At 38.5% G+C, this 113,235-nt stretch overlaps 1 protein-coding gene across 1 annotated transcript; it reads right to left on the reverse strand.

Annotated features, from left to right (window-relative positions):
• Positions 1-6,088: 6,088 nt before the first annotated feature.
• LOC145786819 (intraflagellar transport protein 140 homolog) lies at positions 6,089-84,809 on the reverse strand. The gene is made up of 33 exons (XM_082598559.1): positions 84,663-84,809; positions 80,030-80,254; positions 76,060-76,199; positions 74,389-74,537; positions 72,950-73,074; positions 72,701-72,840; positions 71,740-71,846; positions 71,265-71,407; positions 70,962-71,136; positions 61,090-61,181; positions 52,942-53,014; positions 52,364-52,476; positions 45,676-45,803; positions 45,144-45,261; positions 44,702-44,835; positions 35,429-35,621; positions 35,191-35,322; positions 29,155-29,214; positions 28,721-28,863; positions 28,343-28,520; positions 27,816-27,899; positions 26,836-26,942; positions 26,547-26,642; positions 26,115-26,247; positions 25,101-25,244; positions 24,707-24,835; positions 22,822-23,004; positions 22,506-22,609; positions 22,290-22,386; positions 19,987-20,199; positions 15,714-15,880; positions 9,390-9,531; positions 6,089-9,191 (listed from the first exon to the last, which is right to left on the reverse strand). The coding sequence occupies exons 1-33, from the start codon at positions 84,807-84,809 to the stop codon at positions 8,970-8,972; spliced, it is 4,536 nt and encodes a 1,511-aa protein (XP_082454685.1). The 3' UTR covers positions 6,089-8,969.
• Positions 84,810-113,235: the final 28,426 nt, after the last annotated feature.

Genomic DNA, 113,235 nt, shown 5'->3' on the forward strand with positions numbered 1-113,235 from the left:
TATGATGTAATTAGAAAAATGTTATCTTACCTGTTACAGACATGATTGTCTGCAGATACAGCAACTACAAAAAAGATATCATTGAGTGCAAGCATCACACGTTCAAACCAACTCTTCAACAAATTAGTGTCAAGTTTTTCTACAGGAATGAGATAAACAACATCTTTGTACTTTCCACTTATTGATTGGACCATAAATGTCAATACAGTTTTTGCAGGTTGACCTTCTTCAGTTAAACCAATGAAAGAGCCACTAGTATATTCAACACGCTGAGCAGTATACACTTCGTCCATCATTAAAACGACAATTCGTTCCCGTTAAGATAATTCAGATGTTCGTAATCTTAAATATTCCAAATCCAGTTTTGCAAAGTCAACAGTCATTCCAGTAGAAAGCTGACGAAGACGGCTTCGACAAGGCAATACAAAAAAATTTCGTAGTTTTTTATAAAGGGATGAACTGGTCAGTTGCCATAAAAATGCAGTAGTGATAGTATTGGTGGAATAGCGACGAGCATTTTTTGGTACTTGGAGTAAAGATATTTGTTCTACAATAAATTTTAATAAAGGCACACATGTGTTTTCATTGCAAATGGTCAAATCTATGGATGCACATTGCTCTAGACATGATGCAGCTAACTCCAACAACTGAGTATGACTTATACTATCAAATGACTTGCTGCATAGTGATTTACATAATGCCAGTAAATTTGTAAGCTCAGAAATGGTTGTTAAACATTCAGAAGCGAAGAGATGTTTATAAACTATGCGAGGCAGGACTGCAGAACACACATATGCTTGAACTTCCAAAGCATCAGTAACAACAACAGAGGATAGAAGTTTGGGTGCAAATGTGAAGTCTTCAGAAATGGCAATATAATGAAACTGGATATTTGATTCTTTGAAAATAACGACATAACCACTTGGTAATACTTCATTCTGAATATTTGTCTTAAATGAAGCAAAATTTTTGATCACCTCTTGTTGGAACAGATTTTGATTTTGTTGTTCAATGACAGAATTTTCTTTTTTCAACCTGGCAGATGCAGATGATGCAGTTTTGCGAGGCACAGAACTTGCCTTTGTCAGATACTGGGGTAAAGCCAAAAAAACATGAGGAACTGCAACAGATTTTAATCGCTTTCTTTGCAATGTACTTGAACCCCGTACTTCCATTCGATCAATTCTTGTATCACAAGAATCCGTTACAAAGTCATTCTCATGAAAATGCAGGGAACATACTCTGGATGACTCTGTGACAATCCAATCTTTCCTCGGAATTACTTTTATCCATTTTTGTTTTAGCTCATGGTCTTTAGGAAACCTATATATATAAAGCAATTTTCTCTTTACTGTCATTCGTTTTATAACCAGTTTTACAACCTGGTACACAACATTTATACACCATCTTTCAGTTTACATTAAATACAGATAGAAACTTAACACTGCAATTTAGCTGAAAGCAATATACATGGATCGATAATGGTACAAGCAGTGTAAATATTTTTAAGGTAGGCTGTCATGAAATATTTTTACTGGCTACTGGTAGTTTTGGATGCAACCTAGTTCGTACCCTGAACAGTTCGTACCCTCAGTTCGTACCCTGAAAAGATCGAAAAAAAACATTAAAAAAAGCGGAAGTCACTGATCGCAGTTTCCGCAAACATTTTAAAATTTTCCCCCTGAAAAGATCGAAGAAAAGATAGCACGAAGTCGCTGATCGCAGTTTCCGCTAACCCTAACCAAGGATGCCAGACCTTGGTTTTTCCACCTAGATCTGGGTTTTTTTGACCACATCTGGGTTTTAAGTTTTTTTATTTCAAATTTAGGTAAATCTAGGTTTTTTTGGTTTTTAAGTTTGTACAGAGCTTGCACGGTATTAAGGCACTGGGATCTTCGATAAATGGTCCACACTGCAACACAAAAATGATAAGGTAGCCTACTGGTAATGTTTTTTTGCATCAGCTACTGCAGTCAGTGAGGTAGCCTACAGGATGCTAAAGAAATGATCCAAATTTATGAAAATGTGGATGACTAAAAATTGGAGTAGTACAACTATTTGTGTTACTGAACATTTACTTATTGTGAATTTGAGTTATTCTTTTCAACATTATGTTCAAATGAAAAAGGCTAAGCAGGGTTTATTGCTAAGTACCAAGTTATCGTAGTTGTACACCAAGCAGTAAGCAGGCATGATGATTCTCCTCAGCCGCAGTCTACAACTCACACAGCAAAAAGTTTAGTTCAAAAGTCAAAACTAACCTTATTGGTTTTGTCTAGTCAGTTTTAGAAATTTTGGTTAAACACGCACTGAACCTTGCTAGCTAGACGCTTTACCATAAAGGTAATTTTGAACCAAAATCTTTGCTGTGAGCCCATATAGGCCTACCAAGCTCTTGTTTTTGTATATAGTTATATTACATATATATTAACTACCATACCAACATAAGCATGTATATTGTATAATTAAATCAAATATAGTTATTAATTACTATATTTGATTTAATTGCTCTGCTTTGCTTTTTTGCTTAGCATTGAGCACTTTTTTGTAGTATTGATAGTTTTCATTGTTTTTTTTATTGTATAATTAGGCCTATATATATATAGGCTACGTGTTACTATTTGTAGCTTTCTGAGGCTTCTGTGTAATGATTTAAAAATGGTGCTGAAAGCGCACGCAGGTTTCTTTAACCGCTTTACTACATATTTTCTGGACCTGGGTTTTTTTTGCCTCATCTGGGTTTTTTTTAGCACACAATCTAAGTTTATTGGAAATTTGTCGCTGGCATCCTTGACCCTAACCGTAACCTTATCCTAACGCTAACCCTCGCTCATCGCAGTTTAACCATAGAGTAATCTATGCTCTAACCCTCGCTGATCGCAGTTTCCGCAAATATTTTTCCGCTGTTTCATTTTTCCGCAGTTTCCACTAACCCTAACCCTCGAGTTTGTTTGCGGAAGCTCCGATCAGCGAGTTCGGCTTTGTGCTATGAAACTGCGATCAGCGACTTCGGCTTTTTTTTAATTTTTTCTCTCGATCTTTTCAGGGTACGAACTGTTCAGGGTACGAACTAGGTTGCACCCGGTAATTTTAGTAAAGTGACATTTACTGGTGACTGCCACACAAAATTCTTGAAGTCTAGTTTAACCAGGCCTACTCCAGAAGCTGAACTGGCCTTTCCTGTCTGCTCATTCATAAAAACAAGTGATACCTACTGCCATGAATCAAACTTGTGATCAGGTCAGCACCTTCAGTGAAACTTGCCTAGCCACTTGATTATCAACGTACCGTAGCTGGTGAGAATCAGCAACAATGTTGGTACTGGTAAGCCTAATAACCCCATAGTGTGAGCATGTACTGATGCAACCTGCCATCAACTTAGCAGAGTAGCCTACGACTAGTACATGCAGGGCAGGCATAGGATTGTTGTAGTAGTAGGCTACGGTACCATACAAAAAGTTAATGGCATTTAATGCCGCATAAAAGACCAGGGGGAAAGTCCATTTGCATTGTCACATTACAAAAATAGATGTTTCTATATAGTTATAAATAGCCTAAACTCAAGTTTTTAAATTTTTTGACTAGTTAGCAGGAAAGTTTACGTATATCCTAACTTGCATATATTGCTTCTGCTGAACCCCTAGCCTAGCACACCATTTTAGTAGCCAGCCAATCTAAGCAAAGAAACACTACAAAGCTTTACATTTACTCCCTTTACTTAAATCATAACCAAGAAACAAAACTAATTCTGCAGTGACAATCTAATAAGCACAGAGTTATGAATTCTCTGGTCAGCACACTGCAAACCTGCAAAGGAATTGTGGAAACACTTCAAAGTTCAAAAATACCGTCGGCCCGCTTATGACAAAATTGCTGAGTCATTAAACGTGAGTTAGCAATCCCGTAGTTGTAGATATCCCTGTTCAACTCATTGGCGTCAAGGTGCCTGCTTGATAGCATTGTAGCGATCCATTATTGCGTCAAATAAGTTTTCCTTTCTTTAACTATAGTGAACCAGTTTAACCTATATTATTATTTCCTAAAGATTCTATAATTTTCCATGCAACCTGCTCCCGAGGTAGCCTAAATAGGAAAAAGGCAGCGGACAATAAAATGATTTGTTCGCATTTGGCGAAAGCTCTACCTCAGACCAGATAGAGCTCAAAGTCAGACCAGCTCAGCTTAGAAAACATTAAATTGATTGTGTAGTTTTACGTAACAATTTGGACGCCTGTTAAAATTCGTGATAATGTTTCACTATCCTGCAGTGTTTAAGTTAAATTTGTGTTATAGACCTACAATATTATACGAACACCTTCTGATAACTAAAAATAATAATTCGAGTAATAATTGTGTGGAAGTTGTTTAATGGATTCAGATAGTCAAGTTAGACTATCCATTAGACAGCCAATTAATATTTTAAACCACCGCTAAAACTATCCTTATATAAAATTATAACCATATGGGTGTCCGTTTTGCCCTTGCCGTGGGGCGACACGGACATAGTAGGCCTATGATCTCTTTGTTTCGTAGTTCATTTTGTTAATTCCAGTAGAACTCGGTTAATCCGGATCTTCGCCTAATCCGGATAAAACTGGAAGTACAAATGATTTGTAATCTTTTTCTTGAGAAACAGCTTTGGATTATCCGGATTATTTAATCCGGATCTTCGCCTATTCCGGACAAAAGTTGCGCTTTCTTTATCGCTTTATCCGGATTTGCCTGTGATTACTTTGTTTGACCGTAATTTTTTGTAAGTTTTCCATAGAAACTCGTCTTCGGTAACTATTTTCAAAAGTTTTGAGTGACTACAGATTAGTCCGACACGCATGTCTGAAGATGAAACTTTTGCCTGTATATGTTCTTGCGTTAGACGCAGAGTCTACAAAATACATTCATTTTAAAAGAACTCTATCACTGGGTCGCTAATGTGGTGATCGCGCGTCTCGGAATTGGCAGATGACCACACTAATGCGTTCAATTTCGGTAATTTTTACCGATACCCTCCTACATAGGTAACGTCAGGCTTGATAGAACCGTCATCGGTTAATCCGGATCTTCGCCTAATCCGGATGGAATCGCCGGTCAAATCGAATCCGGATTAATCGAGTTCTACTGTAGTTGTCAAGATCAAGTGAATTTGGTGAAGTTATGAGAATGAATATCCATAAATAAAAACAGTTAGGTTTGGTAACCAGTGAATTTATCATAAGGGAAGCTTTCACTGCTGTAAAGGCAGCTTCTTCAGTAGGCTATGCTTATTCCAATTAACTGTTTTAACAGTGTTCGACAAATGCATCTTTGCTGTTTAGACCTCCAAAACAGACCAACTATCTGTATGAAAACAATTTTCGTGCTAAAAAAATATTGTTTCTTTTAGGCTATGTTACAAGTGATACCGATACGTCCCTTTTGCCCCAAACAAGCTACCCAAGAAAATCTGTAGCCTAATTATAAGCAAAAATAAAATATGCAGAAAGCTCATTTTTTGGAGGATAGTGATCCATTGTTTACCAATGTTCAAAACTAAAGAGAAACTAAAATTTTCAAAAACACCGAACATCATGTGGACATGTTTTTATAACAGAGCTGAGAAAACTATTTCGATCTTGGCCGTCAAGTGTGGCACAAATATTTCTTATGTGGAATATTCATTCAAATAATTTCAGAAGATAGAGGAAAAAATGTTTTAGTTTTTTTTAACGCAAATGTTTGTTCTTCCTCGCCCGCTCTTAAAATGCATTCTCTCAAATTTGTCGTGCACTTGTGCAAGTAGGCTACATTGTGATGCTTTTAGATTTTTTGAGTGCAGTGTCGGCATCGCACAAATTTTTTCTGCCCTGTCATCACTGCCGGTAGTTCACAGGATCAATTAGATTTCCAAACCGTTGGACCTTGGAAAAGTTAGATTCGAACACTTCTGCTGCCTTGTCGCCGCCGGTGGAGTCTTCGGCAAGGCTGGTATGATTATGAGGCGGCTCGTCTTTTCGAACCGCAACCCCCAATTGTATTCGTAGAAGTTCAGTTTGTTTTTACTTCTGACCATCGCAACGGAAAAACAATATATGCCAAACATAGCAGAGGTCTAGAAAAAGGTGGAAGCGACAAAACGTGGACGTTATGACGTGTATGATAACAAAGCAGGACAATCAGTTTAAAATATGGCACGGTCGCAACACTATTTGAAAGCAGTTTAAGTATTTTCCACTTAAATTAATTAATGGGCTGACTCCATGTTTTCTCTTTTTGCTATTCGGGAATGTGTTCTATGAAATCCTGGGTTGTCCTTATGCATTGCAGCGCAGTCCTTATGACGTTTGCTTATTGTGACGGAATTTGAACGAAGCTACGCATTGAAGTTTCATAATTGGTGGGCTGCAAGTCGAACAATCCCATCTATGAAGCGTAAGGAGAAAGACAATCGCATTGTTTGTGATATAACAATAAAGAAGTTACTGGGAGGCTGAGTTGGTATTTTGATCAAACAGTAAGGAAACGTAGGCTAACTGGCCGCAAGCCAAAATATAATTATTTTAAAAGGTTTCATTGTGAATATAGCTTGATAGTTGACACTAGGCTGCGTCATTGGTAACAAAACCTAGGTGAGAGGTTCTAGGTAAGCGATAGACTACGTAACAGTTCAGCAATATTTCTTGTGTCAACAAACATCTCGAATCAAACGTGCAGCCCTTCCATGACCACGAGCCTCCACTGATCATGAGGCCTCTTTGTATCTCGTCGGCTAATCTATCTGCCACACAATGAGGACATCCTGTTAAAGATACGAAGGTCCTCCGCCCCTTCTCGCCCAACCATTATAAGGCAACTTATGTTGGCCGACAACCAACGCGCATGAAATGCTTTCTCGGCGGTCATTTAAATTAAAGGGCTAAACATTTCTCCTCGACTAACAGCAAATATATTTATCTTATAATGTAACAAAAATACCACATAAAGTTATTTCTAAAGGAATCAATAAACCCAGCGGTTCTCAAACTGTTTTCATTGCGACTAGGGATGGTTTAAAACCGTTTTTTTAGTCGTCGTTTTTTTAATCGTTGTTGTGTTTTTTTTTATCTGTTGTTTTATAGTCTACGATTTTCAACCGTTTCATACATTTTTTCGAGCAACAACTGTTTTTATTTATAAGAACTGCAAAAAAGTGTTGAATTATAGCTGCTGAATAACTTACTATAAATTGGTTTGCTGCAGTTTTGACTTAGTTCTGTAATTCAGAAGTGTGGCCGCATGCTCAGCAAGTGCTACCAATTTAACCATCAACTTCAAGTGCTGCCAATGATGAGGACTGTTCAGACCCAGCGGCGTTCTATTTCAGTCATTTCTTTCATTGCATAAATCCACTAATGATAAGTATTGTGACGTTCTTTTGAAGTCTGTCGGTGAGTCTACAGTCTAGTCTACTGATACAGGTTAACTCATCGATAAAAAAGTAAGTTCTAAAAAAGTTCTTTGAACTTATACGTAATAAACTTGAATTTGCCAATTTAGTTTGATACTCTTTACTTTTTTGTTTATTTTATCACACTGCACATCCTTTTGGATCATTAGTGAAGTCATAAGACTCAATGAAAAGTTTAGTGACGAGGTTTTATTTTGGTAACTTATCGATGTCTTCATTATTTTAAACAAATATTCAGGGAAGCAAAGTGGAAATGTTGTTCCAATATTTAAATTTTAGACAAATTGTTGGTGCAAAAAAACATCTTTTTTTTAAAAGAAAGCGAGCACAAAAAAAAACGACTCACATCTCTAGTTGCGACACCTTCGGATTGGTTTACTGGGCTAGCGACGCATTCAGCGTTAGGAATTTTAAGTAATTTTTGTTTATTCGTACCAGCATTTTGTCTAGCGGCGAAGTGTATTAGAATAATTGTACTATGTGATTGTCATATCAATCGGTGCAGTTTCGCAATACAGTAATGAGCTAGCATGCAAATGCCAGGGGAAAATATCTGTAAGCACTTTACAAAATTACCGCCATTGAGTTTACATACGAAACGAAATCATTGTGCGAGGCCCTTAAAAAATTGAAACGAGGGCGTCGCACAGTTTGAGAACCCCTGCAATAGAAGAAAAACAATGTAAGTTATTCAAATCTGCCACAGTAGTAAACATTCATTTCCTTCAACTAAACGAGCAAGACTGAAGACCTGAGTTGAAGAACTACTTAGTTAAGTTCAAAGTACAACGTTTAAAAATTTCTATCACCGTTTTTTAATCTTTTACAGGGTGACCCAAGAAGATGCGTACCCATGTTTTATTCATTTTTTTCACATTTGGAACACATCTTGGGAAAGCCATAAATTGACTAAAATTGACAGAAAAAGCTAAAACTCTGCTCAATGGTCTTTCATAAACTGAATAATGTGTGGTTGTAATTTGAAATAAATCGCTTTTCAATCAAAGTCACAAATGAAATTTTCATGGGTACGAATCTTTTTGGGTCACCCTGTATTTCTATGCAAACACCAGCGTGTGTTACAGCGAAATTAAGTCGCTTTTATTCAATCAAATTTTGCGCGGGGACAGATAATGACCAGCATACAGCATATTTTTGGTGATAAGTCACATTTGGTGGAAACTGAGTTAGTTAAGTAGTTCTACAACTCAGCTCTTCAATTATAAAACATCTACGTTGCGAAAGTGTAGTGTAAAAAACAATGCTTTGTGGAGCTGATGGAAAATTTCAAATGCAGGGGCGAGTGGGACATTCCGAACCAGGCGCTTTGTCATTGCATCCAGCCACCACATTCCTACATTAATAAAATTATTTTTTTGTAGCATATCACAAATATTGTCGAATTTCATCCGGCATTCCCTTGAAAGGTGGACGATAAATCATGTTCATGATGATAAACAACAACCTTCCCAAATCATTGCAAGCAGCACAGGTTTCTGATGACATGCTTGCTTCGATTTCGTTCACCACCAGGTAGCGGAGGACACGTTTAAAATCCAAACCCTCCATCGAATATTTCCTCCTGAACTTCATCGTCGCTCTCTTCCGCCGTTTTGTGGCCATCTCCATTTGCTAAATTCTCCAAACCAGCTCCTCGACCAAGTGGGACTCCCACGGCCCTGTGGACGGCCTCAATAGTGGCCACATTGACAAAATACGACATGACGACAGTGGGAATCCGTTCACGTAGTTCCGCCATCAGACGATAAGCCTGCAACAAACAATCAAATTTCTCGTTGCCGCTACATGTCATGCGGGCGACAATTTTATAGATAGGTGTCGCTGGGATTCTAATTTTGAAGGTGAACATTATTTTCCTATGTAGTTCAAAGGTTGCTGGGATAAATGGATGATTTTCATTAATGGCCAACTTCTGTTGTTCGTGTGAGAGTTGCAAGCAAGCACCAACCTTGTCGAAGTCTTCTTGTCCTGCGTGATATTCCACCAGAAGGCCATAAACGTCACCGTACCTGACCGACGCGTCGAGGTCGTTTTCTGCCAACAAACTGTGGCAAAGCTTGATTCCCTCCTCCGGGTCGCTCTCAAACAACCTGGAAGCAAACGGGAAGTTTGGTGAAAATTAGAGATGTACCGATATATCGGTATCGGCATCGGTGATATCGGCCATTTTTTGAGTATCGGTATCGGCATCGGTATCGGCAAAATTTGGCCGATACTGTGGCCGATACTAAACATGTAATAAAAAGGCGTTTGCTGCGAATTTTCTGCAGAAGCAAAGATATAGATTTTTTAAAGTAGTAACTAACGTCACATTGATGTAGAAAAATAAAAACCTGTTCAAATTTTTGATACCTCACACTCTCATGACTTCATGCGCACACCTTTTGGCATTGTTTGCTTACAGTGATTCTTTCACTCAAACAAAACGTTTTGTTTCAGAAGTTTTGCGTTGTTCGATTCTTAAGTTGTGAAGGAGACTCAATTTCTCCAATATTTATCATTTGTGTTTCTTTTTTACTCTCAACAGAGGATAAAACCAGGCCAGGACTGCCCAGGTGGCGGAAATGTGTATAATTTTGCATCGTTTTTGCGTTGCTGGACGTTTGGGGGACCCGTGTAACTTGGTTCTTTTTGGTGGGCTGGTTCTGTCGGTTTGTGATTTGGTTTCCGCATTTAGTTATGGTGGACTCGCCAAGCTTGGGCAATGTCGTGGCGGAGTGGGTGGGAGCGGTGAGACTGCGAGTCCTCGCTGGGCTGGTCAATAAGTGGTCTTGTTGCACCTGGGATGGCGGCCTCGTTGTGGGGGGAGCGTTCTTCTCGGCTGTCGGCGCGGTGCTGGGCACTCACTGGTGTGGCGGGCTATTGCAATTCGCTGGCCATAGCGGTGTGGCTTCCACACTAGCCATTTAGACCATCCAATCAACTATATGTTTCTCGGCAGCCGTTTTGCAGCAAGAATTGACATCGACAAGAATTAAAATGGCTAGTGTGGAAGCTGCACCGTTGTGGTTGGCGGGTCGCAGCTGCTCGCTGTGCTGGTGGGTGCTCGGCCTTGTGCTGGTGGCCGGGAGGGGCGCTCCTTTCTTCTTCGCGGTGGGGTTGTCGTCTTGGGCGCGGCAGGACCGTTTTGATTGGTTTGGTGAGGATTCGTGGTCCCATTGCTTTCGTGTTGGGCCTGCTAGTTCTGCCGTGGAATTGTTTGGGCTTGGTGGGTATGTTGCAGCGAGGGGTGGAAGTTGGGTCGCGGACTGGTGGAGCCGGCTTGCTGGGGGCAGCCGGGTTGCATAGTTTTTTTGGACGTTTAGCAGCGTGGGGGCGATGCGGGATTGTGCATTTTTGCTGCCTGGGTGGTCTTGGTCTGGCAAAAGCTTTTCAACCAAACGACAAGCGCCCTTAGGTTGCATATTACTTGTCGAATAGTTTTTGTACGACTACACAAATCACTTGGTTTATATTTTACATCTTATTATCAATTATGATAGCCTATTTGGAGAGTTTGCGCAAACACTTTATTTAATTTTTAAGAAACCCCAATTATGATGTAATGTTTCTTCCCTTATACCCTAGTCCTCAATTATGGTGGCCTTTCATTACTAAAACCTACTATGACACAAAAATGCGGTTGAGATTGGATTCTTGAATCTTTAATAAATTATACCAATTGAAAGCTTTTTTTAATAGTTTTATGCAAATAAGGTAAAACTTAGCATTTGATATAATACCTTGCAAATACCAAAATTGCATCTTTTTGTAACACCAAAGTATCGGCCAAAATATCGGTATCAGTATCGGTATCGGCCTAAAAAAGTGATATCGGTATCGGGATCGGTATCGGCCACAATATTGGTATCGGTACATCTCTAGTGAAAATCAACAAGGAAATATCTAGAATATGACTTTGGAAAAGAAGTTGTGTTGACATACCAAAGGCAAAGACATACCAAATACCAAAGGCTCGCAACACAACCGGTCTACTCATAGTGATTACTTATATTTTGTATGTTACAAATAATGACGGAACGTCTTCAGCTTTTCCAAGTCCTCAACAAGAACCTACATTTTTGAAAATGAATTTAATCAGCCGTTAACCTAATCTTAATACTAGTGGCGAGATAAGTCACTATATAAAAATGCACAAATAGCGGGAAGCCAACAGTTCAAAAACTGAACAGACGAGAACAGAAGACAGATGAAATGAAGGCAGATATTCAGTAACGCTTCCTGAATTGTCGCATTCCATAATATACTGTAATCTTGAAACCCTTGATATCACTAGAGTTTAGATGCTTCCGTGCTATTCGGCCACTCCAGACCAGAGGTTAGCAACCGGGTGAGCTTCATTGGGGGCTCAATTTATAAAATCAAGTTTTGTTCGAAATTATCTGTGGTAAGAATGAAATTATATTTGAAAAGTGAGCAAGATCCAAGCTAGAGTAAAAAGGTGGGAATCTCTGTTCTAGACGGAGGTTTGTTTGCAAATGGTCTATTTGTCATGTTCGAGGGTCATGACGTGGCGTGGCGTCCAACCTTCAAAGCCAACCCAGAACATTCAATCGGACGCAAATTCGTAAATTACAGGTGGATAGAAACAGTGGGAGAAAATTTGAGCAAAAAATTATCTATTTTTCACTGAGAAACGTCTTTTCACGCTTTCGTTTTCAGCGGCAAAACCAAATCAGTTCATGACATGACATAAAATACGTAACAAACACAGTATTGTGATATGCTTACGACATAAACAAGTATCCTAGCAACTTAACTCTACACAATTTTAATTAGACCTGCCGCTTCACTTTTAGAAACTTAACGTAACGCGTGGACGTCGCTATAGGGGAAGGTAAGGCAAAACGGACCGTCCAAAAGAGTTGGCAATTAATAGGCTCGCTGACGGGTTATGCTTGTGCTAAAAAGCATAGCTTAAAGGAGCACTTTTCCGACAAAAATGGTAATTTTTTACCGGTTTTTGCAGGGGGAAAAGCGGACCATAAGCGGGGCAAAACGGAACCGGGGGTCTGTGTTCCCCACTTTCCTCTTAAGGCAAACACATACGAAAATGAAATCATGAATAGTTACTGCAAAGCATCATTCAAACTTGTTCTCTTCCCAAAAGTGGTATGCAAAGTCACCAAGTTTTCACGTTTGCTGCATTGAATCCAATCTTCTTTAGTGTGATCTTGGCAGAGATTTTCACAAAGCAAGCAACACCCTTTAGTAGGAGAACTACCAACAACAGATGCTTTAGACTGCTTTGAAAAATGTCTCCTCTAAAATTTCTTGAGTATTGACCCCTTTGTTGGTCTCTCAACAAAATACTTTTACTGGAAAGCTTGTTAGCAGTTCCTATTGTCGAGTCTTCGTTTACCTGGAGGTGAACTTAGCAGAAGTCTGTGTAAATATGTCTGCTATCGAAATCTTCGTTGGGCCCTTTGACGAGGCGGGAACTTTTGTCAAATCAACAAACTGACTTTATACTTCCATTTTCGTCTGGTCCTTGAGGAGTCCGTTTTGCCTCAACACAATGCTTCACATAAAACAATTTCGAAAAAAACTGCTTCACTAAAAGACTCCAACTGTTCATGATTAATAAAGAAGTATTTCCCTACAATTGATTTAGCAAACAAGCAACTTCATCTTCACTTTAACTTTTGAAGCTAACACCGACACGAGGCTTTTCTTACAACATCCTTTAAAAAAATTATCTTTTCTCATTCCTTTATTTAAACAGGAATCCGTCTCGTGTTTTCACAGAAGCATTTTCTTGGTGTTCATCACGATTTAGTAAAGGAATGGTGGCGCCAGTATTTGTCGTTTTCGAGAAACATGGGGGTCCGGTTTGCCCCGCTTTTCTCTAATAGCGACGGCCACGATCACCGCTATAAAAATAGTAAAACTGTTTAACATCAGACATCGCTTCTTCTTTTGTATAAGACAGGATTGTTCAAATTTCAGGGCAGGTGATAGAAAGCCAGGGACATTGAAAAGTGGGACATTCAAAAATGACATAGTCAGCAGTTTGTTCTTCAGCGCCACATTCGTAAGCCGATGAAAGAGCCAAACCCCACTTGTATATGTTGGAATGGAAGCGGCCAACTCCTATTCGGATTGTGTTAGGCTTAACCCAAGTCAGCCGGAACAGGTCCATACCAGAGGGCGTGCCAACGGGTGAGGTATAAAACCATAGAGTTTGGTGTCGTTGACACATTATGATGCATTCCAAGTGTCTTCCATATAATGTGGTGCGCTGATGGTATGATCGCTGAATGCTTGTGACAATGCAGCGGCAGCAAGCCGGATGTATGACGGCTCCTTTTGGGGAAGCTCGGCAGGTTGGATGCCTGCAAGGATTGGTAGGTACTCTGTTGAAGTTAGGCGAAGTCAAAGTTCGCAATGCGCCATTGGTTGGTCGGTCGTTTAGGCGGGTGTGGGCACTGCGCAAGGTATCAGCGCCTACACCCCACGTTGTGCCCTTGTCAAGCGTTTTAGCAAGGCGACGCGAGATGTCAGTTATGCACTCAAATTTATTATTTGATCACCCAACTAACAAAAGTTGGTCACTGTTTCAATTCCATAATAGAAACTTTCTTTGCAATCTGCAACTAAATCTTTTCCTTTATCACATTTCCCAGAAATAAAACAGTTTGCCAGTCTTGCTGTTGCTCTCTTCGTATTGACGTATCCTTGCATGTACCCACCTACCACACGCCTTGCATTGCATCGAATTTCTCATCACTCTCTTTCCACATATTGCGCATGGGGCGAGTTTGTTCTGTACAACTATACCTTCCGCTCCACTCACCATCACTTCCGTTTTTTCTACATTTAAATTCATAATCGTAGTCTCAAATGCTTCTTTCCATTTCGCAAACTTTTATTCTAGTATACTGTAGTTTCGGGAGAGAGTTTGCTTTCTTGTACCACAGGCAAGACACAACAATGCAACAGGGCTGAGCATTATAACAACATATTTTACATATTTACAAATAGTTTTAATAGTCGAACGTTTTCGGCTCAACTTAAGCCCTCATCAGGAATCTGAAAATATTTATATAAAATGCAATAAATTTCAACTTTTTGAACGTAACTAGCTGACTGACTGCAAGCATCAATAAATAAGCAGCAATTAAAACCAATAATGTGGAAAACTGTATGCACTGCAACTTCTCACATCTCCCTTTTCCTTGAACAGTGGCACAACAATGCTTTCTTTCCACTCTTGTGGCATTCCATCACCATCCAGGGCCTTTTGACAAAGTTGCATCATCACTTCAAGTCTCTGTTCTCCACTTGCTTCAATTTAATTAAATAACTTAATTCAATTTTATTTTTCATTGCTGGCGTGAACATGAAAAGAACGATAAAGTAAACACAAGAGTTTGGCAACAACAAAAGAAAAAGATGGCAAAACCAAAACGTTTAATATGCATCGATGAAGCAGTTTTTGAATATAAATATTTTTTAATTTCGATTAGCCACCAAACCAAATTGATATTGCTTCGTTACTCGATTTATGATTAAAGCAGTAGAGACGTTCAAAGCTTTGCTAAAGTTGCTAAACTCCATTTTGACATCGTTACAACAACGCGAGACGTTGGAACAACATGAAGTAATGGTCACAAAAGAAAATTTAAAGGCGAAACAATGGAACATAACTTACAAAAGAAAGCGGGAAAACAGAATTTTGCAAAAAAAAAAAAACTTTTTGATTTAGGTCGAATTCTCTCGATTTTGTGTCTAGCCATAATTTACAAATTCGCTAACCAGTCAGTAGTTGTGGAGGGTAATTCATCCAACGTGAGAAGCCACGTTTGTCGTCTAAGTCAGTGATCGACGAAACGCCAGAAATAAAATCAAACCAAAACCTTCCAACATCTTGTGGTGACTTAGCGTTCGGACACGGGAAAACAACGGCGCATAGTTTAAGAATGCATTTCGTGTTGTTCCGTGTGAAGCTATTACGTCCAAGCAGGTTTCATGCAGCCAATCCATGAGGACGTTAATGAGGACCTCCACGACCTGGATCGTCGCGTTGTCGGCGTGTGGCGGCTGATCAACACAGGGTTAACCATGTTGGAGATGTCAGACTGAAAACGATCTAAACCTAACGCTATGAATACATAATCAATGCATTTCATGAAATGAGATATCGGCTTTTAAGCTTTTTTGAAACAACATGATTTAATTACGTTGCAATAATTAACATTCCACCAAGCAACAACATGGACTCACTCGAACCAGGAGAATGTGCACAGATCTTCTAGCCAGATCAACCCACCTTCTCGTCTGCTGAAATTTCTTCACCAAAGCGATTCTCGTTTTCAGATCCGATATTTTATTCTCCTGCTGTTGTTTGTCTGCCATTTTTGCCTTAGCGAGACATTTGAAGGCTTCAGACATCGCGCCCAGCGCCTTGTCATAGTTCTGGTACTCATCGATTTCAACCTAAAGGAACCAAACATTCAAAGACATGCACAACCAAGAAGTCATGCTCCACAGTAATGTAGGTCTACTACAACAACCCGTCAAGGTAAAATCCGCGTCTCAGATAAACTTCATTGACCAATGAACTTAACACAAGTGTGACAAACTATACGTTCGCTGATTTGGATATTCGTTGAATTTTCTTGACATGCTTACGGCGCAAACAAATATCATCTTTAGGGCGTCCCATTTTTGAGCTTTTCAGGAAAAATTGAAAACGAGTTATTTAGAAAAATTATTTCTTTATCTATTTCTGTCTAAAAAATCAATGAAAAATCAATCAATGAAAAATCTTTCAACGAAAAATCAATCATTTAGTGTTGAACGAAGCTAAGAATCTTTGTAAATGTTTAAATATAAATTTTTGTGTTTGGATGAGATCAGTAAGTCATTAATGCTGCGAACAGAAGGGTAGACCTATAATAATCTATGATAGTCAGAAAGTCAAGCAATAAATGCTATTAATATTACAAAAAGTGCTCAATGCCAAGCAAAAAAGCCAAGCAGAGAAAATTACACCAAATTCAGTTACTATTTTCTATAACCTCTACAGCCTGTTTCACCCTAAAAGGGGGATCACCATAAGGTCCTCATTCAAATAGAAGCCAATTCGATGTAAATAAAGTCCTTCTGATGATTCCCAGTAAAAGGTGAAACAGGCTGTAGAGCAGTGGCTCTTAACCTTTTCTTTGATACACCTCTCTTTAGCAATGATTACATGCTTTGCGCCCCCCAACCCCCAATTTTTGAAGAATTGTAACACTAAAAGTAATTTTGTTTCAGTGCATTTATTGACCACGACATGTCAGTGAGATACCGCACTTGAAATTGCTTCTCAGCAACTAGATTTTCAATGCGAGGTCTAACTCCTGATTGCAAAACATGGATTAAGTAATCAACTCTTAGTGTGTCCTGGACAACAACTAGGGATTGTAGATCATGAGGATGCAAAACTACATCCGCTTGTGGCTTATCCGTAACACTAGAAGGGTTACGTTTTTTTCTGTTTTACAAAATAATCTACATTATGTGGGTTATATAAGAGAATTGAAGTTGGTTTTGAAGTAATTTCAGGTTTTTGGTTGAAAGCAAGCCAGCAGCAAAGCGTTAAAAAATGTCAAATTGGCAATTGACCCTTCTAGTGTTGGCGGAACAACGGAGTTCCGCTTCTAACAACAACTGCAATAGACAATATAGTTTTACAAAGATGTATGGATCCGAGCATTGTTTGTATTTGAATATCCAGGAAACACAAGTGAGTAATTAGGAAGACAATCTCGAGTTCCAGTTCTTCAAAGTGCTACTGTAGTGAGATTAAGCTAAACCCCACTTAGTAGTGGGGCTCAACTTGAAGACAAAAACTCTTTCCTGGTTCTTCAAAAATATATTTTATGGATTTCCAGGTTTTTCTCTTTATCTGGAAGCTATTTCATGATTTTTGCTTTCAAGACATTTATTGTTACTTGATTTGTAGACTCACATTTATTGCCTGCGAGTGCAGCATGCAAGTTACCAATACTGGATTTTTTCATTCAAACTCCATCTCTGGAAGAGTCAGGTTGAACATTAAAGTTTCAATAAGCGTGTTTCTTTGAACAATCAAACTTTCGTTTAAAAAATCCAGATAGTATATTACGAGCAGACTGCATGTCCTCACGCTTACACAGACAATTGAAATGGCGACTGCAAAGAGCTCCGGCTTAATAAACCTCAGCTTTGGTCAAGTTGAGTACTTTGAATAGGACACTTTTAATTGGTTCACTGGAAGTAAAGTCTTGGATGCTAAGGATTCGCGATAAACAATCCAATGAATCCCAGCACAAAAATTATTATATTCTCTCTCATATATAACAAAGTCATTGCAGAGCAAGTGCTACAAAAGCTCTGTCTGGATATAATCCTACCAGTGATCACCAATTCCCAAATAAATGTGAACTCCAATCTACAAAAATCGCCTACAGAGCGTTGAAACCGCTGCACACTGCAAAAAGACTAAATATCGTTGAAGAGCTTGCGTGCCCCTCGGTTAAGAATCACTGCTGTAGAGGTTATTAGAAAGTAGTAACTGAATTTGATAGTCAGAATGTTATATGGTAGCAGCCAAGATGAGCGAAAATGTATCACCCACGCATGAAGAAGTGATCAAGCATTACTATATCAAGAGTAATCTTCTTCAGGAAAGTAATGCCAAGTTTTTTTCAAAAACTCCACATTTTCATGGTTTAAAAAAAGTAGTAGCAAATGTGACCAATTTATGGATTAAGGCCAGTTAGCCCATACTTTCAAATTGCCGAGTTCCAATCAAGCTACAACACTTGATATTGTTATAAAACTGAGGGCAGATAAAAGGCAAACAAAGGCTGATTTTAACAGAGAATTGACTGTTCGAGCTTTGATTTCTCTGCATGTAAGTGCAAGAAAATCTCATCTTTCAATGCAATTCTGGAATGAAAAAGTTGTGCGCAAATGACCTTCTGAACGCCGCATTCCTGCCAAAGAATTCAAATCACTTGAAAAGTAGTATCAACAACAACGACAAACGTAGCTCACAAGAAGAAACAGCACGCGATCGCTTTGAATAAGAAAAAGGTTATGATTGAAGAGCAGTTGAAAGTGTAGGGGAAGACCAAGGAAAGATACAAATAGGACAGAACACAAGAGACTACGTTTGAGAATGGGATAAAGAAGCGACAAATGACAAGGAAGAATATATATATAAGGCAGAGAGTGGTTGGGAAATGATCCTGTGACCAAGACTACATATACACAGGCGTAACAACGTCTCACTTCTCTGCGACAGCAAGCCGACCAATCGACTCCGAAATTTTGAAAGAATTGAAACATCAAAATCATCAAATCAAATGCATCGAAAAAGATTTCGTCTTGGACGTTTAGGAAAAGCTAATTATGTTGATGCTTGGCAGCTTATACTATGACAGAAAAAGCATAGATGGTATTGAAAGATATGCGTTTATTTTATTTTTATTTTCAATAAAGATATTGAAACAGAAATGATGAAGCCGGTGCATGTGAAGGCTCATTGAGGTCGCATTTCTTCCGTTACTGTGGAAGAACTGTTCCAGGCTATAATCGAAGTCCTTCATTTTTATCGTCAGGAAAGAATAGCCCATACGCGATGGATCACTACAGAGAGTGGATAGCTAAAAATGTTTATATTTGGGTGCAACGCTGAACTTCAACAATCCGACAAGTTTTAGTGCATAGTTTCGTTTATGGTTGTATTTATTTACCAACATTTTTAGCCATTCACCTTTAACCATCAGCAGCTGATGGTCTCTCAATTGGGCTGTTCACAAGAGATTTGCTGCTTACGTACAAAGATATTGATGAACCCGCATTCAATGCTGTCTTAACACAATTCATCAAGCATGCATCCCGATGGTTGAATCTTAAAAATGTTGCTTTGAGCATTCACGCTGAAGTGCTGCCTTTCACTTTGGATGCAAACAAAACAGTTCTCCAGAGTACATCAACATCGCGGCTTTCAGGTATCCCGATACAATATGCAAGGCGTCGTTGATGGGTTTGTCGAACAGGTTAGCACGAGTACTACGACTCCATACAGAGGCAGAGTACTCTGCGGTAGAATGGACAAGAGCCAGAGTTCTGGTGCGCAAAGTTGTTGCTGTTTCACCTCAGCTCGTACCCACTAGTCGATAAACAAGCATCGCATGCGTCTGCAAATCGGTGTTGAAATGCCAAATTGATTAGTGCGCAGCGCACATATTAATTTGATGTAATTGACTGTATTGCATGCCTGTTGGAGGATTGCTAATCTGCAATTTACCTCTCATAATCAAGCTCTCTTGCTGTAAACATTCTAAAACTTCGCTAGGCGTCGCCTCAAGATGACGCCATGATGAAAAAAAAACAAAGTAATTTCTTTAATCAGCGGTGAAAATCCAGTCAGAATGACCCAAGCTTATTTTCCTGAAAAGTTTCCCAAAAAATGGGACACCTTAATCACCTTGCAACAATAGGTCCCTTCTGCGGAATAGCCTATTTAAAACGATCAAACCATGCGCTCGGGACCGACAGCTTTGTACCTGCGCGCACGCGTCATAGAAGCCGGCCAATGAGGCGAGGGCGCGCCCTTTCGTGTAAAAGCTGATGATGTTCTTCATGATTTCCGGGTCCTTTCTCCAATCGAGGGACTGGAGATAATTAGCTGCCATGACGTAAACGTTCTTGGTTCGTGAAACGCCAGCAAAGAAAACAATCTTCTCAGTGTCTCCTGACTTGAGCAGAGCCCGCATCGCCTGATCATTGGAATATTAATCATAACTAAAATAAATTTATAAATGAATTGATTTTTCTGATTTAGTGTGATATAATCTTAAACACTGAAACGCACTGCGTCACTGCATGTATTGCGTGCATGACGCTGACCATGTATTCAAATGGTTCATATCGCTCCGTCCCGACGGTCAAGAAGGAAAAATTAATTACCTTCGATGTTTTATAGGGGTTCGCTATATCCTGGATCTTGCAACAAGTAGCGTCTCTTGACATGAACTACTACGAAGCGAAGTCAAAAATTTTCTGCAGTTTTACAATTCTCATTAATTTGCAGAAACACAAAAACGAAAACCACTTCCCATCGCAATCCACTTTCCATCGCATCCTCACCAATGCACTTGTTCCAGTGGCCCACAAGCTTGTGCAATGTGCATTCCATCTCAGAATAAACTTTTGACTGGTCATGCGGCCGCCGGCCTTCCATGCGAAACTTCATCGAAAGAAAACTTGTGTTGCATCTCCTCGAGATCTGTGCCATGTGCAGGATGTTGCAGCCTCTCAAACCCAGTTTGTTGACGATTCTAGTTGTCTTGTGGCAATGCGTAGACAGCAGGCCACGCATTCGGAGCATATGCTGGCTTTGAGCTAGCAATTCACAATATCTTAGGTCGCCGCATGACCAGCCAAAAGTTTATCCTGAGATGGAATGCACAAGCTTGTGGGCCACTTGAACAAGTGCATTGGTGAGGATGGAGATTGCGATGGAAAGTGATTTTCGTTTTTGTGTTTCTGCAAATAAATGAGATTCGCAAAAACGCGGAAAAGGTTTAACTTGCTCGTATGTTTCAACAAGAGCTCATGATCATGGTTTCCAACACATCCAACAACGTCACGCAGAGTTGGAAAGTTACAGGAATACAGGTTCTCTCCGATAGCTCAGTTGGTTAGCGAGTGACTTCGTAAACGAAAAAGCTTCGAGATCAAGCGGCGCTGGTTCGACTCTCGGGGTGCGCGCTTGAGCAACGCAGTCTAAGGACTGCTCTCCATTCAGCGGCACCTAATAGATGGAATAATTCCCCGGCAACAACATCCGGTTACCGAGATGGTCAGAGTGATTTATATCCGATTAGGGTGATTATAATCGGAAATTCCGATTATAATCGGAAATTCATTCTGTCCATCTCGGTAACCGGCCCTGCGTCAACAGCCTCTACAGATATGTGAAACTACCAGGAATAACCTATCAAGGTGTCACAATCAATATGCGTAGCTGGGGTGACAGGCTGTATTAATGTTCTTGAAAAGATGAATTCTGTTCGACTTTGGACAACAAACATCACTACGTGGACAGAATTAAGTTATGAAAGTGCAGTAGGAACAGCTCATGGTCGAGAACAATGGTGCATTGTATCCAACCCTCAATACGAGGAAGGAACATAATGATGATGACGAATTCTGTTGTGGTGTTTCGACGATTACAAACCGATAGTAAAGTTTAGATACGCAATCTGTTACTGTGAAATCTGCTTCTAGAAGTATTTATGTACGTGATAGCATGGAAGCTACTCTGACTTGATGACGAGAAGAATGAGTTTTTGTGATGTAATATTACCCTAGTCTCTAGAATGCTCTGGCCCAAGCAACCTGTTATAAATAGCCGCGTGATTTGATTACAATTATTATTAGAGTTGTGTTGAGAGTTGTGTATCACGGTGATTAGAAGTTGTAATGAAAAGTACGTTGAAAACGATTGTAGAGTTCCAGCCGATATTGAATAGATTTAAAGGTGGAAGTTGTTGCCAATTGTAAAGTAGCTGTTGTAAGTAGTAGTGCATATTTATTTTTAAATCGACGAAGTCGTTTGCTGCTCAGAATTTGATTTCTTTATGTGGTGGAAATGGTGAACCATTCGTCAGTTCAAGCATTTCATCTATCATTTCACAAGTAAAACTATTAGACCATTTATCTGACTGTTTAACGTTTGATTATCCCAATAAACTACGTCATCAATCTTTCCTAAGTCTGTTTACGTGTAAGAAGAACTAGAAAAAATTGTGACACAAGGCTTTGTCAGCCCGAGAATAAAGATTGAAAACCAACCACATCTTACCTTCTCTTTATCCCCAGCTTGGGTGTACTTCTGGCAGGCTAGGTGATACTCTCCTTGCTTCACGCAGCAATCCCCCAATTTAATGAGCAGGCCTTCCCTGCAAAAGCGGATAACTTTCAATGACACGAAGAAGGAATGTCAGGAAGCAACAACCCACAAGATGACTAATCATAATTATGTGGTGACTCATCAAAATGTTGTCAATCACGAACATACCTCTTGTTTTTATCCATAAAATCTTTGGGAATGGTCAGTTTTTCCACAAGTTTTTCGTTCATCCTCACATCATGGAGGTCACACACAGATATTGCTTCTTCATACTACCAAAAGAAAAGGTTGGCAAGGAGTCAAAACAAAGCGACAGATATCTCATAACTACATTGATGTTGGTTAAATGACAAACAAAAGTTCTTTTGGAACTGCAAGTGCCAACTAGAACCGCAACTCGTTTGACTCGTAAATAAAAATTGATGGGTTTGAAATATTGAACTTGCTCTGGGCCCAAACCTGCTGTCCGTGCCCAGCCACTCACCCGCCTGGCAGCGACCAGCATGGCGACCGCTCTGTCGTGTTGTTGATGTTCCGTGAAGAAGTCAGCACATCGTTCCAGTAGGACAGGATCGGTGTGCTCATCCAGCTCCTGAGAGATCAGCTCCAACGCCGCAAACTGTTCGCTCTCGAACGCCAACTCGAGTGCTTCAGAAAAGTGGCCGGCCTACGGAAGATGACAGCAGAGAGGGCATTACAATTATATAGGGCAACATTGCTTTCAACAAATAAGATAGTTTGCGAAAAATAACCACGCACAAGAGCAGGAATTAGTTCAACATACATTGACAAGAAAGTAGCAACCAATTTTTAAGTTTCGTCATACAATACAACCGACTCCTTCCATTAATTTGTACATGTGATCATTTCTATTCTACATAAAATATAACAAAACTCGGATAAAAAATAAACCACAACTTCACTTCTTGGCCGAGCTTACTGCTAGCAGCATAACACGAAGTAAGTGCAGGGTCAAGTTTGGATAAGCACTTTTAGTTTTCTTTCCAATATTTTAGTAGAAAAAAAAGCAGTTGCGTGCAGCTTGGAATATTGTATGGTAGCAAGACATGGATGCTAAAAGAGAGTAAACTGGCAATTATGAGAACGAAAAGGGCAATTGTGAGAGCAACGTGTGGGGTGAAAACGTGGAGGGAAATACTGAAACACTGATGGATATTCTAAAGACTAGAGACTATTGATCAACTTACAAGGCCAAGTGGGGTAAGATAGTATGGGCATGTACTAAGGAGGAAGGGAGGAAGTTTTCTTCGAAAAGCATGGACTTTGAAGGAGGGTGGGAAGAGAAAATAAAAACGTCCAAAAAGAACAGGCGACCCTACTGGTGGAGACAAAACCGAAATTTGATGATGATGATGAAAAAGAGAAGTTAAAAAGTTATTGTGGCTAAAGGTGGAAAGCAACTTGAATGCTCACATTGATTCATGCAAATTAAGTAAACAGCAGCATCCGGCATTGTATTATTTTACACCCTCAAACAGTTCAAGTCACTGCTGTTCGGCTAATTACTCCAACACGGAAACATGGGAACACTTCAAAAAGTGTCTATTTGTGTACAAAGTTTTCTTTGGTCTGGCGCTTAGTTATCTTTATGCTAAGGATATTGTAAGCCCGCCAGACTTTTGCGTTCTCAACATCAATTTATGTGACCCTTTATCTAAGACGCAATATGGCAAACGAAGCTTCTCAGTTGTTGCTGCCAGTTGCTGGAGTTATATTTACTTATTTGGATAAAAATAATTTGAAAATTTATACGAATTCAAAACTTAGTTGAAAAAATTCTGTTTAACTGAACAGCATGAATGAATTCTTTTATCACTGTCATCGTCATGTAGGCTACAGCGTCCAGGAGCATGTTTTACACTGTGGATGCGCGCTGCGTAATCTCTTTTAATGCTCTTTTATAATTTCATTATTATATTTTTCTCGATAAATTAATAACTTGTGTTTCAATCGCATGGAACTCAAAATATTTTTCAATTAGGCCAAAATTTAAAAGAAATTAACAAGCAATTTTTCTATCAGGCTCCGTGCAAGTAGTGTATGAGTTTTTCAATAGGTTGCTTTCAATCCCTGGTGTTGCTGGCCGTTTGTACGAACGAAGAATTGAGGACAGCTTAAACATTAAAACAGATGATTCACTATTTGTAAAAATCTGTTCAAAACAGCTTAATTTCGTTTCCGCAAATACGTCACATGCATGGGATCGTCACTGCGCATTGTCATGCCAACCAAAAAGGCCACCTCATGAGAAATGTTCAAATTAGCCAGCAAAATTTGCTTTGTTTACAGAGTTTTCAACTACAAGCAAAAATGATATCAGAAAGTATAACAATGAAGCAAGAGCGTACCTTGTGATAGAGCATGACAGCCTTGTCAACAGCATCCGGTCGATCTTCGTAGTATCTCGCTGCCTCCACCATATCTGCGGGAGAACTGAGCAAGGCCAGGTTCATCAGCTGATCTTCAAATCCATGTTCCTGCAACGACACAGCAACCGGTCACATGGCCTCCCAGACCATCACTGCATCGGCCGATAGTGGCAGAAATGAGTGCAGGAGAACCGTAAGATGAAGCTGGTAAACTGTTTGTCGCATTGAGTAACAAGGCTTATGACAATGATACGAGACATTCAACCGCTTCAAGTGGACAGTTTGCTGGGTTGGTTCACAAAAACAGAAAAGTTTTATGAGTCAATAAAGCAAATTATTAAGGAATATAGAGAAATTAAGTTGTCAGACTCGCCTTGCAAATACGGATGGCGTTCCCGAAAGCTCGGGCTCTGGTGAAGAAGTGGATAGCTTGCTTGACGTCATCGCCATTCTCGAACTGCCTGGCGAGGTGGTAGCAAGCGGCCCTGTCCCCGGTCTCGTTGGCCACCTCGGCCGCCTGGAAAGTCAATTGAAGTTTATTTTCTTTCATATCAAGATTTATTCATGGCCGATCACTTCGACTTTGTTTGTACCGATAGACTAGTTGAACGGCGGAGCTCTGTTGAGGAGCATAGACAGCGATGTCTATCCAATACATTCGTATTTTTCTCTGCTTTCATCCCATCCAAAACTATGGCCTTTTCCTTCCTCTGAGTCTTCCTTTCCACACTCCTTCATTTCAGCTAGGGCCGAGGTTCCACCTTTTCACCCTACTCCCCCAGGTTCATGATGTTCTCGGACTACACTGAAAAGCTGGTATGCAGCAGTGAGTCTTTGCTTTCATCATCCAAGACAGGCAGACTTTCCACTCTACTTGGTAGATTGAAAATGGTGCAATCGTTGATGTGGTCGGCGGTCTGGTTTTGAATGTTTATCCTCGTACTGATAAAACCTTTCACAGTTTCGCATACTAGTAGAGGTACAGTATTTAATCACTGCTTCTCAGCAACACATTTACAAGAGCAAGATGTCACACATACTTCATCAAGTGTCTTATCGTCTCGTGGTGGCTGGTCCCGAGGCAATAATCTTCGCACTGAATGTTCTATGGGCAGGACACGTGCTAATGTAGTGCGAGTTTACGAAGTTACTAGTGAAAGCCGATGGTTTTTAAATGAGATATTTATTTCTCATGTTCCAAAAGGGTTCGTAACCACAGCACTATGCTTACAATTGCACAATCTCAAAAACATTAAGTTCGTCGTAGACCACATAGAACGAATCAGATTTCATTATAAACGAGTACAATAATGAAAGCTGCCCAATTAAATGTTAAGTTTTTCAGCTGTGTCCTTGACGACTATGTATGTAGCCAATAGGAAATTACCTTTTCTGGGTTTCCACAGTAACAATAGACTCTAACCAGTGACAATGGATCGGCAGCTTGTTTGTAAAACTGTAGAGCAGTTTCCATTTCTCCGGTCGACTCCATGTATTGGGCCCACCACTTTCTCAGCTTCCTGCAAGTGCCTTCGTTAAACAAGCCTAGCGGGACGGCGAAGATAAATGTTACTCTCAATTAATGAAGCTGGTACCTATGTGCTATTACCAGGGGGTTGGGGTTATCGACATGAAAATGTCTTCATTTCTCCGTTTAAACTTCAAAATTATTCCGCATCTATTTATGCTCATATTGATCGACTAATATTACTAAAACAATATAAGCTTGAAAATGGTCACTTCTAACCTCTACGTCTGTCCCGTGTCAAAAAGCTGTAAACAACACGTCACAACATTTATACGGTGGTGTCGCGCTAACCTGTCCTTGCTCTTCATGACGTACGCCTCCAGCATTTGCGTGTCGTCAAATAACATCCGCGGAACTTCGAAATAATGGTTGCCAGATTTTTCGTAGCTGCACAAACAACTTCCAATGATTTCGTCCTTAATGATTCTACTCGTTTTAAAGGCAAAAGCCACAACATTTAGACATGTAAAACGCAACTGAATGAATGTTTCATTATCCATACCAAGCGCTAGTGCTAACAACACATCAGACCACATGTGAACATACAACGAACCAGCCACAACTATTAAACGAAACTTACTTCGGGATCGCACCATCAATGTCGCCCGACGCTTCGAGATGCTTGGCGTACTTGTAGTAAGTCATCCTCAGGTGCACTCTGTCCGCTTGCCCGGCCGCCTCCAGTGCCTGACGACAACAAGATCGAACACTTCGTTGGTTTCATAACGCTCTCCACATGCTATTGGTGCATAACCATACAAGCATGTGCCACAAATACCAAAAGTAACTGACTTGCCCCTCCATGTACCAGACGGTCGAATGTTCAAACACATTCTTCTGGTGACAATCCCTCAAATGTGAGGTTTCATCCGCTGAACGAACACTTGTTGTGTGATTATTGTTCATAAATAAAGTTGTGATGGCAATCTCGCTATTGGATTCACAAGTACATGAAAACTGTTGTCAAAATAGTACATACATGTATACTTTGATCATTTAAATATATGATTATCTACACGTGGTCAATATTGCATGCAAGCAATGAAGTTAAGCCTGTTTATAAAACTATGTCCAAAATATAAATTTTCAAATTGAAGATGAACGATTAGCATTGAACCGAACGTGTTTGAATTCTGTTTACACAATGCTTAGATGCATTCAAACGATTCCAAAGATTTTCCACTGAAAGTTGCAAATCTTGTAATGCCACCAGAAACATACGACGCCCATCAAAATGAAAGGGGCCTCTATCAATGAAAATATGCATCTTGCTGTAGACATATGTTGCTGGCCGCTTGTTCCTGCCGTGTGTGGTTAATCGAATTCAAATTATCCACCTCAATAATCATTGTTTGTCATGGCGGAGAATACTATTAGACAAAGTTGAAAATTAATCTCCAGCAAGAAACACTTTGATCAACATTATTGCCTTGTGACATCATATTAAACACGACGACGTTGCATTAGGCCAGGAATAAGCAGGTAAAACAGCTCTGGTCTGAAAGGTGTACACCATGAATATTGAATAAGGTTAAAGAAAGCTGATAGTGCTAGTGCTACCTTGTCCCATTGTCCGGTGGCTTGGTAGAAAAGATTGAGAAGGTCGTAGCGCTCGCAGCTCTTGTAGAGTCTTTCGGCTTCATCCTGGCGGATAAATTGCATCGTTAGTCCACTGAAACATTCCGACAAACGGATAGGGACAGATTGGTGCAATACGACAAAGCGCTAAAGTTTAAAGATAAAGGTGAGTCCCATACTTAATTCTAAGCATCGAGAATGAGAAGATATAAGGTTCTCATCACACTAAGTCTTCGGCATTAAGGAGAGTAGGGTGGCTAGTTTCTCTTTCCCGGCCGCCCTTCTTTCTGGAATTATGCCCACCCAATTTATTACACCTTGGGTAGAGGTGGGCGGTGTTAATCAAGAACTAGCTTAAGCCGAGAGTCGAACCAGGTTTGTATTATTGTAAACCCATCGCCTCATCTGCTGCGCCATCCCATCGCTTAAATGTGAGGGTCATAAAAATTGACGACGTATCAATCTCAATTGAGATATTCACTTAATCTGAGAATTCAGTATAAACCTACATTCATTCCGAGCTCCACTGCTAATCTGGCAACCCTGGCGTCACGCTCCGGTTCATTTTCGGATTCTCTGAGTGCCCGCGCTCCTCTTGCGTGGCCCATATTAGCTAAACAGACCTTGGCAACATCTAAGCGACGCGTTTTGACGCACATACGAGCCATACTCTCCCAGACAGCGACACTGAAAAGATATCATTAGATTCAAACTAGATGCTTCATTGTTGATTTCTTCAGAGCTTGATGTGCCAAAACATTACTGTATGATGTCACTTCTATTCAAAATTCATTCAGCCAACCAAAACAAGTAGTCTCATATGTCAAGCCAAAATGTTGATAAATGTTATCAGAGCCCTTGACTGGTGGCGGCTCCCTGGTACTGACCCCTTGATGAGCTTGATGGCTTTAAACGCCTCATCCATGTCGCCAATGGTCAAGTAGTAGCTGAAGTTGAGCATCGCAGCTTGAGCAGCATCGTCGCAATCGTCCAAACCCTCGAAATCCCGCATGGTTTTCCTCGCCACCTTCTGCGAGAAGCGCGTGGTTTAATATTGGTGTGCCACCCAAGCTTGTTATCTTTTGCGAGAAACCGCAACCAAGAAAATAATACAAATGATCATGCAACATGACCAGATGTCGTTACGAGGTCACTTTGTGTTGAGAGCACAAGACGCTTAAAAGCTAGACCCCGCTTTGTTGCGCAAGACTCCACTCAGTGGCAACGACGCCCCACCCAAATCAGGACGTCATTAGCTGGCTGTGTGGAGGTAAGCGATGCTTGTCATCTGCCTACTTCACATCGTTTTATGATGACTTACCACGTTCACAGATGGCTCGTCCTCTGCGGTGGCGCTGGTGGGTGTCGGAGTGGACGAGAGCTGGAAAAGAATTATGTTGTTAAATTGATTCATCATCCCTAGTTTTAGCAACACTAACATATGCGTAAGCCACGGTCAGTGGAGAACTACTTTGGTTCGTCGATTGGGAAAACGTACATTTTCGGACTGAGAAAGCTTAATCCTGGAAAGTTTGCATACTTGGAACAATTTTGATTTCTTAAACTTTCCTCCACCCGACCGTGAATATTAGTACTAATAGTTTAAAGTTACCGCTAGGTGGCGATCTTACTCAAGAACAAATCGATCCACTATCTCAAAGCTGCCTTTCTAAACTATGCACAGTGGGAGTGGAACTATCGTCGCTTGATCTCGAAGCTAAATGAAGCATCGAGCGCAACATCAATGTAAAGATGGCAACACAGGCGGCGAGCGGGGCCTGTCCCGTACCAGAATATAATCTGCAGCACATGTAGCAAACTCTCGGTCTGCGATTCAACATGTTGGCCGCAAGATGGCATCAAATTCCTTCCAAGTAGCCGGTGCACCATAAATAACTTTAAGATATGATCAATAATAATGACGTAATATTGTGGCATGATGTTTTAACCAAGCCGGGTTCACACATAGCGATGGATGACGGACGACCGCAACTACCACGGACGTGGAAAACATTTTCTTGAACAAAAACAATCAGTTGTTTGTTTTTCACATCTATGATGCTGAACACAAACAATCTTAACTCCAGGTTGAAAACCCTCTTGCTCAATAAAGTGACTTTGCTTGAATAACATTACTCTTACATTTAGTTACATTACTGATACAGCTATAGTTTTGCGTTATGATTATTGCCTTAGTGCCAGTGCATTGCACCGAGTCACGTGCGTTTGATTACGTCGTGCCGCCCTGTGGCTGTGGTGGAATGGCCCGTTTCGGCTAGTCCGATTGGGCTAGTTCCCTATTTGGCTACAGTCTTTATCGGTTAGTTTGTACTCAGAATTTTTTTAAAAATCCAACGAGAATCCTTCTGTAATCTAACAAAATCCTTCTGTAAATCCAACGACGCCTTCTGTTTATTTAGAAAATTTTGTATTTACAAGAAAAACAAATTGAAATGAAATTTAGCGAAAAATGTTTGAACTATTAAATTGAACTGTTTGTTCACATAAAATCGACAACGCCGCCTTCTGTTTATGTAGAGAATGTTGTATTTTATTTCACAATATCGTTTCTTTTATAGTTGAAATTATCGAAGCTTTGGATGAGTGGGGTTTAGACCTAACCATTGAGATCTCAAAACTAAAAAGCGAATTAAATTTATTTTTGAACTGTTAATGTTTGCTCAGATAAAATTGACATGTATCCTGCGTCACCGTCTGTATGCAAACTTAGAATATATTAGAATCCTCAACTATTACAAAATTCCAAATCCAACGACGCCTTTTGTTTATTTGAGGATTTTGTATTTTATTCCACAATTTGTCGTTTCTTTTGCATTCTTGCATTTTATCCAGTGTTTACCTTTGAGTGCCTTCCCAGACGGCAAAATCCGTCATTTTTACAACGATTCAACGTCTGCAGACGTTAAATCAATGTAAAAATGGCGGATCTTACTGTCTGGGTGAGCCATGTGATAAATTAAAGCCTTTGGTTGCGTCATAATGAATTGCGTAATTAATTCTCTCGACCAAGGAGCAAGACTACGCGCGTCGGTATTTGAAAGAGAATAGCGGAGAAAAAAGTGGGAAGCGAGGTAAAGTTGTTTACCACAGAAATGTGTGTCACCGCGCAATAATAACGAAATTCTTGAAAACCTTTTCGAATGCGCTGATTAATGATTTTAATTGGGAAAGAAAGCCAGAAAGTAGACATTTTTTATTCAGGTTAAAGTGAAACCACTCTATGTTGGACTAAAGCGCAAAGTAACTATCAAGTTGCCTTGCAAAGCGGAAGATCAAATTTCGCAAAACCGGTCGTAAAGTTGATTTTGCCCAAAAATTAGGTCGTTGAAATCAATGCTTCATTACTCGTAACTTTCACGTGATATAGGCCTAAATTTTTTTGTAGTCAGAGTGTAAAGATGGAGGTTTGATATTATCGAATTGAATCGCCGGTTAATACTCTAAATAGATGGATCGCGCATTATCGTAAAAAACTGTCCGTCCGCGCATTTTCCAGTGTTATACTATATATGATAATATATGACTTTGTTTTAGAGCATCAAATTTATGAGTTTTTACATGTATTTTGAACAATAACACACTCGAACAACTAACAAAACACTTCTATTTATCTCATTAACCTCTATTGTTAATAATGAAAAATGTTGTTTTGATGTAAAAAACATATTTTGAACTAACCCAGACAACAAAATTCGTCATTTTTAAATGACGAATTTTGCCGTCTGGGAAGGCACTCAAAGGTAAACACTGGATAAAATGCAAGAATGCAAAAGAATTGTAGTAGAATAAAATACAAAATTCTCTAAATACACAGAAGAATCAGACATACATCTCTCTGTTATCATTTTTAATGTAAAAATTCCTTTTTGTGGTCCCTTTGTTTGGAACAATTCCAAACTGTGCTGTTGAAATTTCCGATTTTAGTTTTGGTCTCAATCTCATCATCATGACTCGGAGTAAGATCTTTGTTAAATGATTCACACGCAGGGCCGGATTTAGCTGATGGGGGGCCCGGGGCACTTTTAGATTGGGGGGCCCTCCGTGCAAAAAATTTTTCGCGCCTATGTCGCGAAAAGCCACCTCTACGTCTACAGTAGCATTAATCCAGCACTGCACAGCATTTTGCAGAAACTTCAAACGCTAAAAGAGAAAATAACAACACAAAATCACATTTTTTCTACGTAGGGGGGCCCTTTAAAAGTCCAAGAGCCCGGGGCACCTGCACCTTCTGCCCCCCCCCCCCCTAAATCCAGGCCTGTTCACAAGGCTAATTGTTCTGTGGAGTGAGCGTTCTGTTGCTCCGGTTTTTTTTGGTAAAGTTATGAATATGGAACGTACCATATCACTAGGGATGTGTCCGGTGTCATAAATATGATTTAAGATCTCAGTGGTTAGGTCTAAACCCCACTCATCTAAAGCTTCGATAATTTCAACTATAAAAGAAACGATATTGTGGAATAAAATACAACATTCTCTACATAAACAGAAGGCGGCGTTGTCGATTTTATGTGAGCAAACAGTTCAATTTAATAGTTCAAACATTTTTCGCTAAATTTCATTTCAATTTGTTTTTCTTTGTCGGAATGCAAAAGAAATTTGATTGTGGAATAAAATACAAAATTATCTAAATAAACAGAAGGAGTCGTTGGATTTACAGAAGGATTTTGTTGGATTACAGAGGGATTGTTGGATTTTCAAAAAATTGCAGAATAGGAAACTAACCGATAAAGACTGTAGCCAAATAGGGAACTAGCCCAATCGGACTAGCCGAATCGGGCTGTAGCCGAATAAGGAAATAGCCGAATCGGACTAGCCCAATCGGACTAGCCGAATAGTAGCAGACCCGGCTGTGGAGTAGTTTGTAATTATTGCAGCAGGTCTTGGTACCCACTACACCAGCATTTCTTAAACTGGGGTAAATTTACCCCCGGGGGTAAATGAGCTATTTATCAAAATATCCACATCAGTTGACGGGACAGAAAAATTGTGCCAGTTGTAGGTATTGGTATTGTATACAACATTTCACCGCTTGACGGAGATAACTGGAAATGATCTCTTGAAGGATGACATCGTCAGTTATCTTGAAAACTTGCAGGAGGAGTTTGAACGATATTTTCCCGAGATAAATACTGGCAGCATTTTGATGATAGTAGCGAGAAATCTTTTTGTATGTAAAGTGAAAGATGTTCCTGAAGCAATCCAAGAAGAATTTATAAAATTAACAAACGATTCTTTTGCAAACGATGAGTTTCACTCTTGCAACCTAGAAAAGTTTTGGGTTAAAATATAACATTGCTATCCAAGGATAGGTATTCAAGGTCTGAATGTTCTGGTCACGTTTTCTTCAACTTACCTATGCGAATGCGGCTTCTCTGCATTGCTTACTATCAAACCTAAAGCACGACACCAACTTCATGTTGAGTCTGATATTTGTTGTGCACAGTGCCGGTCTTAGGGCATTTCGGGCCGTGTGCGGAATATGCTTTGCGGCCCCAATGACAATGACCCCATTTAGTAGCGTAGCTAGGTAATTTGAAAAAGGGGGGGTTGACGACCGGCGGGCGAAGCCTGACGCTGACGGTGTGTTCTCCGAAGGCGACACCCAGCGGCGGAGGGATCTGGGAGGCTTCCCCCAGAAAATTTTGAACAATTACTGCATTTTCTCAGTAAATTGCGAGCGCCCATAATTTGCGGGCCCTGTGCGATCGCAAGGTTTGCACACCCCAAAGACCGGCACTGGTTGTGCATTATCTCCAAAGTTACCAGACATTAAACAACTCGTTGCCAAAAAGCAAGGACAGCCGTCGCATTGAATATGACTGATGGAATTTGTTACTTTCGTTTTTTAATACATGAAAAATGAGTATATACCATTTTATCTATTGGGGGTAAATCTGATATTCATCTTTATTAAAAGGGAAAAACATACAAAAAAGATTAAGAACCACTGCACTACACAGTGATTTGTCACTTGTGCACAAAGCTCTACTCGTTTACTCGTTACTCGTTTACTCGTCGTTCTACTCTACTCGTTTTATTCTAGATTTCACCGACATAGTATTTCTATAATCCTCTGCTTAGTAAATTTTATTTGAATTTTCAAGTGTTTGCCATTATACTTGCTCAAGCTAAGTCAAATTGAAATTACAATATTCGATAGTTGCGTTTTGCTTAAACTATGAAGAGAAGAAAAGGCAGAAATAAAGAAATGAATATGAAGTGCCGGTCATGAACATTTTTATTTATTTAATTAATTTGTAATTTTTCGTTTGTTTTTGGTCCATTTATGCTGACATCTATTGATATTGTAGGCTAATTCTTATTTCGACTCAGTTGTGCTGACATCTATTGATGTAGGCTAATTTTTATTTCGACTCAGATATGCTGACGATTCCTAATGGAAGAAAACCGGTTCCATAACATAAATTTATCTTATTGAAATACTATTGTGTGTGTTAGCCTGGTCAAATGTTTTAAGGTTCAGACCAAGAAAAAAAGCTATTGATTTATTTTCTTAGTGATTTTGCTTTCTGTATTAGGTAGATCGCCCATTTGAGGAAGTGTCATAGTACCAGATCACCTTTTTCAGTTGGTTTTTCCCATTTTTGATCGTAGATATGGTTTTTCTAGTTTTTCCAAACCTTGTCACCTATTCTGCCGCATTGATTGCTTTAAATTTTTGCACAATTGCAAGTTTAGCATGATGATGTAATAGAAGCATTTATTCTAGATTTCACCGACATAGTATTTCTATAATCCTCTGCTTAGTAAATTTTATTTGAATTTTCAAGTGTTTGCCATTATACTTGCTCAAGCTAAGTCAAATTGAAATTACAATATTCGATAGTTGCGTTTTGCTTAAACTATGAAAAGAAAAGGCAGAAATAAAGAAATGAATATGGAGGATTGGAGGTCATGAACAGTTTTATTTATTTAATTAATTTGTAATTTTTCGTTTGTTTTTGGTCCATTTATGCTGACATCTATTGATCTTGTAGGCTAATTCTTATTTCGACTCAGTTGTGCTGACATCTATTGATGTAGGCTAATTTTTATTTCGACTCAGTTATGCTGACGATTCCTAATGGAAGAAAACCGGTTCCATAACATAAATTTATCTTATTGAAATACTATTGTGTGTGTTAGCCTGGTCAAATGTTTTAAGGTTCAGACCAAGGAAAAAAAGCTATTGATTTATTTTCTTAGCTCTACTCGTGTTAAGACCTCTTTTCAATTCTTTACGTTTGTGGGTTTCTGGAGATGTTCTGTTTCTGGAGATGTTACCAACAAACGTAACAATTACAATCAAGAAAAACCATCCACAACCGAAACTAACCAGTTTGGAAAAGTAGAAATATGGAACCTTCATCCCAATCAGTTGATCGTGGGAGGGCGATCGTTCAAACGAGCCCTGAAGCATCACGCCGTGATCTTGTGTGACAAACAAAGACACGACCATCATCTCCACCTGGTAAAAATAAAACATCGAATAAACGTTAGTTGATGTTGAAGACTGAACATGCTGGCGATAATCATCAGACTGACCTTGATAAAAACAACAACAAGCAACTAACCACTGAAAGTGCTGAAGGATCGGACGCCACCAACGAAGAGGAGGATTTTCTGTTCCCACCAACCTCGTTCGCTTTCCTCCACGCATTGTCACTAATCTGCGCCTCACACGACAACAACCTGCTCTCTGTCGTATCCCAGCGGACTGTGACAGGATAACGGTCCGCCACATCAGTCGCTGCATCATCTCGACTCCTAAAAAGGTCACAGCATTTCATAACAAGATTTGTACTCAAAAGTAAAACAACGTCATGTCATATGTCATTATCAGCGCTTAACAAGGTCATATTGCATGCGATATGCTGATGCTTTTCAATAATATTCTGCCATAAACGCTGAGCAGCATATGAGGAAGACTTGTCGAAGCAGCAACTTTTTGCATCAGGTCTCCCGGACAAGTGCCGTTGATGTTCCTTGCGCAACCTTTCACATTGAACCACCCCTAACAACCGTCTGTACTTGCCGGGGTAATACTACACTCGCTCGAGCGACCTGCAGCCGTGCTGGCCGGATGAGGCTAGGCCTAGTCAAGTCTTGAGGTTGACTGCTTGATCATCATGATCACTTCGCAGCTTCCAGTTGTCGTTTCATTGAAAAATGCAGTTTGTAGTAGCCTAGTTAGGAAGAAGAAGAAGAAGAAGTTTTTGTTAAAAGTATGATTCTGTTGCGTGCTGTGTCATTTTGACTATTATGTTGTTACGGGATTACACGATATAATGTAGTAGTCCAGTTTTAATCCGGTGATGTCCCCGTTACCGAGGGTGGCCGGATTCACCTCCAAGTGCCGCAATCGTCTTCACACCCTGCCTCCACATCGATCTGTCTAGCGCGTCCTCTCTTGTCAAGCCCACCTTGCTGCTTTCTTCCTCAACTTGCTTTTTCCATGTTTTCTTTGGTCTTCCTTGTTTTCTACGACCCTCCACTCGCAACTCCAGCGCTCTTCTCAAAACATCATCTTCATCCCTTCTCAAAACATGCCCATACCACCACACTCCATTCGCTTTTGCCAACTTATCAACACTCTCACTCAACCCAAGCAAGCTCATAAGTTCTTCGGTATTCCTTTTGTCCATCAGCTTTACATCACACATTGCTCTCACCATCGCTCTCTCAGTTCTTCTTAAAATCGCCAATTCGTTTTCCCGTAAGCACCATGTCTCACTTCCGTACAGCATTGCAGATCTCACACAACTAGTACAAAATCTTCCTCTCATTTTCAACGGAAATCTTCTACCACCTAACAACTCTCGACACTCTCTGAATTTCACCCAACCAAACCTTCCTCTTGCAGTCACTGCCGCTTCACAACCACCACTGGCATTTAATCTATTTCCTAGATAGCAAAAGGCATTTACTGATTCAACTTCGTCATTCAGCTTTTCAACAGGACCAATCATTCCTTCCTCAATCTTCTTGCATCTTTCACATTCAAAACCATCTCCAGATCTGCATGTCACTCTCTTCATCTTTGCACATCTTCCATGCACCCATTTCTTGCATTTCGTACATGTAACAGAATTTGCCATCACTCTTCTTCCGCAAACGCCACATGGGTCAATTTTGCTCATTGTGATTTCCCCTTGTTCCGCTTATTACAACCTTTGTCTTTTTGATGTTCACACGCATACCTTTACAGAATCTTATCTTACACATTCGGTAATCACATCAATCACAATGGCAAAGATTAGAGGAGAGAGGACAGAACCCTGGTGTACATCGACCTTCACCGAAAACTCGTCTGAGAGGGCAGATCCAACGCGAACTCTCGTCCTTGCACCGTCGTAAAGGAGTCTGCTACTATTCGGTGAGTCCGATTAGGTGAGTCCGATTCGGTGAGTCTGATTCGGTGAGTTCCTAACTTCTAACCCCTAACCTTAACCCCCAACCCATAACCCTAAAACAGCAATGCTAATTAGGCTACGGTACCTGATAATTTAAAAAAAAATAATGAAAAAATCCCCCGTTAAGGGATCGGACTCACCGAATCGGACTAACCGAATCGGACTCACCGAATCGGACTCACCGAAACGGGCCATTTCGGTCGTAAAGACCCATTACGGCTTGCACGAGAGCTTCTGGCATTACTTTTTTTCTCATTGCCCATTCCATCACTCTTCTTGGAACTCTATCAAACGCCTTTTCCATGTCCACGAAACACATGTACAAGTTCTTACCCTTGTCCCGATATTCCTCTTGCAACCTTCTCAAAATAAAAATAGCATCTGTCGTTCCCTTCCCAGGCATAAATCCGCACTGCATCTCGTCCAGCTTCACCACAGATCTTATTCTATTCTCCAACACCCTTTCCACTACCTTCATTGCATGCTCCAACAGTTTTATTCCCCTATATGACCCACAATCCATTACATCACCCTTTCCCTTGAAGATGGGTAGCACCACACTTATCTTCCATTCATTTGGCATTCCTTTTTCATCTAACACACTTTGACTGATTTCCTGCATTGCTTTCAATCCTGTCTCTCCACATGCGCGTATCATTTCCACAGTGACTTCAGATAGTCCAGGAGCCTTCCCGATTTCATTTTCTTCATTGCTTGCGTCACTTCCTCTCGAGTAACTCTCTTTAATGGACCTGCTACCACGTCGGCTTCCCCATTTTGATCCCAATCGTTTTCCTCGTTCATTATCATCTCCATATTATGTTCTAACCAAATTCTTCCACGATCTTTCTCACTGAAACCAAGTTTTCCATCCCTTCCTTTAATACATCGTCCACCATCTACATCTTTCCCATCCCGCTTCATAACCTTCATAAACTTATATACTTCGTTAGGACTGTTTTTTAATTTGGTCAATTCCTGCTCAGCTTCTTTCTTCATAGCTTTTGCAACTATTCTCTTTGCCCGATTTTTCAATTGCTTGTACTTGAGCTTAGTTTCTTCTGATCTATTTCTGCACCAAGCCTTGTATGCGACTTTTTTCTCCCCAATTACTTCCCTCATATCTTCATTCCACCACCACGTATCTCCTCGATCCATCCTGCCTTTTGTTTTCCCACAAACTTCATCGCAAGCTTGCAGAACTCCATTCTTGAAGGATCCCCATACATCATTCACATCGTTGTGAACAAGACTTTCAACTCTCTTTTTAAACCTTTCTCTTGTGTCGGCATCTTCTAACTTCCAAATTTTTCTTTTGATCACCATTTTTTTATTTACAGTTTTCTTCAGACCTTTCTTGTCCAAATCGGTAACCACCAACCTATGCTGAAGTTCGCATGGTATCGCTTTCACATCTTTGATCAGTTTTCTGTTTTTCCTGCATACCAACCCAAAGTCAATTTCGGTTACAAAGAATAATACGCCTGTCAATCAAGTTCAGGAAGATTGGTGATGGGATTATGGGGTAGAGCAGATTATTTTTCTTCAAATCAAACAACTTGGAATGTGAAAACTATAGTGTAAACTCACCCTAAAGGAATTTTACTGCGTTACCAGAACAGTTTCAAGTGATCACCAAACACATTGCAAGCGATCACATAAAGCTTAATGCGGAAAAATCAGACTTTTGGCAAACAGGTGAGATTCTGGAATCAAACAGGAATCGGGAATACAGTTTTTCCCGCGCTTTTATAAAGTAAACAGCAAAGATTTTGCTCTCCAGGTCTAAATATATAAATTGGACTCAAGAAAAACTAAGACCTGGAGAATAACTAAATTCGGACAAAATAAGAAAGGTATTTAATTGTGATCCTTTCAGTAGCAAAACTTTCGAAATTGAAAAAGAACTCGTAGAAAGAGGTCACTATAAAGAAACCTTGATTTAGGCAAGCTAGAAGCTATCAGTGAATTTGGCAGCCATTCTGTTAGTTGCATTTTCTGAGTTGGATTGCTCAGAGTTAATTGAACTTTGAAGAAAAGTAACAAGAAATCTTTTCGGACGTCTTCATATTTTACCTAACCGTTGTCAACCTTCATTCTCACCCAGAACAAGAGAAAACCCTGTCCAGGTTTGGTGCTGTAACCATTGACTCAGAAAAAGGTTGTTTATGACCTACCAAATCAATTTTCTAAAGGATTAAATCTGGACTTTTTCATTGTCGGCCTACTGTATGTTACAACTCTGCCTTTTCTTTAATTTTCTTTTGTTGGCCAATAGTTTGTAGTTCACCACTAACTTTTTATTGTAAATTTCTACTTAAATAACACTAACTTGGTACGTACGGTAGAAGGCTGATGTTTTAACTTCCTTGTTAAACTTGTTTATTATGACGTATTAATAGTGATTTTGTTTCTAAGTTTTTTCTCACGCTACTTCGACTTGATTTGCTGTACGTTCTATTTAGTCTTAATTAATTGCAAGTTCTTGCATTAAATTGTCTCTTTTGTCACCCATAGCCTAAGTAATTTCTCAGTTCTGTTATATTGATTATAAGATATAAATGCAGGTGTTGGTGGTTTATTCACTTATTTGTTTTGTTGTACAATCATTCCGTTATCTTTTGTATCCTATATCATTGGTTGTTTGTTTGTCTATTGGAAACATTTTCTTTCTTGCAATGTCTGCTGACTACGTAAATTCTTACTCAAAAAACTCCCTCTCTAGTAACAAAACATATTCTCATGACCAGAACACATTTACTACGCCTGCAAATTTTGCCACTGAAAACACGTCAAAGAAAACCATCGTCACCACCTCTGAGTATGCAGACGTTGCTGAAATACGTACAAAACTAAAGCATGGATCAAAAAAAAAATTCTCAATATTTCACTTCAACATGGTTAGCTTAATAAAAAACAAATTTAAATTAGAAGAATTAATGACTCAGTTGGATTTTAAACCTAATATAATGTGCATAACGGAAACAAAATTAAAAATGGAAAATCCATTAGTTCATATTGCTGAATACAAATTCATACAAGCTGATTCTCCAACCACTGCTGGTGGCGTTGGAATGTACCTTCATAACTCAATCATTTACTCTGAAAGACAAGATCTACAATTTATAATCGAAGACTGTGAAAACATGTGGATAGAGCTGTCTCATACCAATTCTAAAAAAATTATTATAGGCGTTGTATACAGACATCCATCTTACAGAAATTATGAAGTTTTCTTGGATAAATTCAGTGATACTTTACACATGATTCAAAAAGAACGTTGTGACTTCTTCGTTTTGGGTGATTTCAACATTGATTTAGCCAAATCTAATAAAGAATCCAAAATTTCTTCTTATTTGCAAGCTGTAACTGCTTTGGGATGCTCAAACTTGATTAATGTGCCTACCAGAATTACCGAAAGTTCGTCAACATTACTTGATCACATTTATACTAATAACAGTGAAAGTGCACAAACTAATGTATTGACTTATGATATATCTGATCACTTACCAACATTTTTATTAATCAAAACTGTACCACGCAAAATGAAAAAACGTCCGTATTTGACAAGAAAAATTGAAGAAAATAAAATTGATGCTTTTTTGAGTGAACTTTCAGATCAACTTGAAAACCTAAAATTAACCACAAGCTATAAAAATATTAACGACAGCACTAATAAATTGATACTTATTTTGCAAACACTAATCAACTCTCATTTCCCATTAAAAAAACTCAGTAGGAAAAAGTCTGGATTGTACAACAAGCCATGGATCACAAAAGGAATTCTGGTTTCAATCAAACACCAAAATAAATTATTCAAACTTTGCTACAAAAAAAATTGTCCTGAAAAAGTATCTTTTTACAAGAAATATAGAAACAAATTAACTCACATTAAACAAATCTCAAAACAAAACTACTTCAAACAACGCTTCAATGAATCGAGACACAACTCATCAAAAACATGGAAATCTATCAATGAACTTCTTCAAAAAAAGAAAGCTAAAACGAATACTCTTCCCAATGAACTTATTGCAGAAAACATTTCATACAAAAAACAAGAACAAATATGCAACCAACTTAACTACCACTTTACACATATTGGCGAAAAATTAACTTCACACTTAAAGCAAAAGTCAAACTTTGATTCATTCATGGGGCCTGCTTTAAAACAAACATGTGCGGTATATGAAACTGATGAAAATGAAGTCGAATGCCTAATAAACAAACTAGATGTTAAAAAATCGGATGGACCAGATGACATCTCTTCTCGAATGTTAAAGTTATCAAAAAGTATTATTGCACCTCATTTAACTAAACTTTTTAATGCATGCTTGAAACAAGGAATATTTCCTGACACTCTAAAAATTGCAAAAGTTATTCCTATTTTCAAGAAAAAGGCAAAAGCAGATCCAACTAATTACCGTCCTATTTCCTTGCTTTCAAATATCAGCAAACTTTTAGAAAAAATTATTTACAAACGCTTGATGAGCTTTCTTGACAAATTCAACGTGATTAATGATCAACAATTTGGATTTAGGGAAGGTCATTCTACAACGTTAGCATTAAGTAATCTTCATGAAAGACTAATTGAACTCAAAGAAAAAAATCATTACGTTTACCTGTTATTTCTTGATTTAGCAAAAGCGTTTGATACCGTTAACCACCAAATACTTCTAAAAAAGCTGGAGTTTTATGGCCTGAGAGGTTTAATGGGAGGCCTTATAAAATCTTACTTACACAACCGCCAACAATATGTTTCTGCTGATGGCTTCAAATCAAAGCATGAAAATATCACATGTGGTGTTCCTCAAGGATCTATACTTGGACCATTGCTTTTTCTGCTTTACATAAATGATTTGCCTCTTATAACAACTTTCGATTCTCAGCTATTTGCTGATGACACTGTTTTTTTTACTTCAGCAACATCTATTTTGCAATTGCAGCAAAACACTGAAATTGAGATGCAGCGTATCACTGATTGGTTCAATGCAAACAAATTATGTATCAACTACTCCAAGACATTTTACATGTTACTTGAACGAAAAGGAGGGTCAACTTCAAAACTAAATGTAGTCTTAAACAACACAAAAATTCAAAAAACAAACAACATCAAATATCTTGGCATATTTCTTGATGACAAACTGAGTTGGAATTATCACATTGAAGATCTATCTGGGAGATTGGCAAAAATATCTGGAATATTTTATAAAATTAGAAACTACACAAACAAACAAAGCATGTTAACACTGTACTATGCTCTTGCACGATCAATAATACAATATGGCATTTTATGTTGGGGTTCAAGCACACAAAAACTGCTCAAGAAAATTTCGACAATGCAAAATCGAATCATTCGCACAATAACCTTTAGCAACAGAAGAGCAAAACTTTCACTACTGTACCAAGATCTCGACATACTTCCCATCACTAACTTGCATCAATTAGAAATTTCTAAATTTGTCTTTAAATTTAAAAATATGCTATTGCCAAGCTATTTTGAACCTTACTTTAAGGAAATTACTGAAGTACATTGCCATGGCACTAGAGCTTCTCAAAAAAATAACTTTCACTTACGTAGTGTCAGCTCAAGAAAAGGCCAAGGCAGTTTGAAATTCTTAGGCCCAAAAATATGGAATGATTTACCTTCTGAAGTAGTAGGGGCTACGAGTGTAAAAACTTTCACAAAAAATGTAAAATTTATTATATGAAAAAACTTTGTCTGTGACTGTTTTTATTGCCACAACATTGACGAGTGTTATCGCAAATTTTTCGGATTGAACATTGTTGATACTACGTAGACCTAGGTCTACTACTCACGAACTAGTGCTAAGTACTATTTATTAACGGCTGTCATCTTATTAACTGTATTCAAGTCGGCCTATAAACTGACTGATTTTGTTAAGGTTTAAAGTTATATACTATGATTAGGCCTACTTTTAGTGTTTCTGTTTCGTCTTTTATGCTAGCAGTTAGAAGTTGTTGTTTATGCTTAGTTCTTTGTTTGTTTTTTTTCTCATAACTTACTACTTTTGTAGGGCATGATATTTTTTGATATTTGAATAAAATCACAGCAATTCACTTGACTGTCGCAGCAGTAAACAACTTTATGTTTTCATTTTTTACGGAACTTAAGCTTATCCTATTTTAACGCATATCTTGGTTTCAACGTAATGCCGATGTTTGACATTTGTCACATTAAAAACACGGGAAGCAGCTGACTCGATGACTAATAAAGTCTTTCGCTGCTTCCTGTCTGTTGTAGATTCTAGTTATGGTGCTATTTTATTTGCATTGTCTATATTTTGTACCGTATACTTTTCTCGCAACAGACAAAATAAAAGGTTTCTCTCTCTCTCTCTCTGGTGGAAACTATGTGGCTGTCTTGTGGTGTGAAGATTCTGGTTGTTGACCAAAGACCTTTTTGCAATTTTTTTTATCCTTTTTAGTGCAACCATTGATAAGGTGGTTGTCTGATGAATATGCTCCGTTTAAGCTAACGTCACAAAACTGTGCAGATAAGTTTATCAAAGTTCTTAGTTTCAAATTATATAGTTTACAATCAACAACAACTTGGAAAAATTTGCTGAACTCGCGACGCACTTATGACGATTGATGACATTGAGAAAGTTATACGATGAGCAATAGCCTACTGTATGTGGGCAGACAGGGTAAAACAATCCGTAGTCTATATTGTAAACTTAACGTTTTTCTTCAATTTTTTCGAAAATTAATAGTTTGTGTGATCTTTAGGTTTACAAAGAATTTCTCCTTGTTTTCATTTGTAATCCATATTTTGTTGTAATCATAGTCATGGCAAAATTGTGAGTGCTAGTTCTAGTAACAGGCAACTAATGATTATTCTCATGGTGGTGTTGAAGGTTGTCAATTTTGGTGGTGTTGTCAATTTTGCAAGAGTGCCCGCTGCGGCACCAAGCGGGGGAAGCATATTCGGTGGTGCTGTAAGTGTGGATGTACTAGCACCCCAGGATGTTCACAGCGACGCTAAGTTTGAGAATCACTGTAATACACAAATAAAGCACAACCAATTTTAAAATATTGCAATTTATCAATCATGCTGTAAATTTGGAAACTTTCAAGGATTCCAAGAAAAGGCTTTGCGGAGTCCTTGCGAACCGCTGTTTTAAGCCCTTCAAGGTTTACAGATAGTTGTCTTTTAGTTAATTGACTTGTTGTTGGTATAGTGTTTATTGTACATGGCACTATTTCCTTCGTTTTTAATGAGTTAAATGGCAAAAAGCATAACAAATTACATGTTCTAGTTAAAATGTTTTCAACAGCACACTTAAAATGTTAAAGTTTTAGAAGCCAAAACGTCTTAATTTATTTTTTGTACTTTTCATTCATGACTTGGCTCTAACAAAAACAACGTATTTCTCAAATAATTCGTCACAAGATAATCACGTTCTAACTCACTGTTCCACGTCGGTTTTGGGTCCAGAGTCGCTGAGATCGTCCAAGTCATTGGTACCGGTGTAGAAGTCGAAGTGCTCTAGTTTGTCAGCCTCGACGTCATAAACGTATAGCTTTGTGTCGGGAACTTCACTTTCCTGTGGAGAAACAAGTAAACACGTCACAATGGTGCAACTCAGCGTGGCCGGAAAAACAAAGGGCATGCAGCTACCATAGAACAGCGGATGATTGCTGATAAGCGACTACATTCGACGAATCACTGCAACGGAAAAACCCTTCCTATGTAAGCTGGACCATGGGGTATGCTTGCCATAAAAAACGGAACAGTTTCTGGGAAAGCCATATTAACTAACGTTGCACATTTCGCAAGAAATATCATGGTTTGTTATTTCAAATACATTTGCTTTACGAAAATGCCATTTTTTTTGTTGAAATCGCCACTTACTTTGTTGCAGAGCACAGCGACTTTGCTTCCGTTGGGATTGACCGTGACTGAAGTGATGGTACCCAGCTCAGGTATAACCTCATGCAAGTTCTTGCTGTTGCAATGAGGCTTGGCATCCCTGCATAATACATCGCCGCTTACTTCAGTCGCATTGCATCTAACTACTCAAAAACCGTTAGTATTTTAATTTACAATTTTCATTTTATGTCTATTGCAGATATGTAATTCCTGATGAAGACACAAGTACGTGTCGAAAACGTTTCAGTTTATTTTTAATTATGTTATATGAGTGTGTATGTAATACATCATGTTAAACCCGCTGAAGTTACTTTGTTTTATTTTCAAAATGAATGAAACAAACTGTCGTGACCGAACAAAAACTGACAAAAACTCCAAGGCGAACTATTAGATATAATCCAACATTTCACATAATTTAAAGCAATTATTATCGGGTTGTCTCGTCTCAGTGGACGAACTGCCTTGTGAAGGACACAAGAGTTGGCGGTTCCCCAGCCAGACCAGGCATTCGTACCTCCTCGATAAGTCATACACGCGGATATAGCCAGCATCGGTCGCCATCGCCATATAGTTGTCGGTGGTGGATATCAGATGTGGCAGACCTTCATTCTCCTGCAGGTGGAGCAGCTGCTTGACAGTACCCTACAATAGTAGATAGTAGTGACAGTATCCTACAATAGTAGATAGTGGTGACAGTACCTGGCAATAGTAGATAGTGGTGACAGTATCCTGCAATAGTAGATAGTAGTGACAGTATCCTACAATAGTAGATAGTAGTGACAGTATCCTACAATAGTAGATAGTGGTGACAGTACCCTGCAATAGTAGATAGTGGTGACAGTACCCTGCAATAGTAGATAGTGGTGACAGCATCCTGCAATAGTAGATAGTGGTGACAGTACCCTGCAATAGTAGATAGTGGTGACAGTATCCTGCAATAGTAGATAGCAGTGACAGTATCCTGCAATAGTAGATAGTGGTGACAGTATCCTACAGTAGTAGATAGTGGTGACAGTACCCTACAATAGTAGATAGTGGTGACGGTACCCTGCAATAGTAGATAGTGGTAACAGTATCCTGCAATAGTAGATAGTGGTGACAGCACCCTGCAAAAGTAGATAGTGGTGACAGCACCCTACAATAGTAGATAGTGGTGACAGTACCCTGCAATAGTAGATAATAGTGACAGTACCCTGCAGTAGTAGATAGTGGTGACAGTATCCTACAATAGTAGATAGTGGTGACAGTACCCTACAATGGTAGATAGCAGTGACAGTATCCTACAATAGTAGATAGTGGTGACAGTACCCTGAAATAGTAGATAGTGGTGACAGTACCCTGCAATAGTAGATAGTGGTGACAGTACCCTACAATAGTAGATAGTAGTGACAGTACCCTACAATAGTAGATAGTGGTGACAGTACCCTGCAATAGTAGATAGTGGTGACAGTATCCTACAATAGTAGATAGTAGTGACAGTACCCTACAATAGTAGATAGTAGTGACAGTACCCTACAATAGTAGATAGTAGTGACAGTACCCTACAATAGTAGATATTGGTGACAGTACCCTGCAATAGTAGATAGTGGTGACAGTATCCTGCAATAGTAGATAGTGGTGACAGCACCCTGCAATAGTAGATAGTGGTGACAGTACCCTACAATAGTAGATAGTGGTGACAGTACCCTGCAAAAGTAGATAATAGTGACAGTACCCTGCAATAGTAGATAGTGATGACAGTATCCTACAATAGTAGATAGTAGTGACAGTACCCTACAATGGTAGATAGCAGTGACAGTATCCTACAATAGTAGATAGTGGTGACAATACCCTGAAATAGTAGATAGTAGTGACAGTACCCTACAATAGTAGATACCTTACAATTTTTATTTGATGTATATTGCAGATATGTAATCCCTGATGAAGACACACGTACGACCCGTACGTGTCGAAAACGAAAAGCTTTGTGGTCTGTCCCTTAATCGACAATTTCAATAAATAAGTCAACAGACCTGGCTTATTTTTTTCAAACTTGAGATTGCAAAGAGCCTATACTACCCGGAATGGCCCGTTTCGGCTACAGTCCGATTCGGCTAGTCCGATTTGGCTAGTCCGATTCGGCTAGTTCCTTATTCGGCAACAGTTTTGAATTGTATTTTATTCCACAATATCGTTTCTTTTGCATTCCGACAACGAAAAATAAATTAAAATGAAATATAGCGCAAAATGTTTGAACTATTAAATTGAAATGTTTGCTCACATAAAATCGACATGTATCCTAAGTCACTGTCTGTATGCAAACTTAGAATATATTAGAATCCTCAATTATTACAAAATTCCAAATCCAACGACGCTTGTTCCAAATCCAACAACGTCTGCAGACGTTGAATCAATGTAAAAATGACGAATTTTGTTGTCTGGGTTCGTTCAAAATAAGAGTTTTACATCAAAACATTTTTCATGATTAACAACAGAGGTTAATGAGATAAAGTCTCAGCGAAAACGTGTCAACGAAAAAAAGACAGTTGCCAAATAGGGTTTGACATAAAAGATGAAGTTAAAACCTAAGTGGCAGTTTAGAATAAACCTGGATTTCGGCGTTACTTGTTACTTTATCATGACAGAGGAATCAAGTAGTACGCAACGCAAACTCTTGTGTTGGATTGTGTGTTGCAAAATAATGTGTCAAGATGATGTCACAATGCAAATTAACATCAAACAGCAAGCGCTAATGCTAGGCTACAGAATGTAATAAAAATGTTGCTTCCAATGCTTCATGAGACTCAGCGTGAAAACTCTTATGACCTCCCTTATTGACAAATTATCAAATTTCAATGTCTACAGCAGCTGTTTGAACTGCATTTACAAAGTTACTCGGGTTCAATCTTTGCATTTTAAAGTAAAAATGAAGTCATATTTTATGATCTAAAATAGGGACTAATCGGATTAGCCGAATCGGACTAGCCGAATAGTAGCAGACCCATACTACCTGCCTTCATATAAAAAGCACGTGCAACAAGATCGAAGCAACGAAAAAAACCTCCTTCCTCTAGGACAGTGGTTTTCAACCAGGGTTCCGCCAGTAAGTCTAAAGGTTCCGAAAGTTTGCATTCAAATCCGAGAGTCTATTTTATTATTATATGTATATTGTTTAATATGCAATTTTTCGAACACAATTGCTGTCTGTGGAAGATGAACTTCGTGTGCGTCCATCAAACACAGGACCCAATATTAAGACTTGTGCAAGAAACACCAGGCTCAAGTTTCTCATTGAAATTTTTATGAGAATAAATGTAATTTTTTACACTTTGTACTTTTATTGTACATAAATAAATCTGAACATGAGTATTTTAATTCAATTTTATTAATCAAACGATCTTTTTGCATAAGGCAATTAAATTATTATTGAACAGGGGTTCTTCGAGCTTTTAAAATGTTTCGTTGGGTCCCGTTCCACTAAAAAGGTTGAAAACCACTGCTTTAGGACGAACACAACTAAAGAGCTTGCAAAAGTGCGGTCAAAGTCATCGTGCAGTTGCACTTTAAGCCGCCTTAAGTCTGGTTTCTGAATTCCGCCCTTAGTGGCAGTTATTGAGTGAGCATGTTTTCTTGCTATGCTTTACAAATTTGCAGATATTTTCTATTGTACAAGGACAGTCGATATAAAATATGTATTCTACCATTTGAAGGTCAATGAATTCATTGTTAACATAGTGAAACCGGCTCGTTTAATTGAAGTTTTATATTGTTCGTTTAAAATGTAAAAGTCATTCTGCAACTTTAAATAATGTCTTCAGGGCATGGCAGAAATTTATCAAAACTGAAGCAAGAATGGTTTGCGCAGTGGCCTACATCTGTAGCAGTGGCCTATGTCTGTAGCAGTGGCCTATGTCTGTAGCAGTGGCCTACGTCTGTAGCAGTACCCTACGTTTGCAGCTCATATTATATTTTTTGAACAAAATAGTTGCAGACATATGTTTTGTTTGAAAAATTGAATTGGGTTGAAACCGAACTAATATTGCTTTCGTTATTTTGCATTGTCTCAGTGTTGCCAGATTGAACCAAAGTACCAAATTAGACTTTGGGCTGTCGACTAATAAGTATCGTACTTTACTACATATTACTTTTAGATTGATGATAACTCTGTTCAACTATGACATTCAATTACGTATATTATGTTTGATGTCATGCCTCAACACCAGTATTTAATTGCTGGAAAATCAGCCTCCCGCTTGAAGTATTTCTATGAGAAGCATGACAGTATTGTAATACTTAGTAGCCTATGGTCCAACAGTTTTGGTGCGTGTTAGCATTAAAAGGCTGAAACTGCATCATTATTTGGTTACCGTTTCAAACAAGGCTTTCTCACAAGATGCGACCCGATAAGTGATATTTTGCCAACAGTCTGACCGAAATATTCTAAGTCAGTGGTTCCCAACTCGTTTTTAAGGCAACCCATTTTTAAAAAAAATCAGTTCGGTAAAATCTTGCAACCCAAGCAAATTGTCGTAATATTTTAAAAGCCATACAAGATTATGTTGCAAACAAACAGCACTACAAAAGCAGTAACTTTTCCGAAAATAATATGTTTATCAAATCACTAATGAGATAGCTGTGCTGGCTTGCTGCCAATGAGTTTTTGAAATCGAGGCATTATTTTGCTTAGGCATAGCCGCATGTCGGCTTTAACTTCCAGTCGGTTTCGCTGTTCAGTTTTCAATACACACATGGCGCTAAATCCAATCTTACAAAGCCAAGTTGTTACAAATTGAATCTGTTTTTGAATCCCTAATTGTGAAATTGTGGGATACACTTTGTACATGGAAGCCCAAAAGTGGATGTTTGCAGAATCTTTGGGGTATTTGAAGGACGCAAAAGAAATACGGTTTGCTATTTCTGTCGTTATGTCCATAAACTGTTCTGCAACATGGATGGAAAGTTGAGGCAGATCTTTTCCAACAAATGGATCAATTATCCAGTCATTTTTGTTATTAAGTGTTATAGCTTCTCCATAGCAGTGCACAAACTTTTTGGCAAACTGTTCCAGGTGTCTAATTATCGTTTGCTTAATATCATATCAACTTCATTGCCACAGATATATTGCGTTAGCTGAGAAAATATATCGTACTCATCTCTGGTGACATAACTTTTCCAGAATATGAGTTTTTTGTGTTAAGCAGAAACTTTTGCGGCGCGATCAATCACCGTAAAACCGTTGCCTTGCATAGATAAATTTAGAAAATTCACAGAGTCAAATATATCGGCAAGGTAAGCAACTTTTGCCTTGAAATCTTCTTGCAAAAACTTCTCGATCAATCTCACACAGTTCGGTTGCCTCAGAAAGATAGCAATCTCCTCTCGCAAATTACAAACTCGCTTCAGGACACGACCTCGTGACAACTATCGCACTTCTGTGTGCAACAGCAATGCTTGATAATAATCAGAATCAACAAAGACGAAAACAAATGCCGATTTAGTGGACTTGTTTTGATGAAATTTGCACACTTCACATCATTCAACACTTCGTGCAGCTCTTGAGACAGCTTTTTTGCAGCAAAGGCCACTCTGTGGAGAAAGCAATAAGTCCATACAGCACTTGGGGCTTTGTCTTTGATGCGTTTTACCACACCAGACTATGCGTGGTCCAACGTGTGGAAAACTTTGTCATAGTTTGTCCGACATAGCGTTCGTGACATATAATGCACGTTACAATATATCGACGGTCGAAAACAAAAAAGTCGGAAGTGCATTTTTACACATTGAAGTAAAAGGCCAAAAAAACAATTTTCTTTTTTGAATTTCGTTAATGCTTTTGCTTTGAGCAATAATATCTGTAATTATAGTAGTAAAATAGTAGTAGATAGCCCTAAGTGCATAGGCTTTGAAAATGTAAAAAAGGGAATTTCTCAAAACGTCACTTACGACTTTTTTGTTTTCGACCGTCCGTCGATATATCCCGTAACTTTGTCAAGTTAATTTATGTTTGAGACTGAAATTTTTGTTGGGTTTACATTTAATAATAATAATAACTTAAAAGTGAAAATTGTTAAAACTTCTTGCACTACAATCATGCTACAAAGCTTTCCGATGTCTCGACATGAAACGCTTCATGACTTGTGTTTATATTTTTTAGTTTTGTGATCGATCTCATCACGTTTTAAATTTTTTTTATTGTTATTTTTTTCACCCAAGATACAATATGCCTGAAAAACAAGCGACCCCAAAAAATTATCAGACAACCCAACTTTGGGTCGCGACCCATGAGTTGGGAACCACTGTTCTAAGTCATGAATATTATAATTCCATGCTTTGCAATGAATGATGATTTCTCAAAACCATGAAACATAAAAAAGCTACTTCATAGCTGCCACCAACTGGTGAGATCAAGAACCGCTTAACAGTTTAAAATTGTTTCGTTCCACTTTTTTTTAGAAAGCATGAATAATTGAATATATGAACCTAATCTTTGTGAAAACAGGTTGTATCAAGTTGATTGCATTGGTCACTGAACAAATTATCTTAGTCACCCACTCTCAACTTTAAGCGTCACTTAAGCAATTTCCCAATCTTCCCGGAGACAAGTCACCCACCTGTGCCAGCTATGCTATAAGAGATACAACTACCCGCAGCTATAATGCTAGATCAGTGCACTGGATGCAAGATAGAATGTAGTACGGCAAACCAGTGACACCAGACTCCACGATTTGACGAGTCGGCTCAACTGATTACAAGCACGGGCAATCCGCTTGCATCTCATCATGCATAAGTGGCACTGGCAACACTGCATAAAGTTTCCCTAACCTGAAGCTTTCCAATACTAAACTTTTAAAAATTTGTCTCACAAAAAAAAATCGTTATATTTGTGTTGCTAGTATTCGTTATTATTCCTCAAGGACCTCGTCGCAAGCGACACACATAACAATAGCAACGAGAATTCTAACCTGCAATAATATATTCAACAAGAGGGCATCACTGGTTGAAACAATAGCAACTAATATAGAAAATACGTTCGAAAAATAATTAATGGTAATCAAACCAAGCACCGAAGCATACACAAAGGGACACACAATCTACAGTACAGGCGGGTTTGTAAAATCAGAATCACATGACGAGTACCCGCCAGAAAATTTGCTAGATTGACCCGAAATCCATGAACGAAAGTTTCGTCCAAGCCAAGCCCACTCGGTAAAGGTGATGGTTACCTGGAAGTTTCGAACTTGTATTTTCGGCTTGTCTTTGGTGTCCTTCGGAGCCTCCACGGAGAAAACACTTTGGTCGTGCAGCCCCACAACAGATGAGACGCAAGGGAAGCTTCCTGCAAACGAAATCGTATTGGATCAAATGATGGACTGTGATTGGAGGAGAAGCAAGCAGACACATTCTAAACCAAGCGATTGAAATCGACAATGTTGCTACAAATCTTTAACAACAGACGCTGCCTAGCCGAGTGTGAGCCGGATGCAAATGTTTCAGAGAGAATATTTCAAGATGCTGCTACACATCGTCAGGGTTCTTTGGTTTGAAACCCACTAGCACGAGCGAACCATCGGATATAATGACCACATCATGAATGACTGTACCATCTTCAAGCCACCTAACAGAGTGGAAGGTCTGCGTGTCATGGATGATGAAACCAAAGACTGGCTGCTCTCTAGTAGCCTTCCAGTGTAGCCAGGAAACATCGTGAATCTGGAGTGGTAAAAGGATAGACCCTCGGCCCTAGTAGCTCAAACAAAGAAAAACGTGGTGTTGATTTATTTTATTGTTTAGCATCACTCACCAATGAAACTCTCTCCACTCGATGTCACCTCGTAGACGGACACAGAGTGGCCGTCCCAGACCGCCAAGTGCTCCTAAAAACAAATAATCAACCAACCAACTCCAATCTGGTGTTACACCAAACGGTATGCTAACATTGATAGCATCGTTGATGCCACCATAGATCATTAAACATACACTACAGTAGAAAACATAGATATTTAATGGAAGTTCAGGAAAATCATTTGTAAATTGTTCAATGTCAATACGAAAGAGAAGGATCAAAGAACTTAATGCTGGTAAGTTATGTGGGTGGTGTGCTACTTCATGTAGGCACAAGCATGATTTATTCACTCCATTATAGTTCTGTAGCTAATGAAAGCATTAATACAGTAGTCCCAGCTTATTAAACCCACTGTTAATAGGCCCACTCGCTATTAAGGCCAATTTGGTCTGGGTCAGAATTACTTCTACTCATTACTGTAATAAAAACTTTTCAAATACATTTGCTAAAATTGTGTAAAAAGGCGTCACAATTTACTCCTTTTCGTCTTGTTTTTGACGATTTCACGCTTTATTTCATTGCTAAATCAGTTTTCAAATCAACTGTTGTGTCGCAAACCTGGACTTCATTTCTCTGAATTGTACAAAACATGCTCGTTGCTGACACAACTTGCAAAAAACGCAATTTTCAGGAAGAACCGATCACTGTGTACAATTGTTCGATTTAGCAACTTTGAGCCACAGTACAGTCAATAGTCAATTATGCGTATAGGAATGGTAGAAACTCATCCCTCGCTTAATAGGCTCACTGACCCTTTACTGGCGGCGATGACTTCCTGCAGTCATTTCAATACAATTTTTTAAGATGTTGTGTCTTTACGGTTAGTCAAACTAAGAATAATACCAGCTTGGATTTTGAAATCATTATCAGTTTCTTTGTTTTTTATTATGTTTCCAAAATGGGAACGTTGGCATTCAAAGGTAGGTCAAAAACAGACACGGCGAACTAGAGAATACGGCCAGATATGCCACATTAAACAGGCCAGTTCTAACAGGCCGACTGCATTTAAATTGCATTTTAAGTTACAGTGGCCAAATGCACTGTTGGAACGTAACTATCGCTCAACAAATCACTGGGATGGTCAAAATGCTTGTTTTGGAACCATAACATTTCATATATAATACAATATATTAGATATAATAACTTGAATATAGTTTAAAACAAGATAAAAGTTCAGCAATACTGGATGACAAATGTTCTAGTTCGCCGTGTGTTGATGCAGATACAATTTGAAAATAAAACACCTTGCAAAATACACTATCATACTATGTGAAAACTTTTTAACACTAAAAATTGTTGCAAGATTTATTTCCCCGACATCGACTAATGCGGCAGTTAATCACTTTGTCCTACAAATCGCAATCACGTGATTGTCTGAGCAAACAATGCAGGAGCGCGCAGGCGCAGTTCTTTTGTTTTCGCAATTCAGTAGCATGTGTCATTGTCAAGGATGCCAGGTTGGAATTTTAAATTCCAAATTTCACAAATTTGGCATTTTTTTATGTTGTTTAGCATGAAAACATCCTGTTTGGCATTTTTTCAAAATTCTTTTTTCTGAAGAATACGGTACTCTCAAGAATGAAGATAGCTTGGTTGTGCAATAGCAGCAAGTGTAGGCTGAGCTTTGTTGCAGTTTTATCCATTTTTTACCGAATCCATTGCTTATTAATAAAGAAATCTTCGACTTTGCAGCGTTTTGCTAATTTGGCATTTTTTTAGGTCATTTGGCATTTTATGACCAGTTGTTTGGCATTTTTTTCCATAGTGGACCTGGCAACTCTGGTCATTGCGACAAGACGTGCAGCAGTCCTGCACTCGTACAGTAGAAGCTAGTTAGCAGTTAAAAACTGAAGTTTTGCAAGTTTTGCTACAAGTTTTAAAATTATGAATATGTACTGAAACTGGACTCGTTGAAAGCTAAGGCCTAATTGCTTTGATAGTTCAAAGTGCCTGGTTACTGGTGTGCATAAGTACAATACAATTTAGTGCAATTATCTTGCACTTACAAAAACTGAAAATGTGCAAATTCAAAAATGGTGTCCATTCTCAGGAATGGATTGGGTAACATTGCAAAATCAAAACATAAAAAGGGTAGGCTAGTGTAAACAGTTATGCAGTGGTGTCACTGAAATTTACAAAATACCTGTTAAGGATTAAGCCAACAAAAATGTGCGGTGTGATACAGTACGACCAGAACTATGGGCTGACAGTACGCTACCTAGACAAATCAAGTAGTGAAATGATAGGGTGCTGGGATAAGCTTGAGATTGAGGAGTTTTCACTGGCAGTTGTACGGTTAGGTCTATCTAGTCTTACTGGGTCATAAAATTAAAAGCTTCTACTCTAGGTTTTCATAAAATCACACCTTATGTTGCTAAGAAAATCCACAAAAAGTTTGGCTGTACTGTTTGTGATGTGCTGTTACAAGAATGCTCAACTGACTCCACATACTTCAATAATCTTTCCAGAGGAAATTTATCGATACATTCCCTACAGTTATCAGATTTTGTCTGCAAAGCTTTTGGATTAGGCCTACTGGACCATTTTGAAGATTTCATACAAAGCCAACACTGTACGGTAAGTCAGTACGCCTGATTAGTTCTGCTATTTCGCACCACAAAAATTAAGTGTTAATTTTGCATGTGATTTGCATAATAAGAAAGTGTGCGATGTGATAATAAGCATCATTGTGAACGTATTTTTTAATAACAAGCGCCGCCTTATGGATGACAGTATTGTCAAAGATTCAATTGTAGGATTTAAGAAAAAACAACGAACCAAAATGTAAAGGAGACCACTTCCAAAGTAATAATTTATTTGCTTTTTCATTAATGATTAAAAGTGTTTTTACCTTAGTGCAATTAGTGAAATATTAATTGTTTTTTTAGCACACAAGTTGACTACATAATTTCAGGATAACAGTTTTTAGAATTTTACTCAAGTCCATGATTTGCGAGTTCTGTCAACGTAATTTTAAATCATACCAGCTTTTTACCAATCTTACTGATAGCTTTACTTTCTTGCATAGCTCATTGCAAATAGTATACTTATTACCTTTCCAACGCTGTTGGAAAAGCACGTTGTTTTGTTTATTTCCATGATAACACTGTGTAGGAGCACTGTTGTTGAAACATTTTTGTAATTGCTAGGCCTTGCCACTGTACAGGTCAATATAGCTGTGATAGTTGAAACCACGTCGATTTGAAACCAGTATTAATATTTGAATAATTTCTTAACCAGAACCAAAATGTCACTCAACATTGCATTGCTAGAAAGTTATTGTTTTTTAATATGTATTCCTTGCCACTGTACAGGTCAATGTAGCTGTGATAGTCGAAACCACACCGACTTGACTAATTTCTTAACCAGAATGCAAGTTATTCTGGTAAAACTCACGGTACAAATTCATACCAACCTCATAAAAGCGTATGAGTGTTTTGCTATTAACCATTATATTTGCTGCCAGGAAAACACAGCGTCGGCCATGATATATCTTTGTGTTTGTGTGATGATATGTCCAAATGGATTTTTTATTGTCATATTAAGTCACTTTGAAATTTCAGTTTAGCAATTAGAATGAACATTGCTTTGAATTTTGTACTTAATACCAATTTTTCTTGTTAACTTCCTAAATAAATTTGATCTTGATGGTTATCAACATACTAGCAATGTAGCTTTTGAGCATTGCATATAATTTGCATGTACTTTCATCGTAGGTACCTGGTACCAAATTTGGAATTGTATTGTAATGACATGTGAACCAGTATTAGATTAATCAGTATCTAACCAGATTCGAACACTACTGCCATGAGATTGCAACAATTTTTAGTGTTAAAAAGTTTTCACATAGTAGTGTATATTGCAAGGTGTTTTATTTTCAAATTGTATCTGCATCAACATTAATGTAAATTTAAGATTTGGACGATTCTCCCGGCAGCTGCTGCCATACTCTAGTTAGTGCATTAAGTATTATTATTGTGTTACAACACCGTGGTTAAAATGTGTGTTTATGCAATGCTATCTAAGTTTTGTTGTAAGTGATATAAAAAAACAACCTGATAATACTACCATTTAGCAGTTAGCTTACCAAATTACCCAATTTGCAAACTCTAGTAGTTAGGAGGGCAGCATTAATACAGTTCTTTGCAAATAAGTGTTTTTGTTTTTCAGAAACACGAGATTGAGTACTGATTCGGCCTTTACCTGTTCAATGTTACTGTTACTGTAAGTGTAAATGGATAAATATAATCAAGACTGGTTCAACAATCCCCAGTGAAGAGAAATTTGTCTGCGCAAGCTGAGAAACTTCAAAGAAATCGCAAATTTATGTTTGTTACTGCTTAGTGCTGTATTCTGCTATCATGACTGGACCTGAGTTTTCAAACTGTATGATGTCTTGAAAAAACTGATCTATGGAAGCAAACTATCACAGTGACAGAGGATGCCAATGCAAAAGTATCCAATGTCTATCTGAGACTCTGCATTCAGCACCCAATTTGGTATCTTGAACTCAAGATAATGCATCGTCAATATCATAATAAAATTAATACAAAAAACTGGCTTTCCCAGCAAGGGCTTTCGATAAACTGGAACAAATACTGTATATTACTTTAAAAAGCGGTGTAATTTTGACTCTGTTATGACAAAGTAAAGGGAATAAAAGACTGGTCTCAACTTACGATATTTGAACATTTGTCATCCAGTATTGCTGAACTTTTATCTTGTTTTAAACTATATTCAGGTTACTATATATCTAATATATTGTATTATATATGAAGTGTTATGGTTCCAAAACAAACATTTTGACCATCCCAGTGATTTGTTGAGCGATAGTCACGTTCCAACAGTGCATTTGGCCACTGTAACTTAAAATGCAATTTGAATGCAGTCGGCCTGTTAGAACTGGCCTGTTTAATGTGGCATATCTGGCCGTATTCTCTAGTTCGCCGTGAAACAGAGTACGGTACTTTTCGCAAAGCATAACCGAATAAAGTGTAATACGGAAGAAGTTGTTTACTGGCAGGATGGTGTAAAGAAGCAAAACTTCAACAACAAAACACACGAGTAAATCTGCAAGGACTGTTGTGTTATACATCGTAATTTTAGACATCGCAGTCTTGTGTTTTTCATGCACACTACACATCGTCCTTGTTAGTATGATACAAGGATATGGTTTAGAGCGTCAAATCTCAGGGTTGCGCTCGGAGGCGCAGTTGGCCCTCCTAGACGGAGCCTTGGCACTTCCATCTTTAATGGTTTTCAGAGGACTTATCCACATGGTTGTAAAAGCGGAAAGAAGCCACAACTGACAATGTGAGCAAAAAGGCTCCAACCCCATTTCTTAGATCGAAGTCGTGGTTTATAGGAGGAGAATAGCCTGTCGCATACATCTACGCCACCCATTTCGCAGTTATACATCGTAATAAGAGATGGCTGCTCGACTGATTTCTTTTTTCGTTCTTCACCCTTCGTTGGACGGTTTGCATTGGTGCAACAAGTAATTGCTTGCAATGGTGATGACACAATTATCGTTCCATCTGGCGCAGACTACAGTACCATCGGAACGATAGTCATATGTCCCTATAGCATGTTTCTGGCATGCTTTCTTGTAGATGAGGGGCATTTACCTGTCCTATTGTCTCTAACTGTATCGCATGCTCTGATTTTCTCTCTAGCAACGTCAGTGAGTAATTGATGACAATTGAGAAATATAGTTATCATATCACTGGTAAATATAGATTAGAGGGAGATTACAGGAATAACATGCTAGAAGTATTGCAGACGCGCTTTTCAAAACACAGCTGGATAGCAAACATCTCACTATAATCTTTATGTCAGAAAGTCGTAGCTTTTGTGTACCAGATGTTGCCAACGTTCCCAGTTTGGGAACATACAGTAAATTCAACCGTGAGAAAGAGGCCTCTAAAAATTTGCAAACAAATGATGCAAACAAATGATATGGGAAACGATTTATTAGTTATAATGCTCAAAAATTTAAAAAAAAGTTCTGAAAAAAGTTTGCAGGTGTATAGTTGGGAAAAGCTTAGGCTATGTTTTCATGACGTTTCATTGCGCCCGAAATGAAAGATTTCCATTTCGGTTCGTTTGGTGGACGCGTAATCTGTTTACGCGCGGCGACCGAAGTGAGATTCATGACGGTCTGGATTTCACATCATTAGTTTTGACAGAAATGAAACCGATATTAAGTGGTTGCGGCTATGTAAACACGCCGCAATGAGATCCTAGCAATGAAATTAGCCCTAGTAGTTTGATTATAATATAGTCAGTTAACTGGTAGTGTAGTAACTTGTAGTGTAACACGTAAAAAGAACTTGAATATAACATAAATAAAATAGTTTTGATTTTGAAGTCATAATAATAGAATTTTTTCAATGGTTTAGAATGTTGGTTGCGCTTTGGAACCAGCCATCTGCATGATATTGATATAGCCTGCATTTTCAACTGGGACTAGTCTAGAATGTTGGCTGTTTTTTAGACTGAGCACAAATACTTATTGTCAAAATCATCTGTAATCATTTGAGACATGCATTGGACTGGTGCACTAGTAAATAACAAATTAGCCAATAAATTAAGGGCAGTGGCTATGTGACCGGCGCCGGTCTTTGAATCTGAAACACTATTTGACCGGTCATGACGTCACTATACAGGCATTTTTTTCTTTCTCTCTTTCAAAGCAAAAGACGAGAAGAGTGCCTATATAAGTTCTAAATTCAACACCTATGTTCAACTGATTCTGTGGCGCGTAGGACACGTATTGGGCTGGTGCTCCAGAGGGAATGAGTTCGATACTACGCGGAAGCGTTTTTTTTTAAATTTTTAACTAAATTTTGACCCGAAGTGACTTAATCGTTAGGCTTCTGCATTTTTGTGGTCAATTTTTAATTTGAGTAGCCTACAGCCCAATTTTTTACGTCTTTTCAAATATGAGTAATAAAGTTAGAGTTTTTTAATTTTCTTGAATTGAAGAATTTCTCTGGATAATTTTCCGTTCGTCATAAGAGGATGTGACCGTGTTTGCCGAACGACGCAAAAATGTAATGACGAACGGAAAATTACCCAGAGAAATTCTCAAATTCCAGAAAATTAAAAGCTCTAACTTTTTTACTTAATTTTATTTTTTAATTTTCTTGAATTTAAGAATTTCTCTGGATAATTTTCCGTTCGTCATAAGAGGATGTGACCGTGTTTGCCGAACGACGCAAAAATGTAATGCGTCGTTCGGCAAACACATCACATTCTCTTATGACGAACGGAAAATTAACCACAAAAATGCAGCAGCCTAACGATTGAGTCAATTCGGGTCAAAATTTAGTTAAAAATTAAAAATAAAAGGACGCTTCCGCGTAGTATCGAAATCATTCCCTCTGGAGCACCAGCCGAGACTTATCCTACGCGCCACTGAATCAGTTGAACATAACTGCCGAATTTAGAACTTATATAGGCACTCTTCTCGTCTTTTGCTTTGAAAAAAAAAAGAAAAAAAAATGCCTATATAGTGACGTCATGTCCGGTCAAATAGTGTTTCAGATTCAAAGACCGGCGCCGGTCAAATAGCCACTGCCTAAATTAAGCTAGTCCATTCTTGAAGAACACAAGTAAATGATTGGCATGGAACTTGTGATGTCAGTCTATTGACCCAAAAGAATTTTGAAAATACTTGTGGTATTTCAGTAGTGGTTAATGTACACTTTCCCTTTGGAATTGCATGTTTTATTGTAGAATCTATGTTGTTGTTTTTTTGGTAGAAGAACCAGCTTTATTTTCAGCGTACTCAGTAGCCTTGTTACAGGCGCGAAAATCACTCATGCGTAGAGGCTGTATTCCTTTCGCCCGAAACCAAAAGCCGCCGCAATGAGTTGACATGTGAACAAAACCTTAGTCTCGACAAATAAAAAGTCGATTTTTGGTGAAATTAGTGCTCTTAAAAAGTACGATGTTTAGCCCAAAATCATCCTGTCTCGAGATGGGCTTAATAAGGGGGGACTACTGTATAGAAATAGTGCAATATGCGAAAACAACCAGGCAAACTGAGCTTGAAAATTACAACCTTTATGCTTGAGCTGATAAAACAAGCAAAGAGCTCACCAATGACACGGCTAGTCCTCTGAAAGGGTGGTCTGTGTCAAACTCTACATGGGCGCTAGTGGTGGACGGAGCCTGGTGCTGCATGGCCATGCCTGAAAGTTTCAATCACTTGAAATTCATTCATAGGAATAAACAGAGGTGGGCAATTACTTTGAAAGGTACAATACGCCAAAAGACTGGCGCTAATGCTATTCGCTACCCGTTGATGAAAATTAACATGCTACCGCTACTTGGGCCAGTATCCCGGATCGTCGACGTTGCTATAATAGCATCTGGACAGGAAGCCAAAATGGCACAGTGCCCAAAATGAGGCCGAGGAACAAATTTGTCTATCTGTTCCTCTAGTGCAGCTCCACACACTGATGCAACGAACAGAAATGAACTTTACAACCAGAATCAAAATTCGTATTTTTCTATTTATTTTAGTGGAATTTTTGACATATTCAAAATAAAACGCAGAGAAAATCATACCAAGTACAAGATTCTGAAGGGTTATTAGAAATATAAAATAACCAGTCATATTTCTAGTCCCTGGTTGATAGACGGAGTAACAAAGGTATACAAGACGATATAGCATCAAGCATTTGAAGGCCATTGGAAGCAAAAAAGACCTGAAATGGCAATTTCGTGTCGTTATCGGACAACACATTTTTTTAAACATTAAAGTGCCTCTGACAGGAAAATAAATTTGCTAAATTTACCTAAGATACCAAAGAGATGACACTAACAAACTTCCCTGACCAGCAAATCGTAAAAAAATATCAACAGGCTACTAAGTTACACGCTTGCAAACTTTCGTTCACTTTCGGCGAATCTGGCACTCAGTCAATTGCGAAAATAAAAACGGCAACACCGCTATGACGTCACCATGGGTGGGAAGGATACATTCTTTCTCTGTGATGAGTTGGTAAGGTATGGTACGACTGCTTCAAAACGTCAATGTGTGGGGCTCTATTGGTCTAAAGCAGGGGTCGGCAACCTTTCGTATGCAGTGTGCCAGTTTATGAATAATATCAAAATATCAACAACTCGCGTGCCAAATTTTTTTGTATGTTTGGTTTTGTACTGGCAAGTATCTGATGTTAAAATTAAACAATAAAGTTGACTGAGTTAACAGACAAGAAACAAATTTGTTTTATTAACTTTATTGGAAAACATCGAATGCAGTCATAAGAGTCACTTTTTAATGAGATCCTTGTCCTTGCGTTTTCTTGCTTAGCTCTGTAGTATTAGGATTATATTTGGACACTTTAAGTAGAACACGTGCTTCCGAATGATCTTCCGTAAGTCGGCTGCGATGTAGATTGAGAATAAAATTCATGTGCGAAAATATTTGTTCACACAAATAAGTGGAGCCAAATGCAGATAGCAAAGCTATTGACATCTTCTTGAGACAGCTAAATTTCTCCGGCAAAGATTCCCAGCACGTCAAAATGCTTGTTTTCAATCGTTTCCAGCGATTTCCGCAATTCGACGAATTTTGATGTCCACAATAAGGATGCTTTGAAATCGATCAGCTGCATCTGGAAGTCTTCGATGTCCAACCATTCAAATGCAGATAAGTTCAAGTCTTTGCTGCTCTCGGGCGTGATGAGAAATGAAAATACTGAACAAAAATGTTGAAAATCTTGAAATCTATTGCAAAATTGAGACTTCAGATCCCTCATGTAGGCTACACATCAATTTCAACTATGTTGACTTGGTGATACAATGAGAATTTGGCGTGCCATGAAAAATCATCTTGCGTGCCACAAGTGGCACGCGTGCCAAGGGTTGCCGACCCCTGGTCTAAAGCATGTGCAAAATGAGAATTACCGAAATGAAAGTCAACTTATTATTACTATCAGGTTTAGATCAAATAGATTGAGTTTATTTTTATCAAACAGCATCTCAATTCAATTGAAATTGCAGTTTTTCTAAACTCTTGTAGGGCTACAATTTGGATAATTTTTTATTTGTCCTAATCTGGCTATAGCCATTTGCAGTGTAACAGCAGTATCTCACAGACAGTACCCTTAATTTATGGTTGAGGTAATGCCTGGAAATTGCTGTTTATGTGACAGAGTCAGTGACAAAGACGTGTGCTATCTTTTCATGCTTTCAAACAAAACAAGGTGCTGAGAAGAAAATAGTCAAAATTTTCTTCAAGTGGTCGAAAGTGGGATGGACCATACAAAACTAGTCGTATACGTTCTCTTCACTTCAATGGAGATGATTTTGTTAACACCACCAACCCGATTTGGATCTTCTCAGCAATGAGTGGCGTGCTGGGAACTGTAGGTGGTGCGTTTGCCACAAGTGCGAGTCTATGTCCCAGCCCAATGAATGTGTATGTTGCCATGAAGTGCCACAGACGAAAGAACTTTTGAAGAAAGACGCATCCAGCTGTGTTACCAATTTGACCGATTTGGAGGCACACTTACATCCTGCAGTTCTGAGGACTTTTTTTATGAGGAGCAGGAAAAACTGGAGAAAAAGCAATAAACCGAAAGGAGAAAACGGAGACCTATCAGAAGAGTAAGGATGTTACATTAAGCTGAAAATACCCTTAACGCTAAAGAACGAACACTAAACGAAGTGATTTTATTTCTTTGCAGGCAGTATCGGTAGTTAGTCGCTTACAGGCATGTATTGGAGTGGATACTACAAGGTGATGCTCTCGGAAGCAACAATAGGATTGTGCTGCCGTCATGCATTGTTTGGCGAATCCGAAACAATTTTCAAGTCCAGATGGCCGTTACACCGGGTTTCAATGGCCAACTGAAGGCAAATTATGAAAGAGAGAGAGAACTTTTATTTATTTCTGAATAGTGATGAATGATGATGAATTAAATACGAATGAGGATTCGTACGATTTCTTCATTTTTCACTTCAAGTATATTTTAGGTTTTGTAGGAACGTATCCAGTACAGTTTTATTAAACTGCAAAAAACAATAAATCTTCGAAAAAAGCAACCGCTTGTACCAACTCCGACCAAACTGTGATCCACCAATTACATCTAGAAAGCATGTGTTTTATCCGTCGCTAACGACGCCCACCCAGGATGACGTAACACCACCAAAGTCGTCCCAGAGCAGTGAAATATGGAGTTTCGCCTGTGGTGGCGCTGCGGAACTGTCGTTTTGTATAAATTTCGCCCTAACCAGTCGAGCTTCGAGGTTAAGATTAAAAAGTTCGCTAAGCATAATTCTGCGCTAGAAAATTCTTAGAAATGTTACTATACTTGGGTCCAACCTGTCAGGGGCACTTTAAGTTAAATATTTTACAAACATATAAATCGACATTTATCACCCAAACATATAATTAAATAACAATTGAATGTTAGAAACTGAGTGCGAAGTAAATAGCAACAGTTTGTTACAATTTAATGTAATGTACTGCACAACTCAAGAAATAGGGCATTATGTAATATGCATACGTGTAGTATACTATACAAGTCATGAGCGTACATGATGTGGTTAAGACAGGAATTAGTAATGCATCGACTGTTTAAGTTAAAAAATAAATCAATTACATGGAGAATAACAGAAAACGTAACGTCTTTTCTGTTCTGCAGTATTAAATACACAGTAGGGCTGGGTATAACGACAGTATATGCAATGTACAAACAAATTTTGAAACACACGCGAAGAAGTTATTAATTTCTTGCATTTTTTCCGGAAAATTTACGTAAAATATTTTTGCACATACAATTGAAAAAACGTCGTGAAATCCCTTCTAACAAGTTGTGGCCTTTTGCACACATTGGGGTAACGGTCCAAGGACAAATTACACCGCTATCATAAAAAGCCAATGTTACAATCTCTATGAACAACTCTCTTTGACTTGGACTGCTTAAGAATGTTTGTTTTAAGCCTGTCTGTGACAGCTCTGCAAATATTTTCCAACAAAGACACCCAAAAGTAAACATTTCGAACGTGGGTTTCCACAATCCTCCCCGAATGATATCTTTAAGAAATTGTACAGCCGAGTCCGGGATTAAGTCATCTGATTCGGTGATAACGGCAACAGTGGCCTCCTTGCAATCTTTGCACCTATAACTGCTCACCAATGATCTACAACAGTAGCCAGTGACATAATAAATTATGCAACAGTCATTGTCTGTTGGTGCAATATTGAACTGAAGGTCTCCATAAAGCGATTCTGCTTTTGAGATCAAATCATGCATTCCAGTGGTTTTTGATTTCACAGTTTGGTCAATTTGAGCTACTGAAATGCGAGAATACTTCAACAGTGAAAGTGTACGCAATTTTCTATCACTTTCGAGCAATTGCCTCATGGAAATATAGTAATTCGCTCCACTGAGTTGGCGAATGCGTCCAAAGCGACCTTCGATGGTATCAGATTGAATTTTTCCAAGCAGAACATATTTAAATCCACAAAAGTTAAATAGGTGTTTAGTGAGGGCAGGTAAGGCTCTGCATGTTTGCCGCAAAGCTAGGAAAGTCTCCTTTGTCAATCCTGGCATCTGAAACAAAAAAGAAACACTATATATAAGGGCAAAACTGCAGGAATACTGTTTTTTGTTCATGTTTTAAATTTGTTAATTAATCATGCCACATCTAACAGTGATAGATATTAGATACTAATTACAACTTATGGTTTATGTAAGCAATAATAATAAACAGAGATTTTTACTTTTGCATAAAAAGTCATTTAGTTGAAAAGGCAAGTTATATATATGAACAATTTTAAAGGTACCTTCCACAATATGGATAGATTGGATACACAGTTTCAGGGGACAGAAAGAAAAATATATGTACTTTGCAATCAGTAATAATTAGGGCAAGTAAAAGTCGATTAAAAAATTTCTGTGTTGTTTAAAGCTTATGTAACATCTACAGCTTATGCTTCAGGTTGATACTTTCCGAGGGCACACCCATGACCCATGCAATATCTGTGTGTAGGTTATGAAAAATGACTCTTCATTTTTTGGGAAACAATTGGCATAAGGCAAAAACTGTAACTAGGGCAACTAAAAGTCAACAGTCAAACTTTTTTCTGCCCTGGTCACATATTGTAAAATGTATACAAACTAAACTTCAGGCTGATATGATAAAAGATGTTTAAAAGCTTTTAGAAAATAAATAAGTAGCACCCATCAGTACATCAAAGTTTAGACACTAAAAAGCCAAAACTTTAAATGTTTGGAACCAAACATTGGTTGACCTGGTGATCACTCTGATACATCATAGTGAAGCCAACATTTGTCATTTTAACCACGTTTGATACTAAAAAATGCTTACCAATGAGGTTTCCCAAACAGATACACATTCTTCAAATTCTAAAAGAAAATCTAATTTCCAATCATTAGGTGATTTGACTGGATCACGAGCAATATCACGTTTATTCCTGTCGATGGTAAGTGATGAAACGTTTAAAATGGACCAAAACTTTGCGAAAAGTTCCAATACAGCAGCTGTTTCTAAAAATCCATACTGTTTGAGGGCTGCTATTGTAGATTCATGTAATAGTGAAAGAGCAAGTTTAACATTCACTTTCTCGATTGACTTTGGGTTTAACACAGTCTCTGACAACTTGTGTGCAATTCGTAATGGCTTGTGGCATTCATTGTTATACACAGCACGCACATCAGAAAAACTTGCAGTGAGAGTTTTAGACAAAAGAGGAGGCATAGCAGGTAATTTAAATATTTTTTTTGTTAAAAAGTTATTGTAGATGTTCTTTATAAAATGAGTGGGATCGAATATTAAAAAGACTTCTCCACCACAATTGCTTTTAAATGAATTTTTCCAATTTCCATTGCATAGAAAGTGCTTGTAAAACTTTCGGTTTGCTGCAGCATTGTCTACAGATATTGCAACTACATTAAACCCTACATCATGTAGAAGAACAATAATTTTATCAAAGCACTGTTTTTGCACTTCTGCTTTAAGATTTTTAACTGGGTGTATGGCAATCATATCTTGGTACCCACTGGACAATGATTTTATCATAAAGCACAAGGCAGTTGTAGCAATTTGGCAGTCACTAGTCAGTCCAAAGACTTGCCCTCCAGCTGCTTCGATTCTTTTCGATAGATAAATTTCACCAATCATAATGATGACATTTCTGTCAAAGGAGTTCAGTTGTGAAAAGCGAAGACGCAAACATTGTTCGTCATCCAATCCTTTTCTACAATCTAAATTAAGAGTTATTTTTTTCAATGTCTTTGTCGAAGGCAGTATTAAAATTTGTTCTTTCAACAGCCTTTCATATGCCTTTGGACTTGTTGCAAAGATGATGTAGGCAGTCACCAGTAACCCAGGTGAATATCTTCTGTGATATTTGTTACTAAAAAGCAACTCGATTTGTTCTGAAAGAAATTTAAGAAAGGAAATTTCTTTTTCATTTTCTGCAACAGAAAGATAGCTTATGATTGCCTCAGTGATGTTTGATTTTAATTGATCCACTGATTGTTTTGCATCAGTTTTTGTATCTTTGGCAAAGGCCATCAAGTTGGATATTTGTGAAAGCAGTGTCACTTTACTACTAAGCAAAATGTGCTTATATGCTGATGAACAAATGACTTGCTGATGTTGATAAACTGTAACTGTCAGATCATTATTGACAAAAATTGTTGCTATGATGGAAGGAGGTTGTTGTTCTGACAAATAAATCAAGTATGCTCCGGTGTCTGACTCATGAAGTAAAAACTTTTGACGTTTAAGCTCTTCCGGTAGTTTAGCTAATAAGTCAGCAAAATTTGTAATTTTATCTTCTTGCAAAAAATGTTCACAACGTTCCTTCAACCGAGCTGCTTCATTTCAGGGTTGAGAAAAACCCGGGTTTTTTTAAAAAAGCCCAACCCGCCCGGGTTTTATTAAAAAAACCCGGGTTTTTTTGGGTTTTATTGGGTTTTTTTAAAAAAGATGCAAAAAAAGGTAGATTCATGCTTATTTCACCTCAAAACTACTTTTTACGAGTGAAGTGCCTTTCACTCACAGTACACGCTTGCATAACTCAATAAAATAATGCACTAGGGCTGTTGTTGCTTGAATGTTGCATCATCCATTAGTTTCAAGATCAAGTTGGTTGTTGCATCATCCACTGATTTCTATACCAAGTTGATGCTACTGTGGTAGAAATCACATTATTGCATCATTTGTTTAGATTTGAAGGCAAGGAGCATTTATGCCATCATGTTTAAATATTTTTTATCATTTATATATATATTATATATAGTAATGGATGAGCAATTGAGCGATTGCGTGGCCAATTAGGCAAATGCTCTGAAACAGCCATGCGTTAGAATCCAGAATCTGTAATTGGTAAATAGCCTCCTAAATTGCATTTCACATCATATATACAGATTACAGTAGAGTAGTACTTTCACCAATTTAACTATAAGGCCTTCTTGCATAAATGAGTTTTAATGTAGTATACACAAAGTGACATTACTTGATTTTTGTGTACTGTGCAATATCCACTGCGTTTTCAGTTTATTCTTGGAAATTACTTCACAATCACATCCTTAAGTCCTAATTTAAAGTTTGTTGTAAGTGCCTTGTAGTGTTTTTGTAAATTTTTTTAATTTTCTAATAAAAACTGGACAAATATGATGCTCTGGGTTTTTTTATGGGTTTTTTTGGGTTTTTTTAAGTGGGTTTTATTAAAAAAACCCACCCGGGTTTTTTTGGGTCGGGTAAAATACCAACAACCCTGCTTCATTTGCATGTCGACAAAATGATGTTGAGAGACCAGAACGATTAGGGGTACTTTCATTGGTATAATATGCTGGCAAATTTTGAAGAACTGAAGGGTACGCATTGTCTTTCAGCCTCCTTTTTATCAATTTTGATGTTTCTCTTTTTATTTTGCGTCTACTTTTGTGATCAGCAGATTCATCCAAAAAATCTGAAGGCTGAAAATGCAGAGAACAAAGTCGAGAATACTTAGTTGGAGTAAAGTCTTTTCTTGCCAATCGTTTTAACCAAGTCTGAAGCAGTTCCTTGTTATTCAACGGGAATGAATGAAATGTCACATTTACATCTTTGCTTTCTCCTGTGTAACCTGAACGACAGTTGATAGCTGCACATTTATTCACCATCGTAATATCTTAACTTTAAGCTGGTAACAAAACACTGGACCATTAGTTGCGAAAGCATAACAGAATCGACATAGTTAAAATAATGGCACCATTTATTTGTCATGGCTTGCCACTACTAAAGATTTTTGGTAACTTGAATTTGTCTATTTTGAATCAAACATAGCCAAGAATTTGACAACATTGTTACATGTCATATCAATGGTTGTGATAACTCAATATGGCAACTAGAAAATCTTAGATATTGTTTTCAGAACCAGAAGTGGTTTGGTACTGTCTTTAATAGCCTACAACCTGAACTAGAATCAAACCAAGCTTATCAGAAGCATTGGTGAGAACAATATCTACCTTACCAGTAGCTTGTGTAGGCTACTGAGCTGGTACAAGCATAGCCTATTACATCAAGAAAAGTTGAACTAGGGTACCTTTTATAAGCTACCTCGCCAACATAAACCCACAGTAATTGCCATTGTTAGAAATGTTATTATGGCAAACAAATCAGCAGAATGAAATTGATTAATGCTAACGGAACTAGTGATTCCACAATCTGTAAATGACTAGCTAGAAGATACAAGGCTGCACCCACAACAAAGTGTAATCTAGCCTACATAACCACACAATAAATTTCCTGTGGATTTGTTTTATCAACACAAGTTTGGATGATCACTATTTTTCCATTTGCGTTCCAAGCAAAACAAACGTGCTGCTGACATTTCACAAATGGAAGCTAGACGAGCGCATGCGCGAGCGGCGATTCGCTTGGCCTTATTTTGGGCAGCGCGCTTTTAAATTTCCGTTGGCTTCCTGTCCAGATGCTATTATAGCGACGTCCACGCCCGGATATATTCCGATTCGTTTACATGACATTGTTCGTTATGGAAAACAAGTTCTGGTTGAAATTCTATTCTAAAGCAGCTGGTAGCGAAAATGCGGTTGAGGCAAATGTACCGTCTCTTTACTACACTGGGAGAAAAGTAGCGTAGCTATAAACGTAGCGCACTACTACCTATCTATGGGAATAGAATCATTTACACCATAGTTCATAAAAATCTGTTGATGATTAGTAGATTAACAACAATCGTCGAATGAGGCACAACTTTCGAGTTCTGCCAATCAGTAGAAGACCTGGTGAGCACTTGGTCACGTTCATTCGTCAGACCAGTAGCGCGGTAGGTTTGTGTTTATAAAGTATTCAACAAGTCACTTTTTTCACGTGATCGATGTTTCTACTGTCAGCTATATTGCTTGTGTAGCCTAATCTCATCCCATCCTAATTAGCTGCTTCAATGTAAACAAACGTGTTAAAAGTCCAGCACAGGAGACAACGGACTGTTCATGGACTCCTCCAGCGAGTACAGGCACCCAGCATCCTGGAAATAAACTCAATTGCACAGAAGCGAGGTCTAAGTTGTCTCATAACTGTTAACCTTGCTAGGGGGTAGTAAACTGCACCTCTTTCCCATGCAACCCAAAGGAACCAGCTCGTTTCATTCGATTGCTAGAAAACAGGGACAATTAACTCTGATTCGGTCTTCGCAAATGCCGACAACTCTCTTCCAGACAGACTTGTCCGAAACCAAAATATTTTGAAATGTTTCGTATCGTACCAAATGTTCATACGAGTCTTCAAATAAAATACGCACCGTGTTTTGCTTCGACATGGAAACGTAGATTTTTATTTCGTTTTGCTTGAAATTGATTATGACTTCATCATACATACCCTCTTGCAGGGCATGGAGAGGTTTGTTTTATGTTAAATATGTTGCAGCTGTAAGTATCTAATGCATTGTTGTTTTTGGTATACAAGTAATTAAACAAAATCACCTGACAGCGTTACGTTCTGCGATGCGTTCTGTCCTATTATGTCGACGGCTACACGCCTCGGCCCAGTTTGCACGGCAACCATTGTGAAGGACAATGCACTCTTGGACTTCTGTTCGGTGAGCAAGGAGGCACCATGAGGTCCACCTGCGGCCAGTATGGGACAGCTATAGCACCACTGCAATGCACAGAACGTTGCTTTATCGCAACTATCAAACATCAAATGTAAACCAGTAAATACAAAGCGGTAAGTTAGGTTTGGACAAGCAGCTCACCGAACAGCACACACGGGCGCTAGCAAGCTACCTGCATCATTGAACAGGAATGGTCAAGATGAATAGAGGGCTGGAGGTGCCACCTGTCCTCAGGATCCACTTTATCACTTTGTTGAAAGGTCATCATTTTCCATATTGCTATCTTCTTGTTATCAGTGGCAGCAGCTAAGATACCTGGCAATGATTGGTCTGGCGATAAGTGTTCCTTTCAGTTATCTGTCTTGTGCATACACAATACACATACATTGCTGACTTCTTTTGAGCTTTTTTTTTCTTAAAAAGTGACACAAAACAACGTCAAACGTAGTGCTTCTCAATGATTTTCCCAATACCAACCTCACGCATTATTGCAAGGGTCGTGAAAGTAGCTAGACATGCCAAATAATCGTTATACTTATAGAATGACTTTCATCTTCATTCGATCGTGACCTTAACAAGTATGCGTTCAAAAATAAGCACTAAGTTCTAAATTTCAAAAGATCGGATAAGCTGACAAAAGTACATACGTTTAACAGCGCAGTAAGCCACACTGGTTATGCACTCTTTGTCTGAGAAACCATGAGATGATTTCAATACCAAGGCATAGTTGTCTCCAGTGTTTAAGTCCCACAACCTGAAGATAATGATACAGTTTTACCCTGTATGTGACCACCAACTTGGACGTTATAGCCCGGCTCAGATGATGTTTATTTTGATGATTGTGCAATCACTTTTTTTCCACCCACTGCTGATACTGCTGTTTTATTTGGTGACGAAAATGTGTTGTATGTGATACACTATTATGTTGCAATTCAGAGATAAAGATCCCACGTAACAACAGTTCTGATAGGCTATCAATAAGCTGAATTGGTATAACAAATTAATCATTATTTTTTCGATAAAACATTGGTCACACCTCACTGCAGATGGGGTTGTGTAACTAGATTGTATTCATAAACTTGAACTCATCAAGACAGTCTTCTGGGACTGAGGGAAATTCTTTTACCGCACTATTTTGTCAACTTTTACCCCTACTGCACTAAAAAGTTGATTTTCTTAAATAAATCCAAGAAATCAAAATTAAGGCTATCCTATATTTTCCCAATTTGAAATCAAACCTCATGAGCAACTCAAAAATAATAAGCCGTCAAATGTAATAAATTTCATGTTTTCATCGCTTACCACAACCACAGTAGACAATGCATGTCATCCTTCCACTTAATCTTAAAAAACAAAAAATAAAACGCTGGCCAAGTATTTCTATGATCACTATGCATGAAGGTATAAAAACCTTGCCATGGGTTGTTCCACCTTGAGTGCGGTTCCTACCTGCAAGGAGCACGAACGAGTACTGCGGCAAGAGGAGTGATGCCAAATATGCATTTGAACATTTTACCAAAATTTCTCAAAAGTCACAATTACAATTACCCCATTGTCCAAGTCTGCTTAGAACTAGCAATGAATGAATTAGGTGGCACCAAAGCATACCTTAAAGATGGGTCGGAGGTAGCAGCAGCAAGTAGAAAGCTTCCCGCCCACACAATGCAAGCGCTCCCCTCCACCCCACTAAACTTTACCCTATCAAGCTCCTCAACCTTTCCATCTCCATGCACTCGGCACTTTACCACCTGGAAGAGACCGGAATACAAACCATGATACAAACCATGAAACATTTACAAACCATGATACTGACTAAAGTGCCTTCAGTTTCAAATGTTTGTGCAATTCAATTCTAACCTGGAGATCTGCTGACACAGCAACTAAATAATCTTTGTCTTGACAGTACAAAAGTTGCTGGATGGAGGAGTCCAGACGGAAGCTCTCAGACTTGATTCCTTTTTCATTGATGTGATGTACGGCACCTACACGATGACAATCTATTCAGCTTGCAATACAAGTAAGCATTTAAAAAATGAAATAATATTGGTGTTTTGACAAGTTATTAGTCAAAAGTGAAAGTCAAAAAGCCCACGAAGCGTGGCGCCAGTCGTGTTGCGGCCGGGACGCGAACTTTTTTCCTACAAACTTTTCGTTACTTCGCATAGAGTTTGTATTAATACAATGTGAATGCAAACATTTTTCGTTGGCGTGTCTGGTTCAGTGGTTTTATCTTGTGCCTTATGTTCGTGAGGGCAACGATACGACGCCCATGGAAGTCAATTTTTTTTCTTTAAATTAATTTTTGCGGTGCACAAAAGCTTTTCAAAAAAAGTAGAGTTAGGGTTAATGACTAATGAGTTAGGGTTAATTCTTAATCAATTCGGAAAATCTTACTGTGATCCAAAAAAGTTTGAAAACAACAAATGTGAAGAACCTTTGACAATCTCAAGACGATTATTGTAGTTATATGATTCCAAATCTTAGTTAGTCTTTATTAGTAAATTTTACAAAACATATTTTTTTGTAAGACAGTTTAAAGTTAAAATAAACATCGAAATATAGCAAATGCCCCGATAGCTCAGTTGGTTAGAGCGTGACTTCTGGAACAAAAAAGCTTCAAGACCAGGTGGCGATGGTTTGACTCTCGGAGTGTGCACTTGAGCAACGCATGTTAAGAACTATTCAGTGGTACCTAATGGATGGAATAATTCTCCGACAACAACACTTCAACAACCAGAAACTCCACTCTGTCAATCTCGGTGTTCGGGCCTGCGTCAGTGATTCAAGCCATGCATGCATGCGAATGTGCCAGGATTAAGCTATGCAAGAAGCCTTCCCAGTCCGAGGATAAAGATTCAATCAATCAAACAAACAGCTTCACAAAAACTAAAGTTTGAATTTTAGGGTTATGGGGGCTGGTATGCACTAGAAAATTATGATAACAAGCTTAGTCCCAAAACTTAGTTTTGTTTCCCAACTGAGTAGAGTTGTTTCAAAGAATTCTTTGGTTCCAGATTATGAGTATTTATATGCCAGCGAATATTATTGTACTGCATGATTTTGCAAACTTTTTCACCTAGGGTGAACGTTGCAAGCTCCTGGTCTAAAATAAAATGAAGAAAAAAAAATACGCCAGTATGCCACGTAGAAATGAAACAACAATATTGTAATAAAGATATATACTTAGTAATTATGCATATTATACACATAGTAAAAATTTCAACAAACATGATATCTCATCAACATTGAAAAATATCTCATCAGTCTAATAACCTTCTGATAAAGCCTCTACTCACCATCAGCCAGCCCTATGTAAAATGTCAAGCCTTCCTTTCTTTTAAGAGGGACTTTCAATTTCGAACTAAAATCTTTCTTGTAGTCGGCAAACATATCCAGCGCAGTCTCATCTCCGCTGACGGCAGCTCGAGCCAGACTGGCTATGTTGCTGAAAGCCAATACAATAGTTTGTTTACCAAGGTTATTGACTTCATTATGAAAATACCCATCATCATTATGCACTAATCATAAAAAAATAAGTGGCAAAAAGAAAACGTATTTAAAGATGTTGTTATTTTAAACATTATAAATATATACATTGAATGAGCTTTTGTGTAACTTTGCACTTTTGAAAGGTTGGCCTACTCAAAAGAGCCCATTACTGTAATAATAATATTTTGTGACATAAGACATCTTGACAAGTAATAGTATGGAGGGACTGGAGAGAAAGTTTGAGAAATGAAAAGAAGCATTTGAAACCAAGGGTATGAAGGTGAATCTTGAAAAAACAAAAGTGATGGTGAGTGGAGCAGAAGGAACAGTTGTTGAGAACAAAGTAGATCCCTGTGGAATATGTGGCAAGAGAGTGATGAGAAATTCAATGCAATGCAAGGAATGTGGAAAGTGGGTACATGCAAGATGTGCTAATGTCAAGAGAGCCGCAACAAAATTGGCGAAGTTTTTTGTTTGTGGGAAATGCAGTAAAGGAAGGAATGAAGTGGAAGGCCATGATGATGAGTTCTGCCATGGCATCGAAACAGTGACAGACTTCTGTTATCTGGGTGATCGGATAAATGGAAGTGGTGGATGTGAAGCAGCGGTGACAACAAGGGCAAGATTGGGCTGGGCAAAGTTCAGGGAATGTGGGGAAATGTTGCATGGCAGAAAATTTTCACTAAGGATGAAAGGAAAAGTATATCGGAGCTGTGTGCGGCCTGCAATGCTATATGGTAGCGAGACATGGGTATTGAGAGAGAGTGAACTGGCAATCCTGAGAAGAACGGAAAGGTCAATGGTGAGAGCAATGTGTGGGGTGAAAACGAGAAGGGAAAAAAGGACTGAAGAATTGTTGGATATGCTAGAGATGAGAGAGACCATAGACCAACTGGCAAGGGCAAATGGAGTAAGATGGTATGGACATGTGATAAGGAGGGAAGATGGAAGTTTTCTTAGAAAGGCACTAGATCTAAAGGTGGATGGGAAGAGGAAACGCGGTCGTCCAAGAAGAACGTGGAAACAACAAGTGAAGGATGAATTTAAAAAAGTCGGACTGAAGGAGGAAGATGCAAGGGACAGGGTGAAATGGAGAAAAGGGATTAAAACAATTGCTGCGCGGAAACAATCGGCCACCCCCACTAGTGGGGAACAAACCGACGATGGATTATGATGATGATGAAGTGTTTGCAAAAGAAACTCAGAAGTAGCATCACTACTTTGTGGTTAAAAATCGGCAATGCGAAAAACTTCCCTGAAGATAAGAAGCTCAACTGAACAGAAAAAGCAACGTGATGATTTGTAGAAAAAATTATAGAAACAGCATAATACATGATTTTTGTGTGTAAGCAATGCCACCAGTGGAGTTATGCAATGCCACCAATGCATAGGGTTACATTCATTTCGTTGCAAAGTGGATGACTGTCACCACTGTGAGGAATGGTTAAAGCAGCTTAATCTATCCAACTTGACTTCACCTGAGATCGGGGTCACCAGAGCCGAGGTTGCCGGGCTTGCAAACACAGTCAGTGATTGGTGAAAGAAATGCATGTCTGTACACAGGGTCATGCTGCACCCGGCCTCGTGTGTCTATCTTCCACGCAGCAAATATGCCCTCCTAAAACATCATGAGGATGATAGAATCACTGAATGACATCAAACAAAGCAGTAAATACCGTAGGCTACTTGGTTGTTTAGTTGTTAAAAAACAAATAAAGGAGCTTAGAGGCCTGCTGTGGGATTTTGCATTCTTGCAATATATTATACAAACAGCTATGGTACGGTACAGTACTTAATAGCCTACTAAACATTTTTCTTGTTAAAAAAAAAACAACAAGCGACATAGAAATTTTTCTGGCGATCCAACTTTGGATCGCAACCCATAGGTTGAGAACCACTGATCTTACATATTAGAAGATATTATATTAATGCAACTGGCAATTATTTTATAAGAGTTAAAACGGTTGAACGCAAATTCTAAATTTTTGCTTCTGGGCTTTTGCTATAAATAGATGAGTGGCCCTGGTCTATTATTTTACCAACCTACTTAATAAATTTCCAAACTGGGCTGATTTTATCTACAGCACCAGAACTTGTTAAGTTTTACATGTCATGCTTTATTCAACAATTTGTTTTAATTGTTAAAACATACAAAAATTTCATGCTGATATTGTATAGGTCTTTCACAAAGCATACATACTGTACAGTGTACAATAAACATAGCATGATATATTCCTTTGTCTGGCATAGCCTAAATACAAATTACACATCTGATTATTTTATGGATGCCATTTATTTCAAATTCACTCAATGATAATTTTAGTAGAATATTGACACTGTAACTAGTAGTTTTGTATGGCACTTTTCACATTGTGAAGGTTGTCCCTAAGCTAGTTCCTAAAAGTGTTTCCACAGTGGTGAACCGTGTTGTTGCAACCACTGGGTAGTGCAATCCACGACACTGTGACTCATAATGATAACAACGTGATAATCTTTGCATTCTATAGCATCCAATTTCTTTGGTAACGGAATAAAAACAGATTGGAGAAAGTCACCAGGTGGTTTCCCACTGTCATGAACATGAGGAATACTTGTGTCAGTACCTACATTTTGTGGCATATATACAAGTTGCCTGTTTAGTTTTCTATTGCACTACAAATTTCGTCTGCAGTGATTTTTGGACCTTCCATCAATATCTGGTTCATCTTCTTTAGTGCCATTGAATAGCTCTTTACTGTAATATTCCCATCTGTTGTAGATTTCTAAATTATCTGTAAGCATTCTGCCATCCTCTGAAAGAATACTTTATCGTCGCACTTATTTTTGCTTTCAAATATTTTTTTGGATCATCATCATCCAAATTCGGTTTTGTTTGCGCTAGTGCTACATTTGTAAAAAATGGGAAAAGGAGGCGAACATGGCCAATGGAACCATGTTCACAGTTCTCATGAAGGATTTGAAGATGAGCACATACAAACACATGAAGAAACAGTTGCTAACTGCCAATACCAAACGTCTCTCCAGAGCCAGAATTCTGCTCTCACGCATTGAAGGAGGCACGCTGCCAAACCTTGTGTTCAGCGAGAAGAAATTTGATGTCCAGCATCATTTTAACAGTCAGAATGATCATGTTTAGTCATGAGATGACGTGGAACTCCGGGTAGTCACTCGGAGACAAGGGGCGGCATCAGAGATGGTGTGGGTCGCAGTCAACGAATCAGGAAGGACTCCATTGTTTTTGTGGACCAAGGAGTGAAATTGAACCAAGAAAACTACCGAAATGATATTCTTGAGGGTTCATTGTTCCCTTGGGCAAAGAAACATTTCAAAAATCGTAATTGGTCATTCCAACAAGATTCTGCTCCTTCACATGGAGCTAAGAGAACGTAAAACTGGCTTTCAGCCAATGTGCTTTTCTTCAAAGGAAGAATAGCCTCCTTCATCCCCAGACCTGACCCCCTCATCATCAGTCATTATCTCCGCCTGTAGCAGATTGCGCATCAACATGGCTTATTTGCTTCCAAGTGTGGCGATTTTGAGCCAACTCGCCCAGTGTCGCCAAGTTGAGTCCGGTCCATGATTGGATGTTGTCTTGCCATCGTTTTGGTTGTCTGCCACGTTTTCTTTTTCCTTCTACCTTGCCTTCTGTGCAAACTTTGCTGATTCCGAATTGTGATCTTTTAGTGTGGCCGAACAGTTTTAAAACTTTTGACTTTATTATTGCTGCAATTGGATGTAGTTTTGTCATAGTTAAAAGATTTTCTTTTCGTGTGGTCAAGTAACCTTTTGTTGGTCATGCTTCTCATGATGTGATTTTGGAAGGTAGTGAGTTTTTTCATTGTTGATGATGCCCAATTTACGCATGCTAGACTGTACAGCACGACTGGCAAAACGTAAATGTTGAAATTTTTGATTTCAGTTTGATGGGGAGTCTATTGGATGTTAGAATCTTTCTGTTTTTTTCAAATGCTGCCCAGTCTAAGCCAATTCGGTGTTGCACTGCAGTCTTTCCATCGTTGGTCTCAGATAGTCCGGAATGGCCCGTTTCGGCAAGTCCGATTTGGCTAGTCCGTTTTGGCGAGTTCCTTATTCGGCGATTTTTTGAAATTTTTGAAAGGAAATTATCGGGTACCGTAGCCTAATTATCATTGCCGTTTTAACATCGTTTTAACGTCGCTAAATCGTGCAGAAAAAAATAAAATGTTTGAACTATTAAATTAAAATTCGTCATGTTTATGTCAGCACAAATTTGTTCTAAGAACCCAGTTAGCCTAACAGTTCATTTTTACATTGTAGTAACAGAATGAAAAGGCTAACCAAATGTGTGGCCTACAGCTTGGATTGAAAGGAAATTAACGGGTACAGTAGCCTAGTTGTTTCGACCAGCGGAAATTGCCGTTTTTACATCGTTTTAACGTCACTAAACGTTGAAATCGTGTAGAAAATGCACAGCCACCAAACCTAGAAAAGAAAGCGAAAAAAGAAAACTTTATTTCGTCGATTGTAAAATAGACCTACAATTAACACTTGCAAGAGCAACAAGGGTGATTTAACACAAAAGAAATTCAAAAAGTGAAAAGTTTTCCGAAGTTTTTACTTTGAGAGTCTCGCATTTAAAAACTTGGTTGTGATGTCATAAAAAGACTCAGAAAAATAAACATTGCAGGAAACCGGCTTAGTGTGACCAACTGACCATGCGGATTCAGAAAAAATTAAATAACAATGGAGATATAATTAAATGTAATAAAATACAGACATAGGATTCAAAGAACCCAATTAGCCTAACAGTTTGTATTTACATTGATTCAATGTCTGAATATTGAATAGTATTCAATCGTTAGATTTGCTGAAGGCATCATTGGTTTTTCAAAAAATTGCCGAATCGGACTTGCCGAATAGTAGCAGACCCTGGATAGTCGGTGGCCAAGATATATGAATTCTGGTACTTGTTCTATTTGTTTTCCGTAGAGAGTGAGACTGAGTGTGTTGTTAGTTTCGTCGGTTGTCATACATTTGGTATGACAAGCATCCTACCCCCTGAACCCCCTAGACTTTGGCATCTAGTCTTACCTGGAGACTGTGGAGAGTAAGGTTTTGAACAAACACCGCCAAAATTAAAGCTATGCATATTGATTGTGACACTTTAATGGCATTTACTTTCTCTATCTCTGTGTGTTTATTACCAAGCCAGACCTCTTTAGTTTTATATTATTTCTTTGGTGTTTTTTTATTATTATTTGTATGTTTGAACTAACAAACAGAGTAAAGCTTCCGCTCATTGCTGAAGTGTTGTTGACTCTAAATTATTCCATCCCTGAATGAAAAAACGGCTGACATGATTGCAAATTGAGTTTCCAATTATAGTTTGATAGTTGTTAATAAAACATAAAATTTAGACAAGAGCCCTAATCTTTCAGTATTATTCATTCCTAAGTTTTCTGTAATTACTTTATCTGCAGTTCCAAGTCGACTGCCAGAACTTGTCCATCTTATGGTAGTTATGCTCGTTGTATGGAGTCGAGGAACTTCATGCACTTCTTTACTGTGGTCATTCCAGATAATAACATCTCCATTCGCCCACCCAACCACCAACAGCTTCCTTGTAGGATGCCACAAGGTAGCAGTTGGAGAGACACTTCTTTGCACGATAGGACCAACATGAACAGGTAGGCCCTAAAATTTAGAAATAAACAAGTGGCATGATTGAACCAAAACAGCCATCACAGTAGAATATGAAATATGTTGTATTGTTGTAAAGTCGATAAATTTGAACAAAACTTATTTGTTTTCTTGAAATTATGAGAAATTGCAAAATAAATCTCAGAAATTACATTGGGTAAAAAGTAGTAGTAGTAGGTAAAAAGAAGATAAAAAATCCAGTGTCTTGACTTTTTAAGAAAAATAGAGTTGTGTGATTTTATTATCATTTCTATCATAAAATTTCTCAGCATGCTATAGAATTCACAGGTGCGAAACATGGAACAAACTTCCTTCTTCAATTAGAAAGAATGATACAAAGTCACTTTTTGTCCACAAACTAAAACAACATTTAAGCAAAACGGACACGCAACAGAAAGACAACATAGAAAGGCTATTTTGCATTCTTGTGAAGATTTCGGTTGAAATCCGAAATAATTTACAAAAGATTAGGCTTACCTAACAGTAATGTTGACTGCTTATGCTGTACTATTATGTTTGTAGATATTGACATTAAATGCAACACTCCATAACCAACATGACACCGTCACAAAAGGGGATGAGAGCTTCATCAACACCATCAGGACATCATCATTTTACCTACCAGCTCATCCATTCCACCACCCACCAGAACAAGAAATAATAACTTAAACTGGATCTCGAACCTTAATCGCCGTGGTGTGATGTGCAGTCTAACCATAAAAAGAGCACAACACTTTTCTCTCCTGGACCACATTGAAACGTGCTTTTACCTGGAGAATGGGTTTCTTTTATGTCCGGTTTACTTTCTCCATCCTATTATTGTTATGATGACTGCTTAGTGCTCATCCACATCAATATTGGAACTGGAAAATTCAATCTCCAAGACTTTTCCTTAGGCTGTCATTTATTACTATATGTATGCTTCTTTTTGTTTTTGTTTTATTTTTTGCTGTTTCTTTTTTGAATTTTATGACCGTTGAGCCGTGCCAGCATAATAAATATAGCCTACATAATAGCCTATATTCAATATACATATAGCTAGAGCTCGACCGATATCACTTTTTCAGGCCGATACCGATACCAATATTTATGAAATTCTTAGGCCGATACCGATATATATATCAGCTACGAAAAGTTTGTTACCAACAAAGTTATTAAGCAACAAACCAGTCCACGAAAGTTTATGCATTAGTTGCTGTAATGGAAAAATCATTCTTAACACTAATCACAAAAAAACACTGAACAAAAAAGAAACAACCCAGGCCTCGAAATTCGTTTTTGCTGACGGCGGACAAATGTGTCCGGTCGGAATTCTTCGCCATTTAAGAGGTATGCCTACGGTTTGTAAGGCTTTTTAAAATTTCAGCGAAGGCTTTCATCAGACCAACGAGGTGCGCTTGGAGAGTCAAAGCGCCGTGTAGCTGCAATACGCTGCATAACTGATTAACTTCCACCGTGAACGAGGTCGTGTGGCTTCTTGTGTCACAATGCTCTGGGCACGGGTCGGAAAACTTCCACAATGGCGTTACTATTTTCTTCTGTGCAAAGTTTCACTAGGCTTTTTTTGGGGGTTATTTTTGCAACTTCTACAATAACACTACTATTTTCTTCTGTGCAAAGTTTCACTCGGCTTTTTTTTGGGGTTTATGTTTGCAACTTCTACAATGACGCTACTGTTTTCTTCTGTGCAAAATTTCACTAGGATTTTTTCTTTGGGTTTATTTTTGCATATCATATGAGCAAAAGTTAATTTTTCCTGGGCCTTTTCTTTCTTACTGTAATACCAAAACTTGACAAATTTTGCTGCATCTTGCTGTGATGGCCTACCCATATGATCTAATTTTGTAACGAATCTTGCCTTATCAATGTCACTCGGAGATCAAAGCCAAACATTGTGACGTAAGACTTGAAATAAGTTGTGCGTGGTTAGTGTAGAAGTGCACCGGTACTCCCATCAATTTTTAGCGAAGAGTTCACCTTTCTCACGCTGATGCAATGTTACCAATCGTTGAAGCAATGTAAAAATCGAACGTTTTCCTGCTTGAATGGAAGCTAAGGGATACAGTAATAATATTTTCTAGATGCGCGCACCAGAATGGGCAAGAAATCACATTCTCGCAACAATTGTTCGTGCTATGCAAGCACGTTTGAGCAACTTGTGTTTCTTCTGAAGGCATGTATGGCTGGTTTTGAGTTTGCTTTTGCTGGCCGATGTATATCGGCGAAAAATAGCCGATACAATATATCGGCTACACCTGATATTGGCCGATATATATCGGTCGAGCTCTACATATAGCCTATATTCAATATACATATAGCCTATTTTTGCTTTTTTCGGTGGCAATGCCGCTCAACACGCGCCATCACTATTCGAAAAACGCTGTGTCTTACATAAAAAAAAACTGAAAGAGGATGTCAAGTCAGGTCGAGGGGCTATTGGGGGGAGCATCATGCGATGCAATCATAAGAGACTTACGTAAATTTCCTTGCGACAGGTACTTCAAGGCAAGGCCTAAAAGTGTCGCTTCACACGAGAAATTCTCAAGGTGCCAGCGTCGCCATTTTTAACACGGCTGGAAAATGCTTTGATCAAAGTTCTAACGCCTGGCATCAAACATTTCGCCACAAACGTTTCGTGCTATTTGACACAACGGGTTTCCTTTATGGATAAAATAACCGAAGTAGGCTACTTTTACTTGTCAACATTTGTGCCAGTTTGTATTTTGCTGTATGAGCCAATTAACAAAATTGACTCTGTGAGATACTTATTGCAACAGCAGCACGCTCTTTAACACCTACAAGTGATGAGCTCTCTGGTTTTCACCATCTTCTAGAGTCCGCGGGTGCGGATGTTAACCAAGAATGCCTCATTTTGTTGTGATACCACACGCTTCATCAGCACCTAGCATCTGAAGAGCTGTTTCCTGTGCTTGAAAGTTTGTGGTACAACATCTTCACAAAGGAAATTTTTTACGAGGATTTAAGTGAGCTCATGCACTTCTGCTTGAAGTACCTTGTGCGCTGTTCCAACAAATGTATTATTAAGTCTTTCTGCTCCAGCTACTCACTGCACAACTCGTGATTAAGGCCGCTGTCTGATAAAGCCATTCAAGATGAACTGTTGATTGGCATATGCGTGGCCCACCGATTTCCTGGCAAAACCATTGTTGCGAAAAGCACTTGACTGCCTGTTTCCAAATGGTGGGCATTTTTATCTACGTAGGTAGCCTACACAACTTAGCGCTTGATACTCCATTGCAATCACTCAAACAGCGTGCGATTAAAAACTTAAGTACCTAAGTGACTCGAACGTACAAGTTGTACATCTACACAATTTGTGTGGCAATTTTTGGCACAACCCTCATCTGACTCTTGTGACGTCACATCATATGACTAAATTCGACAAACAAACGTAGAATTTTTGGTCGTTCGACAAGAAAGAAAAAATCGCAGCGCTGAGCCTACCACATGATTTAATTTCTGAAAAGACATTATGATCGTAAAAGACAGCAATTCATGAATTAAAAATATAAATGAAGTCATCCATACAATTGTTTTAGCAACACTTTTATAATAACATTTTCATGTTGTCATCAGACTACTAGCATTTTGCTAACTGTGTCACTAATTGGTATCAGGCAATAACAATTTCAAGTTTGTCTCTATAGCACAGTTGATTAGCATGTGAGTTTGTGAATGAAGAAGCTTCAAGATTAAGCGACACTGGTTTAACTCTCGGGGTGTGCACTTGAACAGTGCATGTTAAGGACTGCTCTCCATTCAAAAGCATCTAATGGATGGAATAATATGCTAATTTGTGACTATCAACGTAATTGCGCCCACTACACAAGTTTACAAATATTTGCAATTGAAAAGAATTTAACAGTTTTGTTATCCATAATGTCATCACAACTTGTGTAAGTTTTTTTTCTTTCTCGTGACTTTTTTTCATTTTAAATTTCTGTTTTTACAAAATTCCATTTTTTTATTAAAAATATAATAAAAAATGCTATCCTGATTTTCAAATGGCATAAAATTAAATGTATCAACAAGAAGTGTTTCTACCAAGGTACGGGTGTTGTTAGAATCATCATCACATTATTCACAGCACATTTTTACAAATTATTTGATTAGGTGGATCACGCAGAATTGTTCTGCCAGAATGACAGTGGTCTATATAGCTTCAGAGGCCAGCCTTTATTAAGAATAAGCTATCTAGTAAATATTGCCACTGCCTTTATCTAGTTTGAGACCTTCATCAAGACTATATATATTTTTTTTAATTTTTTTGATAATATTTACACAAAAGTGTTACTACAAACAACATAATAATATAAGACAACATGTAGCAATGAAATTATATCTTAAATCAATATTTTCCAGAAAAAAAAAATTACCGTACCTCTTTATTGTATGAATTTACAACTCCTCCCTTTTCTTCAGGCAAATTTAATCCAATACTGACCATTCCATGCTGTTCGTGCCAGGATAGACAAGTGGTCACTGCACCAGAAGAACTTTCCAGAGCAGAATCAAAATATAAAACCATTCTATATTTTAGTTATGAAGAATAACTTCATCATGTACAATATCACTGGTAAAGACAAACAGAAGATTTCAATAAAAAATTATGTTAAGTACTTCAATTCAGAATGGTTGAAATTACCCAATTCATTACCAAATTAAAGTTGACTATAAGTCAATTGTACCACTGCCTCCTGTCTTAAAATTTTTAGGGGGTCTTATCAAAGTTTTTTTTTGTTAGTTAGTGCAGAACGTCTCAAATCTTTTATAGTAAGACCCAATTTAAATAGATAATTCTATGCGATCCCTTGATTGGCAGTTTTCAGTGTAGACCACATACTGACCCTCTTTTAATTTAGTTTGCCAAGCTGTAGTTCAATTCAATTTGCCCACTTTGCTGCACTATTTACATTTTCACCTATTCCGCTGCTATCTTAATTGTAGCGGTTACAGAAAAAAAAAATTGGGGTCTCAGCAAGACGATTTAATTTTATTTGTTTCGGAAGAAAAATGCAAATAGATCACATTCAACATTCAGTTCAGTCTTTTTTTTTCAATTCAGTTCAGTTTTACTCTTTATTTCTAGCGCAAAACTGAAATAGACGATTGATTTATTGAATCTTTATCCTCGGACTGGGAAAGCTTCTTGCAGAACTTAATCCTGATTAGTGAAGTTTCCGATGGTTGAAGTCTTGTTGCTGGGGAATTATTCAATCCATTAGATGCCGCTGAATGGAGAGCAGTCCTTAATGTGCGTTTCTCAAGCACACACCCCAAGAGTCGAACCAGGGCAGCTTGATCTTGAAGCTTCTTCGTTCCAGAAATCACCAGCTAACCAACTGAGCTTTCGGGGTGGATAAAGTAAACACACGAATTTAGCAAAAACAAAAGGAAAAGGTGGCAAAACCGAAAGGTTTAAAATACGCCGCGTTTTGTCGCTTCCACCTTTTTCAAGACCTCTGCTATGTTTGTCATGTAGCCTGTTGTTTTAGGCAGATAAAATTAAGCAACCACACTGCATTTAACACCATCCCAGCCAGCAAGCACATATGGGCCCCATATAGCCTACTATTTTAATGGGCTTGTGGGCATGTGGGTTTTTGTGTTTTTGCCATATGTGCCCAATATGGGCTTTCTTGCGGAATGTGTTGCTAAATGACAATGTGGAATATAAAACTTCCAATCTTCAAATGCGTGATCATATAAATCCGGCAGCAGTGGCCGAGTGGTTAGCGCGTTGGGCTCGCAGTCGAGAGCCTGCAATAAGTACAGAGACGTTTGGCAAATGTAGATGCCAATGCTGTTCAGATGTTTTATGCACCAGCTTGCTTCGCATGGCCAACCTTGGTCAAAGCGCGGGCATCGCAATAGTCAAACAGTCGAGAGCCTGCATGTTCGACTCCAGCCACCCGCACTTGCTGTTGTTTCTCTGAGCAAGAAACTTTACGATAATTGCCTCTACTGATCAGTGATCGATTTCGAGTAATGGGTAGTACCAAATTTAAGTTATAAGTAGAGTAGACAACCGGAAACAGACATTGCCGTCGGCTGCAGCGTGGGTCAGGTGTACGTCGGAAGGCGTACGTTGTCCTCGTTGTCCCATACGTTGTCCTCGTTGTCCCATAGCGCTCAAGTCCGCTTTCCCGCAATGCAGGATAAAGGTAACAAAACAAACAACAAACATTTTAATAAATTTAGCCACATAAAATTATTGATCATGGGCTAAGCATGAAATATTGATGGGCTTCCCATTTTGTTTATGGGCAGACCATGGGCTGCCCACATTTTTTATGGGCAGAACATGGGCTGCCCACATTTTTTATGGGCAGAACATAGGCTGCCCACATTTTTTATGGGCAGACCATGGGCTGCCCACATTTTTTATGGGCAGGCCATGGGCTACCCACATTTTTCATGGGCAGGTCATGGGGTGCCCACATTTTTTATGGGGAGTAAGGATTGTATGGAGGGAGGAACGTGGTAGTTTTAACTTTTCTAGTGTTCGTTTTTCTTGGGCTTTTTGTAGGTCTATCCTTTTTTTTCGAAAATTTCCGTGCCTTCCTTAGATCTTTTTCTCCAGAGTAATCTGTCACTAGCAACGTTTTCCCATGAATCCAGATCAATGTTTGCATGGTTGAGGGAGACTTTCAGCTGATCTTTGTATCTCATTTTTGGTCTTCTGGGGGAGGGGGGGGTCCTGTCTCTAGTTGTCCCTCCTCGTTGTCCCTTCTCATGACATGTCCTGGCCAGCGAAGGAACCCAGCAAACATTGATTGCTGGGCCAGCGTTGGCTATATATATGCTGGGTATGTTGGCACAAGGCTGGCAATTTTGTCCAACATTTTGCCAACATTGCCAACATTACGCCAACAATTTCAATACTTCTTATTATGCGTTCAAAATGGTCTTAAAGATTTTATTTCAGGTTTATTTGTTTTAAACTTTAAAAATACTAACACAAACCTCTTTTCGTGTGGTATTGCTTCAAAACACAATTGTGTGATTGGCTAACATCGGTCAGAAGCATTGCCAGCGTTGTGCCAATTCATAACAATTTCGGTGTTTTCTTCAAAATTATGCAAATGTATACCATCATTTTGCTACAATTTTAAATTTTAATAATAGGCTATCACTGCTGTTATTATTTTCTGATACTGTACAAGTATACTATGAATACTTAAGACCAGCGTTGGTCAGAAGGGTAGCCAACAGTTTGCCAACAAAGTAGTTTCATTTCAGTTTGTTTATGCCAAACGGAGCAGAGGTCTAGAAAAAGGTAGGAGCAACAGAAACGCGAACGTGATTTCGTGCTTGATACTGAAACAGTTTAAGTTTCCATTTGCCCTACACGTTTCCACAAAATAAACAATTGCAATGTCGGCTATATGCTGGATGTGAGAGCACAAGATTGGCAATTATGTCCAACATGTTGCCAACAATACGCCATCAATTTCAATAACTTATTTCTTATCATGCGTTCAAAATGGTCTCAAAGATTTTATTTCAGGTTTATTTGTTTTAATCTTTAAAATTACTAACACAAACCTCTTTCCATGTGGTATTGCTTCAAAACACAGTTGTGTGGTTGGCTAACATCGGTCAGAAGCATTGCCAGCGTTGTGCCAATTCATAACAATTTCGGTGTTTTCTTTAAAATTATGCAAATGTATACCATCATTTTGCTACAATTTTACATTTTTATAATAGGCTATCACTGCTGTTATTATTTTCTGATACCGTTCATGTATACTATGAATATTTAAGACCAGCGTTGGTCAGAAGTGTAGCCAACAGTTTGCCAAGTTTGTTTATGCCAAAGGGAGCAGAGGTCTAGAAAAAGGTAGGAGCAACAAAACGCGAACGCGATAACGTGCTTGATACCGAACCAGTTTAAAGTTTCCATTCGCCCTACACGTTTCTACAAAATAAACAATTGCAACGTTGGCTACTTCATTTCAGCTTCACTTGATTTATTCTTTGAAAATATTAATAGCCAACAATAAAATGACTCTTTAACTAAATGACTCATGTGGTTTAGTGGAAAAACACAGTTTCTTTAGCACACCGTATTCTTGTACCAACAACGCCATGATAAAAATTGTTTGTTCATATTCAATTGCTTCAGATAATTTGGTGCAATAAATGTCTTGTGATTCAGAGGACACTTCCAGAAATTTTAGGCTTTGGCGCCTCCAATACCCAACTAGCATAATCCATTCTTTTTACATTGATTCAACGTCTGCAGACGTTGGTAAGGTAACTAACAAGCGATAAACTTAAAAACGTGGTTGCTAATTCAAGTTGCCAGGTCTTCATTTTTTCTTGTGTTCAACAAAAGCTTTTTTAATTTTCAAGTTTAACTATACTAAAATGTGTTGTAATATTTTTGAAAACATTTTTTCAGGACTAACCTCAAAATTTGCGTGCAGTTCAAGAAAATTTAAAACAACTTGTAAGCTTAATCGAATTCACTTGTTGATGTTTGGTAGCGCTCGACACAGCAGCATGATTGTGGTGATCATGTAATCATTGAGTTGCGGCTGCACTGCCGCCGCGCTGCTGACCTGTCTGCAGACGCTGAATCAATGTAAAAAAAATCGATTGATGCAGAATCACTTATTGATTTTGTTCTGAGAGCAGTCTCGCTCACTGTCTGATTTTGACCACGTGGGTGAGATTCTCGTGTCGCCAACAAAGGAGCGTCTTTACTTTAAATGTAGCAAAGCTTGCACAATAGGCCAGCTTCAGGAGCAGTCATGTTGCGTCAAAATCTCTCCTCAATTTCTTGAAGCGAGATTTCACAAAACGATCGCTGCTTTTACCTTCAACGATCCGGCGAATCGTTTTTTCTCCTCTCGCGGTGCATAGAACAATACTGCAGGCACAATGATTGTTGTGAAAACTCCATTATGACGTCACTACTTAAACTTTGACTGGGCAATATGACGCGTTGAAGTGAAATAGGCAACAAAGCTTTAGAATGCGGCGATGTGTTATATCAACGTGAGGAGATACAATTTAGCAGAAGAACTTGTTTTTTTTTATGAAGGAAGACAAAGGCCATGACTTAATCCTTTGCTAAAGGGATTATGACGTCACTCGACTCACTTCGACTGTTCAAGCATGGCGGTTGTGCTCAATACACAATTACGTGGAGAGCCGAAAGCACAATGCTTATGTGAACAGCGCTAAGAGGAATTTTCGCTTCTTGCATCGAAAATATAAAAAATTGAATTCAAATGAGATATTACGGCAGAAAGAAGTTTTAGAAATGATCAAAATGAAACTATAGGAATGACTTACGACAATGTTTATGAAAACCTGGTAAGTGAATGTCTTTTATTCATTGAACCTGAAATAATTGTGTAAAGTCGTTTTTGTCACTAGGCTACGTTTACACAATTTAAAGAAAGTTATAAAACTCAATTTAGAGAAAGTTATAAAACTCAATGACCAATGGAAAACTTTCATATGAAATATTCTCTTGACAAATTTAGTGCCAGTGCTCCTAGATGAGTGCTAACAAGATATCAGCAAAGTAGCAGAGCTTGTGATGTCCCACAACATGTGTAGGGTTTTGCTCAATCTTTGATTTTGCTGCTCCGGCAGTGTTTGCCTGACTGCTTGAATGTGTTTGTATTTTTATGTATTGATAGGTCTGTTCCCGACAATTTTCACCAAATCAAACGTCATATAAAAACCGTTATGGTCTACTTAACCTAGCTGGCATCTTACGTCATGGAAATTGCTATCTATTCTGGTCATTTGTGAAATAATTGCTTGAGAGTTAGTCGCACATTTAACTGTTGGCTTAGTGCTTGCCAGCTGGACAAAAATTCCGTCTTTTATCTAAGTAATCTGTTCTGTAGTGACAAGTTTTAGTGGTGTACGGCGTTGCATCCAGTTTCGACAGCTTTGAGGCTATTTTTACAGAAATACAATTTCGAATAGACGTTTCGAAGGAGTGTTTCTTTTTCGGTCATTGCATACAGACGAACGGATCCGGGAACTTTATGTTACAATTTTCCCACGAAGAGATTATGGTTTACCGCTGTGACCAAGGTCTGTGATGGTTGTAGAGTATTTGCAACTGTAGCTTTCATTGCCGTCAAGTGAATAATAATAATAATAACATGTTTTATTTTGCGCCCATTGCGACAACATAGCCTACAGTAGCTTACACCATTTATTAACTATGCTTACACTGCGACCTACATACGCAACACAACAGACGACTGGAATCCCAAAATAAACTTTAACTGTTTGAAGGTTGGGGGGGGGGCTGTCAATTCAACTTTTTTGCATCAACAGTTGTATCTCTAAAACCACTGAGGCTGCGACTACGAGATTTCTTGGCTTTTCCTAACTTTCATTCACCTCTATTGAGCTGAAATTTTGAGCGAATAAAGGTTATAAATTGAGAGATATAAGGCATTTCTCAGCACATCCTCTGAAATATTTCATATTCTATTGTTCAAAACTTTCCCACCAGTTGGATGAAAGTAATTAATTTGGTCCATGTCTCGTTAATCCTAACTGCTTCACAGCGTGAAGGAAATTGGCAGAATGCGTGGATCTTTTGTTCTCACCACGGCTTATAAGCGACGTCGATACAGGAAAAGCTTCAACTTTGATACGATGATTTACCGTCGCTTGCGGTTGAAATTGCGTAAAATTAAACATAAGACTTGGTGACAATACATCTAGCGCGACAATTGTTTTTCGCAGAAAATGATGTCCTTTCAATCAAACAAAGCATAGGCTACAACGTTATTGCAATGACTCAGCGTCATTTGGAGTAGATTTGGTATAAAATGTGAGATAAGTATTGAAAGTGATTGGCTGGTTTCTTTTGATTGCATTTTCCTTTCTCGTGACATATTCAACGTTGTGGACTGGTTTTAGATTGTACTGTTTGGGCCACAACGCTTTTTTGATAATTAGAAATTTAGCTACTGTAGAAGCTGCGCTGTAACATATCATGATTTTGGTTTCAAATCTTTCCTTTTGTCCGACACACTATCAAAAGCAGAAAAGGCGTCGATGTTCCCAAAGCTTCTCACATATACTTGTAAACATTTATTTCCAAGTCGACATGTAAAGATTTGAAATGCAATACGCTTCTCATTTGTGTAGGATAAACCAGAACATCACGCTTTTGTGAAAAGGACGATCGTTCCACCACGTTTATATGTGATGCAGCTTAGTTGAATCAATATATTCGAGGCTTCTTGTACCAGGTGCACTGTCACTGATAAACTAAACCACAATGCAGTACCTCCCAAAGCAATTGTAGCGTAACATTTCCATGTGCTATAACTCGTCGTAAATTGTGAAAACTTGTATATTTACTTGTCAAGTTGTCTCATGTGAAATATAAGTTTACATAGCAATGTCACGATGAAATATTATCTCTGTTTACCAAACTAAAGATATGAACTTATGCGACGTCTTGCAATGTTGAATCGACGGAAAGGCGGGTAACTGCCAACCTGAACTGAGAATGCATGAAAGAAATCGTTTGTTGTCGAATGGACGTGACGTCAGAAAACGGTGAATCGAGATAGGCTAGCGGCGAGAGATATTTTAGTTAGATAATGACACGCGGCAGCGCGTTTACATTGAATAAAAATACCTTTATTTTATCCATTTCTATTTCCATTCTTCCTAGTTTCGTCTCACAATAACAAACAGATGAAGTTACGCATATTTACTAAATTATTCAATAAACAATAATGCATCATCCAGCATTATGTCAGCGCTGATTGACTAGACATATTCACGAGTTGTGTGAGAATTGTATTCGATTAATCGCATTATTTATTGTAGGTCACACCTGCAAAAATTCAAGTAATTGCAGACTCTGCCTTCATAAGTGTAGTTTAGAAGTAGCCATCTCATATTGAGCCAATCGAATCAATGTAAAATAGAACGCTTTTACTTGATAGCGCGTGTGATATATAGGTTTTATCTAACAACTATTTTCAGATACATTGCAAGTGAATGAGTGAGCATTATGCAGTCTGTGACAAGGACTGGAAATGTATAATCAGAAAATATAATATCATAAAGTATATTGCGTTATGCAGGCTACATCGAGTAATTTTTATGAACATGGTATCATCTTGCAGGCAGGCGTTTTTATAGGGAAACAAACTTATTCCATAGTTTGATTTATGGCACTTATCCAACTGTTTCATAATGCGAATAGCTGTTTTAGTTGAATTTAGAAAAAAATATAACTTATAACCGCAGACAGATGCAACTTTTTTCATGCTTTAGGCAATCGGCAGTACGGTGAACCATAGTGGTACATAATATACCCCATATGCGGATTAATTGCAAGGGTCAACCCAAGTAATGGAAAGGTTCTTTTTGAATTATGGTGATGGAATTCTTGTAATGCTATTGAACTTCATCTTGTTATGAAAAACTTATATTGTTTGCATTTGCAAGAAATATCAAACTTTTGGATTTTTTTTATCACTGAATTGTCCGTTAGTAGAATGTTTCTTTATTACCTTAGTTAGGCCTATTTGTAAGTCAGGAAAGTATTTGTTGATGTGACATATGAGGATATTCTAAGAGATCGAGTTATTTTGTAAATAATATTTGATTTTTGGACACCATCAAAATTTTACACAATACACAAATGCGCATCGAGATATTGTGCTCATAGTTGGGAAAAGTTAGATTGTGATAATTACAACTTGCCTAAGTACGCCTACAGCAAGGGACAATCAAAATAGATGAAACCGCATTCATGGTAATATAGACGTTTTGCAAACTTTTTTTTAATTTTCAATATAATAACAAGAATGACAGCTTATTTTCACTAAACATATAAACAAATATCAAAAATTATGGATGAACAGCGCATCTATATTTTTCGGTTTAGGTTCAACAATGCATTCTAGCCGTCAAAATGATGGAATATTTGGTAATTTTGTTGAGACATACCATTGCCCAATCGTTGAATTTACATCAGAGATTATTTTATTAGATAAATTATCAGCTTCATGCACATGGTTTCATTCAGCGTTATAATGTTGTTTTTCAAGCCACGTGGCGTTCATGGTCATAACGCAACATTGCAGAAACAGCCAATATTGATACCAGGTAGGCCTAATAATTATTACGCCGCTTTCGTCGAATCTACGTCGCTAAACGACGAAATTGTGCAAACGCCTGTTGGATTTCCCTTCTACGTGTAGTTTATCATAAACGTGAAGCATTGCTCAAGAAGCTAATCTGAATCACCATAGATAACCATAGCATTCATATAGTTTCATCATCAGTAAATATGTAAAGTGCACTTCACAATTTTTGACAACGGTCTGACAATTTATTATATTGCAAAGTTTTGGTTTATTCTTGACTTTTATAATTCTGTGTAAAAGTTTTTTTCTAACTAGTTTCTACGTGACTAACAATTTGTTTCATTATACATTTTCTTTAGTATTTCAACGCCATTATTAAAAAAATTACGTCCTTTTCACTTTTAAATAAAACATGGCAAGGCAAGGATTCAGTGCTGAAGAAATATTGCAACATGTTTTACTGGATTCTGACGACGAAAGCCAGGCGGATGATTTGGAGGATTTATGGCACTCCGATTCAGATGAAGAAGCGGATTCTTCTCCGTCAACTTCCGCAACAGCGATTCCGATCGAGATTGACGACCAGTTACCTTCCATGGGCGATGTTCAACCGGAGTTTGCGCCACCACGACGGATTATAACATCGAAAAGACTGGTGAACAGCATAGATTCCTCTCTCGACATGAACAACTACGATGCTGTTGAGTTTCCCGACACACTGAAGTCTTATACAACTTTTGTAGAAAAGCCAAAGAACAGACAAGAGGGCGGCGTCAGCATTACTTGGTCTAATGCGAGACCGGTGCACAATGGGAGAAGGGGTCGGGCTAACATTATATCTGGCCCGACTGGTGTTAGAGGAGAAGCCAAAGAAGCCAAGACTCCTCGGCAAGCATGGGAACTATTTTTTTCTTTAAACATTTTGAACATTATTGTTCAAGAAACAAATAGAAAAATTGCCACACTCATTTCTCAATTGCCAGAGAGAATTTTACATGACAGCAGGTACTGCTATTTTGGCCCAACCAACAACGAGGAGATGCTGGCCTTTGTTGGATTGTGGTATTTTCGGGGGCTTTTAGGACAGGCTGGTCATTCCACGGATGTATTGTTCAATCAACTGCAAGGGCATCCCGTGTTTAGTGCAACAATGAGCAAGAACCGCTTTAAATTTTTATTTTCGAACATTTCGTTCGACGACCAAAATACTAGGCCGCAACGTTGGAAGAATGACCGGTTTGCCGCATTTCGAGTCATTTTCGAAATGTTTAACGAAAACTGCGGCAAACATGTCATTCCAGGTGACTACTTGTCGTTGGACGAAACGCTATACCCCATGAGGACACAAATTGCCTTCAAGCAATATAATCCAAACAAGCCTGCGAAATATGGCCTTCTGTTCAAGTCGGTAAACGCCAGCAGATTCCCATACACATTTACGGCATCGGTCTATTCAGGTAAACCGAAGGAAGAGCCATTTCAGTTTTACGTTCGTGGAACAGAAGAAGTGGTAAAAGGAATGGTGATGAGCCTGGAACAACACGGTGACCTTCAAGGTCGGAATATTTCGTATGACCGCTTGTACACCTCCATACCACTCGCGCAGTGGTTGCTTGACAGGGGTATAACGTCAGTGGGAACCCTCAACGCTATACGTAGAGGAATACCCCTGGAAGTGAAGCAAGTGAGTGGTAGGCAGAAATTTTCGTACGAAATTTATTGGCAGACGAGTGAGGCTGATCTTAGTCTACATTCTTATGTAGTAAAAACGAAAAGTTCTGGCATGCGGAATGTTTTGATGTTGACGACCATGCAACCTCTATTGGGAATTACCAAGGATGACGGCAAAAAGAAGCCAGGCTTGTATAAGCTTTACGACTTCACAAAGGGTGGCACCGATATCATCGACCAAAGGATGGGTTCATTCACGTGCAAAGCGAAGTCCCCACGGTGGACAACTACTACGTTTGCTTATTTTTTGGATACTTGCCGCGTCAACGCGTCTACAGTTTTAGCACTAAATGAAGGGACTGATCCACGCAAGCGAAAATCCTTCGACTTCGGTTGGGAACTGGCCATGGAACTCGTGAAGCCATTCATAAAGTCGCGATCTCTCCAGGGCCTGAACTATCACACCATACATAAGATTGAAGCAGTAATTGAAGCAGTAACTCCAAGCGGCAGAAGGGCCACTCTGCCCCAACTATCGTCGACACGACGTAGATGCGACGTATGCAAACACGCTATTATGGGAGAAGGTGCCAAAGCCAGAAAAAATAAACTACCAAAAAACCGTGGCCAATGTCAGTGCTGTGAAAAGCCTTTATGCCCTGCACATTCCACACGAGTATGTCAAGCTTGCTTTTGGGCAGAATAAACTATTTGAATGATTGCGGTTTTATAAACATTGGCTTCAACCACAGCCTAAATAAAACGCGGAGCTCAATGAAAGTTTTTCCTTTTATTAGACAGATAGCTATTTTTAGGTTGATTCAACATACCAAGACGTTGAATATTTGTAAACATGCGCGGTTTTGCAATTTGATTGCTTATCAAAATCATCTATCCTTCTTTGTATAAAAAGTGGGTCATAAAACTAATCGTAATACTGGATGTAAAATTCAGCATTTTTATATGCTGAAACAGTATTGTATTCATATTTTATAAATCCATTTTCTATTTAGAAAATATCAATATAATGCGGTTTGAACATAGCTGAATTTTAGCACGGATACAACGACTGATTTTATGACTTTTATACAAACAAGGATAGAAGAGAAGTAATCTAATTGCAAACCCGCGCATGTTTACATCGTCTTGCAATGTTGAATCCACGTCGAAATGATTGTATTAGCTTGTATTCAATTCCTCGTATTATCGAACTGTAAATGTGCAGCCACTTGTAATTTCAATGTGCCTCATTGCATATTCCTAAATATTTCTGAACTTGTGTGTACATAACCTGACAGAACACAGGTTGCTTTACCATTGAATCAAGTTGAAAAACGTTGCTGCAAGAGCCTTGTGCCAATTGCTGCAGTCCGGTATTGCTGTAACCAAATCAAAATACTTATCAATATTTTGCTGCCAAACTGACATTTTTATCGCATAAACGCCCATTAGGCAGCTAATTCTTTGTAAAGTATTTCTCCAGGTTCACAATGATTTGACGCATAATAAATACTACTTTGAATAAATCTAAATATTGTTTGGATTTTAGTGTGTGGCATATGAATCTTAGAGAGCTTATTGAATCCACAAGAAAATGACCCGAGGCATTACAGATTTTCCTTTTGGTGAAAAGCGTTGTGACGTTCTGTTTATTGATGAACCGTAACTGTTTTATTTTGAATTTCTTTCTGACTTCTGTTTACGTAGAGCATCATCGACTTTATCGGGTAATCTTACTCCTAGTACTAGCCTTGTATGTAGCCGAATTCACATTGAACTTACATTGAGAGACGCTGTTGCAACTACAATACATTGCATTTAAACCGCGTTTTTTGCTGCATGATCTTCCATTCGTTTCGTGGATTACATAATAGTATTTGATAAACGCGACCCTGCTTCTTCAGCTGGTCTACATTTGTTAATAAAGCGTAGGAGTTGCTGTTCTTGGAACCGAGGTCACAAGATCATAATCCAAATTGGTGTGACACGCGTTCAGAAATCTCATTACTGCATGTAATAGATGAAGCATTGTTCTTTTAGTCAAGTAGCGAGGTTTATTTTGAGCGTGGGAAAAGTTATTATTTTGCATGAAAAATATAGATTCAAATTGAGATTATGTAAAAAAAATTTAATCACAACATTGCAATGCATGTTCTTCATTACTCTATCAAAAAATAATGTGTAAACTCACGCTACAATCGCTTTAATCGCAAAATAATCCAAAAGTCATAAGTCACCTCAACATTTCAACGTCTATGAGCAGTTCTAAAATTCACATAGGTTTAATTTTCGGATATGCTCAGCGTAAATAATTTTACAAAGTGAATCCCAAAGTTTGAAACCGTACCTTAAAAAATAACAGAGATATCACTCCTAAAGCATAAGAAGAATCGACAGCCCCCCCCCAAACTGAGCAAGACTCCAGGGAGCCCAACCTCGTAAGGGTTAAACTTTGGCTGTCATTTGTAACAGTCGAAAATTTCTGTAACAAGTGCTGAAGCTTTTTAATATGATGGATGAAATCCCTGTCATTACATTCGATTTACATTTTGCAGGTGGCAAATTTAAGTCAAGTTGTTAGCAAAAATGCAAGCGATTGTATCAGTGGACTTATTTCAACTATTATTATCGAACACAACACAGTTCAAGTCATGTCGAGAAAAAAGAAAGAAAAAAAAAAAAAAAACGTCGTGAAGTCTAAGCACTCGTTTGATTGTTTAAAAAAGAATCTGAAAAAGGTTGTTCTTGGTGAGTATACGGATAAATGTTTTTACTACGACTAAATGATTATGTCATAACTATGCCATTTTGTTCTTTTGATTATTGTATGATGTAATTGTGAAGAGTATTGACTATTGAGTAATGTATGAAAATGTTTTAGTGGTGTACTCGCATTGATGTGAACAACGAACATGGTGGTTAGTAGGCTATATCGGCATTTATATACTGATTTAACACTTCTTTTTTTACTTTCATAATTAGACACGGTGATGGCGCACGACAAAGCTGCTGCCGTGCAGCAAATTGATGAAGAGTTTCAGAGTGATTTCGAAATTGGAAGGACAGGCAAGGTGGCCGAAAACGGCAAAAACTAACTTTTGGTGAGCTTGTTATATGTTTGAAAGACAACAGCAAATGTGTTGCTTTAGTTGTTGAATAACTACTGTACACGCAATTAGAATGAATTGGAACTTGATTATTGCTCTGCGTGGCGCAGAATCGAATGATAAGTTTTGAGTCACGCACGTTGGAGAGAGGGATATTACATTGATATTGCAGATTGTCAATTAACTTCGTATTATCCTGGACGACAACTGATCAAAATCCTACACAGTGGCGTAGCCAGAAAAATGTTTTGGGGGGGGGGCAAATATTTGATGAATTGAAGAGAACAACAAAGTGTTTGATTTAAAGCCATCGCCACTTGATGTGCAGTGGCGTATCCTGGTGGGTTGAAGCAATAAAACTGGTAGCGGGGTTAGAGCGTGCCGAAGGCACGCGTATTCTAAGGGGGTCCGAGGGCATGCTCTCCCGGAAAAATTTTGAAAAATTACACTCAAATAATGGATTATAGCGCTTTCTGAAAACACTTTTAGGGTAATATTTGTATGAAATTTATTAGCAGATAAACAGCTATTAACTTATTAAAGATAGCTCTTACACACAAACTGGCAAAAACTGCGGCTAAAATTAAAGAACACCAAAAACTCAGCTAAACAAAAACTCAATAACTACACAAAAGCCCAACAGAGTAAGCCATTCTGAAATTGCTTCAACAAATTAGTTCAAAGAAATGTAAATCGCGTAAATTTTGCGCGATTTACGATTTGGAAAATTTATTGGTGTCTTTCTGTGTGTCTAAAACAAGTCCTTGGGGGTGTTAATAGCCAGATGTCTTGGAAAACGATATAAATTTCTACAAACTTTATTGTATTTTCAACAAAGGGCTCAACTTCGGAATCCAAACTTGAAAAATTTGGGGGGCCATGGCCCCTTTTGCCCCCCCTGGCTACGCCTATGATTCCTACACTGTTGCCAAACAGCCCTCTTGAATTAAATATTTTTGTTTCATTCGCAGGAATTCACAATGATAAAGATACACAAGAAAAAGCTGCTGATGTGCAATGAATCTCCATCTATCAATACGATTTGATGTGGCTTGTTTCTAATAAATGTGAAAATATACGAAGCTCGGCTGTTACTTTGGTTTGGTTTTTGAATCTTTATCCTCGGACTGACTAAGCCTTGATAGGTTATTCCTGGTACTTGTTCGCATACTTGTAGAGGCTCTTGACGCAGGGCCGGTTACCGAAATTGGCAGAGTGAAGTTTTCCGATTGTTGAAGTCTTGTTGCCGAGAAATTATTCCATTCATTAGGTGCCGCTGAATGGAGAGCAGTCCTGAAATGCGTTGCTCAAGCGCACACCCCGAGAGTCGAACCAGCGCCGCGTGATCTTGCTTTGTCACAAAGGGAGTGGTGTTGCTTATAAATCCGTGTTGCTGCTGTTCTTTAGCCCAAGGATTAGCTAGGTTCAACAATGAACTTTTGGTGATGAGCGAGGTTTAAGTACAGAGACGTTTGGCAAATGTAGATGCCAATGCTGTTCAGATGTTTTATGCACCAGCTTGCTTCGCATGGCCAACCTTGGTCAAAGCGCGGGCATCACAATAGTCAAACAGTCGAGAGCCTGCATGTTTGACTCCAGCCACCCGCACTTGCTGTTGTTTCTCTGGGCAAGAAACTTTACGATAATTGCCTCTACTGATCAGTGATCGATTTCGAGTAATGGGTAGTACCAAATTTAAGTTATAAGTAGAGTAGACAACCGGAACAGACATTGCCGTCGGCTGCAGCGTGGGTCAGGTGTGTGTTGGAAGGCGTACACCGATGCATAGCGCTCAAGTCCGCTTTCCCGCAATGCAGGATAAAGATAAACAAACAAACAAACAATAGATCAGATGAAGCAGCACCATGGTGCATAAAAGTCAACCAGAATTTAGGCGCCAGATGAAGCAAAATGGTGCACAAGCCATCTTGCCAACGTTGGCCAGATACAGATGCCAACGTTGGTAAGATGAAGCAAAATGGTGCATAAAACATTTTGCTAACGTTGGCAAGACACAGAAGCCAACGTAGGCTAGATGCAGACGCCAACGGTGGCAAGATGCATACGCCAACCCTGGCCAGATGCATCCAAATGGTGCATAAAACATTTTGCTAACGTTGGCAAGATGCAGAAGCCAATGTTAGCAAGATGCAGAAGCCAGCGTTGGCAAGATGCAGACGCCAACGCTGGCCAGATGCATCCAAATGGTGCATAAAACATTTTGCCACCGTTGGCAAGAGTCAGAAGCCAACGTTGGCAATATGCATAATCTAATGTTGGCAAGATGCAGAAGCCAACGGTGGCAAGATGCAGACGCCAACGCTGGCCAGATGCATCCAAATGGTGCATAAAACATCTTGCCAATGTTGGCGTCTGCATCTTGCCAATGTTGCGGCCAGCTTCTTGCCAATGTTGCCCCAACAATCAATGTTTACTGGGTGGAGTGTCCACACTTTTTATGAGCAGACCATGGGCTACCCACATTTTTCATAGGCAGGCCATGGGCTATCCACATTTTTTATGTGCAGACCTTGGACTGCCCACATTTTTTATGGGCAGACCGTGGGCTACCCACACAGTGATTCAAAGGTTTGTGGGCAACCCATACTAATACGATATACACCTCGATCAGCATTTGTCTAGACTTTGAGATTTTTTAGTTGTCTCAAACGACTTTTATTGATCTTTTAAACAAACACAAAATGAAATTGAACAAGCAAAATTACTGGGGGCACCTTGCTATGCATTGCGAAAAGCTCACTGCTTGCAGTTGGAGCACTTTGGCAAGGTTGGCAGTAGTACTATTATTGGTGCTTACGTACCACAAATAGGAAAAGGTCACATGGAGGTATATACCTTCATGGCCATACACTGGATCTGTATTTTCATAATCTACCTTCTCCCGATATGCTGCTCTTTCCCGCTCGGATCAACCTCGCGTTGATGATGAACTGTTTTATTTTGATCAACGATGCACGAGTACAAAATAATTGACACGGCTAGAAGAACACAATAAACATAGCCAGGTCAGAGACTTTAAAGAACCGGCCTGCCACGCCCCGTGGAGGCGGGGAGCGGCGTGATTATGGGGTGGTGATGCACCCGGAAGGGAAGTCCACCAGCTTAGGTCGTGGGGGCCAGGCTGGGGAGTCTAGGTACCTGTGGAAGGAAAGTGTGGATCGAGAATTTTGTGCGACTCGTCCGCAAAAGTTAGAATAGCGGAACGGGCCAGGTAGACGGGCTTAGCTGTCTGCAAACGCAAAAAAGGTCAGCCATGGCCCCCTCTAGTGTCTGGCCTGATTTGTCACATTTTTCTTTGAAACATTAACAGTCTGAGTTGCTGGCAAAATGTGGCAGGATACTCGAAAAGATAGCGATTGCTAAAGAAAAGTTAAAAGCAGTTGATTGATAAAAAGTTCATCTGTTATAGTTATTTTAACTAAAGTTAACTAAACATGATTTATTTGCCACTCCCACATACTCAACTGGCTATTTGGTGAGACTTTTGATCAATGCAGCCCAGCCAAGTCCAGCAGTTCAAACCACTGGTGATGGGTCTATTTTCTTTTTGAAGCTGCTTAGTTGATAGTTAAAAGTGAAAAGTACGTGGGCAGTTCAACAGGCATAGGTATACCCGAATAGGTTAGGCATTCACCAATTTAATCTTTGGGTATGTTTAACAGATACCGTACCGTAACACCTTGTAGCTGTTAGAGTGCCTTGTCAAACAAGTATGAATGTTTTATTTTGACTATGCAAAAACTATACCTTTTAAGTTTTTCCAAGCTTTAAAGTATGCCTAATTGCCTAACTGACAGGTGCTGATTTCATCATAAAAAAACTCATCATTCATCATTGCAGTCATTTTGTGGTTGCCATCATGGCATGGTTTATTCAAAATGACATTTGTCTCTCAGTAGCTTACGTTTTATTAGCCATGCTTTTGTGAAAGTGATCAGAATTGAAAGAATTAAATCAAGCCCCCAGATCTTTTTATTCCCACATTTTTTAAGTGGCTGCATGACAAGTGTTTAACACTGCACTGTAATAATAAAAAATCAAAACCTTAGTTTTGCTCCAAGTACGGTATATTTAGAGACAGGATCTTTTCAAGTTATCGCAAGTCAAATACTTTGTAATATGCATGAAAAATTGTAGTAACTTGTTACTTGACTGTATTTGGATTAAGTTTTTGCAGTGTGCTACACTTTATAAAAAAATGGAGTAGGCAATTTAACGTAGGCTACAGTATTTTATCAAAATTGGGCAGAATTCCATGTCTGGCAACCCTTGTATGGGAATGATAGCCACAGTGATTTTTATTTAGCCTTTTTCTAAAGTAAAACTGAACTGCTGTAAATTTTAATGTGCTGGTTATGGAGTTGTACTGAAAATGGTTCAATACCCGAAATCGCGATATACCGGTACAACATGGTAATTTAGATTTGGACTATGGACTATGGTAATTTAGACTTAGACTAAATCTACTAGAAATAAATAGGATTGAAGGAGTTAGAAATGCTTTTAAATTTATAATGGGTCAAAGACTGCTCAATCAAGTTAATCTTAACATTATAGGCTATTAACATTAAAACAAATGTAACAAAATCATTAATGTTTTTACAAGTTAAAACACTTTTGCGGCAACAATAACCAACAAAGTACCACAGTGTTATATATACCATAAACAGCTTTTTGACATTCAGGAGCTGTGTTTTTAAAAACAAAAATACATGATGGATATGTTAAAAAGTGAGTCTACTAGAAGAAACTTTTTTAAATGCCATCGCTTTTTTAATTGGCTGTGGCTATATTTACACTATATAGTGTAATAATAGCCTCAATAGTGTTGCCAGATAAGGAATTTTGCCCTAATTTGAGAGAAGTTTAAAGCTGTTGAAAACAAAAACTTGTATTTTAGAATTTTTTTTTAGTCCTGGGAAGATCAAAACCCTAATCTTATTCTTAACTCTAACCCTTACCTTAACCCTTCCTAACTTTAATCCTAACTCTGGCAACACCTGATTGTGGAAAAATAGCCACTTCCTTTTTAATTAAACGCGTTTGTGAACATCCTGAAGCAACAAGTTTATTTTTTGCTGGTAAGTGTTAGGCTGAAACATCGTCTCAAAAGTGGGGTACTTTTTAAAATAGTTCATAGCAATCACCATTTAGATGCAGAATTTTTGTTGTTACAGTTAATCAGGGCCATTACAAACATTTTTGAAAGTTATAATTTTGTATTTAAATGATTGTGTCCTTTCGTGGAAAGTTCATTCATCAAAAAAATGAACAGGAAAATAGAAGGAAAAGTTCAGTTGTGTGATGTTGAACAAAGGAATGAAGTTGCTTTTAAGCATATTCATGGTGATGGACCACTTTCTGGTGGTAGAAAGGCATTCCAATTTCTTAATAAAATATCAGTGGTTTGCAAATGACTCAGCATTTGACCAGGTTTTACTTCATTAATAAAGAAGCTTTGCCACATATAAAAACAAGAAGCAAAAACACAAGAAGTTCAAGAACAACTTCAAAACAAGACAAAGTTGAAAGAATTAATACTTACTACAAAAGTATTTCAAAAATGGGAAAAACCAACTGAAAAAGGTGATCTGGTACTATGACACTTCCTCAAATGGGCGATTTACCTAATACAGAAAGCAATATCACTAAGAAAATAAATCAATAGCTTTTTTTCCTTGGTCTGAACCTTAAAACATTTGACCAGGCTAACACACACAATAGTATTTCAATAAGATTTAATTTATGTTATGGAACCGGTTTTCTTCCATTAGGAATCGTCAGCATAACTGAGTCGAAATAAAAATTAGCCTACATCAATAGATGTCAGCACAACTGAGTCGAAATAAGAATTAGCCTACAATATCAATAGATGTCAGCACAACTGGACCAAAAACAAACGAAAAATTACAAATTAATTAAATAAATAAAAATGTTCATGACCTCCAATCCTGCATTTTCATTTCTTTATTTCTGCCTTTTCTTCTCTTCATAGTTTTAGCAAAACGCAACTTTCGAATATTATAATTTCAATTTGATCTAGCTTGAGCAAGTATAATGGCAAACACTTGAAAATTCAAATAAAATTTACTAAGCAGAAGATTATAGAAATACTATGTCGGTGAAATCTAGAATAAACGCTTCTATTACATCATCATGCTAAACTTACAATTGTGCAAAAATTTAAAGCAATCAATGCGGCAGAATAGGTGACAAGGTTTGGAAAAACTAGAAAAACTATATCTATGATCAAAAATGGGAAAAACCAACTGAAAAAGGTGATCTGGTCAGTGGTTCCACTTTCACAAAGCTAGATTACCACTTGTATTACCACATTTGTACTCAGATTACTACATTTTTTACTTTGATTTTCTTTTCGATTTTAACCGTATTTCGACTTACTTTTACATTAACAAAGTGGTTATTTTTACCCACTTGAAGCCATGGTTACAATCAGGTGTTGCCAGAGTTAGGATTAAAGTTAGGAAGGGTTAAGGTAATGGTTAGAGTTAGGAATAAGGTTAGGTTTTGATCTTTACCCAGAACTAAAAAAAAATTCCAAAATGAAAGTTTTTGTTTTCAACAGCTTTAAACTTTTATCAAAGTAGGACAGAATTCCTTATCTGGCAACGCTATTATTTGGCTATATTTACACTAGATATATAGTGTAAAATAAAGTCTAAAACAACTACTCAGTTTATTAATAGTACAGGTTATTAACAGTTATTAAAACGTCCGAAATAAGTAAGCAAAGTACTGTACTTGACAGTGTAGCTAGAATCTGAAAGACATCTTGACTATGAATATGGTCACCCTACGTTCAAAGTCAAAAGTCAGGATGCATTCCAAAATCAAACCGAAAACAGCGGAACATGCTAGTCACATGCTATTATAAGTAGTTTTTTGCACATCTGTTCGATTTCGGAAGACAACAGTTTAAATGCTCTTATTTATTGATAGTATTTTATGTCCCATCAGCTTGACACTACAGAGACAGGCATGGGTGCGCCTCAACCGTCTCCGTACGGGCGTCGGGCTTTTCCGCTCAAGCATGCACCATTAGAGAATGGCTTCTTCCTCCTGTGAATGTGGTGCTAAGGAACAGACTGCAGACCACATCATCAATGACTGTACCATCTTCAAGCCACCTAACGGAGTGGAAGGTCTGCGCGTCATGGATGATGAAACTAAAGACTGGCTGCTCTCTAGCAGCCTTTCAGTGTAGTCCTGGAACATCGTGAATCTGGGGTGGTAAAAGGATAGACCCTCGGGCCTCGGCCCCAGAAGCTCAAACGACGACAACGATGTCAAATTTTTAAAATTTATAATTTCCACTTTTTGGCAACATTTCCACACAAAATTTCCATACTACCACAAAATTACCACAAATTTTTCATTACCACATTTTTACCACAAGCATGATGAAAATTCCACAATTGTGGTAATTACCACAAAAGTGGAAGCGCTGGATCTGGTACTTATGACACTTCCTCAAATTGATTGCTTTAAATTTTTGCACAATTGCAAGTTTAGCATGATGATGTAATAAAAGCGTTTATTCTAGATTTCACCGACATAGTATTTCTATAATCCTCTGCTTAGTAAATTTTATTTGAATTTTCAAGTGTTTGCCATTATACTTGCTCAAGCTAGATCAAATTGAAATTATAATATTCGAAAGTTGCGTTTTGCTAAAACTATGAAGAAAAGAAAAGGCAGAAATAAAGAAATGAAAATGCAGGATTGGAGGTCATGAACGTTTTTATTTATTTAATTAATTTGTAATTTTTCGTTTGTTTTTGGTCCAGTTGTGCTGACATCTATTGATATTGTAGGCTAATTCTTATTTCGACTCAGTTGTGCTGACATCTATTGATGTAGGCTAATTTTTATTTCGACTCAGTTATGCTGACGATTCCTAATGGAAGAAAACCGGTTCCATAACATAAATTAAATCTTATTGAAATACTATTGTGTGTGTTAGCCTGGTCAAATGTTTTAAGGTTCAGACCAAGGAAAAAAAGCTATTGATTTATTTTCTTACAAAAGTATTTGTGACAAGTATGAACATAAAAGTAATTAGAAAGTTTTTGTCTACCACCTGTTCATCTCTCTCGTTATCCGTTGATAGAGTTAGAGTGACTGGTGGAGCTGGTATATTGTTGGCATGTATTGTACAGATTTTAGTAGACCTTGGTGTAAAACCTCAGTGCCATGGTGAGTATGTACTATGTAGCTTACTGCATTAGGAGTGTTCTACTTCTGTTATAAAAATGCTGTAAGACTAAAAAGTGCTCTTCGTGATGAACAATGATGCATTGTATCCAAACCTTCCTACAAGATAGGAACGTGATGATTATATATATACCTTTGTTGATTTTTGTACGTTTGCGTTGTAGATATGTTCAAAACAATGTGTTAAAAAATTGGTATTAATTAATCAGCTGGGTACCACAACTGAGAATATTAATCCGTCTTATGATTTTTGTATGTTAGCTTTTTCTAGTCATTTCTTCAATGTATCTTGGACATGCACCTAATTATTGCATGTATTCTGAAATTGTACGTGCTGTGAAAAGCAACAAAGACAACAGTAGTTATTGTGATAACCCAAACACATTTGCCAACATGACTTTCAACAATTTTTAAGGATTTTGTTTTTCATAAATAGAGTCTTTTTATGTATGACTGACAATTAGTTTGGCTTCAACTTCAGTAAGTGTATTTTTTTAAATCAATAGGTTAACTATCTTGCATTTTGCTAAACCCATTGCCTACACTTATTTACTGTACTATATGTTTAGACTGTTCAAATGAATTTGACCAAGTAAAGTTTTCAAAGCTTGTTCAATGATCCGATGATATTTGTACAATTCTTGTATTTTTATGCAAAACAATGTATGATTGTAAAGTAGGGATACCATAATTCTCATCCCTTTGGTGTATGTGATGGTGTGAGGCAAGATCGAGTATTATTCTTGAAATTTTACGTAGGCTATGAAATATAATATCAGGGGTGCAGCCAGCACAAAATTCCAGGGGTGGCAAATAAGTATTTTTTCATATGTGAGTGAGCCTGGAGTGGCAACGAGTTTCATCGAAGGTGAAGCACTCACTGGGGTCCTCCCCCAGAAATTTTTTTAAAATATATCTTAAAATTGCCATTCTTTCAGCCAAAATCGATAGTAAAACTTTGTCAAATGATCCTGTAATAGAGGGTGAAATGTTACTTTAAATTATTTCGGGGGGAGGAAATTGCTCCTTTTGCTCGCCCCCCTGACTACACTCCTGATAAACATTTATCATTACAATTTCATGGTCTTTCTGTTGGCTGCTGCATTGGCAATTATTTTTGTAGTCGTGTTGTGTGTATGCTAAAGACGTATGTTATTTTGCACCAAGTATTCAGGGTCTTTTCTAAAGTTTGTCATTTCTGCAGGCAAACGTATTTAAAACGGTTATTATTTTATGTATGTTATTTTTTCCACACACTGTACTTGTTGTGAGGACCTATGCGATAAATAATAGTTTGCACTAATTATGCAGACAAAGTAAACTTGTGAAAGAGAAATTCAGGTCGACGTATATTTATTTGTGCATTGCCAATTGAAACTTTGAGGGGACCCGGGGTTTGGCTTGGTACCGGGCCCAATTATGCACTCAATGGCCCTGCCAAACGTATTTTTTTTATAATGTGCATTGAGTAAAGATCAGAAACAATCTACTGGATTGTAGAAAATGTTTATTTTTTCCGTTTACGTTAATGTTGGTGGTTTGGAGAAAACTACTTCTGATAGAGGTTTCATTTCGTATTACAACTGGTATTTATGAAGATTAATAAAGTTATCAATCAACTCAAAGAAAGCTCACGATATCGTACAAAGCTTTAAATACTTATTACTAATAAAGGAAATGTTTGTCACCCTCTTACAATATTTTCTGAAAGAACTTTAGTTGTAGAAACTGCAATGTTTAAGACAATTTGAGTCAGCCTGTTAATAAAATCCTTCAAAATGTGACAAATCTGGCCTTGCAGTGGGCCATGGGTCAGCTCACGACGGGCCGGGCGACAGAAGTTTTATTAAGCCAGACAGCGCCCACGTCTCCATCACGTGACCGTAACACAGGTACGTTTGACTCCTATACCCGGTCTGCCCGTAGGCAGAGCGGATAAACTTTGGGGTCTCCCCAGTGGCGTAGCAGCCACTTGGCGGTTCTGGCTCTGCGGCAGGCTGCAAGGGGGCGGCAAAATGAGGCTGCACAGTGCACACAGCTCGTGAAATGAAGTAATGCAAAATAAATAGAAAGTAAAACAAGAAAATGATTTACAAAGAGACAGCTAGCACACCTTAAAAAATTTAAGGATAGAACAACAGCTAAAAAGCTCGAGTTGCTTCTTGCGTGATGTTGGATAGCTGTAGCCTGTACTCCGTCTGTTGTTCAATTCTTAGTAACATTTATTACGTAATAAACCTAGAGGAGTTTCTCAAAGCTCAAAATGATAAAGTCGTATTTACGTTCTACCATGAATGATGATCGGCTATCAGCTCTATCGATTCTTTCTATATCGATTCTTTTAAACATGATAAGTCTTTCTATAGAAAGAGACTATACGTTCAAAAACTTGATTTTGAAGATATTATTGCTGATTTTGTATCGGCGAAAGCTCGAAAAGTTCAATTTTGAGGCGGCTATTGATCTTTTATTTGCCTATAACATTTGTTGTCCATTTTTTGTCTTTTATTTTTGGCTTTAAAGCTGAGACAGTGAGGCTTCTTTCTCAAGCCAGTGCCGGTCTTTGGGGTGTGCAAACCGTGCGATCGCACAGGGCCTGCAAATTAGGGGCCCGCGATTTACTCAGGAAATGCAGTAATTTTTGTCGTTTCCAATGGAAAAATTCAAATCGATTCACAAGCAAGTACCGTTATCCTTGAAGTCAGTTGCGGCTTTAGGAATTAGCAACAAGAAAACATGGAGACTCAGCTTTATTTCCGAAAATGCCAGAGAAAACATGATCTTATCCTTTTGCTATGCCACCGGACAGCACCATTTAACAGTTAATATTCATACCCAATTTTATTTTGAACATGCGCTCAGAATGCACCAAATTCAAAGTAATTTTTCAAAATTTGCTGGGGGAGGCCCCCCCAGACCCCACACCGCTAGGTGTCGCCTTCGGCGAACACGCCGTCAGGCTTTGCCCGCCGGCGTCAAACCCCCTCCCCTTTCAAAATACTTAGCTACGCTACTGAATTGGATCATTGTCATTATGGGGCCCGCAAAGCACATTCCGCACAGGGCCCGAAATACCCTAAGACCGGCACTGCAAGCAATATAGAACTTATGAGACGCGGCACATTATTTGTAATTATTTTTATTGAAAAGATTGCTTAAACATGAAACTATTTCAAAATTTGCTGCAGTTTACTTAGGGCGGCATTTTCAACGAAAGCCAGGAGCGGCAGCATATGCTCCTACGCCACTGGGTCTCCCACGAGGAAGAGAAGCTGAGCTACAATGACGATTTGAATACTCGTGGGAGACGAAAATTATATAAAAATCTGGAGCAAAGGCTCAATTAATTGGTGTAAAAAAAAAGAAGGTATGTGGGAATATATTGTATGCTTTACTTACTGGAAAAGTGTTGACGTTGAACCAACTAGCACGGATGTGCACTGGCCAGACGTTGAGGCAGGTTCGCCCAGATGGGTTGGGGGGACTAGCGATCGAAGCGTAGATATGACTAGGCTACGTTACCAGGAAAAATATAGAATAGTGGGATGAAACTTTGGAGGTTGCATCGAGTTGATCGGGAAATCATGTTTATCGATGAGTTAAAAGCAACGCGAGGTTGATCCGAGCGGGAAAGAGCAGCATATCGGGAGAAGGTAGTGTGTGATATTCTAAAATATTGAAATATGAAAATACAGATCCAGTGTTGTTAATGATATTACGTCATTGATAGATAATATGAGTCCATTCACGATATGCACTATATGCAGGGTGACCCAAAAAGATGCGTACCCATGTTTTATTCGATTTTTTCACATTTGGAACACATCTTGGGAAAGCCATAAATTGACTAAAAATTGACAGAAAAAGATGAAACTCTGGTCAATGGTCTTCCATAAACTGAATAATGTGTGGTTGTAATTTGAAATAAATAGCTTTTCAATCAATGTCACAATTGAAATTTTCATGAGTACGCATCTTTTTGGGTCACCCTGTAGTTAATTCATATATTGCTATTTTATTTTATTGATGATGATTGTATTTTCATTGAGCTGCAGCATGCTGATAAAACGACAATTGTTTACAGATAAATTAATAATGAAATAATGGATTTAACATACCATGACGTCACATAATTACTGGCGGGTTTTGAGGTGGTTTGCTGTCTTGCGCGCTCGGATGCTTAATGCAGAGCTTCTGCTGTTGGGGAATTGAGCTTCTGATCGCTGGAATCGTCTTATCTATGACGTAGCCCCTCCACGAGTGAGCCCGGCGTTCCAAGCTTTCCAGACACGCAGGGAACCTTCGATTGAGAGGGAGGCCACTTTTCTAGCCACCTCTGCTACCCCACGAGTAGGAACACCAAAGGCCGCCAAAGCCCGAGAGCTCAACGGAGCATAGCTCCCGAGGGAGCAAACATGATTTCCCGATCAACTCGATGCAACCTCCAAAGTTTCATCCCACTATTCTATATTTTTCCTGGTAACGTAGCCTAGTCATATCTACGCTTCGATCGCTAGTCCCCCCGACCCACTGGGCGAACCTGCCTCAACGTCTGGCCAGTGCACATCCGTGCTCGTTGGTTCAACGTCAACACTTTTCCAGTACGTAAAGCATACAATATATTCCCACATCCCTCCTTTTTTTTACACCAATTAATTGAGCCTTTGCTCCAAATTTTATATAATTTTCGTCTCCCACGAGTATTCAAATCGTCCTTGTAGCTCAGCTTCTCTTCCTCGTGGGAGACCCCAAAGTTTATCCGCTCTGCCTACGGGCAGACCGGGTATAGGAGTCAAACGTACCTGTGTTACGGTCACGTGATGGAGACGTGGGCACTGCCTGGCTTGATAAAACTTCTGTAGCCCGGCCCGTCGTGAGCTGACCTTTTTGCGTTTGCAGAAAGCTAAGCCCGTCTCCCTGGCCCGTTCCGCTATTCTAACTTTTGCGGACGAGTCGCACAAAATTCTCGATCCACACTTTCCTTCCACAGGTACCTAAACTCCCCAGCCTGGCCCCCGCGACCTAAGCTGGTGGACTTCCCTTCCGGGTGCATCACCACCCCATAATCACGCCGCTCCCCGCCTCCACGGGGCGTGGCAGGCCGGTTCTTTAAAGTCTCTGACCTGGCTATGTTTATTGTGTTCTTCTCACCGTGTCAATTATTTTGTACTCGTGCGTTGTTGATCAAAATAAAACAGTTCATCATTTAAACGGTGTGCACTGTCTCTTGGCTTACGCCGATTGAGCACTTTACTGGGGGCACCTTGCTATGCATTGCGCAAAGTTCACTACTTGCAGTTTGAGCACTTTGGCATCTGACTGCAGTAATATATATACCTGCTATACATATGGGCAGCCTGTATTAGATTTATGGGTTACATATGGGCAGCCCATATTAGATTTGTGGGTTGAGTGTGAGCAACCCACATGAAACCCATAAATGAATATGGGCAGCCTATATGGGGGCAATGTGATGCCCGCGGACACAATGTGTATGGGCCCCATATGGTCAGCTCACATGAGGCCCGTAGATCAGCTTATATGGGTCCCCATGTGGGGGTCATATGGGCTTGCTGGCTGGGATACAATTAGAGTGAACATAAAACTATAAACTACGAACGTTTTCGGCCATAGGCTACTCAAGGTTTGATTGAATGGTTTATTTTGTTGCGCAATATCATAACAGCAAAATCATTAAATGGTGCAGCACGCTTAACGAACACAATTGAAACAAAGAAAGATAACAAATGTACACTGCATCGATGAAGTAAGTAAATCACAACGGGAAGCTGCGAAGTGACCATGACGGTCTTCGAGTCAAGCAGCCACCCTCAGCGAAGTCGGTGATAAACATTTAGTAAACATTACACTAAAATATCTGCACTAGCAACAAAGAGTCAAGACAGAAACAAACTTGCATCCATGATATGTCAAAATTACAAGTTCCAATATTAGGTGTTGATAGTCAACGATTGAAAGCTTAAAGTGTAGGCTATCGGTCCACATTAGTAAATTACAATGCAATCAACTTTAATATTCTGCAATTAGACAGTTTTTGTAAAGTTTTTTAAATGAATCAATTCAATTTATTTTACTTTGTCGGAAAACAACAGCAATGATAAAGTTACCAATAGTTTACGGGAATAAAACCAACAAAAGGAAACGGCGGCAAAACCAAAGAAGTTTAAAACGTGCATGCGATGTAAATTTAACGGATACGTCGATAAAAGTAAATTTAAGCACGGCCACCAAACCTAACAGTTAAAGATTTTTTTTTAATATCTAGTGGGATTGAGTTCCATATTTTTAATCCACTATACTTGATGCTTCGTTGAAGTTTTGTAGTAGCATACAGAGGAACAAAGTTGAGCGATTATGAACGTTTCATGTTTTTTTAAAGTAATTCGAAAAAGTACAAAGTAAAGAATTATGGTTAGGCTATATTTAAACATTAATTTAGTAATTTCTAGTTTGTAAATGTCTTTTATTTTTAGAACCTTTACCTGCTTGAAGTATGGTGTAAATCGAAACATTTTCATTATTCTGCAGCAAACTGAAAACCCATCTGCGAACTGAAATTCAAGCTGATTAGCATGCGTCAACTTTTTTATATTTAATCTTTCAAGTAGGCTACTACTGTTTGAGACCAAGTATCTGCTTAGCTTATTTCAGCAGTCACTGTCGTGCGTCTGCCACCACCGCCTAAAATTATTCAATTTTAATAGGCTGCTATTAGATGCTAATATGTTACAACGATTTAATATGTTACCAACGCAATACGCCCTTAATTAGCCGAACTACGTATAAGTATATTGTA

The sequence above is a fragment of the Aplidium turbinatum genome, chromosome 17 (genome assembly GCF_918807975.1).
Source record: "Aplidium turbinatum chromosome 17, kaAplTurb1.1, whole genome shotgun sequence".
Lineage (NCBI taxonomy): Eukaryota > Metazoa > Chordata > Ascidiacea > Aplousobranchia > Polyclinidae > Aplidium > Aplidium turbinatum.

Coding starts and splice junctions, on each gene's coding strand:
- LOC145786819 (XM_082598559.1), bottom strand. CDS start 84,809: ATGGTTTTATATTTTGATTCTGCTCTGGAAAGTTCTTCTGGTGCAGTG. Junction 26,643..26,835: donor ATTGATGGTGCGATCCCGAA/GTAAGTTTCGTT, acceptor TTGTTTGTGCAG/CTACGAAAAATCTGGCAACC. Junction 22,387..22,505: donor TTTATGGATAAAAACAAGAG/GTATGTTCGTGA, acceptor CCGCTTTTGCAG/GGAAGGCCTGCTCATTAAAT.